Source organism: Oncorhynchus mykiss, chromosome 5 (genome assembly GCF_057628025.1).
Source record: "Oncorhynchus mykiss isolate SJ-2025 chromosome 5, ASM5762802v1, whole genome shotgun sequence".
Taxonomy (NCBI): domain Eukaryota; kingdom Metazoa; phylum Chordata; class Actinopteri; order Salmoniformes; family Salmonidae; genus Oncorhynchus; species Oncorhynchus mykiss.
Window position 1 is genome coordinate 46,399,186 of NC_143026.1, and position 144,179 is coordinate 46,543,364.

The following is a 144,179-nucleotide window of genomic DNA, read 5'->3' on the forward strand; positions in this document are numbered from 1 at the left end:
CTTTCCCCTACATAGTGCACTACTTTTGACCACAGCACATAGGAATCTCTGATCAAAAGTAGTGCACTATGAGGGGAATCGGGTGGTACTTGTGACGCAGCCCGTCTCACCGCACCAACAAACAAACAAAAAAAGGCCAGGGCAGACATCTGATGCATGCACTCGACTTAATTGTGCTTTGAAAATATAGATTGGGATGGGCATGGCAGGGCCAGAGTGCCACATTCAAAATGGCACCCTATCCCCTGTAGGCCCTGGTCAAAAGTAGTGCACTATAAAAGGGAGTAGGGTCCCATTTGGGACACACTCAGAGCAGTGGTGGAAAGGGAGTTAGGGAGTGGTGGACTGTGAACCTAACTCTACCACCTATCCCCTCCATGGAATTCAGGGAGCGGAAAGATATCAGAGATGAAATGATATGGGCACGTCAAGGTTAAATTCTACGCATATCTGAAATGATAAATAGGTCACTGTATAGCTCACCAGAGCAGAAGTGAAACCTGAACGCCATACAGTATGGATATTACTCATTTAGGGTAAGAACTGTACAGCTCAACCCATGCCTGAAAGAGAGTCCTCAGTCCTCTTTGATGTTACTGAAGGAATCACAGATGATTTCCATTACTAACCTACCTTGGGAAACTTAGTTATCATTGTGGTCTGGCACAGATATATACAGAGACCAAAGGCAGGCAGACTGAAACAATTATCTGATCTAAGCTAACATTGCCTTCCCATCACTGCATTCATCTCACAAAAACTGTTACAGATAGCCATCCCTTTTCCCCTATGTAATGGCTGTCACATTGGTTGTTTCACAAACTGCTGCAGTCAGAGTTGAGAAGGCAATGATCTCTGGGTTTGTAAGACTGTGGTAAAGGTCAGCTTTAAAATGGAATCCAATCTACAGTATGCTGGTATCACTGGTATTTGAATCTCTCTCTCTCTCTCTCTCTCTCTCTCTGACTCTCCACTGACTTGTTATTCCCACTCGCCATCACTCACCGATGTCACGAAACGGACTCATGCTAGCCACAAGTTCTACATTTCTGTAGAAATGATTGTTGAAAACAGGTCTAGCTTGGAACTGTTGCTGTTACAAGTAATATTTTTTATTCTGAACTGGAATAAACTGATTGAAGCAAGATGCTTTTTGAGACAAACACTCACACAGTTCTGGGTTGCTCATCTGCAGCAGGAAGCGGTCTCCTGCCTGACTGAGAAAGCAGTAGATGTTCTAATCCAGTTTGGCGCCACATACAGTGGGGCAAAAAAGTATTTAGTCAGCAACCAATTGTGCAGGTTCTCCCAATTAAAAAGGTGAGAGAGGCCTGTACATTTTTATCACAGGTACACTTCAACTATGACAGACAATATGAGATATTTTTTTCCAGAAAACCACATTGTAGGATATTTAATGAATTTATTTGCAAATTATGGTGGAAAATAAGTATTTGGTCACCCACAAACAAGCAAGATTTCTGGCTCTCACAGACCTGTGACTTCTTCTTTAAGAGGCTCCTCTGTCCTCCACTCGTTACCTCAAACAGTCACACTCCAAACTCCACTATGGCCAAGACCAAAGAGCTGTCAAAGGACACCAGAAACACAATTGTAGACCTGCACCAGGCTGGGAAGATTATTAGGAAATGGAAGACATACAAGACCACTGATAATCTCCCTCGATCTGGGGCTCCACGCAAGATCTCACCCAGTGGGGTCAAAATGATCACAAGAACGGTGAGCAAAAATCCCAGAACCACACAGGGGGACCTAGTGAATGACCTGCAGAGAGCTGGGACCAAAGTAACAAAGCCTACCATCAGTAACACACTACGCTGCAAGGGACTCCAACCCTGCAGTGCCAGACGTGTCCCCCTGTTTAAGCCAGTTCATGTCCAGGCCAGTCTGAAGTTTGCTAGAGAGCATTTGGATGATCCAGAAGAAGATTGGGAGAATCTCATATGGTCAGATGAAACCAAAATACAACTTTTTGGTAAAAACTCAACTCGTCGTGTTTGGAGGACAAAGAATGCTGAGTTGCATCCAAAGAACACCATACCTACTGTGAAGCATGGGGGTGGAAACATCATGCTTTGGGGCTGTTTTTCTGCAAAGGGACCAGGACGACTGATCCGTGTAAAGGAAAGAATGAATGGGGCCATGTATCGTGAGATTTTGAGTGAAAACCTCCTTCCATCAGCAAGGGCATTGAAGATGAAACGTGGCTGGGTCTTTCAGCATGACAATGATCCCAAACACACCGCCCGGGCAACGAAGGAGTGGCTTCGTAAGAAGCATTTCAAGGTCCTGGAGTGGCCTAGCCAGTCTCCAGATCTCAACCCCATAGAAAATCTTTGGAGGGAGTTGAAAGTCCGTGTTGCCCAGCAACAGCCCCAAAACATCACTGCTCTAGAGGAGATCTGCATGGATGAATGGGCCAAAATACCAGCAACAATGTGTGAAAACCTTGTGAAGACTTTTGAAGACAGAAAACGTTTGACCTCTGTCATTGCCAACAAAGGGTATATAACAAAGTATTGAGATAAACTTTTGTTATTGACCAAATACTTATTTTCCACCATAATTTGCAAATAAATTCATTACAAATCCTACAATGTGATTTTCAGTATTTTTTTTCCTCATTTTGTCTGTCATAGTTGAAGTGTACCTATGATGAAAATTACAGTCCTCTCTCATCTTTTTAAGTGGGAGAACTTGCACAATTGGTGGCTGACTAAATACTTTTTTGCCCCACTGTACCTATGCAATTCAGGGTTCTCAAGTACAGAAACAGTGTCAATGCTGAGCATAACCTCAGTGTTGTACTGTCAAGAACTGAGCTAAGAATAGACATGCTTGTTGAAAACTTCAACCAGCCACACGCCTCTCATTAGAACTACCTGGTTAAATAAAGGTGAAATAAATCAATTAAAGTACTGTGTGTATGTGGGTGTGCTGTGTTAGGTGATCAACTAGTTCATTCCAGTTCAGAAAAGAACATGTATTTTAAGAGTGTCACGACTTCTACCGAAGTCGGTTCCTCTCCTTGTTCGGGCGGTATTCGGCGGTCGACGTCACCGGTCTTCTAGCCATCGCCGATCCACTTTTCATTTTCCATTTGTTTTGTCTTGTTTTCCCACACACCTGGTTTTCATTCCCTCATTACGTGTTGTGTATTTAACTGTCTGTTCCCCCCCGTGTCTTTGTGCAGAATTGTTTGTTGTAAGTGCTTGTGCACACTGCTGTCTGGTGTGCGACGGGTTTCGTACCCATACGTTGTTATTCTGGATGACGGTGGTTTTGTTTATTAAACTGCTCCGGTTATTACCCAGTTCTTCTCTCCTGCGTATGACTTCTTTGCCACCAGTTACGCACCCCTTACAGAATTCCGCACCGAATCTATGGAGTCAGCAGGTGCCCCTGGTATGGAGGTCGAGGAGCGCGTCCAGGAACACACAGTGATGCTCAACCATCCTGGCGCCGCCATGGACCGCTGGGAGAGACGGGGAGTTCCTCCGGCACATCCACCAGCAAAACAGGGGCCTCCACTACTCGCTCCCCCTGCACCCGGTTCCAGTGTGATAAGCCTCGCCCTCAGGGGAGTATGATGGGACAGCTGCTCGCTGCCAGGGTTTCCTGCTTCAGTTGGAATTATACCTGGCCACCGTCCACCCAGCTCCTTCGGGACGTGAAAGGGTGTCCGCCCTCGTCTCATGCATCTCGGGGAAAGCTCTGGAGTGGGCCAACGCCGTGTGGGTGGAAGGAGATGCGGTGCTGGACCACTTTCCGGGCAGTCTTCGACCACTCGCCCGAGGGAAGAGCGGCGGGTGAACGTCTTTTCCACCTGCGGCAGGGGACGAGGAGAGCACGGGAGTTCGCTTTGGACTTTCGGACCCTGGCCGCCGGAGCGGGATGGAATGACAGGGCCCCGATCGACCACTATCGTTGCAGTTTGCGCGAGGACGTCCGTCGAGAGTTGGCCTGCAGGGACACCACCCTCACCTTTGACCAGCTGGTGGACCTGTCCATTCGGCTGGATAACCTGCTGGCTACCCGCGGACATCCAGAGCGGGGTCTGTCGATTCCATCCCCCAGCACCACTGCTCCGATTCCCATGGAGTTGGGAGGTGCTGCACTCATTGAGACCGGAGGAGGTTCCGTCTCGTGCACCATCTGTGGCCGCAGAGGTCACACTGCTGGTCGGTGCCGGGTTGGTTCCTCTGGGGGTCGAGGCAGCAGGCAGGGCACTCTGGCATCACCCCAGGTGAGAAGGCACCATTCTCACCCAGAGCCCTCTGTTGCCACCTGTTTTTGTTTGTTACTTTTCCTAAGTTTTCCCCGCATTCCCAGCATAAGACGCTCGTCAATTCAGGCGCGGCTGGGAATTTTATAGACAGATCATTTGCACATAGTTTAGGGATCCCCATCATTTCTGTGGCTATGCCCTTCCCAGTTCACGCTTTAGACAGCCGACTATTAGGGTCAGGGTTAATTAGGGAGGCCACCGCTCCTCTGGGCATGGTGATGCAGGGGGGTCACACGGAGAGAATCAGTCTCTTTCTCATTGACTCTCCGGCGTTTTCCGTGGTGCTAGGCCTACCCTGGTTAGCTTTTCATGACCCCTGTTTCATGGCAACGGAGGGCTCTCACGGGGTGGTCGCGAGAGTGCTCGGGGAGGTGTTTAGGGGTTTCCGTAGTTGCTACTACGGTGGAAAGTCCAGATCAGGTCTCCACCGTGCGCATTCCCCCTGAATATGCCGATGTGGCTCTCGCCTTCTCCAAAAAGAAGACGACTCAATGACCACCCCATCGACGGGGCAATTGTGCAATAAATCTCCTGGTAGACGCCGCACTTCCCAGGAGTCACGTGTATTCTTTGTCACAGGCGGAGACGGCGGCTATGGAAACATATGTCTCAGAATCCCTGCGTCAGGGATACATTCGGTCCTCCACATCACCTGCCTCCTCAAGTTTCTTTTTTGTGAAGAAGAAGGAGGGAGGTCTGCGCCCGTGTATTGACTATCGAGCCCTAAATCAGATATCTGTGAGCTACAGTTACCCGCTACCTCTTATCGCCACGGTGATTGAATCAATGCATGGAGCGCGCTTCTTCACCAAACTAGATCTCAGGAGTGCTTACAACCTTGTTGGTATCCGGGAGGGAGACGAGTGGAAGACGGCGTTCAGTACGACCTCGGGGCATAATGAGTACCTTGTCATGCCGTACGGGTTGATGAATGCTCCATCAGTCTTCCAGGCCTTTGTAGATGAGATTTTCAGGGACCTGCATGGGCAGTGGTGTACATTGATGACATTCTGATATACTCCGCTACACTCGCAGACCATGTGTCCCTGGTGCGCAAGGTGCTTGGTCGACTGTTGGAGCATGATTTGTACGCCAAGGCTGAGAAATGCCTGTTCTTCCAACAGTCAGTCTCCTTCCTAGGGTACCGCATTTCCACCTCAGGGGTGGAGATGGAGAGTGACCACATCTCAGCCGTGCGTAATTGGCCGACTCCCACCACTGTAAAGGAGGTGCAGCGGTTTCTAGAGTTTGCCAATTACCACCGGAAGTTTATCGGGGGTTTTGGTCAGGTAGCGGCTCCCATTACCTCACTGCTGAAGGGGGGACCGATACGTTGAGGCGGACAGGGCTTTTGGTCACCTGAGGGCTCTGTTTTCCTCGGCTCCCGTGCTGGCCCATCCGGATCCCTCTTTGGCATTCATAGTGGAGGTGGACTCGTCCGAGGCTGGGATAGGAGCCGTGCTCTCACAGCGCCCGGGTACGCCACCGAAGCTCCGCCCCTGTGCCTTCTTCTCGAGGAAGCTCAGCCCGGCGGAGTGTAACTATGACGTGGGGGACCGGGAGCTGTTGGCTGTCGTCAAGGCTTTGAAGGCCTGGAGACATTGGCTTGAGGGGGCTAAACACCCTTTTCTCATCTCTACTGACCACCGCAATCTGCAGTACATCCGGGCGGCGAGGAGACTGAACCCTCACCAGGCAAGGTGGGCCATGTTTTTCACCCGTTTTGTTTTCACCCTTTATTACAGAGCAGGTTCCCAGAACGTGAAGGCAGACGCACTGTCCCGGCTGTATGACACAGAGGAGCGGCCCGTGGATCTCACCCCCATACTCCCGGCCTCCTGCCTGTTTGTTGTAAGTGCTTGTGCACATTGTTGTCTGGTGTGCGACGGGTTTCGTACCCATACGTTGTTATTCTGGATGCCAGTGGTTTTGTATATTAAACTGCTCCGGTTATTACCCAGTTCTGCTCTCCTGTGTCTGACTTCTCTGCCAGCAGTTACGCACCTCTTACAAAGAGCAACAGTTACAACCTAGACTTTCTATCAACAATCATTTCTACAGTAAGTAGGCCAGATACATTTTTATCTGTACTGTTACTGAGTGTTGCACGATCAAAAAGCCTGTGTGTGTGTGTTCTGTTATAGATCTGTGGGATGTGATCCATCCGTACATTCCAGTTCAGAATTAAATTATTCAGAATGAAATTATTTATTGTATTTTAACAGAAACAGTTCCAACCTAGACAGGTACAGTTGAAGTCAGAAGTTTACATACACTTATGTTGGAGTCATTAAAACTAGTTTTTCAATCACTCCACAAATTTCTTGTTAACAAAATATAGTTTTGGCAAGTCGGTTAGGACATCTACTTTGTGCATGACACGAGTCATTTGTCCAACAATTGTTTACAGACAGATTAATTCACTTAAAATTCTCTGTATCACAATTCCAGTGGGTCAGAAGTTTACATATCCTAAGTTGACTGTGCCTTTAAACAGCTTGGAAAATTCCAGAAAATTATGTCATGGCTTTAGAAGCTTCTGATAGGCTAATTGACATCATTTGAGTCAATTGGAGGTGTACCTGTGGATGTATTTCAAGGCCTACCTTCAATCTCAGTGCCTCTTTGCTTGACATCATGGGAAAATCAAAAGAAATCAGCCAAGACCTCAGAAAAAAAATGTAGACCTCCACAAGTCTGGTTCATCCTTGGGAGCAATTTCCAAATGCCTGAAGGTACCATGTTCATCTTTACAAACAATAGTATGCAAGTATAAACACCACACAGCCGTCATACCGCTCAGGAAGGAGACACATTCTGTCTCCTAGAGATGAACGTACTTTGGTGAGAAAAGTGCAAATCAATCCCAGAACAACAGCAAAGGACCTTGTGAAGATGCTGCAGGAAACCGGTACAAAAGTATCTATATCCACAGTAAAACAAGTCCTATATCAACATAACCTGAAAGGCCGCTCAGTAAGGAAGATGCCACTGCTACAAAACCACCATAAAAAGCCAGACTACGGTTTCAACTGCACATGGGGTCAAAGATCGTACTTTTTGGAGAAATGTCCTCTGGTCTGATGAAACAAAAATAAAACTGTTTGGTCATAATGACCATCGTTATGTTTGGAGGAAAAAGGGGAAGGCTTGCAAGCCGAAGAAGACCATCCCAACCGTGAAGCACGGGGGTGGCAGCATCATGTTGTGGGGGGTGCTTTGCTGCAGGAGGGACTGGTGCACTTCACAAAAGAGATGGCCTCATGAGGCAGGAAAGTTATGTGGATATAGTGAAGCAACATCTCAAGACATCAGTCAGGAAGTTAAAGCTTGGTCACAAATGGGTCTTTCAAATGGACAGTGACGCCAAGCATACTTCCAAAGTTGTGGCAAAATGGCTTAAGGACAACAAAGACCAGGTATTGGAGTGGCCATCACAAAGCCCTGACCCACTGAGAATGTGATGAAAGAAATAAAAGCTGAAATAAATGATTCTCTCTCTATTATTCTGACATTTCACATTCTTAAAATAAAGTGGTGATCCTAAATTTTTACTAGGATTAAATGTCAGGAATTGTGAAAAACTTAGTTTTATTGTATTTGGCTAAGGTGTATGTAAACTTTCGACTTCAACTGTATGTAAGAGTGTTTTTAATGGGGAAAAATAAACATGAAAATATATTTATGGGTATTTCATTGTTATTTTTATGTTGTCTATATTGTTTGTTTTTTTAGGCATAAGGGCAGTGAAATGTACCGATATTTACTTATAGTTGCATATTTTCCTAAGCTTGGGTCCCAGGCTGAAAAAGTTTAAGAACCCCTGAAGTGGATACTCACCTTTTCTCTCTCTTTCTCACACACACTCAGACACCCAACGTGAAACAGCCAAAAGAGAGTGGGAAGGAGAAAGAGATATAGAAGGAGCTATACAGACAAAGAAAAAGGAGATTACTGAGATAACAGTCTTTTCTCAGGCCGTGGGTCGGCAGTGGAGGGGTTAATCATTGGCCGTGTGTATCAATGGGCCACACAGGGGGTTTAGAGGGGGTCCAGCACCAGGAATGTCCTCAAGTGTCTCCCAGAGAGAGAGAGAGAGGCTTTCAGGGGGAGGGGGTCTGGAGGGGGGTCTGAGTTGAAACGGCTGGTCAAGAAAGACACCAATCCACTGTGTGTGTGTGTGTGTGTGTGTGTGTGTGTGTGTGTGTGTGTGTGTGTGTGTGTGTGTGTGTGTGTGTGTGTGTGTGTGTGTTTGTGTGTGTGTGTGTGTGTGCGCGCGCGTGTGTGTGTGTGTGGAACAGGGGAGCGGGAAGACAGGGCTCAGTAGGGTTTTGGTGGGGGGGGTTTGAGTTGAGCTGGGTCTGGTCAAGAGAAAGACACCCATCCACAGCTAATCAAAGGACTTTACAATCAGATAACAAAGGGGTTAACTTCGCCTGGGTGGGCTTCCAACACACCACCAGCCCCAGGGATGCATCGAGAGCTCTCACAAATACCCACCCTTCCCAATATCAGCCCCTCTCCCCCTTTGTATCACGCATTCCTTCACATGACTTGACCTCACTCATCTTAACTTCACTCATTGTTTCACCCCATGACAGTATATATGGCATTTCACCACTGTTTTATGTAGTTGAACTCTATCTATTTATCAAGACGATAAACTGAACTTCACTTAGTTTATGACAGTGGTTTTGCTATGCAGCTTCTTAGGGGTTAAATTGGGAAAATGGTATCAGATCTGTTTCCAAAATGTATTGCTTTTTTTTCATGATAGCAGGAATCTGACCACAAAACAACTCTCAGACTAAACTAAGGGAACAAGCAGTGTGGTCAAAGACAGAACCATTTGTGACAAACAGTCTCTGCCTGGGACAAATGGTGGATGGAGGTATGGGGGGGGGGGGGGGGGGGGGGGATATTTGTGCAGTGGTCAGTAAGTGCCCACCACCAGCTCAGAAGGCACAGGTTATTACAGACAAGTTGACACATTTGAGAGGGAAGGATGAAATCTGTTCTGTAGTCTGACTGACTGACTGAACCCCGTTGGCGTAGTTTTCGGAGCCATCAGAGCTAAAGGCTCGGACACACCAATAGCGTTTGACGGCCGAGAGTACTTAGCACCTCTGAACAGAGTGTGGGCCGTAGTTTAGGAAACCGAGTGCAAACCGATATTTTATGTAGAATCTTTATTTTGTAAAGTGGATTCCCCCACGCTTAATGGGGGAATCCATTACTACATTTCCAAAGTAAATGTAATCATTATGGATCTGGCCCCATAGAACAGTTAAGGGCTATTCAGTCCCTGGTTCAAATCCAGCTCTTCCATTTCACCCTCTCTTTTCTCTATCAATCTCTTTTGGTACGCTCTATCAGCATATGTCACCTTCTTGCTCTGCTCTACATCCATCTCCCTCTCCCCCATCCTCCTCTTGGCCTCTTCTCCTCTCTGTGGCTGGGCTGTCTGTCCTGTCGGTTCCCAGCAGTCTCCTCCTGTTTACAGCACACAATAAATATCCCATTGTTCCAGTGCTTACCACAGTAGGCACATCAAACATTATGATTCACAGGATACTGGTCTCCAGCGCAACTATATCTCTCTGCTACTTCCTGACACACTCAGCTCCATTCCACCATTCCAGGCCATTACATTTGTATTAAAGATACTGTACTGGACATCCCCTTGAAGGACAAATGACTGACAAATCATTCTGCTGACACGTCATCCCTAAGAACATGCCTGACTAACAGCCATGTGTTATTCATGATATACCATGTTTAAAAAAAAAAAAATCATGACTAATACATTAAACATAACTAAACTGAATTACCATGACCTTTCATGCCTTATTCCATACATATCCCCCTAGCAACCAATGTTTTTTCTGAGAGAGATTCACACTCTTCATTTTCACATCCTTCTTTAACCCTTAACACGCTTTGGAATCGGCCTATATGGCTAGGACTAATTGAAATGTTTCTTACAGAAGAAGTATGAAAAGCATATGCATAGCCATGGTAGAAATTGAAAGCGAACAGTTTGGAGAGGATGGGGAAATGATTACACCAAAGGTGAAGACCAAACTACAGTTCACCTGACACGAGACTGAATCCAAACATTACACTGTTTGGTTTTCTGTACATTTTACCCGTACCATACTTTGACGTGTTTGTTGATAACGAAATCAAAATACTCTGGAGACATTCAGTCACATGATCAGGATATTCCTGGAGAATGTAGGGTTAGGTGAAACATAAGACAAAAAAAAAGATTACAAGGGTTTGAGTGAAAGGACTGACTAAGTGGCCACACACCTCTCCAAAGTGTGCAAAGTAATTGTTATGCACCTTTATGACTCAAAGAACAGTCTTAAATTATAATGTGCTTTTAATTTTATTTTAACTCTCCTAGCTGTGCCTTTGAGGAACTAGAGCAAGCACACCTGTAGTGTTTTTGTTTGGAACGCAACCCTGCATCCACGTCCTCACACAACGACTGTTGTTGTTCACGCAATCCAAAACTGGCCCATTATACACTGCAATCTGGGTCAGGTGGGCATCACTTGAAAGCTTGCTCTATTGCCAATAGGACTAGATAAGTCATAAAATACAATATTACAGAGGCAGGTGAGAATTTTGGTGAGCAGAGTGCGTGGGAACGCAGAGAAGTGTCTTCCCAATAGACAAACAACAAACCCTGTTCAGAACCCAGGGTATGACGCCATGTCATCTTGCAACGGTATACCAATCATACTGATCACAAACGTTGACACTGTGTATGGCATGGAAATAGGAAGTGCTCACTTGGACTCACGGGTGTTGGGCTTGCTTGTATTTATTGTCATCCTCAACGTCTCATTTCTCTAAAACTCCTAGTCTTCTTAATTTACAGCATGGAGGGGTGGGGGCAGCTTTGTGTCGTGTGAGGTGCTCCAGTTCAGAGCGGCTGTCGGTGAAAACCCTTACCGCGCTGTGAAGCGCAGAGACAGAGCTCTGACGTCATGTATGGCATGTTACTGTGTGTGTGTGTGTGTGTGTGTGTGTGTGTGTGTGTGCGTGTGTGTGTGCGTGCATAATTATTCCTGTGTGGAGATTTTGTTGGTCCCCACAAGGTAAAATGCTATTTCTAGGGGGTTTAGGGTTAAGGTTATAAATAGTGCTAGAGTTAGGTTTAGGGTTAGGAGCTAGGGTTAGGGTTAAGGTTAGGTTTTTGGATTAAGGTTAGGGTTAGGGTAAGAGTACAGGTTAGAGTTAGGGAAAATATAATTTTGAATTGGACTGAATTGTCTGTCCCCACAAGGTTAACTGTACAAGACTGTGTGTGTGTATGTGTGTTTGTGTGTGTGTGTGTTGGAGTGTCAGTGTAGTATGTGTGAGTGTGTGGGTAGAGTCTAGTTGGTGTGCAAAGAGCGGTCTAAGACTGTGTGTGGTCTAAGACACTGCATCGCAGTGTTAGCTGTGCCACTAGAGATTCTGGGTTCGAGTCCAGGCTATGTCGCAGCCGGCCGCGACCGGGAAACCCATGGGGCGGCACACAATTGGCCCAGCATCGTCCGGGTTATGGGAGGGTTTGGCCCGGCAGGGATGTCCTTGTCTCATCGCGCACTAGCGACTCCTGTGGCTGGCCTGGCGCAGTGCATGCTGACACAGTCGCCAGGTGTATGGTGTTTCCTCCGATACATTGGTGCGGCTGGCTTCTGGGTTAAGTGGGCATTGTGTCAAGAAGCAGTACAGCTTGGTTGGGTCGTGTTTCGGAGGACAAACGGCTCTCGACCTTCGCCTCTCCCAAGTCCGTACGGGAGTTGCAGCGATGGGACAAGACTGTAACTACCAATTGGATATCACGAAATTGGGGGTGAAAAGTACCAAAAATTATAAAAATAAAAGAGGGGGTGCAACTCAGTATTAGGAAGGTGTTCTTAATGTTTTGTACACACAGTGTATGTCTCTATGTGTGTGTGTCTGTGTGCCTCTATACTTCTATCCCTCTTGTGCAGCCACCCTGTGGTCGTCAGAATTCTGCAGTAGCAGCACGTTGACCCCAAGACAGTGCAGGTAGCGCCCCAGATCCTGCAGCATGTTGTCACACACCACACGAAGCTGCCATGGGGGGACATGAGATCCCTGGCTCTCCTCCCCAGGCTGGGGTCTCTTATTTCAGCCTAGGCTTGGAGTTGGACCTTGGGGTGAGGATGGGGCCACTGAGTCCTCCTGACACCCCTGATAACATGGAGAAAGAAAGAGACCATATTAAACCTGACTAGAAACTCCCAGGTTGCCGTCTAACAGGTACAAAAGACATTCGGTAACACTTTACATGAAAGGTACCTATATAAGGACTTCATAACACAGTCATAAGCCTTACATAACACATTCATATGCCAAAGACTCATATTCCTTTTTTCCATGTTGTAGAATAAGACTATTGAAGCCCTTGGTTGCGGGAACTTGTCATGAATTGTGATGTAATTTAATTGTATTTGAAGCACCAAAGTGTACATTTCCCCAGGCCTTCCGATCAAGGGAGTATTCAATTTGTAGCCAAAAAACTGCAGCCATGACAATCCTGGCTCACCCTAAACAAAAACAGAACAGCGGTGTCATGATGTGGAGGAGTAGTAGTTAACCTCTGACCCTCGGAGACTGGCCTGCTTCTTCTCTTCTTTCTCCTCTTCTTTACTCTTCTCCATCTGAAGCGAGGAGATGGAGCGGAGGTCTTGTGGCAATTAATTTAATTAAAGTAATTTTGCACGCCCAATTTTTCAGTTTTTGATTTGTTAAAAAAGTTTGAAATATCCAATAAATGTCGTTCCACTTCATGATTGTGTCCCACTTGTTGTTGATTCTTCACAAAAAAATACAGTTTTATATCTTTATGTTTGAAGCCTGAAATGTGGCAAAAGGTCGCAAAGTTCAAGGGGGCCGAATACTTTCGCAAGGCACTGTATATCAACTGGCAAGTGCACTAGAACAGTCTGCAGCACTCTGCCTCACCCTACTAGAATCTGAAGTCTACTGTTTGCTGATGATCTGGTGCTTCTGTCCCCAAGCAAGGAGGGCCTAGTGCACAGATTCTGTCAGACGTGGGCCCTTACTGTAAATCTCAGTAAGGTAAAAATAATGGTGTTCCAAAAACGGTCCAGTTGCCAGGACAACAAATACAAATTCCATCTAGACACTGTTGCCCTGGAGCACACAAAGAACTATACTTACCTCAGCCAAAACATCAGCACCACAGGTAATTTCCACAAAGCTGTGAACAATCTGAGACAATTATGTCTTTTTTTACCTTCATTCAACTAGCCATAGCAAGATGGGCTTTCTACGCCATCAAAAGGAATATAAAATTTGACATCCCAATTAGGATCTGGCTAAAAATACTTGAATCAATTATAGAACCCATTGCCCTTCATGGTTGCGAGGTCTGGGTCCGCTTACCAACCAAGAATTCACAAAATGGGACAAACACCAAATCGAGAATGCATGTGTAACGGATGTGAAACGGCTAGCTAGTTAGCGGTGGTGCACGCTAAACAGCGTTTCAATCGGTGATGTCACTTGAAGTAGTGGTTCCCCTTGCTCTGCAAGGGCCGCGGCTTTTGTGGAGCGATGGGTAACGATGCTTCGGAGGGTGACTGTTGTTGATGTGTGCAGAGGGTCCCTGGTTCACGCCCGGGTATGGGCAAGAGGACGGTTTAAAGTTATACTGTTACACATGCAGATTTCTGCAAAAATATCCTCCATGTACAACGTAAAACATCAAATAATGCATGCAGAGCAGAATTAGGCCGATTACCACTAATAATCCAAATCCAGAAAAAAGCTGTTAAACTCTACAACCACATAAATAGAAGCGATTCCGAAACCTTCTGTAACATAGCCATCGCCGACAGAGAGATGAACCCAGAGAAGCAAGCTGGTACTGGGGCTCTGTTAACAAATGCAAACAGACCCCACAGGGCCCCAGCACAGCAACAGCAACCCAATTAGACCCAACCAAATCATGAGAAAACAAAAAGATAATTACTTGACACATTGGAGATAAATAACAAAAAACAGAGCAAACTGGAATGCTATTTGGCCCAAAATAGAGAGTAGAAAGGTGACAGAATACCTGATCACTGTAACTGACCCAAAATTAAGAAAAACTTTGACTATGTACAGACTAATTGAGCATAGTCTTAGGCAGAGGTTGCCGTAGGCAGACCTAACTCTCAAGAGAAGACAGGCTATGTGCACACTTGCCATAAAATGAGGTGGAAACTGAGCTGTACTTCCTAACCTTCTGCCAAATGTATGACCATATCAGAGACACATATTCCCCTCAGATGACAGACCCACATAGAATTTGAAAACAAATCCAATTTTGATAAACTCATATCTACTGGGTGAAATACCACAGCATGCCATCACAGCAGCATGATTTGTGACCTGTTGCCACAAGAAAAAGGCTACCAGTGAAGAACAAATACCATTGTAAATGCAACCCATATTTATGTTTATTTTTTAGTGTAATGTTTACTGTTTATTTTTTATTGTTTATTTTACTTTTGTTCATGATCTACTTCACTTGCTTAGGCAATGTAAACATGTGTTCCCATGCCAATAAAGGCATTTGAATTTAATTGAATTGAGAGAGAGAGAGAGAGAGAGAGTGAGAGCAAGAGAGAGAGAGAGAGAGAGAGAGAGAGAGAGACACTTACTGGTCTGAGGCCAAACCACACGACTAACAACATTGGACACTCTATCCCATCCTGGAATATCTGGGGCCTGAAGTCATCTGCATTTGGCCTAAAGAGCAGGAACCTGGACTTCAAAGAAATGATCACGTTTCAGGAGAAGACTCAGATGCAGACATTGCAGAAGTAACAGAAGTTTATTACTAGAACAGGCGGCATGCAAAACTACAGGTCAAGGGCAGGCAGAGGTCAGTAATCCAGATCAGAGTCCATAAGGTACAGAACGGCAAGCAATCTTGGGGTAGGGCAGGCAGAAAAAACTGGGAAAACTAGAAAACAGGAACTAGAAAAAGACTGGAGCAAGGGGAAAAATGCTGGTAGGCTTGACGAACAAAATGAACTGGCAACAGACAAACTATAACGACACAAGGTGAGACCCAAATGCAGACACAGAAGGCAGATGGTTAGAGTCTCTGATATTTATTGAACAACGAGGGGCAGGCAAGAGGCAGGTCTGGGACAGGCAAGAGTTCATAACCAGGTCAGAGTCCAAACGATACAGGGCGGCAGGCAGTCTCGGGGTCAGGGGCAAGCAGAATGGTCAGGCAGGCGGGCTCAGTGTCAGGGAAGGCAAAAGGTCAGAAGCGGGAGGATAAAAAAAGAGAGACTAGGTCAAAACCGGAGCTTGGAAAACCGCTGGTTGACTTGGCAAGACAAGGCAAACTGGCAACAGACAAACAGAGAACACAGGTATAAATACCCTGAGGATAATGGGGAAGATGGGCAACACCTGGAGGGAGGTGGAGACAATCACAAAGACAGGTGAAACAGATCAGGGTGTTACATAAATCAGAAATACATACATCGTCATCCTACAACAAACATGGTACAGAGGAGATGGACCCACTGGTTGTCCTATAGCTTACAGAGAGCTGGTAGTCCCATCTACCAAACTACCTGGTGTGAAACAGGGAAGGGACTCAAGGGGTATGCTAATTTGGTATAGAGGCAGACCTAACGCACTCTATTAAATTAATCAAAACAGGAACATTTTACATTTGGCTAGAAATTCAAAAGGAAATGATGTCAACAGAGAAAAATGTCCTCCTGTTTGCTACCTATATCCCCCCACTAGAATCCCCATACTTTCATGAAGACAGCTTCTCCCTCCTGGAGGGGGACATCAATCATTTCCAGGCCCAGGGACATGTACAAGTCTGTGGCAACCTAAATGCCAGAATTGGACAAGAACCTGACACCTTCAGCACACAGGGGGACAAACACCTATCTGGAGGTGACAGCATTCCCTCCCCCATATGCCCCCTTAGGCACAACTACCACTAAATAATCAACAAAAAAGTGTCACAACTCCTGCAGCTCTTTTGCACGCTGGGTATGTACATAGTCAATGGTAGACTTCGAGGGGACTCCTATGGTAGGTACACTTGTAGCTCATCTCTTGGTAGTAGTACTGTAGACTACTATATCGCTGACCTCAACCCAGAGTCTCTCAGTGCGTTCACAGTCAGCTCACTGACACCCCTATCAGATTACAGGAAAATCACAGTATACTTGAACAGAGCAATACTTAATCATACTTAATCAGGAACTGAATAATATTAAGAAGTGCTATAGATGGAAGGAAAGCAGTGTGGAAACCTACTAAAAAACAATTGGGCAACAACATATACAATCCCTTTTAGACAACTTCCTGGACAAAACTTTCCACTCCAACAGTGAAGGTATAAACTTGGCAGTAGAAAACCTAAAAGTATATTTGACTTCTCAGCTACCCTATCAAATCAAAAAATGTCAAACAGAAAACCAAAGAAAATGAACAACAGTGACAAATGGTTTGATGAAGAATGCAAAAACCTAAGAAAGAAATTGAGAAACCTATCCAACCAAAAACATAGACACCCAGAAAACCTGAGTCTTCGCCTTCACTATGGTGAATCACTAAAACAGTACAGAAATACACTACGGGAAAAGAAGGAACAGCACATCAGAAATCAGCTCAATGTAACTGAAGAATCCATAGACTCTAACCACTTCTGGGAAAATCCGAAAACACTCATGAAAACAACAACACGAGGAGTTATCTATCCAAAATGGAGATGTATGGATAAACCACTTCTTCAATATTTTTGGCTCTATAACAAAGAACAAACAGCAAAAACATATACATGATCAAATACAAATCTTAGAATCAACTATTAAAGACTACCAGAACCCACTGGATTTTCCAATTACATTAAATTAACTACATGACAAAATACAAACCTCAATGAAATGATAAAATATATAGACCACAAATTCCAATTGGCTATACTCTTTAACATCATCCTTGGTGCTGGCATCTTCCCCAATTTTTGGAACCAAGGTGTGACAATGTTGCGTTAGGAGGTAGGTGAAGGAGTCAGGCGCAGGAGAGCAGAGATGTCTGAGAGGCATACTTTTAATAGGCAAGTTCAGCAAGGTATGGCACAATCCAAAGTCAAACGCCCTCGACAACAGAGACACCCGTTACTCACGCAAGGAGGAACAAACAAAGCTCCTAAAATAACACACTCTCATTAAATGCGTGAAACAAAAAATTGGGCACAACCTAACCGAGCTAAATCACAAAATAAAACAATCCCGCACAAACCTAGGCAGACAACAGGGTAAATATATACACACAGAAATAAAGGCAAATGAAACCATATGTGAAAGAAGCACAGACAAAACAAACAGAAAAGGAAAAAAGGATCGGTGATGGCTAGTAGGCCGGCGACGCCGACAGCCGAGCGCCGCCCGAACAGGAGAGGAACATCGGGGCCTCGCTGTGGTGGCGGTCAGCACTTGCCTTCTGCCGCCCTTCGGCCCGTTTAAGGTACCCGTGGGCAGCCTCCCAGGATTCCCTCGAGTGCCTCACCCAATCATCCACCACAGGAGCCTCGGTCTGGCTCTCACCAGGACCGGCTGATACCCCAACACGAACTGGAAGGGCGACAGGTTCATAGAGGAGTGGCGGAGTAAGTTCTGGGCAATCTCTGCCCATGGTATATTCAGTGGGGCAAAAAAGTATTTAGTCAGCCACCAATTGTGCAAGTTCTCTTACTTAAAAAGATGAGAGAGGCCTGTAATTTTCATCATAGGTACACTTCAACTATGACAGACAAAATGAGAAATAAAAATCCAGAAAATCACATTGTAGGATTTTAAATGAATTTATTTGCAAATTATGGTGGAAAATAAGTATTTGGTCAATAACAAAGGTTTATCTCAATACTTTTGTCACGACTTCTCCCGAAGTCGTTGCCTCTCCTTGTGCAAGTCTCCTAGACACCTGCCCAGAGGTAAGCTACAACCTCTACCCGTTCCTCAACGGCCGTGGTCGCACCTGTCGGTGGATTTTTTGACTGATCTTCCACCCTCACAGGGTTACACCACGATCCTGGTCGTTGTGGATCAGTTTTCGAAGTCCTGTCGTCTCCTCCCTTTGCCCGGTCTCCCTACGGCCTTACAAACTGCAGAGGCCCTATTTACACACGTTTTCCGGCACTATGGGGTGCCTGAGGATATAGTGTCTGATCGGGGTCCCCAGTTCACATCAAGGGTCTGGAAGGCGTTCATGGAGCGTCTGGGGATCTCGGTTAGTCTTACCTCAGGTTTTCACCCCGAGAGTAATGGGCAGGTGGAGAGAATTAACCAGGATGTGGGTAGGTTTCTGCGGTCTTATTGCCAGGATTGGCCGGGGGAGTGGGCGAAGTTCGTGCCCTGGGCAGAGATGGCTCAGAACTCGCTACGTCACTCCTCCACTAACCTTACCCCTTTTCAATGTGTATTAGGGTATCAGCCGGTTCTGGCTCCTTGGCATCAGAGCCAGACCGAGGCTCCTGCGGTGGACAATTGGTTTCGGCGCGCTGAGGAAACCTGAGAGGCAGCCCACGTCCACCTTCAGCGCGCCATAAGGCGCCAGAAAATTGGCGCAGACCATCGCCGCAGTGAGGACCCAGTGTTCGCACCAGGGGACAGGGTCTGGCTCTCGACCCGAAACCTGCCCCTCCGTCTGCTCTGCCGGAAGCTGGGTCCGCGGTTTGTGGGGCCGTTTAAAGTCCTGAGGAGAGTGAACGAGGTATGTTATAGGTTACAACTGCCCACTAATTACCGTATTAACCCCTCGTTCCATGTGTCTCTCCTCAGGCCAGTGGTGGCTGGCCTGCTCCAGGAGGCTGAAGTGCGTGATGTTCCTCCGCCTCCTCTAGACATCGAGGGGGTCCAGGCGTACTCTGTTCGATCCATTTTGGATTTGAGACGTCGGGCGAGGGGCCTTCAGTACCTTGTGGACTGGGAGGGTTTACGGGCCGGAGGAGAGATGATGGGTTCCGGTGGAGGATGTGTTAGATCCTTCCATGTTATCAGAATTCCACCATCTCCATCCGGATCGCCCTGCACCTCGCCCTCCGGGTCGTCCCCGAGGCCGGTGTTGACGCGCTGCTGGAGCCGCGTGTCAGGGGGGGGGTACTGTCACGACTTCTGCCGAAGTCGTTGCTTCTCCTTGTTCGGGCGGTGCTCGGCGTTCGACGTCACCGGTCTTCTAGCCATCATTGATCCATTTTTAATTTTCCGTCCGTTTTTCCGTCTGTCTTGTCTTCCCACACACCTGTTTTCAATCCCATTCATTACCTGTTGTGTATTTAACCCTCTGCTTCCCCTCATGTCTTTGTCAGAGATTGTTTTATTGTTAGTGTTGTTTAGTTGTTGTGTTTGGTGCGCGACGGGTCCTCGTACCCATGTTTTTTCATGTCTGTACGTTTTAGTGTTATGGAGCATGTTCTGTGGACATTTATTAAAATACTCAATTTGCACTCCATTTTGACTCTCCTGCGCCTGACTTCCCTGCCACCTATACACACGGCGCTGACAACTTTATTATATACCCTTTGTTGGGTATATATATCTTCAATGCCCTTGCTGATGGAAGGAGGTTTTCACTCAAAATCTCACGATACATGGCCCCGTTCATTCTTTCCTTTACACAGATCAGTCGTCCTGGACCCTTTGCAGAAAAACAGCCCCAAAGCATGATGTTTCCACCCCCATCCTTCACAGTAGGTATGGTGTTCTTTGGATGCAACTCAGCATTCTTTGTCCTCCAAACACGGCGAGTTGAGTTTTTACCAAAAAGTTATATTTTGGTTTCATCTGACCATATGACATTCTCCCAATCTTCTTCTGGATCATGCAAATGCTCTCTAGCAAACTTCAGACGGGCCTGGACATGTACTGGCTTAAGCAGGGGGACACGTCTTGCACTGGTCATTCACTAGGTCCCCCCGTGTGGTTCTGGGATTTTTGCTCACCGTTCTTGTGATCCTTTTGACCCCACGGGGTGAGATCTTGCATGGAGCCCCAGATCGAGGGAGATTATCAGTGGTCTTGTATGTCTTCCATTTCCTAATAATTGCTCCCACAGTTGATTTCTTCATACCAAGCTGCTTACCTATTGCAGATTCAGTCTTCCCAGCCTGGTGCAGGTCTACAATTTTGTTTCTGGTGTCCTTTGACAGCTCTTTGGTCTTGGCCATAGTGGAGTTTGGAGTGTGACTGTTTGAGGTTGTGGACAGGTGTCTTTTATACTGATAACAAGTTCAAACAGGTGCCATTAATACAGGTAACGAGTGGAGGACAGAGGGGCCTCTTAAAGAAGAAGTTACAGGTCTGTGAGAGCCAGAAATCTTGCTTGTTTGTAGGTGACCAAATACTTATTTTCCACCATAATTTGCAAATAAATTCATTAAAAATCCTACAATGTGACTTTCTGGATTTTTTTTCTAATTTTGCCTGTCATAGTTGAAGTGAACCTATGATGAAAATTACAGGCCTCTCTCATCTTTTTAAGTGGGACAACTTGCACAATTGGTGGCTGACTAAATACTTTTTTGCCCCACTGTTCTTCGCCCACTGGCCAGTCCTGGAAATAGGACCGCAGAAATCTACCCACATCCTGGTTCACTCTCTCCACCTGCCCATTACTCTCGGGGTGAAAACCCGAGGTAAGGCTGACCGAGACCCCCAAACATTCCATGAACGCCTTTCACACCCTGGACGTGAACTGGGGACCCCGATCAGAAACAATGTCCTCAGGTACCCCGTAGTGCCGAAAGACGTGAGTAAACACGGCCTCCTCAGTCTGTAGGGCCGTAGAGAGACCGGGCAAAGGGAGCAGACGTCAGGACCGATCCACAACGTCCAGGATCGTGATGTTGCCCTGTGACGGAGGCAGATCGGTCAGGAAGTCAACCGACAGGTGTGACAAAGGCCGCTGTGGAATGGGAAGGGGTTGTAACTTCCCTCTGGGCAGGTGCCCAGGAGCCTTGCACTGAGCGCACACCGAGCAGGAGGACACATAAACCCTCATCTCCTTGGCCAAAGTGGACCACCAGTACTTCCCATTAAGACATCGCACCATTCTACCGATGCCCAGATGACCAGAGGAGGGGGACTTGTGAGCCCACCAGATCAGCATGTCCCGAACCTCCAGCGGAACGTACACCCGTCCCACTGGACACTGTGGTGGAGTAGGCTCTACACGTGATGCCCGCTCGATGTCTGAGTCCACCTCCCACCTCACCGGTGCCACCAGACAAGAGGCCAGAATGATGGGAGTTGATCGATGGACCGCTCCTCCGTATCATACAGTCGGGACAGTGATTCTGCCTTAGTGTTCTGGGAACCTATGTACTCCAGATTACGGTGGTCAGTCCAGATGAGAAAAGGGTGTTGAGCCCCCTCAAGCCAATGCCTCCACACCTTCAGAGCTCTGACGACAGCCAACAACTCCAGATCCCCCACGTCATAGTTTCGCTCCGCTGGGCTGAGCTTCCTCGAAAAGAAAGTACATGGGCGGAGCTCCGGTGGTGTACCCGAGCGCTGTGAGAGCACGTCTCCAATCCCAGCCTCGGACGCATCACCTTCACTATGAATGCCAAAGAGGGATCCGGATGCGCCAGCACGGGAGCCGAGGTAAACAGAGCCTTAAGGCGACCAAAAGCTCTGTCCACCTCAGCCGACCACCCCAGACGCACCGGCCCCCCCTTCAGCAGTGACGTAATGGGAGTAGCCATCTGCCCAAAACCCCGGATAAACCTCCGGTAGTAGTTGGCAAACCCTAAAAACCGCTGCACCTCCTTTACCGTGGTTGGAGTCGGCCCCATTACGCAAGGCTGCAATGCAGTCACACTCCATCACCAATCCTGATGTGGAAATGCGATACCCAAAGAAGGAGACAGCCTGTTTAAAGAACAAGCATTTCTCAGCCTTGACGTACAGGTCATGCTCCAACAGTCACCCAAGTACCTTCCACAAAAGAAACACATGCACGGCATGTATAGCAGCATAGACCAGAATGTCATCGATATAAACCACCACACCCTGCTCGTGCAGGTCCCTGAGAATCTCGTCTACAAAAAATTGGAAGACTGCTGGAGCATTCTTCAACCCGTACGGCATGACGAGGTACTCATAATGGCCGGATGTGGTACTAAACACTGTCTTACACTCATCTCCCTCCCGGATACGCACCAAGTTACGCGCTCCTGAGATCCAGTTTTTGGGAAAAGCGTGCCCCGTGAAATGACTGAATCGCCGTGGCAATGAGAGGTAGCTGGTAACTGTACCCCACCGTGATGGAATTTAGACCTCTATAGTCAATGCACGGATGCAGACCTCCCTCCTTCTTCTTCACAAAAAAGAAACTAGAGGAGGCAGGTGATGTGGAGGGCCGAATGTACCCCTGCCCCAGAGATTCACAGACATATGTCTCCATAGCCACCGTCTCCTCCTGTGACAGGGGATACACGTGACTCCTGGGAAGTGCAGCCTCTACCAGGAGATTTATCTCACAATCGCCTCGTCGATGAGGTGGTAATTGGGACGTCTTCTTTTTACAGAAGGCGATAGCCAAATCGGCATATTCTGAGGGAATGCGCACGGTGGAGATTTGGTCTGGACTTTCCACCGTCGTTGCGCCATTGGAAACCCTACACACCTGCCTGAGCACTCCTCTGACCACCCCTTTAGAACCCTGTTGCCACGAAATCTTGGGGTTGTGACGGGATAACCAGGGGATCCCCAGCACCACCGGAAACGCAGGATAATCAATGAGGAAGAGACTAATTCTCTCCTCATGACCCTCCTGCGTTAACCATGCCCATTGGAGCCGTGGACTCCCTGACTAGCCCTGACCCTAATGGTCGGCTATCTAAGGCATGCACTGGGAAGGGTTTATCAATCTGAACAAGGGGGATCCCTAAATTATGCGCAAAACCAAGGTCAATAAAATTCCCTGCTGCGCCTGAATCTACTAGCGCCTTATGCCGGGAATGAGGGGACAATTCAGGAAAATAAATTAACACAAACATGTGACCAACAGGGGGCTCTGGGTGAGCCTGGTGCCGACTCACCTGGGATGTCCGAGCAGTGCTCGGCCTGGCGTCTCAACTCCCTGAAGGACCCCTCCAGCACCGGTCAGCAGTGTGCCCTCTACAACCACAGCTGGTACAGGAAAGGTGTCCTCCTCCGGTCACCCTCGCTGCAGCACCTCCTAGCTCCATGGGCGTTGGAGTGGAGGGGCTGGGGGATGAAACTGACAGGACCCAATCCGGACGTCCGTGGGTCGCCAGCAAGTTGTCCAACCGAATGGACATGTCTATCAGCTGGTCCAAGGAGAGGGTGGTGTCTCTACAGGCTAGCTCCCTACAGACATCCTCGCGCAAACTGCACCTATAGTGAACGATCAGGGCCCTGTCATTCCATCCCGCGCCAGCGGCCAAAGTCCGGAACTCTAGGGCGAAGTCCTGTGCGCTCCTCTTCTCCTGCCTTAGATGGAACAGCCGTTCATCCGCCGCTCGGCCCTCAGATGGGTGGTCGAACACAGCCCGAAAGCGGCAGGTGAACTCTGGGTAGTGGTCCCTCGCCTAGTCTGGATCGTTCCATACCGCGTTGGCCCACTCCAGGGCTTTGCCTGAGAGGCAGGAGACGAGGGCGTTCACGCTCTCACTTCCCAAAGGAGCCAGGTGAAAGGTTGCCAGGTATAACTCCATCTGGAGTAAGAACCCCTGGCACCCGGCCGCCGTCCCATCGTACTCCCTTGGGAGTGCGAGTCGAATACCACTGGGACCAGGCAATGAAGGAGAAGGTTGTGGTACTGGTTGGAGTGTGGCTGGTGGAGGTGTAGGAAGGCCACCTCTCTCCCATCTTTCCATCGTCGCCATCACCTGATCCATCGCGGTCCCCAGCCGGTGTAACACTGCTGTGTGGTGTTGAACGCGCAAAGGATCGGTGATGGCTGGTAGGCCGGCAACGCCGACCGCCGCCCAAACAGGGAGACAAATTTGACCGCAATAACTACCGTGGGATATGAGTCAACAGCAACCTTGGGAAAATCCTCTGCATTATCATTAACAGCAGACTTGTACATTTCCTCAGTGACAACAATGTACTGAGCAAATGTCACATTGGCTTTTTACCAAATGACTGTATGACAGACCACATATTCACCCTGCACACCCTAATAGACAAACAAACAAACCAAAACAAAGGTAAAGTCTTCTCATGCTTTGTTGATTTCAAAAAAGCTTTCGACTCAATTTGGCAAGAGGGTCTGCAATACAAATTGATGGAATGTGGTGTTAGGGGAAAAACATATGACATAATAAAATCCATGTACACAAACAACAAGTGTGCAGTTAAAATTGTCAAAAAACACACATTTCTTTCCACAGGGCCATGGAGTGAGACAGGGATGCAGCTTAAGCCTCACCCTCTTCAACATATAAATCAACAAATTGTCGAGGGCACTAGAACAGTCTGTAGCACCTGGCCACACCATACTAGAATTTGAAGTCAAATGTCTACTGTTTGCTGATGATCTGGTGCTTCTGTCCCCAACCAAGGAAGGCCTACAGCAGCACCTAGATATTCTGCACAGATTCTGTCAGACGTGGGCCCTGACAGTAAATCTCAGTAAGACAAAAATAATGGTGTTCCAAATAAGGTCCAGTTGCCAGGACCACAAATACAATTCCATCTAGACACCATTGCCCTAGAGCACACAAAAAACCATACATACCTCGGCCTAAACATCAGCGCCACAGGTAACTTACACAAAGCTGTGAATGAGCTGAGAGACAAGGCAAGATGGGCCTTTTATGCCATCAAAAGGAATATAAAATTCGAATTCCCAATTAGGATCTGGCTAAAAATACTTGAATCAGACATAGAGCCCATTGCCATTTATGGTTGTGAGGTCTGGGGTCCGCTCACCAACCAAGAATTCACAAAATGGAACAAAAACCAAATCGAGGTTCTGCATGCAGAATTTTCCTAAAATATCCTCCATGTACAACGTAAAACACCAAATAATGCATGCAGAGTAGAATTAGGCCGATACCCGCTAATTATTAGAATCTAGAAAAGAGACGTTAAATTCTACAACCACCTAAAAGGAAGCGATTCCCAAAACTTCCACAACAAAGCCACCTACAGAGAGATGAACCTGGAGAAGAGTCCCCTAAGCAAGCTGGTCCTTCACAAACACAAACAGACCCCACAGAGCCCCATTAACACAATTAGACCCAACCAAATTATGAGAAAACAAAAAGATAATTACTTGACACATTGGAAAGAATTTACAAAAAAACTGTGCAAACTAGAATGCTACACAGTGACAGAATACTTGACCACTGTGACTGATCCAATCTTAATGAAAGCTTTGACTATGTACAGACTCAGTGAGCATAGCCTTGCTACTGAGAAAGGCCGCAGTCGGCAGACCTGGCTCTCAAGAGAAGACAGGCTATGCGCACACTGCCCACAAAATGAGGTGGAAACAAAGCTGCACTTCCTAACCTCCTGCCAAATGTATGACCATATTAGAGACACATATTTTCCTCCGATTACACAGATACACTAAGAATTTGAAAACAGACCCAATTTTGATCAACTCCCATATCTACTAGGTGAAATACCACAGTGTTGCCATCCCAGAAACAAGATGTGTGACCTGTTGCCACAAGAAAAGGCCAAACCACTGAAGAACGTAAAACATTGTAAATATAACCCATATTTATGTTTATTTATTTTCCCTTTTGTACTTTAACTAATTGCACATAATATGAAATGTGTAATGTCTTTATTCTTTTGGAACTTTGTGAGTGTAATTTTTACTGTTAATTTTTACTGTTTAATTCAGTTTAGTTTATTATCTAGTTTACTCGCTATTGCAATGTTAACATATGTTTCCATTGCCAATAAAGCCCTTAAATTGAATGAAATTGAGAGAGGGGAGAAAAGAAAGAGGGCTAGAAGGAAGGCGTGAGAGAAAAACACTGTGAAAAAATACAAGATTCAGAGATAAGACAGACAAAGATAAGACCGAGAACATCAAAAGAGAGAGACAGAGAGATAAAGGGACAGACGATACTATCTCTTCAGAGACAGACAACGTTTCAGTGTCCACACTAGGATACAGCTGAAGAATGAGGTCATATACTGTATCGGGCATGTATTCTAAGAAGTATGATAGCAATAATGGTACTTAGAACAAGGCTTAAGTTCACTTGATTGGCCTTTGCAGGAATTATTCTCACATTCTCCAGCACTGAGAGAATGCTAAAGAAGATGACAAAAGGCTGCTCACCTACGTAGCAGGGCTGGCTGTACTGGAGCAGTCGTCTATCCCAGTTGGTGTGTGTGTGCCTACGTGTGTACCTGCGTAGCAAAGCTAGTGTGTGTGTGTGTGTGTGTGCCTGTATAGCAAAACTAGTGTGTGTGCATGTGTGTGTGCCATGTGTGTGTGTGTGTGTGTGTGTGTGTGTGTGTGTGTGTGTGTGTGTGTGTGTGTGTGTGTGTGTGTGTGTGTGTGTGTGTGTGTCTATACAATGCATTCTGAAAGTATTCAGACCCCTTCCCTTTTTCCACATTTTGTTACATTACAACCATGTTCTAAAATGTATTAAATGCAATGTTTGCTCATCAAAAAACACATAATACTCTATAATGACAAAGTGAAAACAGTTTTTTAGAAATGTTTGCAACTTTATATAAATAAAAACAGAAATACCTTATTTACATAAGTATTCAAACCCTTTGCTATGAGACACGACATTCAAATCAAATCAAATCTAATTTATTTATAAAGCCCTTCTTACATCAGCTGATATAAGACATTGAGCTCAGGTACAGCCTGTTTCCACTGATCATCTTTGAGATGTTTCGACAACTTGATTGGAGTCCACCTGTGGAAAATTCAATTAATTGGACATGATTTGAAAAGGCACACACCTGTCTATATAAGGTCCCACAGTTGACAGTGCATGTCAGAGAAAAAAACAAGTCATGAGGTTGAAGGAATTGTCCGTAGAGCTCTGAGACAGGATTGTGTCGAGGGAGAGATCTGTGGAAGGGTACGAAAAAATGTCTGCAGCATTGAAGGTCCCCACGAACACAGTGGCCTCCATCATTCTTAAATGGTAGAAGTTTGGAACCTAGAGCTGGCAGCCCGAACAAACTGAGCAATCAGGGGAGAAGATCCTTGGTCAGGGAGGTGACCAAGAACCAGACGGACACTCTGACAGAGCTGCAGAGTTCCTCTGAGGAGATGGGTGATCCTTCCAGAAGGACAATCATCTCTGCAGCACCCCACCAATCGGGCCTTTATGGTAGAGTTGCCAGATGGAAGCCACTCCTCAGTAAATGGCACATGACAGCCCGCTTGGAGTTTGCCAAAAGGCACAGAAAGGACTCTCAGACTATCAGAAACTCGATTCTCTGGTCGGATGAAACCAAGATTGAACTCTTTGCCCTCAATAACAAGTGTCACGTCTGGAGGAAAACCTGGCACCATCCCTACGGTAAAGCATGGTGGTGGCAGCATCATGCTGTGGGGATGTTTTTCATTGGCAGGGACTGGGAGACGTGTCAGGATCGAGTGATAGATGAATGGAGCAAAGTACAGAGAGATCCTTGATGAAAACCTGCTCCAGAGCGGACCTCAAACTGGGGCGAAGGTTCACCTTCCAACAGGACAACGACTCTAAGCACACATCCAAGACAACAAAGGAGTGGCTTCGGGACAAGTCTCTGTATGTCCTTGAGTGGCCCAGCCAGAGCCCGGACTTGAACCTGATCAAACATCTCTGGATAGACCTGAAAATAGCTGTGCAGTGGCGATCCCCATCCAACCTGACAGAGCTTGAGAGGATCTGCAGAGAAGAATGGGAGAAACTCCCCAAGTACAGGTGTGCCAAGCTTGTAGTGTCACACCCAAGAAAAGTAAAGGTAGTAATCGCTGCCAAAATGTCAAAAATACTGTTTTTGCTTTGTCATTATGGGGTATTGTATGTCGCTTGATGAGGATGAAAAAACAATTAAATCCATTTTAGAATAAGGCTGTAACGTAACAAAATGTGGAAAAAGTCAAGGGGTCTGAATACCTTCCGAATGCACTGTACCTACCTTATCGTATCTGACTCAGCGTCTGCTGTCGTCTCTCCCAGTTACACAGCTGTTCCATCTTATCCAGGGATTTCCCCAGGACCTGCTGTTGGGCACTCCTCAATCAGCACCCCACGAGATCCCCCGCTGTTACCACAACTGCTAACACTATGCTGGATCTGGGGATCACACACATAGGATACAGGCCAATGTTTAGAATATTGTAATAACATTGATAATAACAGGGCCCATTTTTACTTAATCTTATGACCACAAAGTAAATCCATTCTGCCACCTCTGGTATCTTGGCCCTTCCACCCCTACGGGACGTCAGCTCCCGCTCACCCCAGTCCAAGCTCTTCTCTGTCCTGGCACCCCAATGGTGGAAACAGCTTCCCCCTGAAGCTAGGACAGCAGAAAACATCTAAAACCCTACGTCTTCAAAGAGTATCTTAAATAAACCCAGAGCAGTGCAGCTGAAGAACCTTTTGAGGATCTGAGGACCCATGCAAAATCTTTTCGGTCTCCTGAGGGGGAAGAGGCTTTGTGGTACCCTCTTCATGACTGTCTTAGTGTGTTTGGACCATGATAATTTGTTGGTGATTTGGACACCAAGGAACTTGAAGCTCTCAACCTGCTCCACAGCAGCCCTGTCGATGAGAATGGGGGTGTGCTCGGTCCTTCTTTTCCTGTAGTCTATGATCATCTCCTTTATCTTGACCACGTTGAGGGAGAGTTTGTTGTCCTGGCATCACACTGTCAGTTCTCTGACCTCCTCCCTATAGGCTGTCTCATCGTTGTGGGTGATCAGGCCTACCACCGTTATGTTGTCGGCAAACTTAATGACGGTGTTGGAGTCGTGCCTTGCCATGCAGTCGTGGGTGAACAGGGAGTACAGGAGGGGGCTGAGCACACACCCCTCAGGGGCCCCCAGGTTGAAGATTGGCATGGCGGATGTGTTGTTACCTACCCTTACCACCTGCGGGCGGCCCGTCAGGAAGTCCAGGGTCCAGTTGCAGAGGGAGGTGTTTAGTTCCAGGGTCCTTAGCTTAGTGATGAGCTTTGACGGCACTATGGTGTTGAACGCTGAGCTGTAGTCAATGAATAGCATTCTCATATAGGTGTTCCTTTTGTCCAGGTGGACAAAATGACACCGGTTGGCCTATAGGTGGCACTGTTTTAAGCAGTCTCATTTAAACCCTCATATCTGTCACCGTGTTTGAACTAGAGCAGTGCTTGGCATGAACCTTTTTTGGGGACTGATTTTTCACTTGTCCAAAAGCTCATCATTCGTCCCTCCAAAAATGTAACACAATTTTTTACATCATTGTTTGATGCAAGGTACCACTTTACAAAATAAAATGTATTGCTAAATTTTTACCATAGAGAATCAGACCAAAATGTAGGCTACATTTTGTCTTCTTTGCATATTTAAGCCTGTCTCAAAATACAACACTGCCCCTTTAAGGCTCTTTTGGAGGATGGTTGTCGACCCTTGGTAGCCTATAAAATATTGCAACATTACAAATACAACCAAAATGTCTTTAGAAAATAATTCCCTCCATCGATGTTAAGGGCGTTCCGTCATCCTTGGGACAATAAAAAAGAAACTCTGTGGCCGTTCTGGGATGACAGATCCAAAATTCATACAACCACTGCACATTAAAACATTTTAAAAAGCAATGAGGCTGATGCAACAGATCAGACTGTTGCATCAATGCACACATGGCTGTAGGCTATGTGTCACGTCTACTCCCGCTCCCTGTCCCCAGTCTACTAACCACCGGTCCTGATAACCCATCATTATGCACACCTGGCAACCATCATTACTCACACTTGCGCTACATCATGAGTCACACCTGGACTTCATCACTCCCTGATTACATCCCCTTTATCTAGCACCCAGTTGTATCACACATTAGGTAGTATTGTTTCCTGTTTTCTTGTTTAGACTCTACTCCTGGTTTATATTCACGCCATGTTTATTCCTAGTAAACTCACTGACTGCACCTGCTTCCTGACTCTCTGTTACAGAATACTACCTCACAGAATGGAAGCAGCAGCCAACTGAGACATCTCCCAGATGGTTGGCGAACCGGGGGACCTACTTCGCCAACACCACAACCAGCAGGCACAACTAGGGATGGCTATGGATGAGGTCCTCTGCGTTATTCAACATCTAGATCTTCCTCAAAGGACGTCACCCCCAACGAGGATCTTCTACCATGAGTCGACCCAGTGAGCCAGCACCCCAACCCATTCAGCAGTCTTCCCAGGTCAGTGATGCCCGTTTGTCCCTTCCGGACAAATATTATGGGACTCCATCCAAATGCTGTGGCTTCCTCCTCCACTGCTCCCTCTATTTTTCTCATCAAACGGGAGCCCCCATCGTCGAGAGGTTTAAGGTTTCCATGGTTATTTCCCTGCTGACCAGGCCGTCTGGGAGAGAGGAGAGCAAGAGCTGGGATCCTATGGGAGGTTCATTGCTCTGTTCAGAGGAGTCTTCGATTTTCAACCGGGGGGCTGAGCACCTACTCCAACTACGGCAGGAGGACCAGACTGATGCAGAGTACGGCCTCACCTTCCGTACAGTGGCAGCATCCAGCGGATAGAATGAGCCGGCACTCCGCACCTTATTCAGAAGAGAATTGCGCGAAGAGGCCCAGACGAAGTTAACTTGCAAAGACGACACCCTCTCAGTGGACGCACTCATCGCGGTGGCCATCCATCTGGATAACCTCCTTCGGGAGCGTCAGCACTCCCATCAACTCTCTCCCTCATTCGTCGACCAATCTGAGTCCGAGTCTGAACCCATGGAGGTAGGGTCCCCACGCCTCCCGCCCCTGAGCGTCGTCTTCCGAGACAGCTGGGGCTCTGTCCCTATTGTGGTCAAGAGTGGCACCAGCTTCAACGGTGTCAGCTACGTCCCAACACGGGAGCCACCAGAGCAGAGGAACGGCCCCGTGATCATCCGTTTGCTGGGGTAGGTGTGAGTATTCCATCATCACTCTCCATCAAAACCTTTTTAGTACCATTTTCACTAGCTGGCTGTCCCTTGTGTTGTTTCTACAGCTCTAGTGGACTCTGGTGCCGTGGGGAATTTTATTGACCAGGCCCTTGCCTCCTCCCTGAACATAAGATCATACCCGCTCTCCTCTCCGTTTCCGGTTCAAGCGCTGGATAACCAACCACGGGGATCTGGAACAATGACACACATCACAGCACCACTCCCCATCACCGTGGCACCCCAGCACCAAGAACCTTTTCTCATCATCCAGGCACCCGTACACAAAGTCGTCCTCGGCCTCCCGTGGCTCCCACTCCACGACCCCACCATTTCCTGGTCAAGGATGGAAATCACGGCCTGGGCATCCGGATGTCAGAAGACCTGCTTTCCCTTACCCTGTGGTTCCACGTTGGTTGAGAGTTGTGTGGTTGGCCTCCATGTCTTTATTAAATGTTTTTTATTAAAATAACATGTTTTTGAAACGCGCATTGTCGTCTCCATGCTGTCTGCGCCTATACCTATGGGTCTCCCATCCTCCTCTATTTTTCAAGTCACCAGCCTCCACTGACACACACACAGGGCCTGACTGTGAAGTTGATGTAATTGCATCTCGTTCTCACCGCCTCCAACTCTTTTCTGGTCCAGAGGACAGCGTTGTTCTTTCAGTGCCGTGGGGTCAGCACCTGTAGGTCACACAGGTGATATGGGGTTACACGGACCAGTACTGACCTCTCACCCCAACCTGTCAACGGCTATGCGGTTACCAGCCTAATCCTTCACCCAATGCTAGAAAAATCCACCCATCCTATTGTTTCTCACTTCCCCCCCCCCCCCCCCCATTTTCACACACACTAGATACACCTAAATCTTGATGCATGGCAAACTGAACAAATAACATACACACACACATTAGCCTATTCCTCACTAACTACTCCTTCACAACGTGTGTCACTAAACCTTAAAGTTTGTATCACTGCTAAGAATAGCTGGGTTATCATTAACTCAAAAGAGTGAGGATTAACAGCAGTTGTTGAGGGTTACTGACTGTTTGGAGCATCGGAGCTGGCTAAAGCATGCCTAACAGCAGAGAGACAGTGTGTGTATTGTAACATAGCTCAGAACAAGTTTGGGAAGCACAATTGCACTAAGGAAAGACACTTCTCACTGACTCCCCAGAGCAAAGCACAGCACAATGCATGGCGGTAGAGAATTGCATACTTCACAGAAATCTTCTTTCTATGTTGCTATTCTGCCAGTTATACACCCCCCCCCCCCCCCCCCCCCCAACCATTCATCCCAATCCCACAGAAGAAAAAAAGGGGGGGGGGGCTAAGGAATGTGGAACATGTAGCTTCTGAATTGCGTGGGTGAGCTACTGAGTGACAGGTAAGCAGAAGACTCCACCTGGGAGTGAGTGAGTTTGTAGAGGTCGACCGATTAATTAGGGCCGATTTCAAGTTTTCATAACAATCTGTAATCTGCATTTTTGGACACCAATTGTGGCCGATTACATTGCACTCCACAAAGAGGCTGACTACCTGTTACGCGAGTGCAGCAAGAAGCCAAGGTAAGTTGCTAGTTAGCATTAAACTTATCTTGTAAAAAACAATCAATCTTAACACAATCACTAGTTAACTACACATGGTTGATGATATTACTAGTTTATCTAGCTTGTCCTGCTTTACATATAATCGATGCAGTGCCTGTAAATTTCTCATCGAATCACAGCCTACTTCGCCAAACGGATAACAAACGCATTCGCGAAAAAAGCACTGTCGTTGCACCAATGTGTACCTAACCATACACATCAATGCCTTTCTTTAAAATCAATACACAAGTATATATTTTTAAACCTGCATATTTAGTTAATATTGCCTGCTAACATGAATTTCTTTTAACTAGGGAAATTGTGTCAATTCTCTTGCATTCCGTGCAAGCAATCAGGGTATATGCAGCAGTTTGGGCCGCCTGGCTCGTTGCAAACTGTGTGAAGACCATTTATTCCTAACAAAGACCGTCACTAATTTCCCAGAATTGTACATAATTATGACATAACATTGAAGGTTGTGCAATGTAAACAGCGATATTTAGACTTAGGGATGCCACCCGCTAGATAAAATATGGAACGGTTCCGTGGTAGGCAACCGCAGGCTCGTAAGCATTCATTCCAACAGTACTTTCGTGGGTTTGTCAGCAGCTCTTCGCTGTGCTTCAAACATTGAGCTGTTTATGACTTCATTTCTATCAACTCCCGAGATTAGGCTGGTGTAACCGATGTGAAATGGCTAGCTTGTTAGCGGGGTGCGCGCTAATAGCGTTTCAATCGGTGACGTCAACTCGCTCTGAGACCTTGAAGTAGTTGTTCCCCTTGCTCTGCAAAACCTGCAGCTTTTGTGGAGCGATGGGTAACGATGCTTCGAGGGTGGCTGTTGTCGATGTGTTCCTGGTTCGAGCCCAGGTAGGTGCGAGGAGAGGGACAGAAGCTATACTGTTACACTGGCAATACTAAAGTGCCTATAAGAACATCCAATAGTCAAAGGTAGATGAAATACAAATGGTATAGAGAGAAATAGTCCTAGAATTCCTATAATAACTACAACCTAAAACTTCTTATCTGGGAATATGGAAGACTCATGTTAAAAGGAACCACCAGCTTTCATATGTTCTCATGTTCTGAGCAAGGAACTTAAACGTTAGCTTTTTTACATGGCACATATTGCACTTTTACTTTCTTCTCCAACACTTTGTTTTTGCATTATTTCAACCAAATTGAACATGTTTCATTATTTATTTGAGGCTAAATTCTTGATGTATTATATTAAGTTCAAAGAAAAGTGTTGTACAACAGTATTGTTGTAATTGTCATTATTACAAATAAAGAAATAAAAAATATTTTAAAAATCGGCCGATTATTCGGTATCGGCTTTTTTTGATCCTCCAATAATTGATTTCGGCGTTGAAAAATCATAATCAGTCGACCTCTATTTGTGTGTGTGTCATTCCACTCATAGACCTTTACACCTGCCATGACTATCCTTTCTGTCTCGCCAACATAGGCAAATACATACCAGAACATTGTGTATTTGAGCCTGGTGTCTGACTCTGAACTGATGTGTGTAGGTCCCAGACAAGTGTTTGTTTGGCTTTACTAGTACTGACCCACTGGTTGCATAGCCTGCCTCATTCCTCTCCCGTGGGTGGCGCTGCATTGTCAGTCTGAGGGGTCTCACGCCCCTGAGGGGGAGGAGGGGATACAAAGTGAGGGGGGGGAGACAAGCACGTCAACTTAGAGTTGTGAAAAAAAAACATACCGGTAGTTCGGTTCCGCAAAAAACGGGAACACTTGCTCAGGTCTGTGGAATACAAACATCCAAGGCAACTGGGGACACACCTTGACTGGCATTTTAGGCAATATTAACCACACCTGATTGGTGGGAATTGTGATAATAATGAGTAGACACTTCCTGGCTCCAAGGACTTTTGTTTCGTTATGGACTTCAGTTTGGTAATGCATCCCAAACTATAACACTTTCATCCACATTAGAAATTCAGCCTTTTTTTGATTTGTGTCTCATCAAATCATTTTCACATTTCTGATTGTTTTTTTCATTTAAACCGCATAGTTGCTAGTATAATTCCAGAGCCTCTCAAGAGCTGCATTTACAGTGCATACCCCTTCACTTTTTCCACATTTTGTTAAGCTACAGCCTTATGATAAAATTGATTAATTCATCAATACACAATACCCCATAATGAAAAAGCAAAAACATTTTTTTTTTTAAATGTTTGCAAATGTATACAAAAAATAACATTTACATAAGTATTCAGACCCTTTACTCAGTACTTTGTTGAAGCACCTTTGGCAGCGACTACAGCCTCGAGTCTTATTGGGTATGATGCTACAAGCTTGGTACACCTGTATTTGGGGAGTTTCTCCCATTCTTCTGTGCAGATCCTCTCAAGCTCTGTCAGGTTGGATGGGGAACGTCGCTGCACAGCTATTTTCAGGTCTCCCCAGAGATGTTCGATTGTGTTCAAGTCCGGGCTCTGGCTGGGCCACTCAAGGACATTTAGAGACTTGCCCCGAAGCTACTCCTGCGTTGTCATGGCTGTGTGCTTAGGGTTGTTGTCCTGTTGGAAGGTGAACCTTCGCCCCTGTCTGAGGTCCTGAGCGCTCTGGAGAAGGTTTTCATCAAGGATCTTTCTGTACTTTGATCCGTTCATCTTTCCTTCGATCCTGACTAGTCTCCCAGTCCCTGTCGCTGAAAAACATCCCCACAGCATGATGCTGCCACAACTAAGCTTCACCGTAGGGATGGTATTGGCCAGATGATGAGCGGTGCCAGGTTTCCTCCAGGGGTGACGCTTGGCATTCAGGCCAAAGAGTTCAATCTTGGTTTCATCAGACCAGAGAATCTGGTTTCTCATGGTCTGAGAGTCCTTTAGGTGCCGTTAAGCAAACTCCAAGCGGGCTGTCATCTGCATTTCACTGAGGAGTGGCTTCCGTCTGGCCACTCTACCATAAAGGCCTGATTGGTTGAGTGCTGCAGAGATGGTTGTCCTTCTGGAAGGTTCTCCCATCTCCACATAGGAACTCTGGAGCTCTGTCACAGTGACCATCGGGTTCTTGGTCACTTCGCTGACCAAGGCCCTTCTCCCCCATTTGCTCAGTTTGGCCGGGCGGCCAGCTCTAGTAAGAGTCTTTGTGGTTCCAAACTTCTTCCATTTAAGAATGATGGCGGCCACTGGGTTCTTGGAGACCTTCAAAGCTGCAGAAATGTTTTTGGTACCCTTCCCCAGATCTGTGCCTCGACACAATCCTTTCTCTGAGCTCTACAGACAATTTCTTTGACCTCATGGCTTGGTTTTTGCTCTGACATGTCAACCATGGGACCTTATATAGACAGGTGTTTGCCTTTCCAAATCATGTGAATCACGTGAATTCCAATCAAGTTGTAGAAACATCTCAAGGATGATCAATGGAAACAGGATGCACCTGAGCTCAATTTAGAGTTTCATAGCAAAGGGTCTGTATACTTATATAAACAAGGTATTTCTGTTTTTTATTTTTAATACATTGTTAGAAAATTTTTAACAACCTGTTTTTGCTTTGTCATTATGGGGTATTGTGTGTAGATTGATGAGGAATAAAGGCTGTATAGTAACAAAATGTGGAAAAAGTGAAGTGATCGGAATACTTTTCAAAAGCACTGTACATGGCTCTGTATAAAACTAAAATACTGACGGACTCATAAAACCCCAGACTTTTATTTATTAACTTAACTCTCATCTTACATATTTCATCATTTCACTCTTGAGCAAGTTATTAACCGGTGCTTAAGCCTGAAGGTCTAACTCTCTCTCACGCATACACACACGCACACACCCTCCCTGTGGGAACAGCAGCCCAAGAAAGGGCAGGCTGCCAGCTGGCTATGAGACATGCTTTTGAGGCTGAGGATGTTTTTTTTAGGTCTGGAGTCTGGACTGTTTCTCTCCCTTTCTCTCCCTGGTCCCTGTGGGAGGTTCTTGGCTCTCACTGCTCACTTCTACAGCAGTGGGGGATTCTGCAGGGCGCTCTGCTGTACTCTGCTACCACCTATTGGCAACTATTGAGCAGTACAGCATGGTGAGGTCCTCCTAGGTGAGGTAATAAAGTGTATAATAATGCAGTGCCTTCAGAAAGTATTCATACCCCTTGACTTACTCCACATGTTCTTGTGTTACAGCCTGAATTCAAAATTCATTACAAAATGTTTTCTCACTCATCTACACACAATACCCCATAATGAAAAAGTGAAAACATTTACATTTTTTCCAATAAAAAATAAATACCAAATGAAATACAGAAATATCTCATTTACATACGTTTTCACACCCCTGAGTAAATACTTTATACCACCTTTGGCGGTGATTACAGCATTGAGTCATCTTGGGTATGTCTTTGCACTTTGCAGCTTTGCACATCTGGATTTGGGGATTGTCTCCCATTATTTCTTGCAGATTTTTTCAAACTCTGTTAAATTAGATGGGGAGCGGTGGTGAACCGCAATCTTCAAGTCTTTCCACAGATTTTCAATGGAATTCAAGTCTGGGCCACTCAATGACTTTCACATTCTTGTTCTGAAGCCATTCCAGAGTTCCTTTTGGCTGTATGCTTGGGGTCATTGTCCTGTTGGAACTTAATTTTTTTCTGTCCAAGTCTACGGTTTTTTGAACTCAGAAGCAGGATCTAGTCGAGGATTTGCCTGTATTTGGCTCCATTCATTCATTGTTCCCTCTGTCCCCGACCAACCCTATTCATTGACGCTAACTGCTTTAGCGCCTATGGACGAAAGTATGTTCTTTGCGGTGAGCTTTTGGTTAAGAGCTCTGGCACTCGGTCTGAAAGTTAACATACATCGGATATCAGCGAGAAATAATAATACATTTAAAAAAAGGTTAAATTGACACACGCCTCGTTAGGGTTTAGTGTCCCCACAAGCCATGTCGCCATAGTTACAGCGCTTGTTTGCGGAATACAAGAGGCGACAAGAGGCGACCTGTGCTAATTAACTATCTAGCGTACTCCAAACACTTGTGCGTAAACCTAACCCCAGAGAGGAAGAGAGAGGCCCGACTCTGGGAAAATCTGTCTCCCTCCAGCAGGTGGCATTTTTTCGTTTTGCCCACCAAGCAGGTTTTATGGAGGTCGATGAGTGTCTCGAATTTGGTCAACAAAAAAATGAATGGCTTATTTGCTACGTGAGGTTTATTTGATTGAATATAATTTTCGTAATGCTTAAGTTGTTACAACTGTACTGATATTAGTAGGACCTGTGACATCCCGGCAACATTGAGAAAAATCACTTTATTTATGAGTTGTCTCGAGATGGCTATGCATATTCATGACATCAGGCTAGCAGCATAGCATTTGTCAACAACCTTCATCAAATATTTAAAAAAAGGATTGTAATAATGAGATGTATCCACCAATCCAAAGAAAGGATTTGCGGGTGCTAGATAGCATGCGGTTCCGCTTTGTGGACACTTTGTACAAAATAATAAAATGCAGTACTACAGGATATTTCTTAACGTAGCTCTTTATTAGCTAGCTATAACTGGCATGTTCACATATCGCCAACCAGGATCAAACTGACCATGACCTAACCATTTGGGTGGTCTTAACCATCAATCATAGCACAGTATGATATGGCGGTAAAATGCATCCAATTTACAATTCAGTATGTTTACACATATGAATATTACATGGACAATGACTCCCATTGTTAGGTTGGAGAGACATGTATCTTGTCAGTATATTCATAACCTTTGGTAACTCAGGAAGTGTAGCGGAAGTGTAGTTTCGTCGGATGGAGGCCCCCATAGCTGTATGGATCTGTGCAAAACTACTACAGTATATTTTTTAATGTGAATTATTTTTTCTCGCTGATGAATGTTTCGAAAGCAATGATTATTTACGATTCACAATGTTAAAACACAGCGTTTGGATTGTGGTTCACATGAAGTAGTCATGGGCAAAGCTAATGGCTGAAACTGTAAGAAGGTAGAATGCCACCTAGAGTTTGAGAGCGATCCCCGAACATGTCTCGATAGATAGCCCAGCCTGCTGCTAACTAGCTACTAGGTAGCGTTTATAGCCTTTATGTCATGTGTGAATGTTAGATCTGCCATGTTTTTACATGGGTTGAATGTTAACCGAATTCAACAGGTGTCATATGTTATCTTACAATGTTTTAAAGGTTTCATTAATGGAAAGCGAAACAATGGACTTGTTCTATATTTTTGAAAGCTTATGGAACGAAACATTCCAGGTTAAGGGTCTGCACGGAGGGCATTGCGTCCTGCCTAAGAACAGCCCTTAACGGTGGTACAGTATATTCAAAGGGTTTTAAGACTAGACCACAGCCTGTCGTTTCCAATGGGAACAAATTAGTGATGGTGGGCAGAGACAAGCCCGAGCTAGCGAGACTCTATTTCCGCGTTGCATATTTCCGTTAGGGAACGCATCTCCTTTGCGCTCCTTATAAACAACGCGACATTTAAAAAACAATTATTGCAAAGGGGAAAGTCTACAAAACTTATTCCACACTGTTCATAACATACGATAGATCGTGCATTGTTTCCCAATAACGCACAGTATTTTTGCACTGTAGCGTTCAATGGCTATAGTTCATTCTTACATATTCTATGTTGGAGCTGCTTTTTGAACGCAAAAGTCAAATTGAAAACATTATTAGCATTGTTGAATTCGATTTTCATAACGGCAAGCGAGGACTGATTATGGTTTGGTTCGTTTAACTAGCAAGTCTGCTTGTTTGGTTACCACGGCAACTACTGTAGCTATCTAGTAAACTTGCCAGCTACTTCGGTGGATGTTTAACACATTTTTATAGCAGAAAATGTGTTAATGTATAGCCATGGTATAACATGGATAATCAACTCGGGGCTCTATGCATTCACTGAAAAATAATGCAATTCCGTGGAAGGTCAGTTCCACTCCAGTAGCACGTCATGGAACAAACCTTCCACGTTGTTCATTGTTTCCCATAGAACGCATAGCCCCATCGTTGATTATCCCTTACACAATATATAGTAATCGTGGTCATCAAATACACATTTTAACAACACCAAAAACAGATTTACCACGTGATCAAAGTTCCACAACACGTGGTACTTGAATAAAAAAACATGGAGGATGAAGTTGATTGAAGAGGCTGCTGTATTTTTGTGCTCTGATTTACCCAAATATCACAGCTGTTTGTTTGGCTAGATCATTGCCTGTCTTGGGAAGAATTTAGGCAGTATATTTTCTCTAGTGTGACAGGTTCTAGAACTCAGTGGCGGTGTTTTGGAGCGGCTCGAGGAGGAGGAGCAGCAGCAGCAGCAGCGATGGAGGGGTTCGGGACTATAACCTTCCCCATGTTAGCAGACGAAGAAGAGAGCTGCAGTGCCTTTGCTGTACCAAGTAACGGTAGCTTTTACAGCACTCCACTGCAGGTATTGTGGGGCTAAAGGCCAATACACTTTACCAATTGATTCGTACTAGACGGGTAGCAACGGAGCTAACGTTACGTCAGTCATCCAGGAAAAAAGCCCCAGCACGCTAGTTTAGGCACCCCCCTTCTCAATAGCTGCTAGCTATTCGACACCCTTGCCGAATGATTTCTGATAATACTAGCTGCAGTATGCTGTTGGCTAGTTAACAATTCAATTTCATAAAGTCAACAATGGAAACGAGTCTGAGTTGGTATTGAGTCAATCTGTAACGACTGATCTTACAGTACTGTGTTGGGTTAGCTACTAACGTTAGCTACCTAGATTGCCTAGTAAATCAGACTGTGTGTGATAGCTAACGTTACCTCTGTAGATTTCCATTCTGGGATTCGAAAGAGGCCACTAGCTAGCTCTAGCTGAGTCTGCTAGCTCAGCAAACGACACACAGCCAGTTTTCGCAACTGTAATGTAGATGCTCACCAATATTGCACGGCGAATTGGTGCATAGAACACTAGTTAACGTTACACCATATACTTCTCAAATCTAATTTTATTGGTCACATACACATGTTTAGCAGATGTTAGTAGTACTTGCTGCATTGTTGCTTTAGCCAGTCAAGCAGTAACTAGCTACTTAGCTATCTCAGGTACCATGAATGATATAAGCACCCATAACTAGTATGTGTGTCACCTCTTGCCGGAAGTATCCATACAGTATTGTCTTGACAGCTGTAGCTAGTGGGGTGGTACATATTGTTGTTATTGTTAGCGTGTTATGCAAAGCTACACAACCTGTGTTTTTACATGTCTGTTTGCACATCCATTGTACACACCACCCTAACAGAGTTACTGCATTGCATCATCAAGGAGGATGAGATTTCAGCTGCAATGGAGGACAGGCAGTATTGGGAGCACGGACCCACTTTTGATTCCGACCAGAGCCCGTTTTCATAAAGCATCTCCAACTAGGACTGCTGCTCAAGGTTCAGTTTTGCCTTTAAAATCACAACGAATAAGATTACAGGGAGGACCATATCTCATATACGCACTCCTACTCTGAGACACTTTTTGAATACAGGCCCTGATGATTGTAGCTTTAATATTCTGCTGCAGAATGTAATGTAACAGATTTTCTGATATCAGTCATAATAAGCTATTTTGTTTTTCTCCTCTGTGACCATGGTGGTGTAGAGTTCATGCCATCTCTGTCCCAGAGCCAGCAGCAAAATATAATAGAAAGATAATTGATTGATATCCATTCACATTTAGTTATAAATCCCTTCTTACATCAGCCGATGTCACCAAGTGCTATGCAGAAACCTAGCCGAAAACCCCAAACAGTGCAGATGTAGAAGCACGGTGGCTAGGAAAAACTCCCTAGAAAGGCAGGAACCTAGGAAGAAACGTAGAGAGGAACAAGGCTCAGAGGGGTAGCCTCTTCTGGCTGTGCTGGGTGGAGATTATAACAGTACATGGCCAAGATGTTCAAACGTTCATAAATTACCTGCAGGGTCAAATAATAATAATCACAATGGTTGTAGGGGGTGCAACAGATCAGCACCTCGGGAGTAAATGTCAGTTGGCTTTTCATAGCCGAGCATTCAGAGTTAGACAGCGGGTGGAGGTAGAGAGAGAGAGAGTCGAAAACAGCAGGTCAAGGTCAAGGTTCCATAGCTGCAGGCAGTACAATTGAAACTGGAGCAGCAGCACTACCACTTGTACTGGGGACAGCAAGGAGTCATCAGGCCACGTAGTCCTAAGGCATGGTCCCAGGGCTCAGGTCCTCCAGTAGGGGAGGGGGAGAGAGAGAATTAGAGGGAGCGCACTTAAATTCACACAGGACACCGGATAAGACAGGAGAAATACTCCAGATATAACAGACTGATCCTAGCCCCCCGACACAAACTATTGCAGCATAAATACTGGAGGCTGAGACAGGAAGTGTCGGGAGACACTGTGGCCCCGTCCGACGATACCCCCAAACACGGCCAACCAGGCAGGATATAACCCCACCCACTTTGCCAAGGCACAGCCTCCACACATCTAGAGGAATATCATCTGACCACCAAATTACTACCCTGAGCCAAGGTTGAGTATAGCCCATGAAGATCTCTTCCACTGTACGAATCCAAGGGGGGTGCCAACCCGGACAGGAAGATCACATCAGTGACTCAACCCTCCTAGGGACGGCATGGAAGAGCACCAGTACGCCAGTGACTCAGCCCCCGTAATAGGCAGAGAATCCCAGTGGAGAGAGGGGAACCGGCCAGGCAGAGACAGCAAGGGTGGTTTGTCGTTCCAGTGCCTTTCCGTTCACCTTCACACCCCTGGGCCAGACTACACTCAATCATAGGACCTACTGAAGAGATGAGTCTTCAGTAAAGACTTAAAGGTCGAGACAGAGTCTGAGTCTCTCAAATGGACAGGCAGACCATTCCATAAAAATGGAGCTCTATAGGAGAAAGCTCTCCCTCCAGCTGTTTGCTTAGAAATTCTAGGGACAATAAGGAGGCCTGCGTCTTGTGACCGTAGCGTACGTATATATGACAGGATCAAATCGGAGAGATGGGTAGGAGCAAGCCCATGGAATGCTTTGTAGATTAGCAGTAAAACCCTGAAATCAGCCCTAGCCTTAACAGGAAGCCAGTGTAGAGGCTAGCACCAGAGTAATATGATCATATTTCTTTGGTTCTAGTCAAGATATCAGTTGTTAATGAACTCTTCTCCCCTCTGTGACCCCAGGGTGCAGCTGCATGTCCATGGCATCTCTGCCAGCAGCAGTGGGTTAAGGCCTCCATCAGTTGTTCATAACAAACAACTCTTTTTCCTCTCTGTGACCAGGGTGTTTTCGTTAAAGAGTGCATGGCCTCTGCATCAGAAGACAGTATGGCGTCCCTGTGCCAGAGTCAGCAGCAGTGTGTGAAGGCCTCCATCGTGTCCAGCTGGCAGCTGGTGGAGGCTCAGGACCAGCTGTGTGGGCTGGAGCTGCACGGCTCCGAGAGTGTTGAGCAGGAGCATGCCCGCGCCATTGCCAGCCAATCAGAGCTCTCCCAGACGGAACAAGAGTGGCGCCGGAAGGAGAACATGCTGGGAGGCAGCAGGAGCCCTGTGCTCAGTGCTGACAGCAGCCAGGATGTGTTTGACAAGGTAACTATGGAAACCTACACACACTCAATGAAACACAAATCAAATCCAATTTTATTTGTCACATACACATGGTTAGCAGATGTTGATGCGAGTGTAGCAAAATGCTTGTGCTTCCAGTTCCGACAACGCAGTAATAACCAACGAGTAATCTAACCTAACAATTTCACAACAACTACAGTGCCTTGAGAAAGTATTCGGCCCCCTTGAACTTTGCGACCTTTTGCCACATTTCAGGCTTCAAACATAAAGATATAAAACTGTATTTTTTTGTGAAGAATCAACAACAAGTGGGACACAATCATGAAGTGGAACGACATTTATTGGATATTTAAAACTTTTTTAACAAATCAAAAACTGAAAAATTGGGCGTGCAAAATTATTCAGCCCCCTTAAGTTAATACTTTGTAGCGCCATCTTTTGCTGCGATTACAGTTGTAAGTCGCTTGGGGTATGTCTCTATCAGTTTTGCACATCGAGAGACTGACATTTTTTCCACATCGAGAGACTGACATTTTTTCCCATTCCTCCTTGCAAAACAGCTCGAGCTCAGTGAGGTTGGATGGAGAGCATTTGTGAACAGCAGTTTTCAGTTCTTTCCACAGATTCTCGATTGGATTCAGGTCTGGACTTTGACTTGGCCATTCTAACACCTGGATATGTTTACTTTTGAACCATTCCATTGTAGATTTTGCTTTATGTTTTGGATCATTGTCTTGTTGGAAGACAAATCTCCGTCCCAGTCTCAGGTCTTTTGCAGACTCCATCAGGTTTTCTGCCAGAATGGTCCTGTATTTGGCTCCATCCATCTTCCCGTCAATTTTAACCATCTTCCCTGTCCCTGCTGAAGAAAAGCAGGCCCAAACCATGATGCTGCCACCACCATGTTTGACAGTGGGGATGGTGTGTTCAGCTGTGTTGCTTTTACTCCAAACATAACGTTTTGCATTGTTGCCAAAAGGTTCAATTTTGGTTTCATCTGACCAGAGCACCTTCTTCCACATGTTTGGTGTGTCTCCCAGGTGGCTTGTGGCAAACTTTAAACAACACTTTTTATGGATATCTTTAAGAAATGTCTTTCTTCTTGCCACTCTTCCATAAAGGCCAGATTTGTGCAATATACGAATGATTGTTGTCCTATGGACAGAGTCTCCCACCTCAGCTGTAGATCTCTGCAGTTCATCCAGAGTGATCATGGGCCTCTTGGCTGCATCTCTGATCAGTCTTCTCCTTGTATGAGCTGAAAGTTTAGAGGGACGGCCAGGTCTTGGTAGATTTGCAGTGGTCTGATACTCCTTCCATTTCAATATTATCGCTTGCACAGTGCTCCTTGGGATGTTTAAAGCTTGGGAAATCTTTTTGTATCCAAATCCGGCTTTAAACTTCTTCACAACAGTATCTCGGACCTGCCTGGTGTGTTCCTTGTTCTTCATGATGCTCTCTGCACTTTTAACGGACCTCTGAGACTATCACAGTGCAGGTGCATTTATACGGAGACTTGATTACACACAGGTGGATTGTATTTATCATCATTAGTCATTTAGGTCAACATTGGATCTTTCAGAGATCCTCACTGAACTTCTGGAGAGAGTTTGCTGCACTGAAAGTAAAGGGGCTGAATAATTCTGCACGCCCAATTTTTCAGTTTTTGATTTGTTAAAAAAGTTTGAAATATCCAATAAATGTCGTTCCACTTCATGATTGTGTCCCACTTGTTGTTGATTCTTCACAAAAAAATACAGTTTTATATCTTTATGTTTGAAGCCTGAAATGTGGCAAAAGGTCGCAAAGTTCAAGGGGGCCGAATACTTTTGCAAGGCACTGTACCTTATACACACACAAGTGTAAAGGAATGAATAAGAATATGTACATACAAATATATGAATAAGTGATGGTACAGGACAGCATAGGCAAGATGCAGTAGATGGTATCGAGTACAGTATATACATATGAGATGAGTAATGTAGGGTATGTAAACATTATATTAATTGGAATTGTTTAAAGTGGCTAGTGATACATTTTTGACATCAATTTTTCTATTATTAAAGTGGCTGGAGTTGAGTCAGTATGTTGGCAGCAGCCACTCAATGTTAGTGGTGCTGTTTAACAGTCTGATGGCCTTGAGATAGAAGCTGTTTTTCAGTCTCTCGGTCCCAGCTTTGATGCTCCAGTACTGACCTCGCCTTCTGGATGATAGCAGGGTGAACAGGCAGTGGCTTGGGTGGTTGTTGTCCTCAATGATATTTTTGGCCTTTCTGTGACATTGGGTGGTGTAGGTGTCCTGGAGGGCAGGTAGTTTGCCCCCGATGATGCGTTGTGCAGACCTCACTACCCTCTGGAGAGCCTTATGGTTATGGGTGGAGCAGTTGCCGTACCAGGTGGTTATACAGCCCGACAGGATGCTCTCGATTGTGCATCTATAAAAGTTTGTGAGTGTTTTTGGTGACAAGCCAAATTTCTTCAGCCTCCTGAGGTTGAAGAGGAGCTGCTGCGCCTTCTTCACCACGCTGTCTGTGTTGGTGGACCATTTCAGTTTGCTCGTGTTGTGTATGCCGAGGAACTTAAAACTTTCCACCCTCTCCACTACTGATGTGGATAGGGGGCTGCTCCCTCTGCTGTTTTTTGAAGTCCACGATCATCTCCTTTGTTTTGTTGACATTGAGTGTGAGGTTATTTTCCTGACACCACACTGCGAGGGCCCTCACCACCTCCCTGTAGGCCGTCTCGTTGTTGTTGGTAATCAAGCCTACCACTGTAGTGTTGTCTGCAAACTTGATGATTGAGTTGGAGGTGTGCATGGCCACACAGTCGTGGGTGAACAGGGAGTAGAGGAGAGGGCTCAGAACGCACCCTTGTGGGGCCCCAGTGTTGAGGATCAGCGGGGTGGAGATGTTGTTACCTACCCTCACCACCTGGGGGCGGCCCGTCAAGAAGTCCTGTTGCACAGGGCGGGGTCGAGACCCAGGTCTCGAGCTTGATGACGAGTTTGGAGGGTACTATGGTGTTAAATGCTGAGCTGTAGTCAATAAACAGCATTCTCACATAGGTATTCCTCTTGTCCAGATGGGTTAGGGCAGTGTGCCGTGTGGTTGCGATTAAGTCGTCTGTGGACCTGTTGGGGCGGTAAGCAAATTGTAGTGGGTCTAGGGTGTCAGGTAGGGTGGAGGTGATATGGTCCTTGGCTAGTCTCTCAAAGCACTTCATGATGACGGAAGTGAGTCATTTAGCTCAGTTACCTTAGCTTTCTTGGGAACAGGAACAATGGTGGCCCTCTTGAAGCATGTGGGAACTGCAGACTGGGATAAAGATTGATTGAATATGTCCGTAAACACACCAGCCAGCTGGTCTGCGCATGCTCTGAGCACGTGGCTGGGGATGCCGTCTGGGCCTACAGCCTTGCAAGGGTTAACACGTTTAAATGTTTTACTCACGTCGGCTGCAGTGAAGGAGAGTCCGCAGGTTTTGGTAGCGGGCCGTGTCAGTGGCACAGTATTGTCCTCAAAGCGAGCAAAGAAGTTGTTTAGTCTGTCTGGGAGCAAGACATCCTGGTTCGCGACGGGGCTGGTTTTCTTTTTGTAATCCTTGATTGACTGTAGACCCTGCCACATACCTCTTGTGTCTGAGACGTTGAATTGCGACTACTTTGTCTCTATACTGACGCTTAGCTTGTTTGATTGCTTTGCGGAGGGAATAGCTACACTGTTTGTATTCGGTCATGTTTCCGGTCACCTTGCCCTGATTTAAAAGCAGTGGTTCGCGCTTTCACAAGATAAAAATACCAAGTTAGATGTCCCTGACAATAATAAAAGGGATGCGAACTTGCTACTTCTCGGTGACATTATCTCAAAATAGGTCATCCGTGTGAATCGTGTAGAAACGACTTGAGGGTCTGGGTGTTGAGGGCACTACACTTTTCTGGCTACAATCATACACTACATGACCAAAAGCATGTGGAAATACACTACTCAAAAAAATAAAGGGAACACTAAAATAACACATCCTAGATCTGAATGAATGAAATATTCTTATTAAATACTTTTTTCTTTACAATGTTGAATGTGCTGACAACAAAATCACACAAAAATGATCAATGGAAATCAAATTTATCAACCCATGGAGGTCTGGATTTGGACTCAAAATTAAAGTGGAAAACCACACTACAGGCTGATCCAACTTTGATGTAATGTCCTTAAAACAAGTCAAAATGAGGCTCAGTAGTGTGTGTGGCCTCCACGCGCCTCTATGACCTCCCTACAATGCCTGGGCATGCTCCTGATGAGGTGGCGGATGGTCTCCTGAGGGATCTCCTCCCAGACCTAGACTAAAGCATCCGCCAACTCCTGGACAGTGTGTGGTGCAACGTGGCGTTGGTGGATGGAGCGAGACATGATGTCCCAGATGTGCTCAATTGGATTCAGGTTTGGGAACGGGTGGGCCAGTCCAGAGCATCAATGCCTTCCTCTTGCAGGAACTGCTGATACACTCCAGCCACATGAGGTCTAGCATTTTCTTGTATTAGGAGGAACCCAGGCCCAACCGCACGAGCTTCAATGCCATACAACACTCCTTCCGTGGCCTCCAACTGCTCTTAAACGCTAGTAAAACCAAATGCATGCTTTTCAACCGTTCGCTGCCTGCACCCGCACGCCTGACTAGTATCACCACCCTGGATGGTTCTGACCTTGAATATGTGGACATCTATAAGTACCTAGGTGTCTGGCTAGACTGTAAACTCTCCTTCCAGACTCATATCAAACATCTCCAATCGAAAATCAAATTTAGAGTCGGCTTTCTATTCCGCAACAAAGCCTTCTTCACACACGCCGCCAAACTTACCCTAGTCAAACTGACTATCCTGCCGATCCTCGACTTCGGCGACGTCATCTACAAAATAGCTTCCAACACTCTACTCAGCAAACTGGATGCAGTTTATCACAGTGCCATCCGTTTTGTCACTAAAGCACCTTATACCACCCACCACTGCGACCTGTATGCTCTAGTCGGCTGGCCCTCGCTACATATTCGTCGCCAGACCCACTGGTTCCAGGTCATCTACAAGTCCATGCTAGGTAAAGCTCTGCCTTATCTCAGTTCACTGGTCACGATGGCAACACCCACCCGTAGCATGCGCTCCAGCAGGTGTATCTCACTGATCATCCCTAAAGCCAACACCTCATTTGGCCGCCAGTTCTCTGCTGCCTGTGACTGGAACGAATTGCAAAAATCGCTGAAGTTGGAGACTTTTATCTCCCTCACCAACTTCAAACATCTGCTATCTGAGCAGCTAACCGATCGCTGCAGCTGTACTTAGTCTATCGGTAAATAGCCCACCCAATTTTACCTACCTCATCCCCATACTGTTTTTATTTATTTACTTTTCTGCTCTTTTGCACACCAATATCTCTACCTGTACATGACCATCTGATAATTTATCACTCCAGTGTTAATCTGCAAAAGTAATTATTTGCCTACCTCCTCATGCCTTTTGCACACAATGTATATAGACTCTCTCTCTTTTTTTTCTACTGTGTTATTGACTTGTTTATTGTTTACTCCATGTGTAACTCTGTTGTCTGTTCACATTGCTATGCTTTATCTTGGCCAGGTCGCAGTTGCAAATGAGAACTTGTTCTCAACTAGCCTACCAGGTTAAATAAAGGTGAAATAAAAAATAAAATAAATAAATATGGTCTCACAAGGGGTCTGAGGATCTCATCTCGGTACCTAATGGCAGTCAGGCTACCTCTGGCGAGCACATGGAGGGCTGTGCGGCCCCCCAAAGAAATGCCACCCCACACCATGACTGACCCACCGCCAAACCGGTCATGCTGGAGGATGTTGCAGGCAGCAGAACGTTCTCCACGGCGTCTCCAGACTCTGTCACGTCTGTCACATGTGCTCAGTGTGAACCTGCTTTCATCTGTGAAGAGCACAGGGCGCCAGTGGCGAATTTGCCAATCTTGGTGTTCTCTGGCAAATGCCAAACGTCCTGCACGGTGTTGGGCTGTAAGCACAACCCCCACCTGTGGACGTTGGGCCCTCATACCACCCTCATGGAGTCTGTTTCTGACCGTTTGAGCAGACACATGCACATTTGTGGCCTGCTGGAGGTCATTTTGCAGGGCTCTGGCAGTGCTCCTCCTGCTCCTCCTTGCACAAAGGCGGAGGTAGCGGTCCTGCTACTGGGTTGTTGCCCTCCTACGGCCTCCTCCGCGTCTCCTGATGTACTGGTCTGTCTCCTGGTAGCTCCTCCATGCTCTGGAGACTACGCTGACAGACACAGCAAACGTTCTTGCCACAACTCGCATTGATGTGCCATCCTGGATGAGCTGCACTACCTGAGCCACTTGTGTGAGTTGTAGACTCCGTCTCATGCTACCACTAGCGTGAAAGCACCGGCAGCATTCAAAAGTGACCAAAACATCAGCCAGGAAGCATAGGAACTGAGAAGTGGTCTGTAGAACCACTTCTTTATTGGGGGTGTCTTGCTAATTGCCTATAATTTCCACCTGTTGTCTATTCCATTTGCACAACAGCATGTGAAATTTATTGTCAATTAGTGTTGCTTCCTAAGTGGACAGTTTGATTTCACAGAAGTGTGATTGACTTGGAGTTACATTGTGTTGTTTAAGTGTTAACTTTATTTTTTTGAGCAGTGTATGTTTGTCGACCATCTCATTCCAAAATCATGGGCATTAATATAGAGTTGGTTCCCTCTTTGCTGCTATAACAGTCTCCACTCTTCTGGGAAGGCTTTCTACTAGATGTTGGAACATTGATGTGGGGACTTGCTTCCATTCAGCCATGAGCATTAGTGAGCTCAGGCACGGATGTTGAGCGATTAGGCCTTGCTCGCAGTTGGCGTTCCAATTCATACCAAAGATGTTCAATGGGATTGAGGTCAGGGCTCTGTGCAGACCAGTCAAGTTCTTCCACCCCAATCTCGACAAATCATTTTTGTATGGACCTTGCTTTGTGCACGGGGGCATAGTCATGCTGAAACAGGAAAGGGCCTTCTCCAAACTATTTTCACAAAGTTGGAAGCACAGAATTGTCTGGAATATTATTGTATGCTGTAGCATTAAGATTTCCCTTCACTGTAACTAAGGGGACTAGCCTTAACCATGAAAAACAGCCCCAGACCATTATTTCTCCTCCACCAAACTTTACAGTTGGCACTGTAAACTATGTTTACTATGCATTCGGGCAGGTAGTGTTCTCCTGGCATCCGCCAAACCTAGATTTGTCCGTCGGACTGCCAGATGGTGAAATGTGATTCATCACTCCAAAGAACGTGTTTCCACCTCTCCAGGCGATGCATGGCATTGCACATGATTTTAGGCATGTGTGCAGCTGCTCGGCCATGGAAACCCATTTCATGAAGCTCCAGAGAAAAAGTTAATGTGCTGACGTTGCTTCCAGAGGCAGTTTGTAACTGTTGCAACCAAGGACAGATGATGTTTATGCGCTACGTGCTTCAGCAGTCCCGTTCTGTGAGCTTGTGTGGCCTACCGCTTCGCGGCTGAGCCGTTGTTGCTCCTAGACGTTTCCACTTCACAATAACAGCACTTACAGTTGGCCGGGGAAGATTTAGCAGGGCAGAAATTTGACAAATTATTTTTTTTTGTCCAGGTGGCATCCTATGACGTTGCCACGTTGAAAGTCACAGAGGTCTTCAGTAAGGTCATTCTACTGCCAATGTTTGTCTATGGAGATTGCATGTGGGTGTGCTTGATTTTATACACCTGTCAGCAACGGGTGTGGCTGAAATAGCAGAATCCACTCATTTGAAGGGGTGTCCACAGACTTTTGTATATATAGTGTATCTCACAAACCGGACCCACTACATTTTCCTCAATGGCCTCAACTCCGACTCAGCTGCAATTATACATGGTGTCCCCCAGGGCCCTGTGCTGGGTCCCTTATTCTTCATCATCTACCTCCTCCTTAATCATATCCTCCGTCACTTCAACCTTGACTTCCACTGCTTTGTCAAACCACCTCTGACCCACATTGAATCCTGCCTCCCTGCAATACAAACATGGATGCTACAAAACAAAACAGTGATCAAACGTAACGTTCTTCCTCATAGGCACCAAATCCACCCTCACCAAAGCTGGCAACCTCACCATTGACAACACCACTGTATGTCTCTCCCTCCCTCCATGCACGCAACCTTGGCGTCATCCTGGACTCCTCCCTGTCCTTTGACCACCACATAAGACACTGTCAAATCCTCATTCTTCCACCGCCGCAACATTGACAAAATCAGGTCTTCCCTATCCCGTCCAGCCGCGGAAACTCTCATACATGAATAAATCTCCTCCCATCTTGACTACTGCAACACGCTCCTCTTCGGCATCAACTCAAGCTCCCTCCATAAGCTCCAAATGGTTCAAAACTCTGAAGTCCTCACCCACATTAAGTTCTGGCAGCACATCACCCATGTCCTCTGTGAACTCCACTGGCTCCCTGTCTCCCAGTGCATTGATTACAAGATCCTCCTTCTGACCTACAAAGCCCTTCACCACCCCACCCTTACCTCAGACCTTCTCCCCTACCAACCCACACGCGCACTCCGTTCCACCACAGCAGGCCACCTTGTCATCCCCAGTCGAAGTTAGAGCTCAGGCGACAGGGCCTTCTGCTCTGGAACTCCCTCCCTCCAGCCATCTGTGACTGAGTCCATCAATATATTTCAGTCCCTCCTAAAGCCTCACCTCTTTGTCAAGGCCTACCCTTAAGCCTTTGACAAGGCCTACCCTTAAGCCCAAAAATACTAAATAGCCATTTGGCTTAGAATACTGACACAACTGCGAATGCAAACAAAACAGAACAGTGGTAGAAAGTAGGCCTAGTAAACAAAATATCAGATCGATGAAGGCATGACGCAATCTATATTTAAGATGGTTACATTAACAGTAAACAAACGCAGTAAACAAAAAGGCAAATGGAGATCCAAATAACAAACACAGCCTACTACAGTGAGATGCTGTCTCGCCAAACAAATAGGCCTATAGGCTCGCTTCAAACATGGAGAACCATGCCGCTCATGAGTACAGCAACACGTTGTGATATGGCCCACTACACTTCTGTGGATCAAATTCGACCGACTTAATCAACTAAGCAATGCCAGCCTACACCAAACACATTTCCAGACTATTGAGTTTGTCCAAATATGTATTTATGTACTTGTTATTCTCTGAAAATATCCCTCGCAGGTTTGCATCCATGATAAAGCGACCTACCTGATTAGTACACATGCAATCTTTCTCCACGTACTGCGAGGGGAATCTCAATTGTATCTCCTTGATTTCTTGTGTGCTCTCTTCTTGACACCTTAGGTTCTGAATAGGATGTGAGGAGTGTTACGGACTCAAGTGTTTCTCTTTTTTTTTATTCCCCCCTATAGAGTATTATTAATTCAAGAAGTAAAAACGTTGAATTGGAGGATCATGACCAGAGCAAAACCTTTGTTCAGAAGTATGAACAGGAATTTAGATATTTCGGTGAGTGAAATGTTTAATCTACAGCTTGTCATAGTTCAGAATTGAGTTATGCAGATCCGATGCATTGCTGGTGTTGTCCCTCTAGTGGGGCTGGGGGAGGAAGTGGTATTGGTCCAATGGTCTATTGTGATTGGTCAGGCATGTTGCGGAGGTGGGATGACAGCCAGCGGTTCCTGTCTGACCTGCCTCACCTCGTCTGTGAGGAGACTGCCAACTACCTGATCCTCTGGTGCTTCAGACTACAGGCTGAAGAGGTCAGAACAATCACACACGCACACTGTCCTGTTCTGTGTACAATAGTTGATACAATATATGTTATCTAACAGCCAATATCACCCTTGTGTTTCCTGTTCAGAGTTGATGCATAAACGTTTTTTTGTTTGTTTTACAATTAGCATTTATTTTCAGCGTAAGATTTGTATAAATGCCTTGAAATTGTATGAGGGTTCATCAATAAGGCCCACCAGAGGGCGCTATTCCATATGTATTCATAGGAAGTTAAGTAGGAAGTCCTGCCTCATCAGTGGAGTGGATCAGGCCCGGAGTTCCGGCTGCCCTCTTCGTTCTGCCATCTTAATTGCTGCTGTCTAAGTAGGAATGTCTAGCGCCATTATCAAGGTGTTTTCACCCCACCTCGACAGCTACTCCCTGTAATAATGGGGGGGGGGGGAGACATGTCAGGAAACTAGGTTGAACTCACTCTCTGAATACGGTCAGTTGTTCCTAATGTCTAATAACCATTCCCTTCTTTTATCCTCAAGCTCACACGCAGAGTAGAACTCCATATTTTAATATCAACCACAGTGTTTCAGTTGGTCACTGGGGCATGTGCCTTTCACTCCACTCCCCATAGTGCAATGGGCCTCGGTCAAAAGTAGTGCACTGTTTAAGGGAATAGGGTGTCAAGAGTCTGGCGAAAGGCCTCATCTCCCCCTACCCCCACCCCTTGTGCTCAAAGGCATATCAACAGATTTTTCACCTAGTCAACTCGTGGATTTGAACCCGCGAACTTTCGGTTTCTGGCCTAACACTGTTAACAAGCTAGACTACCCTGCCGCCCAATGTTAGAGGTCGTTGTAACAGTGAAAGGTTCCATCCTGTCCACTTTCCCCTGCCAGAAAGAGGCCTTTAAAAAAATATATATACACAGTGCCTTGCGAAAGTTTTCGGCCCCCTTGAACTTTGCGACCTTTTGCCACATTTCAGGCTTCAAACATAAAGATATAAAACTGTATTTTTTTGTGAAGAATCAACAACAGGTGGGACACAATTATGAAGTGGAACGACATTTATTGGATATTTCAAACTTTTTTAACAAATAAAAAACTGAAAAATTGGGCGTGCAAAATGATTCAGCCCCTTTACTTTCAGTGCAACAAACTCTCTCCAGAAGTTCAGTGAGGATCTCTGAATGATCCAATGTTGACCTAAATGACTAATGAGGATAAATACAATCCACCTGTGTGTAATCAAGTCTCCGTATAAATGCACCTGCACTGTGATAGTCTCAGAGGTCCGTTAAAAGCGCAGAGAGCATCATGAAGAACAAGGAACACACCAGGCAGGTCCGAGATATTGTGAAGAAGTTTAAAGCCGGATTTGGATACAAAAAGATTTCCCAAGCTTTAAACATCCCAAGGAGCACTGTGCAAGCGATAATATTGAAATGGAAGGAGTATCAGACCACTGCAAATCTACCAAGACCTGGCTGTCCCTCTAAACTTTCAGCTCATACAAGGAGAAGACTGATCAGAGATGCAGCCAAGAGGCCCATGATCACTCTGGATGAACTGCAGAGATCTACAGCTGAGGTGGGAGACTCTGTCCATAGGACAACAATCATTCGTATATTGCACAAATCTGTCCTTTATGTAAGAGTGGCAAGAAGAAAGCCATTTCTTGAAGATATCCATAAAAAGTGTCGTTTAAAGTTTGCCACAAGCCACCTGGGAGACACACCAAACATGTGGAAGAAGGTGCTCTGGTCAGATGAAACCAAAATTGAACTTTTTGGCAACAATGCAACGTTATGTTTGGCGTAAAAGCAACACAGCTGAACACACCATCCCCACTGTCAAACATGGTGGTGGCAGCATCATGGTTTGGGCCTGCTTTTCTTCAGCAGGGACAGGGAAGATGGTTAAAATTGATGGGAAGATGGATGGAGCCAAATACAGGACCATTCTGGAAGAAAACCTGATGGAGTCTGCAAAAGACCTGAGACTGGGACGGAGATTTGTCTTCCAACAAGACAATGATCCAAAACATAAAGCAAAATCTACAATGGAATGGTTCAAAAATAAACATATCCAGGTGTTAGAATGGCCAAGTCAAAGTCCAGACCTGAATCCAATCGAGAATCTGTGGAAAGAACTGAAAACTGCTGTTCACAAATGCTCTCCATCCAACCTCACTGAGCTCGAGCTGTTTTGCAAGGAGGAATGGGAAAAAATTTCAGTCTCTCGATGTGCAAAACTGATAGAGACATACCCCAAGCGACTTACAGCTGTAATCGCAGCAGAAGGTGGCGCTACAAAGTATTAACTTAAGGGGGCTGAATAATTTTGCACGCCCAATTTTTCAGTTTTTGATTTGTTAAAAAAGTTTGAAATATCCAATAAATGTCGTTCCACTTCATGATTGTGTCCCACTTGTTGTTGATTCTTCACAAAAAAAATACATTTTTATATCTTTATGTTTGAAGCCTGAAATGTGGCAAAAGGTCGCAAAGTTCAAGGGGGCCGAATACTTTCGCAAGGCACTATATATATATATATATATATATATAAACCTGAATTTTTACAGTTCAGGTCTACAAACATTTACTTTATAGCATATCCTACACAGATTGTATTTATGTTATACAGATTTTTTTTTTTCTTCTTGTTTTTATTCAACCACAGAAAGAGGCGTTGATGGAGCAGGTAGCTCACCAGGCTGTTGTTATGCAGTTTATCCTGGAGATGGCCAGCACCTCCCAGCAGGACCCCAGAGGCTGCTTCCGTCACTTCTTCCACAAAGCCAAAGTAAGCCTCTATCTATCCCGGGCACTGTTTTTGATAGTGATTGGAACGTAGGCACACGGGTGTTTTTTAACAATGCACCATAACAAAATAACGGCCAAAGAAGTCGCAGCGGTTTCCCAAATGACCACGCAGTACACTCGTTACGACGTGAAACCGAACTGTGTCGTTACAGGAGCTTTTCTGTGCTGAAAATTAGTATAGAATATCGGCGTAAGAGTTTGCTGTAGCTATTAAATGGCTATTCAAAGTCATCTTTAAATGTAAAAATAATAATAATTACACTAGTTTTCCCCATCAAGAGAAGAAGTGTTCTGTAACTTATTATGTATTTGTTTGTATCATATGTTTGCCTTGTGTTATGTATTTTTGTTTTCTTGTGCTATTTTGTATGCAATGTTTATGTAAATTCAGCATTTCTTCAGTTTGTGTGAATTGTGAGCCAAAATGAATATAGAAACGTTCGCTATAGAAAATATCAATGTGACCTAAAAAATAGGATATGATGACAATAGTTTTGATAATTGCTCAACAAATCATTGTAGCTTAACGGCAGGCAGGAATTGAGCTTCAAGTAGGCCTACAAATATTCCACAATTTAAACAATTCAAATCATTAAACCTGAGGTAGCAAGTTAAGCTTTGTCAAATGCGTGAGCTTTTAGATAATAGTAGCCTATAGGCATAATAGATACGAATATTGAAGCGGCTCAGATGTAGCCTAATGGCTTAATACTAGGTAGGTATATCGATTGTGCGTACAGTACCAGTCATAAGTTTGGTCAACTACTCATTCAAGGGTTTTACTTTATTACTATAATCTACATTGTAAAATAAAAGTGAAGACATCCAAACTATTAAATAACACATGGAATCATATAGTAACCCAAAAAATTGTTGAACAAATCAGAATATATTTTAGATTCTTCAAAGTAGCCAGCCTTTGCATTAATGACAGCTTTGCACACGCTTGGCATTCTCTCAACCAGCTTCACCTGGAATGCTTTTCCAACAGTCTTGAAGGAGTTGCCACATATGCTGAGCACGTGTTGGCTGCGTTTCTTTCATTCTGCAGTTCAACTCATCCCAAACCATCTCAATCGGGTTGAGGTCAGGTGATTGTGGAGGCCAGGTCATCTGATGCAGCGCTCCATCACTCTCCTTGGTCAAATAGCCCTTACACAGCCTGGAGGTGTGTAATTTGCCTCCACCCTATGGCAAAACATGCAGAATTGCAGGAAATGAACTTTTAAAGCACAAGACTGTTCTCTTCACTGTCACAACCCAGCTAAAATATTTAGCTTAGGAACACCTGCTCTTTCCATGACATACCGACCAGGTGACAGCTATGATTCCTTATTGATGTCACCTGTTAAATCGACTAAAAATCAGTGTAGATGAAGAGGAGGAGACGGTTTTGGGGAAACGGCTTGTAAATCAGCCTTGGTCTGTCTGCTGAGTCACTGTCGAGTCATTATACCACAAAGTAATTTTAAGAAAAATGGTTTACCCACCGTCTAACCAGTTGTTATTGATAAGCTAGGTTAAGGAATTATTCAACTTTTTGTATTGTAATTTAATGACCAAACTTGTTTTTCAGTGTTTTTTGTTATTATGTAACTAACATGTAAAAAAAATATATATATATATATATATATTGCTGGAGGAAGGAAGGTGTACGGACAGTGCTGTAATGTGGTCAGATGACCACTAGAGTGACAGGAGTCAAGACAAATATTCCTACAACACAACAAGGCAATGATATACAGCTACATGATTTCATGCCAACACACTATTGCATTCATGTGAAAACATTGTAAGCATTTCTGTATGATTTCCAGTCTGACATGTTGATGTGATTGTAAGTTCCTTCTGTAAACTGTGGTTTCATGCCAAAATATGTTGCATTTCTCATCTGTAAACATTTGTCTATAACTGACACTTTTAATATATGCCATTTTAGAAGACATTTGTTGCATCCGTTATGATTCCAAGTTCCTCTTGTCAACAGAGGATGATCAAGTGAATATACTTTAATGCTGTTGACATTTTCTTTCTATGTAAGGCAGGACAAGAGGGGTACTTGGATGTATTCCATACTGAGCTAGAGGCCTTTAAGCAGAGAGTAAAAGAGCACACTGTCAAGTGCAAAGGAGAGACACTCCCTAACTTTACAGAGCACCAAAGCAGCACAGCACGCTGTCGCCCGGACCCCGGAGAAGTTCTAGAATCTTTACCCCCTGTAAGTATTCCAAATGACATCATTTACACGTGTATATATGTGTGTGTGTATATATATGGTACTATATGAATGATTCTATTCCTATTATTCTGGAACAGGAACTGAAGTCAGGGTTCCAGCTGCAAGACATGCAGATTCTCCAGAATGTTCTCAGCACCATGAATCCACAGGTATTGGCTACACTTCTCACTACAGTTTCCACAGAGTCAGACACGTACCATAGGCCTGTCAGATCTGTTTATTCAGCCACACTATTTGTGTTGATTTAAAAAAAAAAAAAAAAAATCTTATGTAAACATTGATTGAGATAACTGATGGAAATATCCCAAGATACCGTAACTCAAATTCATGCTCAAGTTCAAGCTGTGTGAAACCGAAGGTAATTTAACAGTCAGTGTGTTTAGAACAGAATTACTTTCTGGAGAGTGAGAGAGAGCGCGGGGGAGGGAGTGCGAGTTAAAGAATGAGATCACCCGCAACTGGCCACCTAAAGTCTGACTTCCTGCCAAATCCTAACAGACGGAGGGGAAATCAACAAATGTCCTCTCCTCCACAAATTATACTTGGTTAGCAGCAAGGGCTTAGTTGGAAGTCTAGATGTGGGCCAATTTCACTCCTGTTACATAGGCATTATAATCTGCATGAGCATCAGTGTGTTAACCCCTGGATGCATCCTAAATGGCACCCTTTTCCCTATGTAGTGCACTATAGGGGAATAGGGTGTTATTTGTACATACTCTCCAAGCCCCCCCCCCCCCCCCCCCCCTGTATTCAGAGTCTCGGAGTAGGAGTGCTGCTGATATAGGATCAGTTTAGCCTCTTAGATCATAATGCATATGAGATTATATGGGCAGAGGGTTGGACCTGGTACTAGAGCAGCACTTCTATTCTGAGATGCTTGTTAAATACGGGCCATGGCAGACTCCTTTTTTAGATTGAGTGCTGCTGAAAGGTGTTACTACAGGGAACTTGGCGATAGGGAGTTATCAGTGTTCGCTATCAGATGCCCCACAGAGCAGGTGGATTAGGGTCGCAAACTACACTTCCCAGGGAGCAACGCTTTTGGAACAGTCAACTTTTAGCACCAACCCATAGAAATGAACTCGTCATATTGTACAAGTGTGTCTGCTTTCTTCTTTAGACGAGTTATGCCTACCTGTACTGCAATCATTTGCATGATTTATTTTTGAATTCTCTCGGGAGTTGGAAGTTGCCCTTTACGTTCGGTCTCTGTTTGTACCTCCAGGTGGCAGAGTACCATGTGAAGCGCTGTCTGGAGGCTGGCTTGTGGACCAACCGAGAAGGGAGATGGTCCAAGGAGGACGCTACTTTAGAAACAGACGATCTGCGCATGATGGAGACATAACGAATGTGGCGCAAGCGCCCTCCACCCTCCCCGTCATTTCCCCATCAGTTCATGACACTCAATAAGAAATATTACAAAATGGAGGGGAGAAGGGCTGAGCTCCCACAGACTTATTTTTGTATGCCGCAAAATCTGCGCTGGAATGTGTCCTGCACTTTATATTTGGTTCAAAACAACAAACACACAAAAATATTTAAGGGAAGACGATTGGTAGGTATTTTGAAGCGCTTTACTGTACCTTTGCTTATATCGCTAAAGTATGTCATACAGTGCCTTGCGAAAGTATTCGGCCCCCTTGAACTTTGCAACCTATTGCCACATTTCAGGCTTCAAACATAAAGATATAAAACTGTATTTTTTTGTGAAGAATCAACAACAAGTGGGACACAATTATGAAGTGGAACGACATTTATTGGATATTTCAAACTTTTTTTGAACAAATCAAAAACTGAAAAATTGGGCGTGCAAAATTATTCAGCCCCCTTAAGTTAATACTTTGTAGCGCCACCTTTTGCTGCGATTACAGCTGTAAGTCGCTTGGGGTATGTCTCTATCAGTTTTGCACATCGAGAGACTGACATTTTTTCCCATTCCTCCTTGCAAAACAGCTCGAGCTCAGTGAGGTTGGATGGAGAGCATTTGTGAACAGCAGTTTTCAGTTCTTTCCACAGATTCTCGATTGGATTCAGGTCTGGACTTTGACTTGGCCATTCTAACACCTGGATATGTTTATTTTTGAACCATTCCATTGTAGATTTTGCTTTATGTTTTGGATCATTGTCTTGTTGGAAGACAAATCTCCGTCCCAGTCTCAGGTCTTTTGCAGACTCCATCAGGTTTTCTTCCAGAATGATCCTGTATTTGGCTCCATCCATCTTCCCGTCAATTTTAACCATCTTCCCTGTCCCTGCTGAAGAAAAGCAGGCCCAAACCATGATGCTGCCACCACCATGTTTGACAGTGGGGATGGTGTGTTCAGCTGTGTTGCTTTTACGCCAAACATAACGTTTTGCATTGTTGCCAAAAAGTTCAATTTTGGTTTCATCTGACCAGAGCACCTTCTTCCACATGTTTGGTGTGTCTCCCAGGTGGCTTGTGGCAAACTTTAAACGACACTTTTCATGGATATCTTTAAGAAATGGCTTTCTTCTTGCCACTCTTCCATAAAGGCCAGATTTGTGCAATATACGACTGATTGTTGTCCTATGGACAGAGTCTCCCACCTCAGCTGTAGATCTCTGCAGTTCATCCAGAGTGATCATGGGCCTCTTGGCTGCATCTCTGATCAGTCTTCTCCTTGTATGAGCTGAAAGTTTAGAGGGACGGCCAGGTCTTGGTAGATTTGCAGTGGTCTGATACTCTTTCCATTTCAATATTATCGCTTGCACAGTGCTCCTTGGGATGTTTAAAGCTTGGGAAATCTTTTTGTATCCAAATCCGGCTTTAAACTTCTTCACAACAGTATCTCGGACCTGCCTGGTGTGTTCCTTGTTCTTCATGATGCTCACTGCGCTTTTGACGGACCTCTGAGACTATCACAGTGCAGGTGCATTTATACGGAGACTTGATTACACACAGGTGGATTGTATTTATCATCATTAGTCATTTAGGTCAACATTGGATCATTCAGAGATCCTCACTGAACTTCTGGAGAGAGTTTGCTGCACTGAAAGTAAAGGGGCTGAATAATTTTGCACGCCCAATTTTTCAGTTTTTGATTTGTTAAAAAAGTTTGAAATATCCAATAAATGTTGTTCCACTTCATGATTGTGTCCCACTTGTTGTTGATTCTTCACAAAAAAATACAGTTTTATATATTTATGTTTGAAGCCTGAAATGTGGCAAAAGGTCGCAAAGTTCAAGGGGGCCGAATACTTTTGCAAGGCACTGTATCTTGAAGGGAGTTTAAAACGGTTTTCATCTACAGTAGACTTGACTGGACCCGGCGCAGTCCTTCCCTAGCAGGGGGGGGAGGGGGGGAAACCCGAGCATTAGAATAAAACACGTTCTTGTTGTAAATAAAAGTACACATTTAGTTTTTTTAATTGAAGAAACAAAAGGCCTGTTCCTGGACTCGTGGTTCTGCAGTGGACGTCTCCGACATGCTGTCTAAAACTGCTATGTGGTCCAAACTCTCCTAGAAACTTTCCTTGAAACTCCCGTGTGTCCCGTTTGTCATCATTAGGCCAAACATTGATACTACCACGGTGACATAACGATGCAAAGTGATCAGTTGACTGCTGTGCCGAATTCTTGTTTTTGCTACTGCTCGTCGCTCCACATCAACCAACCCTCCCCAAAAAAATTGTCCGTCTATGTCCATCACAGAAGAATAAGCTTGTCAAACATATGTGTTTGGCTGCTAAACCTGCTCACAGACTTGATTGTGGAATAGAAAGAAATGGTCAAACTTTCTGGCTGACGTAGCGTGATTAACATCCTGTGTTAGGTTCTGCTTCGATGCTCTGTTTTGAAATGGAACAGCTTTAAAACAACTGTGTTCAGGGGAAATGCTTTTCATACTTCAGGCCTACCAGCCATATTGGGTACTTAAGACTTCTGCAGAGCGTCCGAGGTCAACGTTAAATGGAAAGCTGTTAGTTGCTTTTCACAATTTATTTTTATTATATTAGTTTATTTTACATTTTGAAACAGTTCGCCTGAATACAGTCTCTTCCAGCAAGTGAGACTTGATAATAAATAATACACTTGTTATGAAATAGAAGTTTAAGGTTCATAAAAGTATACACATTTACTAATGTAATTATTCCTTTGACTGATCATCAAAGTACAGATAATGTGCTACAAAAATACTGCATGTAATATGCTGGTAAGACATTCAGCATACATTTGACAGTATAGATTAATCAGATTACAAATCTAAACTCTCAAGGCATGGCCACAGTCAGAGAAAATATACAAATATCGTAATTAAAACTACTAATTGCAGCTTTTTTTGAGAATATGTTATCACTCCCGTGATAAGTTATGAGCCTGGCATCCAAATAGATTGTATGACGATTCACTTCACGGGAGTGCAACGTTCACTCTGGTTTAACCAGGCTAACAACTTAAAATGACAGCTATTCTAAACTACTGCATTTCTGGTGACACGTCTTTCACTGAAATCATTGGCACTGTGTTTTTATCATTCATTAGTTGCATGGTGATTCACTTTTTTTTTGTTTTTATAATTTAAGAGACACGATATATTTTCATGTCAACAATAGGCACTTGGCCCTAAAGATGAATTCAAGGCAACTTCACCTAATATAATGGCACTTTTCCATTTACCCCATTATAGTTGTCCTGTACACCGACAGACCAAGGACTGGTATGAATTGGATACAAAACCACATCACCTGGGAACAAGCTACAATACAGGTCTGTTTGTGCTGTTCTGCCAACTTCTATGGTCATTGTTTGGCATGGCTATAGAAGTTGGCCAGAGCACAAACAGATCTGGGACCAGGCTACATATGGAATGAACAGAGATAGAATGTGACATTAGTTGAATGTGTGGTCCTCATCCACATATGTTGTAGTAGTAAATAACATGGTCTTATATAGGCACTGAGATACTGTTACATTTTGGACCAAAGAGTTGAGTCCCATTATAGTTGTGGTAAACTGATCCATTCTTTTCCCGGGAGTGCATTCTATGCTTTCCCAACAACCTTTTTAATTTTGTAGGGAGAGTTTTTTGGACAGGAGGGCCTGAATGTGAGGCCAGATCTTGTTGGTTTCCGTTCCTGAGAATGTCTCCAACACCCCTTTACTCCTGTTGTCAGAAACAGTCATTAGTACCTCATGACAGACATGAAAGTTATCACAACAAACATAAGCAGTGAACCAGGTCATGTTCAGTAGGTAAAAAAAAAAAAAAAGTTTTGAAATGGGGAGGTACTACTACATTTTTCTCCAATGAGAACAAATTTCCGCTAAATGTTTTGCTGCCGTATGCTCTACTGAATGCAACCCAGTTCTTAACTACATAATACTTTCAAGGTTGCCAACATAGATCATTCACTGTTTAACAAAGGGACAGGCAGTACTGTACAGTGTAATGCATGCACGGTCTGGTCTCATTTCTGAACCTGAATCCTTTGTTACAGTCCCAAGATATTTCAGTCTCAGACTGGCCTCTGTAGTAGGGTTTATTCATCTTCATCAATTTACCAGTGACGAAGAACCCCAACATCTATGTTATCAATAACTTGGACGCTATAACATCCTATGTACACAGGGAGCTCTGCCTACTGTTTTTGCTTTTTTAATTGGCCAGTGAAATATGTAGATGTGATTTTCATCTTGACCGCAACACAATGCACTTAGCTATGCATTTAAATTCTAATTTCTATCTAATTGAGATGAATGTCAGTTTGTTATGCCACCTTATGTCCCAGCTTTGAAAGGGCAGATATATATTATAATGACCCGAGAAGAGCCACTACAACGTTATTATACAGTTACAGCTTATATCAGTTAACTAATATAACGGTATATCAAATGTGTTGTACTAGACTGATATGTTTGGGACAGAAATCAAATGTGTGTGTGTGTGTGTGTGTATGTATGTATGTATATATATATATATATTCTCAGCAAAAAAGAAACGTCCCTTTTTCAGGACCCTGTCTTTCAAAGATATTTTGTAAAAATCCAAACTTCAGATCTTCATTGTACAGGGTTTAAACACTGTTTCCCATGCTTGTTCAGTGAACCATAAACTATTAATGAACATGCACCTGTGGAACGGTCGCTAAGACACTAACAGCTTACAGACGGTAGGCAATTAAGGTCACAGTTATGACACCAAAGAGGCCTTTCTACTGACTCTGAAAAACACCAAAAGAAAGATGGCCAGGGTCCCTGCTCATCTGCGAGAACGTGCCTTAGGCATGCTGCAAGGAGGCATGAAGACTGCAGATGTGGCCAGGGCAATACATTTCAATGTCTGGCCTAAGACAGTGCTACAGGGAGACAGGACGAACAGCTGATCGTCCTCTCAGTGGCAGACCAGGTGAAACAACACCTGCAAAGGATCGGTATATCACACCTGTGGGACAGGTACAGGATGGCAACAACAACTGCCCGAGTTACACCAGGAAAGCACAATCCCTCCATCAGTGCTCAAACTGTCCACAATAGGTTGAGAGAGGCTGGACTGAGGGCTTGTAGTAGGACTGCTATAAGGCAGGTCCTCACCAGACATCACCGGCAACGTCGCCTGTAGGCACAAACCCACCGTCACTGGACCAGACCGGACTGGCAAAAAGTGCTCTTCACCGAAGAGTCGCGATTTTGTCTCACCAGGGGTGATGGTTGGATTCGCGTTTATCGTCGAAGGAATGAGAGTTACACCGAGGCCTTTACTTTGGAGGTGGAGGGTCCGTCGTGGTCTGGGGCGGTGTGTCACAGCATCATCGGACTGAGCTTGTTGTCATTGCAGGAAATCTCAACGCTGTGCGTTACAGGGAAGACATCCTCCTCCCTCATGTGGTACCCTTCCTGTAGGCTCATCTTGACATGACCCTCCAGCATGACAATGCCACCAGCCATACTGCTTGTTCTGTGCGTGATTTCCTGCAAGACAGGAATGTCAGTGTTCTGCCATGGCCAGCGATGAGCCCGGATCTCATTCCCATTGAGCACGTCTGGGACCTGTTGGATCGGAGGGTGAGGGCTAGGGCCATCCACCCCCCCCCCCCCCCCCAGAAATGTCAGGGAACTTGCAGGTGCCTTGGTGGAAGAGTGGGGTAGAAAGAAAGAACTGACAAATCTGGTGCAGTCCATGAGGAGGAGATTCACTGCAGTACTTAATGCAGCTGATACACCACATATTGACTGTTACTTCTGATTTTGAACCCCCCCCCCACCCTTTTTTTTTTTCCCCTTCAGGGACACATTATTCAATTTCTGTTAGTCACGTCTGTGGAACTTGTTCAGTTTGTGCCTCAGTTGTTGAATCTTGTTATGTTCAAACAAATATGTACACATGTTAAGTTTGCTGAAAATAAACGCAGTTGACAGTGAGAGGACGTTTATTTTTTTTGCTGAGTTTATATGGCTCAGGTTTTCAACGCCACCTGTAGTACTCCAGCACAGGTCGTGTCTGGTTCTCGTATGCCTTTAGCCTCCTGGTGACGGTCTCTGGTGTGTCATCATCTCTCTGAATCAAAGGCTCTCCGGTGACGTCATCAAGGCCCTGTAGGCAAACCAAAACAGTCCATGAGTGTGTATAGAAGAGGTATATTGGATGATTTAGTAGCACAACATAATGCAGTGAAGGTCTGTATTTAAAGAAAGTTTCAATTATTAACTTTAGAGGCGACAAGTCCAGGACAAACGAGTCAGCTGTTAAGCCATTGTCAATGTGTCCAACGTACTGCCATAGTATGTAAATTGTAAACACCACATCCCAAGCCTGTGTTGCCTATTATGAGACATGGAGGGAGGGGGAAAACCTGTATGCCTATAGTTAGTAGCAAAACATGACCTATGATGACCTTGCTTTAACCTTGAGCTCTCAAAAAAATTACCACAAACTTTCAACTCCTCGTGTGACCATGACGACAAAAAACACTCAAAACAAGTGATCACATTGAACAAGATTTGTCCCACTCCTCGAAGACGTGAATAGACCCTTGAGAGAGCACACTGTTAAAATAAAGTGCTTTGAAACACCAAAACTAGTGGCAACTGAGCTGCCACCAACGCAAAAGAGACAAAACCTTAACTTGGCTGGAGTATTGAAAGACATCATCCTGAGATGTTTCGAAACGTGACGCAGTGTGTTGGTACACCACTTTAATCAAGTATTGTGCAACACCTTGCCAGGGACTGGGAGCACTACCGGAAAATGTTAAACACTATTTTGGTGTTTCAAGTTCTGTTTAATGCTGAATTAGATACATAAATCAATGAAAATACCCCCAGAAGAAGGTATCTGATCATTTGCCAGTTTAACCAATTCTGTCAGGATCTGTTGAGCACAGTGCTCAATCCGCCAGCAGTAACTGGATGTTTAGCAGCAAGCATTGCAGGATACTGTATTTTCCTCTACCATTAAAAGTTAGAAATGTGGGAGTGGGTCATCTTATTGAACTTCATTTTGCCGGACAGTTTTGATATCCATTACACATCATGGCACAAGCTGCTAATATAGAAGTATACTTTTTTTATTTCATACATGCATATGTAAAGGACGTCACGTTGCTTGCTTAGCGAGTACCCCTTCCTCCCAATTTGCTTTGCTAGCACCTGACCGCCCTAATGAATCTTCTTAGCAGTCACACGCCACACAAAAAGCTAGCTATACGCTTCATGCTGAAGGGTAAGTTTCACACATCCCCATGTGCTTCACATATAACATTGTGTAAAATAAGTATATTTTTAAATGTACTACCCACAATCCTCTAAAAACATATAGGAAGTGAAAGGAAATTAAAAACATACATATTTTAGTTCAATCACAAAATGTTCTCTCTGGTTATCATATAAAATATACTTTCAGTACAATTTGAGAAACATATTAAGTTTGATTTATTCCTAACATTTTTGGTTAAATTAATAAAATCATTAAAACAAATTGCATTATTTATATTAAGTACATGTTGGTTGTTTTTTTTGAGTCAATTTCAATTCATCACAAACATTTTTTCTTTGTGGTTGAGTGTGTACAATTCCAATATCATAACACTTACAATGCATTCGGAAAGTATTCAGACCCCTTCCCTTTTTCCACATTTTGTTACATTTCAGCCTTATTCTTAAATGGATGAAATACATTTTTTCCTCATCAATCTACATACAATACCACATAACGATGAAGCGAAAACAGGTTTTTAGAAATGTTTGCAAATATATGCAAAATAAAAAACTGAAATATCTTATTTACATAAGTATTCAGACCCTTTGCTATGAGACTCAAAATTGAGCTCAGGTGCATCCTGTTCCATCCTTGAGATTTTTCTACAAGTTGATTGGAGTCGACCTGTGGTAAATTCAATTGAATGGACATGATTTGGAGAGACACACCTGTCTATATAAGGTTGCACAATTGACAGTGCATGTCAGAGAAAAAAAATATCAAACAAATCAAATGTATTTGTCACATGCAATTGTTAATGCAAGTGTAGCGAAATGCTTGTGCTTCTAGTTCCGACAATGCAGTGATAACCAACGAGTAATCTAACCTAACAATTCCAAAACTACTACCTTAAACACACACAAGTGTAAAGGGATAAAGTATATGTACATAAAGATATATGAATGAGTGATGGTACAGAACGGCATAGGCAAGATGCAGTAGATGGTATAGAGTACAGTATATACATATGAGGAGTAATGTAGGGTATGTAAAAGTGGCATAGTTTAAAGTGGCTAGTGATACATGTATTATATAAAAATGCAGTAGATGATATAGAGTACAGTATATACAGTGGGGAGAACAAGTATTTGATACACTGCCGATTTTGCAGGTTTTCCTACTTACAAAGTAGAGGTCTATAATTTTTTATCATAGGTACACTTCAACTGTGAGAGATGGAATCTAAAACAAAAATCCAGAAAATCACATTGTATGATTTTTAAGTAATTAATTCGCTTTTTATTGCATGACATAAGTATTTGATACATCAGAAAAGCAGAACTTAAATTACTTGATTAAAGGCACAGTCAATTTAGTGTATGTAAACTTTTGACCCACTGGAATTATGATACAGTGAATTATAAGTGAAATAATCTGTCTGTAAACAATTGTTGGAAAGAATTATTGTGTCATGCACGAAGTAGATGTCCTAACCGACTTGCCAAAACTATAGTTTGTTAACAAGGAATTTGTGGAGTGGTTGAAAAACAAGTTTTAATGACTCCAACCTAAGTGTATGTAAACTTTAGACTTCAACTGTAAGTAAGCACTTCACGGTAAGGTCTATTCGGCATTTAACATGTTTTAAATCCTTCCATTTAAATTGAGAACTCCCACTTTTTTCATTTCTTCACATTCACAACAGTAAGTAAGAAGCTTGCCATAGCATACTTGTAAATCTTTTGTAAATAATTACCTTGTATTTTCCTGTTATGGTGAATTAAAGTTGGCTGTTTTAGCATGACAATGCCCCCGTGAACAAAGCGAGGTCCATACAGAAATGGTTGGTTGAGATCAGTGTGGAAGAACTTGACTACACAGAGCCCTGACCTCTACCTCATCAAACATATTCGGGATGAATTGGAACACCGACTGCGAGAAAGGCCTAATCGCCCACCATCAGTGTCCAACCTCACTAATGTCCCCACAGCAATGTTCCAACATAGTAGAAAGCCTTCCCAGAAGAGTGGAGGCTGTTATTGCAGCAAATGGGGACAAACTCCATATTAATGCCCATAATTTTGTAATGAGATGTTCAACGAGCGGGTGTCCACATACTTGTTCATGTAGTGTAGCTAACATGCTAGCAAAATGTTCTGATAGGCCTATCTGACAAGGTTTTGAGTAGCCAACTTTAATTCACCGTAACAGGAAAATACAAGGTAATTCACAAATGATTTACAAGTAGGCTATGGTCAGCTTCTTACTTACTGTTGTGAATGTGAAGAAATGTAATCATTGGTAGGTCTCAATTTAAATTGAGGAATTTAAGACATTAAGCTGTCATGTTAAATCAAATCAAATGAAATACAATTTTATTAGTCACCTGTGCCGAATAGACCTTTACGTGAAATGCTTACTTACAAGCCCTTAACCAACAATACAGTTCAAGAAATAGTGTTAAGAAAATATTTACTAAATAAACTAAACTAAAAAAGAAAAAGTAAACCAATAAAATAACAATAATGAGGAAATATACAGGGGGTACCGGTACCAAGTCCATGTGTGGGGGTACAGGTTAGTTGAGGCAATTTGTACGTGTAGATAGGGGTAAAGTGACAATGCATAAGTAAAAAAAACTTTAAAGTACTACTTAAGTCGTTTTTGGGGGGTATCTGTACTTTTGTATTTATATTTTTGACAACTTTTACTTCACTACATTCCTAAAGAAAATAATGTACTTTTTACTCCATACATTTTCCTTAACAACCAAAAGTACTTGAATGCTTAGCAGGACAGGAAAATGATCTAATTCACACATTTATCAAGAGAACATCCCTGGTCATCACCACTGTCTCTTTTCTGTCAGACTCTTTTCTGTCAGACTAAACACAAATGCTTCGTTTGTAAATTATATCTGAGTGTTGGAGTGTGCCCCTGGCTATCCATACATTTAAAAAAAATAAGCAAATTGTCCCATCTGGTTTGCTTAATATAAGGAATTTGACATTTTACTTTTGATTCTTAAGTATATTTTAACAATTACATTTACTTTTGACACTTAAGAATATTTAAAACCAAACACTTTTAGACTTTTACTCAAGTAGTATTTTACTGGGTGACTTTCACTTTTACCTGAGTCATGTTCTATTAAGGTATCTTTACTTTTACTCAAGTATGACAATTTGTTACTTTTTCCACAACTGAGTAGCAGCAGTGTAAAAACAAAGGGAGGGGGTCAATGTAAATAGTCCAGGTGGCCATTTGATTAACTGTTCAGCAGTCTTATGGCTTGGGGGTAGAAGCTGTTAAGGTGCCTTTTGAACCTAGACTTGGCGATCCGGTACAGCTCGCCGTGCGGTAGCAGAGAGAACAGTCCTCTGACACCGCCTAGTATATAGGTCCTGGATGGCAGGAAGCTTGGCCCCAGCGATGTACTGGGCTGTACGCACTACCCTCTGTAGCGCCTTACGGTTGGATGCCGAGCAGTTGCCATACCAGGCGAGGGGCCCCCGTGTTGAGCATCAGCGTGGCAGACGTGTTGTTGCCAACCCTTACCACCTGGGGGTGGCCTGTCAGGAAGTACAGGATCCAATTTCAGAGGGAGGTGTTTAATCCCAGGGTCCTTAGCTAAGTGATGAGCTTTGTGGGCACTATGATGTTGAACACTAAACTGTAGTCAATGAACAGCATTCTCACATAGGTGTTCCTTTTGTCAAAGTGGGAAAGGGCAGTGTGGAGCGCAATCGAGATCTGTGTTTCTGTTGGGGTGGTATGCAAATTGGAGTGGGTCTAGGGATGATGGTGTTGATGTGAGCCATGACCAGCCCTTCAAAGCACTTTATGGCTACCGACGTGAGTGCTACCGGGCGGTAGACATTTAGACAGGATACATTCGCTTTCTTAGGCATAGGGACTATGGTGGTCTGCTTGATACATGTACACTACCGGTCAAAAGTTTTAGAACACCTACTCATTCAAGAGTTTTTCTTTATTTTTACTATTTCATACATGTTGAAATAACGCATACAAAAAAAGTATTAAACAAATCAAAATATATTTTATATTTGAGTTTCTTCAAATAGCCACCCTTGCCTTGATGACATATTTGCACGCACTTGGCATTCTCTCAACCAGCTTCATGTTGTGCTTTGACAATGTAGGGGGATATACAGAAGATAGCCCTATTTGGTAAAAGACCAAGTCCATATTATGGCAAGAACAGCTCATATAAGCAAAGAGAAACAACAGTCCATCATTACTTTAAGACATGAAGGTCAGTCAATACAGAACACTTCACGAACTTTGAAAGTTTCTTCAAGTACAGTTGTAAAAACCCATCAAGCGCTATGATGAAACTGGCTCTCATGAGAACCGCCACAGGAATGGAAGATCCAGAGTTACCTCTGCTGCAGAGGATAAATTCATTAGAGTTACCAGTCTCAGATTGCAGCCCAAAAAATGCTTCACAGAGTTCAAGTAACAGACACATCTCAACACATCAACAACGAAATCCGCCCAAGTGGTTTCAATAGGCTCCTCCGTCGTGACGTCCCCTGAAGGCCCATCCGCTAGCCTGCTATCCGCGGCCCGCTAGCTGTCTAGAGCATATCGTACTGTTAGCTGAAGAGGACCATCAGACAATTTCTTAGGCCACAATACCTATTTTGCCAATTGGCCTGGACCCTTTTACTGCCTACACGGAGCCCTGCCAATCCAACACGACTGGTCTGCCGACGTAACCGTCCGAAGGGGCCACAAAATACTTCTTCCGTCGCGATGGAAGGCCCTTCTGCTAGCCTGCTAGCCCCGGCCCACTAGCTGTCTGAATCGCCGTGTCTCCAGCTCGCCTAGCCTCCCACTGGTCCCTATGATCACTCGCCTACGCATGCCTCTCCCTAATGTCAATATGTCTTGTCCATTGCTGTTTTGGTTAGTGATTATTGTCTTATTTCACTGAAGAGACTCCAGCCCTGCTCAATATGCCATAGCTAGCCCGCTTGTTTCACCTCCCACATATGCGGTGACCTCACCTGGTCTAAATGATGTCTCTAGAGACAAAACCTCTCTCATCGTCACTCAATGCCTAGGTTTACCTCCACTGTATTCACATCCTACCATACACTTGTTGATACATTATGCCTTGAATCTATTCTTCCACGCCCAGAAACCTGTTCCTTTTACTATCTGTTCTGAACGCACAAAACGACCAGTTCTTATAGCCTTTAGCCGTACCCTTATCCTATTCCTCCTCTGTTCCTCTGGTGATGTAGAGGTTAATCCAGACCCTCCAGCGCCGAGCTCCACTCCCATTCCCCAGGCGCTCTCATTTGTTGACGTCTGTAACCGTAAAAACCTTGGTTTCATGCATGTTAACATTAGAAGCCTCCTCCCTAAGTTTGTTTTACTCACTGCTTTAGCACACACATGTCCTAGCCGTGTCTGAATCCTGGCTTAGGAAGGCCACCAAAAATCCTGAGATTTCCATCCCTAACTATAACATTTTCCGACAAGATAGAACTGCCAAAGGGGACGGAGTTGCAATCTACTGCAGAGAGCCTGCAGAATTACCAGGTCTGTGCCCAAACAATTTAAAGGTTCTACTTCTAAAAATCCACCTTTCCAGAAACAAGTCTCACTGTTATCGCTTGTTATAGACCACCTTCTGCCCCCAGCTGTGCCCTGGACACCATATGTGAATTGATTGCCCCCCATCTATCTTCAGAGCTCGTACTGTTAGGTGATCTAAACTGGGACATGCTTAACATGCCCTCAATCTCACACAAATGATCAATGAACCTACCAGGTACAACCCCAAATCTGTAAACACAGGCACCATCCTGACCTCTAAATACACCTCTGCTGTCTTCAACCAGGATCTCAGCGATCATAAGCCTCATTGCCTGCGTCCCTAATTGGTCTGCGGTCAAATGACTACCCCTCATCACTGTCAAACGCTCCCTAAAACACTTCAGCGAGCAGGCCTTTCTAATCAACCTGGCCCGGGTATCCTGGAAGGATACTGACCTCATTCCGTCAGTAGAGGATACCTGGTTATTCTTTAAAAGTGCTTTCCTCACCATCTTAAATAAGCATGCCTCATTCAAAAAATGTTGAACCAGGAACAGATATAGCCCTTGGTTCACTCCAGACCGGACTGCCCTTGACCAGCTCAAAAACATCCTGTGGCATACTGCATTAGCATCGAATAGCCCCCGCGATATGCATCATTTCAGGGAAGTTAAGAACCAATATACACAGGCGGCTAGGAAAGCTAAGGCTAGCTTTTTCAAACAGAAATTTGCATCCAGTAGCACAAACTCCAAAAAGTTCTGGGACACTGTAAAGTCCATGGAGAATAAGAGCACCTCCTCCCAGCTGCCCACTGCACTGAGGCTACGAAACACTGTCACCACCGATAAATCCACGATAATTGAGAATTTCAATAAGCATTTTTCTACGGTTGGCCATGCTTTCCACATGGCTACCCCTACCCCGGTCAACAGCCCTGCACCCCCACAGCTACTTGCCCAAGCCTCCCCATTTCTCCTTCACCCAAATCCAGATAGCTGATGTTCTGAAAGAGTTGAAAAATCTGGACCGCTACAAATCAGCTAGACAATCTGGACACTCTCTAAAATTAACCGCCGCAATTGTTACAACCCCTAGTACCAGCCTGTTCAACCTCTCTTTCGGGTTCAATTCTCAGGCCGACTCTTTTCTCTGTATACATCGATGATGTCGCTCTTGCTGCTGGTGATTCTCTGATCCACCTCTACGCAGACGACGCCATTCTGTATACTTCTGGCCCTTCTTTGAACACTGTGTTAACAAACCTCCAGACGAGCTTCAATGCCATACAACTCTCCTTCCGTGGCCTCCAACTGCTCTTAAATGCAAGTAAAACTAAATGCATGCTCTTCAACCGATCGCTGCCCGCACCTGCCCGCCAGTCTAGCATCACTACTCTGGACTACTCTGGAATATGTGCACAATTACAAATACCTAGGTGTCTGGTTAGACTGTAAACTCTCCTTCCAGACTCACATTAAGCATCGCCAATACAAAATGAAATCTAGAATCAGCTTCCTATTTCGCAACAAAGCATCCTTTGCTCATGCTGCCAAACATACATTTATAAAACTGACCATCCTACCGATCCTTGACTTCGGCGATGTCATTTATAAAATAGCCTCCAATACTCTACTCAGGAAATTGGATGCAGTCTATCACAGTGCAGTCCATTTTGTACACCAAAGCCCCATATACTACCCATCACCGCAACCTGTATGCTCTTGTTGGCTGGCCCTCGCTTCAAATTCGTCGCCAAACCCACTAGCTCCAGGTAATCTATAAGTCTTTGCTTGAAAAAGCCCCGCCTTATCTCAGCTCACTGGTCACCATAGCAGCACCCAAACGTAGCACTCGCTCCAGCAGGTATATTTTACTGGTCACCCCCCGAAGCCTATTCCTCCTTTGGCCGCCTTTCCTTCCAGTTCTCTGCTGCCAATGACTGGAACGAATTGCAAAAATCACTGAAGCTGGAGACTCATATCTCCCTCACTAAGTTTAAGCATCAGCTGTCACAGCAGCTCACAGATCACTGCACCTGTACATAGCCCATCTGGAAATAGCCCATCCAACTACCTCATCCCCATATTGTTTTTGTTTTTTTAATTTTGCACATTCATTTTCTGCCCATCTATCATTCCAGTGTTTAATTGCTAAATTGTAATTACTTCGCCACTACGGCCTATTTATTGCCTTACCTCCCTAATCTTACCTCATTTGCACACACTGTATATATATTTTTTATTTTGTGTTACTGACTATACGTTTGTTTATTTCATGTGTAAATCTGTGTTGTTGTTTGTGTCGCACTGCTTGGCTTTATCTTGGCCAGGTCGCAGTTGTAAATGATAACTTGTTCTCAACTGGCCTACCTGGTTAAATAAAGGTGAAATATATATATATTTTTTAAACATCAACAATTCAGAGGAGACTGAGTGAATCAGGCCTTCATGGCCGAATTGCTGCAAAGAAACCACTACTAAAGGACACCAATAATAAGAAGAGACTTGCTTGGGCCAAGAAACACAAGTAATGGACATTCGACCAGTGGAAATGTGGAGTCCAAATTGGAGATTTTTGGTTCCAACCGCTGTGTCTTTGTGAACAGACAATCTCCTTGTGTATTTCCCACAATAAAGCATGGAGGAGGGAGTGTTAGGGTGTGGGGTTGCTTTGCTGGTGACACTGTCTGTGATTTATTTAGAATTCAAGGCACACTTAACCAGCATGGCTACCGCAGCATTCTGCAGCGATAAGCCATCCCATCTGGTTTCTGCTTAGTGGGACTATCATTGGTTTTTCAACAGGACAATGACCCAACACTCCTCCAGGCTGTGTAACAACTATTTTACAGAGAAGGAGAGTGATGGAGTGCTGCATCAGATGACCTGGCTTCCACAATCAACTGACCTCAACCAAATTGAGATGGTTTGGATGAGTTGGACCGCAGAGTGAAGGAAAAGCAGCCAACAAGTGCTCAGCATATGTGAGGACTCCTTCAAGACGGTTGGAAATCTATTCCAGGTGAAGCTGGTTGAGAAAATGCCAAGAGTGTGCAAAGCTGTCATCAAGGCAAAGGGCAAAAGGCAAAGATCTTCAAATATTCAATATATTTAGTTTAACACTTTTTTGGTTACTACAAGACTACATGTCTTCACTATTATTCTACAATGTATAAAATAGTAAAATAAAGAAAACTCTTGAATGAGTAGGTGTTCTAAAACCAGTAGTGTAGGTATTACAGACTCAATAAGGGAGAGTTTGAAAATGTCAGTGAAGGTAATTGCCAGTTGGTCCGCGCATGCTCTGAGTACATGTCCTGGAAATCCGTCTGGCCGCGCGGCCTTGCTCACATCGGCTACAGAGAGCGTAATCGCAGTCGTCCGGAACAGCTGGTGCTCTCATGCATGCTTCAGTGTTGCTGGCCTCGAAGCGAGCATAAAAGGCATTTAGCCCGTCTGGTAGGCTCACGTCACTGGGCAGCTCGCGGCTGGGTTTCCCTTTGTAGTCCGCAATAGTTTGCAAGCCCTGCCACATCCGACAAGCGTCAGAGCCTGTGTAGGAGGATTCAAACGTATCCATGTTGTTGTTCAGCCACGACTCAATGAAACATTAGAAATTATAGTTTGTAATGTCCCGTTGGTAAGAGCTCATCCAGTTAATTGTACAGTGATTGCACGTTGGCCAATAGAACGGATAGTAAAGGCGGTTTACACACTCGCTGACAAATTCTCACAAGGCACCCTGATCTCCGCCCCTTGTATTTCCTTATTGTTTTCATACGAATGACTGGGATTTGGACCTTGTCTGGGAGCAACATTACAGTTGAAGTCGGAAGTTTACATACACTTAGGTTGGAGTCATTAAAGCTCGTTTTACAACCACTCCACAAATTTATTGCTAACGATCTATAGTTTTGGCAAGTTGGTTAGGACATCCACTTTGTGCATGTGTAACAGTATAACTTTAGACTGTCCCCTCGCCCATACCCGGGCACGAACCAGGGACCCTCTGCACACATCAACAACAGTCACCCTCGAAGCATCGTTACCCATCGCTCCACAGAAGCCGCGGCCCTTGCAGAGCAAGGGGAACCACTACTTCAAGGTCTCAGAGCAAGTGACGTCACCGATTGAAACGCTATTTAGCGCGCACCGCTAACTAAGCTAGCCGTTTCACATCCGTTACACATGACACAAGTAATTTTTCCAACAATTGTTTACAGACAGATTATTTCACATATAACTCACTGTATCACAATTCCAGTGGGTCAGAAGTTTACATACCCTAAGTTGACTGTGCCTTTAAACACCTTGGAAAATTCCAGAAAATTATGTCATTGCTTTAGAAGCTTCTGATAAGCTAATAGACATAATTTGAGTCATTTGGAGGTGTACCTGTGGATGTATTTCAAGGCTTACCTTCAAACTCAGTGCCTCTTTGTTTGACATCATGGGAAAATCTACAGAAATCATCCAAGACCTCAGAAAAAATGTGTAGATCTCCTCAAGTCTGGTTCATCCTTGGGAGCAATTTCCAAATGCCTGAAGGTACCACGTTCATCTTTACAAACAATAGTACGCAAGTATAAACACCATGGGACCACGCAGCTCAGGAAGGAGACACGTTCTGTCTCCTAGAGATGAACGTACTTTGGTGAGAAAAGTGCAAATCAATCTCAGAACAACAGCAAAGGACCTTGTGAAAATGCTGGAGGAAACAGGTACAAAAGTATCTATATCCACAGTAAAACGAGTCCTATATTGACATAACCTGAAAGGCCGCTCAGCAAGGAAGAAGCCACTGCTCCAAAACCACCATAAAAAAAATCCAGACTACGGTTTGCAACTGCACATGGGGACGAAGATCTACTTTTTGGAGAAATGTCCTCTGGTCTGATGAAACAAAAATAGAACTGTTTGGCCATAATGACCATTGTTACTGTTGGAGGAAAAGGGGGAGGCTTGCAAGCCAAAGAACACCATCCCAACCGTGAAGCACGGGGATGGCAGCATTATGTTGTGGGGGTGCTTTGCTGCAGGAGAGACTGTTGCACTTCACAAAATAGAGGCATCATGAGGTAGGACAATTATGTGCATATATTGAAGCAGCATCTCAAGACATCAGTCAGGAAGTTAAAGCTTGGTCGCAAATGGGTCTTCCAAATGGACAATGACCCCAAGCATACTTCCAAAGTTGTTGCAAAATGGCTTAAGGACAACAAAGTCAAGGTATTGGAGTGGCCATCACAAAGCCCTGACCTCAAACCTATAGAACATTTGTGGGCAGAACTGAAAAAACAAGGAGGCCTACAACCTGACTCAGTTACACGAGCTCTGTCAGGAGGAATGGGCCAAAATTCACCCAACTTATTGCGGGAAGCTTGTGGAAGGCAACCCGAAACGTTTGACCCAAGTTAAACAATTTAAAGGCAATGATACCAAATACTAATTGAGTGTAGGTAAACTTCTGACCCACTGGGAATGTGATGAAAGAAATAAAAGCTGAATGACATTTCACATTCTTAAAATAAAGTGGTGATCCTAACTGACCTAACACAGGGAATTTTACTAGGATTAAATGTCAGGAATTGTGAAAAACTGAGTTTAAATGTATTTGGCTAAGGTGTATGTTAACTTCCAACTTCAAATCTGTATCTTTTGCGTCAGACTCATTAAAGAAAAAATCTTTGTCCAGTTCGAGGTGAGTAATCGCTGTTCTGATATCCAGAAGCTATTTTTATGTCACAAGAGACGGTAGCATCAACATTGCGTAAAAAATAAGTTACAAACAATGCGAAAAAACACCCCTCTGGCACCATTCTTATCATATTCCACATCTTCTGTCTGAAACGAGTACAATAACGTTCAAGGACATTTTTATATGAATACACACATTTTGATAACGTGAGTGTTAGATGGTTGCATGGTGGATTAGGACAATTAAGAGCTTTTAAAGAGCAGCTGTATATTCATATAAAGCTAGTTAACGACAAGAGCAACTGTGTGTTGGGAGAGATGGAACAAGACATAGCTGCCATATCAGAGTTTTTACTATCCTGTTACATGGTTATTACATGTGTAATAACACTCTAATTACAGTGTAGTTACACATTCTAAGACCTGTGTAAAACGTGGCCATTCACATTTAGAGCAGAAGCTTCACTGTAACTCAGTAGTATCTACATTTCAGTCATTTGGCAGATGCTCTTATGCCTTGCTCAAGGTCATAACGACAGAGTTATGACAGTCAGTTGCTGGCCCAATGCTCTAACGGCTAGACTAGCTGCCACCCTTTATCTAGCTGTCAAATACATCTGTGGCTCATTGACCCAACTTACAGCGATCTTGGGTGGGTTGAAGTCTATGTTGTAGACACGTCCGCTGGGCAGATGGAGCCAGCGAGAAGTCAGTCTCTGTTTGATGGTCTGGTAAGGCACGTCCAGGTTGATAACTGTGTCCACACTGCACACGTTGTCCAGAGACTCTGCCTGAGACACGGTACGGGGGAACCCTGCCAGACAGGAGAGACCCAGTCATAACCTTAGAGATATACGCCTAGTGTACAAAACATTAAAGACATCCAGCCAACTTGACACAACTGTGGTAAGCATTGGAGTCAACATTGGCCAGCATCCCTGTGGAACGCTTTTGACACCTTGTAGAGTCCATTCTTCCGACGAATGGAGGCTGTTCTGAGGGCAAAAGGGGGGGATGCAACTCAATATTAGGAAGGTGTCCTTAATGTTTTGTACACTCAGTGTATAATACACTAGCGTGGCTGATGTTATAGATCTTCATAGTTCGAAAACCTTGACAGGAAAGGAGGAGAGTCAGGCTCTTTTCCAATACATTTTTCCACGATTCTTTGCATCATCTCTCCTTGCCTCCTTCTTAACCATATATGGTGAGAAGCTCCAAAGTTCCTTCCCTCTGACCTTTTCCTCCAATGCGTAAGAGAAGGAGATGACATGGAACCCGAGAAGAAAGGAGGCGAGGAATCATGGAAAGATTAATTGAGAGAAGATAGGTCACCTTATAACAGAATACCCTACCAGGAGCCGAGCTCGCCAAGCCTAACTGCTAAGGATCATGCATTTACATGTACCACACAACCTGTCAGGTGCGTGAATGAGGACCCAAAAGCGAATTAACAAAACAGAGTTTCTTTAATGACGAAACACACGTAGGCTCAGATGGACAGGCAGATTCCGACAGGACAGGACAAGGTTAGATGAACAGGCAGATTCCGACAGGACAGGACAAGGTTGCAGCAAACACGACGATAGTCTGGTTCAGGCATGAGTAACACAAACGAGAATCCGACAAAGACAGAAGCAGAAACAGAGAGAGATATAGAGACCTAATCAGAGGGAAAAGGGGAACAGGTGGGAAAAGGGGTGAACGAGGTAGTTTAGAGAAGACAAGGAACAGCTGGGGGAAAGAGGGGAAGAAAAGGTAACCTAATACGACCAGCAGAGGGAGACAGGGTGAAGAGAAAGAACAGGAACAGGACACAACATGACAGTACCCCCCCACTCACCGAGCGCCTCCTGGCGCACTCAAGGAGGAAACCTGGCGGCAACGGAGGAAATCATCGATCAGCGAACGGTCCAGCACGTCCCAAGAGGGAACCCAACTCCTTTCCTCAGGACCGTACCCCTCCCAATCCACTAGGTACTGGTGACCACGGCCCCGAGGACGCATGTCCAAAATCTTACGGACCCTGTAGATAGGGGCGCCCTCGACAAGGATGGGGGGGGGAAGACGAGCGGGGGCGCGAAGAACGGGCTTAACACAGGAGACATGGAAGACCGGGGGACGCGACGAAGATATCGCGGAAGAAGAAGTCGCACTGCGACAGGATTAATGATCTGAGAAATACGGAACGGACCAATGAACCGCGGGGTCAACTTGCGAGAAGCTGTCTTAAGGGGAAGGTTCTGAGTGGAGAGCCAAACTCTCTGACCGCGACAATATCTAGGACTCTTAGTTCTACGCTTATTAGCAGCTCTCACAGTCTGCGCCCTATAATGGCAAAGTGCAGACCTGACCCTCTTCCAGGTGCGCTCGCAACGTTGGACAAAAGCCTGAGCGGAGGGGACGCTGGACTCGGCGAACTGAGATGAGAACAGCGGAGGCTGGTACCCGAGGCTACTCTGAAAAGGAGATATCCCGGTCGCAGACGAAGGAAGCGAGTTGTGGGCGTATTCTGCCCAGGGGAGCTGTTCTGACCAAGACGCAGGCGCAGGGTTACGAAAAGAAAGACTGCGTAAGATGCGACCAATAGTCTGATTGGCCCGTTCTGCTTGACCGTTAGACTGGGGGTGAAAACCGGAAGAGAGACTGACGGAAGCCCCAATCAAACGGCAAAACTCCCTCCAAAATTGAGACGTGAATTGCGGACCTCTGTCCGAAACGACGTCTGACGGAAGGCCATGAATTCTGAAAACATTCTCGATGATGATTTGTGCCGTCTCTTTAGCAGAAGGAAGCTTAGCAAGGGGAATAAAATGAGCCGCCTTAGAGAACCTATCGACAACCGTAAGAATAACAGTCTTCCCCGCTGACGAAGGCAGTCCGGTGACAAAATCTAAGGCGATGTGAGACCACGGTCGAGAGGGAATGGGAAGCGGCCTGAGACGGCCGGCAGGAGGGGAGTTACCGGACTTAGTCTGTGCGCAGACCGAACAAGCAGCCACGAAACGACGCGTGTCATGCTCCCGGGTGGGCCACCAAAAACGCTGGCGAATGGAAGCAAGCGTACCCCGAACGCCAGGGTGGCCGGCTAACTTGGCAGTGAGCCCACTGAAGAATGGCCAGACGAGTAGGAACGGGAACGAAAAGAAGGTTCCTAGGACAAGCGCGCGGCGACGGAGTGTGAGTGAGTGCTTGCTTTACCTGCCTCTCAATTCCCCAGACAGTCAACCCGACAACACGCCCCTCAGGGAGAATCCCCTCGGGGTCAGTGGAGGCTACTGAAGAACTGAAGAGACAAGATAAAGCATCAGGCTTGGTGTTCTTAGAGCCAGGACGATAAGAAATCACGAACTCGAAACAAGCGAAAAACAGCGCCCAACGCGCCTGACGCGCATTAAGTCGTTTGGCAGAACGGATGTACTCAAGGTTCCTATGGTCAGTCCAAACGACAAAAGGAACGGTCGCCCCCTCCAACCACTGTCGCCATTCGCCTAGGGCTAAGCGGATGGCGAGCAGTTCGCGGTTTCCCACATCATAGTTACGTTCCGACGGCGACAGGCGATGAGAAAAATACGCGCAAGGGTGGACCTTGTCGTCAGAGAGGGAGCGCTGAGAAAGAATGGCTCCCACGCCCACCTCTGACGCGTCAACCTCGACAACGAACTGTCTAGAGACGTCAGGTGTAACAAGGATAGGTGCGGATGTAAAACGATTCTTGAGGAGATCAAAAGCTCCCTGGGCGGAAACGGACCACTTAAAGCACGTCTTGACAGAAGTAAGGGCTGTGAGAGGAGCTGCCACCTGACCGAAATTACGGATGAAACGACGATAGAAGTTCGCGAAGCCGAGAAAGCGCTGCAGCTCGACGCGTGACTTAGGGACGGGCCAATCAATGACAGCTTGGACCTTAGCGGGATCCATCTTAATGCCTTCAGCGGAAATAACAGAACCGAGAAATGTGACGGAGGAGGCATGAAAAGTGCACTTCTCAGCCTTCACAAAAAGACAATTCTCTAAAAGGCGCTGGAGGACACGTCGAACGTGCTGAACATGAATCTGGAGTGACGGTGAAAAAAATCAGGATATCGTCAAGGTAAACGAAAACAAAGATGTTCAGCATGTCTCTCAGGACATCATTGACTAATGCCTGAAAGACAGCTGGAGCGTTAGCGAGGCCGAAAGGAAGAACCCGGTATTCAAAGTGCCCTAACGGAGTGTTAAACGCCGTCTTCCACTCGTCCCCCTCCCTGATGCGCACGAGATGGTAAGCGTTACGAAGGTCCAACTTAGTGAAAAACCTGGCTCCCTGCAGGATCTCGAAGGCTGAAGACATAAGAGGAAGCGGATAACGATTCTTCACTGTTATGTCATTCAGCCCTCGATAATCTATGCAGGGGCGCAGGGACCCGTCCTTCTTCTTAACAAAAAAAAACCCCGCTCCGGCGGGAGAGGAGGAGGGGACTATGGTACCGGCGGCAAGAGCTACAGACAAATAATCTTCGAGAGCCTTACGTTCGGGAGCCGACAGAGAGTATAGTCTACCCCGGGGGGGAGTGGTTCCCGGAAGGAGATCAATACTACAATCATACGACCGGTGTGGAGGAAGAGAGGTGGCCCTGGACCGACTGAACACCGTGCGCAGATCGTGATATTCCTTCGGCACCCCTGTCAAATCACCAGGCTCCTCCTGTGAAGAAGAGACAGAGGAAACAGGAGGGATAGCAGACATTAAACATTTCACATGACAAGAGACGTTCCAGGAGAGGATAGAATTACTAGACCAATTAATAGAAGGATTATGACAAACTAGCCAGGGATGGCCCAAAACAACAGGTGTAAAAGGTGAACGAAAAATTAAAAAAGAAATGGTTTCGCTATGATTACCAGAGACAGTGAGGGTTAAAGGTAGCGTCTCACGCTGAATCCTGGGGAGAGGACTACCATCCAAGGCGAACAAGGCCGTGGGCTCCCTTAACTGTCTGAGAGGAATGTCATGTTCCCGAGCCCAGGTCTCGTCCATAAAACAGCCCTCCGCCCCAGAGTCTATCAAGGCACTGCAGGAAGCTGACGAACCGGTCCAGCGTAGATGGACCGACAAGGTAGTGCAGGATCTTGAAGGAGAGACAGGAGTAGTAGCGCTCACCAGTAGCCCTCCGCTTACTGATGAGCTCTGGCTTTTACTGGACATGAAGTGACAAAATGACCAGCGGAACCGCAATAGAGACAGAGGCGGTTGGTGATTCTCCGTTCCCTCTCTTTAGTCGAGATGCGGATACCTCCCAGCTGCATAGGCTCAGCACCCGAGCCGGCAGAGGAAGATGGTAGTGATGCGGAGAGGGGGGCAACGGAGAACGCGAGCTCCTTTCCACGAGCTCGGTGACGAAGATCAACCCGTCGCTCAATGCGAATAGCGAGTTCAATCAAGGAATCCACGCTGGAAGGAACCTCCCGGGAGAGAATCTCATCCTTTACCTCTGCGCGGAGACCCTCCAGAAAACGAGCGAGCAAAGCCGGCTCGTTCCAGTCACTGGAGGCAGCAAGAGTGCGAAACTCAATAGAGTAGTCTGTTATGGATCGATTACCTTGACATAGGGAAGACAGGATCCTGGAAGCCTCCTCCCCAAAAACAGATCGATCAAAAACCCGTATCATCTCCTCCTTAAAGTCCTGATACTGGTTAGTACACTCAGCCCTTGCCTCCCAGATTGCCGTGCCCCACTCACGAGCCCGTCCAGTAAGGAGAGATATGACGTAGGCGATACGAGCAGTGCTCCTGGAGTAAGTGTTGGGCTGGAGAGAAAACACAATATCACACTGGGTGAGGAACGAGCGGCATTCAGTGGGCTCCCCACAGTAACACGGCGGGTTATTGATTCTGGGCTCCGGAGATTCGAAAGCCCTGGAAGTGGCCGGTGGATCGAGGCGGAGATGGTGAACCTGTTCTGTGAGGTTGGAGACTTGGGTGGCCAGGGTCTCAACGGCATGTCGAGCAGCAGACAATTCCTGCTCGTGTCTGCCTAGCATCGCTCCCTGGATCTCGACGGCTGAGTGGAGAGGATCCGAAGTCGCTGGGTCCATTCTTGGTCGGATTCTTCTGTCAGGTGCGTGAATGAGGACCCAAAAGCGAATTAATAAAACAGAGTTTCTTTAATGACGAAACACACGTAGGCTCAGATGGACAGGCAGATTCCGACAGGACAGGACAAGGTTAGATGATCAGGCAGATTCCGACAGGACAGGACAAGGTTGCAGCAAACACGACGATAGTCTGGTTCAGGCATGAGTAACACAAACGAGAATCCGACAAAGACAGAAGCAGAAACAGAGAGAGATATAGAGACCTAATCAGAGGGAAAAAGGGAACAGGTGGGAAAAGGGGTGAACGAGGTAGTTTAGAGAAGACAAGGAACAGCTGGGGGAAAGAGGGGAAGAAAAGGTAACCTAATACGACCAGCAGAGGGAGACAGGGTGAAGAGAAAGAACAGGAACAGGACACAACATGACAATACATGACACAACCAGGCTTAGAGTTCCGTTGGTGAGATGCTTTGTAAAAGGTCAAATCATTCTAACTCTTTATAGTACCCTAAACATGATACATGTATGACTGTACAATTTGTCATTATCTTCCACTTGGACAGCCATTTTGAAATGGAAAACCGCCTAGAGCCAGGCTGAACATAAATTGATCTGATAGTCCATTCCCCTTCATCACATACAATATCAGTTGTCATATTAGTGGCCTAAGGTTTTTAACCCATTGAGAGACATTTTTAGTCATAGTGGCTTTTTCCCACAAAAAAGCATACATCTATTCATCTATAAAAACATCATAAAGTTGTCATAAATAGCACGAAAGCAATCAAGATCTGTTCAATTGACACGTTCGTCAAAGAACAAAAACAACAAAACGAACAAACGAAACATGAAGCTAGAATAATGCTCACAGGCAACTATACACAAACAAGATCCCACAAAGCACAATGGGAAAATGGCTACCTAAATATGATCCCCAATCAGAGACAATGATAAACAGCTGCCTCTAATTGGGAACCATACCAGGCCAATATAGACATATAATTCACCTAGATAACCCACCCTTAAATCACACCCCGACTTAACCAACATAGAGAATAAAAGCTCTCTATGGTCAGGGCGTGACATCAATGTCACATCTAAAGCTTATTCTTACTCATCTGAAGGTTTTTGGAGTGTGTGCCTTTTTACCTAAGCCTGTGTTGGTGTAACCTAGTTCCCAGGCTAATTTCTAGAGATCTGGTGATTCTGCTGTGCCTAAAGATGAGCATAATACGTGTGGTGTGTGTGTGTGTGTGTGTCTGTGTCTGTGTGTCTAAAGACCAGTAGTCTAATGAATGCAGGTGCAACTTACTGTTCATCAGCTTGCTGTTCAAGTGCCTTCAGAAAATATTCACACCCCCTTTTCCACATTACAGCCCACATTTTAAATTGACATTTTTGTCACTGGCTGACACACACAATAGCCCATAATGTCAAAGTGGAATTGTTTTTCGAAATTTTTACACATTAATTCCAAATGAAAAGCTGAAATGTCTTGAGTCAATAAGTGTTCAACCCCTTAATAAGTCTAAATAATAAAATACAAATGTCCCCACACATACAATTCGCTGTAAGGTCCCTCAGTCGAGCAGTGCATTTCAAACATAGATTCAACCCCAAAGACCAGGGAGGTTTTCCAATGCCTCACAAAGGGCACCTATTGGTAGAAGGGTAAAACAAAAGCAGACATTGAATATCCCTTTGAGAATGGTGAAGTTATTAATTACACTTTGGATGGTGTGTCAATTTTTAAATCAATTTTTTCCAGTTTTAATGGGATGCAACTGAAGCAAAAGTGGCTTGATTGAAACTTGTAGGCTAATATTTTCCTTATCATTATTTCTCTCTCTCATTAGTCCTCTCTAGCCACTTTGAACATGATCCTCCATTGACACTACCTTCTCACAAGGGAGAGACCGCAGCAGGTCGTAACGGTATCGTTTATTGTTGTTCTTAAAATTCTATATTGCGCCAAATTTGCACGCATGTTCGTGTTTAACATTAATGCTTCCAACTACCAATCAGCAACTGTGCCGTAAACCCGGCTCATTTGCCAAAAGTCTCTTTGGCAAATGACAGGAGTGGAACATTAGCTAAAATAACTGTAACCCAGAATCTATGGGATTTAAACCACTGTAATTCCACTCCACAATGGCCTATCAACTTGAAGCTTGTCATCGCTATCATGGATGTCCCTAAGATGAACCTCACTGACTTTGGTATTGATATCTCAAAAAACAAGGAATCTATTAACAGCTAATTCTTTGCATATGTAACGCTAATGCTCAAAATCATCTGCAATAATCTTCGCCTCATGAACCATACATCAGATTCACTCCAGTTTTTTCATTTAGACTCAATACATAAGTCTTTAATGGTTTACATACCTGCATTCAAATATGGCTGCATTCTATCTATATATGCATGTTAGCACATATGCTACTGCTTAAAAATCTTCTTCTCGTGAACCATAAATCAGATTGACTCCAGATTTGGTATATAGACTCAATGAATTAGCCTCTTAAGGAAATGGACAATGATTAGATGCTGCATTCAAAGATAACCAACCTACTGTACTAGTCAAACGTCACCTGTGTCAACCTTGTGGTGTTGAGAGATAAACATGGTAATGCTTTCACACGATAGAGTGCTTGCTTTGTTATCCACCTGATCTCGTGTCCTTTCTGTCACCCCGTGAACCCTGTTCATTGGTGCTCAGAGCTATATTTGTTATTATAACCTTTTTCTATATTTCCCCATTTGTATCCCCTCTATCGGTCGCAGTAATGAGTGTGGTGCAGGTGCTTATTGCTGACCATCCAGCAGCCAGCTGCTCTGGTCTATGTTCCTCATCTCTGTCAGGATGAGACGGGAGATGACGTCATCAGGTACCAGCTGACCCTGGTCAATGCATGACTTCATCAGAAGACCCAGCTCTGCAAGGAGAGGAGACACAGTGGGGAAATAAAGCTCAGAGCTGTGATCTTTACTATTTAAAACATGTACACATTATGCACTTCATCAGAAGACTCGGCTCTGCCAGGAGAGGAGACACAGACACACAGAGCAACACAAAGCTAAGACCCAGCTCTGCAGGGAGAGGAGACACGGGAGGAAGTTAAAGCTCAGAGCTGTGATCTTCACTATTTACACATATACACATTATGCACTTCATCAGACGACCCAGCTCTGCAGGAGTCCGGAGAAGAGACAGAAAAACACAAGGATCAGAGCTGTCATCTTTACTATTTATTATCTCAGAAGAACCAATTCTGCAAGGATAAAACAGAAAGCTGTCATGGGCAATTCCACGATAACAGAATTGCGATGAGACTCAAGATATTTCACTTAAAATATATGCCAAACCAAAACCATTGATTTCAAAGTTTAAGAAACCATGATCTAACACAAGGACTACTTTTAACAATTTACATTTGACAAAAATACATTTCTGGAAGAACTGTGCATTATGGATATGAATGTCATTCTCTTCATGGTGATGTATCCTAAATAGGTACACAAAAGTAGAAATATATATTTGAATATATTTGGGTATAATTCTACACAATGGTTAATATTTTAATGAGTTCTGCCACCAAACAAGACAACATGTTATAATTGTGTAGGTGCTTACTGCTCCAGAGCGAAGGTTCACCTTCCAACAGGACAACGACCCTAAGCACACAGTCAAGACAACACAGGAGTGGCTTCAGGACAAGTCTATAAATGTCCTTGAGTGGCCCAGCCAGAACCCGGACTTGAACCCAATCAAACATCTCTGGAGAGACCTGAAAATAGCTGTTCAGCGACCCTCCCCATCCAACCTGACAGAGCTTGAGAGGATCTGCACAGAAGAATAGGAGAAACTCCCCAAATACAGGTGTGCCAAGCTTGTAACATCATATCCAAGAAGACTCAAGGTTGTAATCGCTGCCAAAGGTGCTTCATCAATGAGTAAAGAGTCTGAATACTTATGTAAATGTTATATCAGTTTTTTTATATACATTTGCAAAATATAGACATTCATATGATGGTCACAGATACCTTAAAAAAGATAGGGGCATGGATCAGAAAACCAGTCGGTATCTGGTGTGACCACCATTTTTCTCATGGAACGCGACTCACTTCCTTCACAAAGAGTTGATTAGGCTGTTGATTGTGTCCTGTGGAAGGTTCATAACATTGACATCAGCAAACCTCTCGCCCACACGATGCCATACACACTGTCTGCCATCTGCCTTATACAGTTGAAACCAGGATTAATCCGTGAATAGCACACTTTTCCAGCATACCAGTGGCCATTGAAGGGGACCATTTGCCCATTGAAGTCAGTTACGATGCCAAACTACAGTCAGGTCAAGACCCTGGTGAGGATGATAAGCATGCAGATCGGCTTCCCTGAGACGGTTTCTTACAGTTTGTACTCAAATTCTTCGGATGGTGGCTTGTCTCAGACGATCCCGCAGGTGAAGAAGCCTGATGTGGAGGTCCTGGGCTGGAGTAGTTACATGTGGTCTGCGGTTGTGAAGTACTGCATAATTCTCTAAAATGACATTGGAGGCGGCTTATGGTAGAGAAATGAACATTCAATAGTCTGGCAACAGCTCTGGTGGACAGTCCTGCAGTCAGCATGCCAATTGCCCGCTCTCTCAAAACTAGAGGCATCTGTGGCATTTAGCTGTGTGACAAAACTCCATCGTATATTTCAGCTCATGAAACATGGGACCAACTCTTTATATGTTCTGCCAAAAGGAGAGACACAGGAACACACACAGCTCAGAGCTGTCATCTTTACCGTGTATTCTCTACTAACAACATATTCTACCAAATCCCATCTTGTCCAGAACAGAGTTATGTATCTTACATAACCTGTACACTAAGGACAAAAACATCCTGTATCTTTACCAAGTCGAGAAAAGACAAAATCTCCCCAATTGATTACAGTATGTACCGTACTCAAAGAAACTACAGGTAACTACCCAAATAAAGGAAACATCAACATAAAGTGTCTTAATAGGGCGAGCCAGAACAGCTTCAATGCGCCTTGGCATAGACTCTACAAGTGTCTGGAACTCTATTGGAGGGATGCGACACTATTCTTCCATGAGAAATTCCATAATTGGGTGTTTTGTTGATGGCGGTGGTAAACCATGTCTCAGGCCTCACTCCAGAATCTCCCAATAAGTGTTCAATTGGGTTGGGTTCTGGTGACTGAGACACACACCTTAAACCCCTTATGCTCCTTTGAGACCCCTTTTTCAAAGTCACTGAAATCTTCTAGCCATGGTAAGTCACTGAGATCTCTTATTCTAGCCACGGTAGCCAAAATAATGGGCAACTGGGCCTTTTAAAACCTGACCATTAGCATGGGATGCTTAATTAACTCAGGAACCACACCTGTGTGGAAGCACCTGCTTTCAATATACGTTGTATCCCTCATTTACTCAAGTGTTTCCTTTATTGTTACCTATATATTTCTAATAGGTTTAGAAAAACTTCAGTAGATCATTTCCTATTTAGGCCGGAATACATTTCCCCCTCAGCCTTTCACTTAATTGGTCTTTGTCCAACAGCAGAAAGGAATTGCCTGACAGGCAGAGGGTTGTGCAGAGCCATAGACGGTGCAGCATGACCCATATGCATGCTAATATAGCCTACGGTGGATCTCATCTCAGTCTAGAGCAGAGAGGCTGCACACGCCACACTGAAAATATGTGCTTTGGATATACAGGCTTGCATTATGTGAACTATTGGCCTTCTTTGAGGACTTGGCACATGGCTTGCTGTGCTTGTGTGTACTTACAAAATTTACAATTTAACTGCTAACTAGATCACAGATTTGTGGAAGATGGTACGGGCAATAAAACAGAGTCTTTTCGTCCTGTTTTCACTTGGGTGTTCTGAAATAAAACTCTATTGCCTTTTATGTCCTTCTTATCATTCCAGTGTAATACAAAGGTGCTCGGGAGAGTGGGAGTGAAGTCCTTGAAGTCAGTTGTCCGCTATAGGCTACTCTTCAGTTTATGATGTCCTCACATCTGATGGGACTTCAGCCAAGGTAAGAGCTGGAGCAGTGTGATAACGTGTTGCAGTTACATACAGAACTACCTTGAACTTCACTGTAAAAAGCTCAGGTAGCAGCTTGTTTATGTATCAGGTTACCTGTGGCACGGGTTTACGTTAGCTGTAGGTCTATATGAAATGCAGGTGTGTGAATTGTTTCAAACTAAAGTGGTTCTTTGTCACAATGACTGCTCTTTCCACTTAATGATATGCGATGGGGGTCTCGTCACTCCTCTTCAGGCTCGACCTAACTGCAGTAAGATACCAGGATGATTGTGGAACTGGACTGAACTGTTTCTCTTATCATAGTCCGAGCAGAAACGCACTATTGGCTACTGTAGGGGGGAGTATTTTATTTCCAAGGTGTTGGTCTATTGTTATCTCTGTAATAGTTGTCAAGAGCAACTTCAACAAAACAAGTACTTAGACAGGAAATTCCAGGGGTTTAGGCCAGGGGTCATTAGAAAAACGTTGAACTTTTTTTAACTGTTGATCTGCATCTTTCTCCCCAGCGGTCGGTTGATCAGCAACCACCACACCATAATAGTAGGAGTGTGCGAACTCAGAGCTTTTTTCCAGGACTTTCATTGCACGCTTCATTGCATCATCTTGTGGGTGACACATTCTTTCTTTTTTTTTCTCTTTCTCTGTATGTTGCATTTTGTGCTTACATACAAAACAATCTAATTGCATCACTATTAAAGTGGCAGATGCCACATTCATTTTTGGACTTGTAAATGTATGATATATACCCAATATTCTTGAAGAATATAACGTAGAAATGTTTCAATAGCTTAGTTCAACTGCCATACCCAGGGCTCTAAATAAAATGAAAATTGGCAGCACTGGCACTCCCAACCTAAAAAAGTTAGGAGCACAACATAAAATCTAGGAGCACCAGAAGATTCATTTTTTTTAATTGATTGAGATATAGCATATTGGGCCTATATAAATTCTAGGTACTATTGAAGCACATGTTGTTCTCATAGATATTAGAACCAGTAGATAGTGATAGAGTGGATGTCATTCACCTATTCCTATGTATTTGATTTTGAAGACGAATGGGGCCGAGTGGCACAAAAAAAAATATGCTGAAGATCATGGTGAAAGTGGCCGTAACTAGCAAAGGATCATGGTCGATGTAGTCGTTTTCATCCTGCCTGAGAGAGTCAATCGGGAGCCTCCTCCTAGCCTGCTGGCCTGTGATTGGTGACGACAAATGTAGTAGTCAGAATAGATCACTATTTAATTCAATATCTAGATTTGTAGCAAACTTTTAAATAATTTGTCGTTGGAATCAAACCTGATCATAACAAACTAATTTGAAAGCCCAAAAATGTAGAATTGCGAGGGCAGACCAGGGCTTTTTGGCACCACTAGGTTGCTACGCAGTAGCCAATCAGCAGAGCTCATGACTTGGGGGCCTGGTTGTGCTCTAGAAACTCATATTTAAACCTGTAAATACATTTATTTATTGTAAAAAGCTAAAATATTGATACAAAAATCTGTAATTAAAGTTAGAAAGTAATTTGTGGAATATTAGGTGGTTTTTACATTGTGTAAAAGCACTACCTATTGAGGATGCATTACATTGAACATTCTACACAGTCTCAAATGTGTGAGTGAAGACCTGCAAGGGATAAGTCATTCATTTCTATGATCATTAATCTTCTGAAGAAGCTATCCCTTTTCCTTTCTTTCTGTGCCCCCAGATGTTTAGATAGAGAACTAATGAAGTAAAATGACTGAACAAGGTGTAAACAAATGTCTGGTTTTGGAACGACCCGTGACATGGTTTACGAACATGGCCTAAAAACAAACGTGTTGGTCCAGCAGCCACTGTGGCAGGTAGATGAAACAATTTGCCAGCCACTCACAATTCTTACCAGCCAATACATTTATTTAGTTTTTCCAGGTTCCTGATTTTCCCTAGTGTTTTTCAGGTTTTCACACTCAAAATCTCACTTTTTCTAATAGGAAAACAACTACATTTCTTGTTCTAAGTCCACAGCCATGCTTAAACCACAGGTCTGGGGAAAAAATATATATATATTTTCGCTTGCACACCTCAATAGACTGGTGTTTGGCTGCCGGTGTTTCTGTACTGCATGCGCAATAGCAGAGATTACAAAACAAAAGACCACCTGTTTAACAGAAATCATCATGATGGTCGATATTATTCTGTCAGGTAAGCCTACTTTGCAGTTAACATTTCATTTGGAAAGTTTTCTGGGAAATCCTTTAGAAATGACTGTTTTGGCATCGTTAACTGGCGAGACAAAGTGGTAGACACAGGCATTCCCATACCATTAAGTATTCTGAAAGTTGGAAGTAATACAAAATCACTGATGCATTCTTTACAGGTAGTCTTTGGATTGAACGAATCTGCGCTCACTTTTTTCTCTAGGCACAACTGCACAGGAGCACAACATAACATTATTTCACAACATTATTTCCAGAATTATCATCTGGGTGATGTTTTTCTCTGGTCGCACTGCTGATCCCAAAATAAAATGTCAGGTCACACGGCAAAATATCTAGGAGCATATGGTCGAACTTTAGAGTCCTTGTCATACCCCATCAGAACGCAAAATATAGGATTGTTTAACTGCAATGTTTGTGAACAAAGTAAATGTAAACATTATAGCCTCAAAACATGGTTTAAACTATAATTTTGATATAATGGATGGTCAGCCCTTGCATCCATACAGGGCTGGCCCCTAGCTATGTGACACAAGTGTCTCTTAACCCCTCCTGTCTCAACCTCCAGTATTTATGCTGCAATAGTTTGTGTCGGGGGGCTAGGACCATGCCTTAGGACTATCTGGCCTGATGACTCCTTGCTGTCCCCAGTCCACCTGGTTGTGCCGCTGCTCCAGTATCAACTGTTCTGCCTGCGGCTATGGAACCCTGACCTGTTCACCGGACGTGCTACCTTGTCCAGGGCCTGCTGTTTTCAACTCTCTCTCTCTCTCTCTCTACCGCACCTGCTGTCTCTAACTCTGAATGCTCGGCTATGAAAAGCCAATTGACATTTACTCCTGAGGTGTTGACCTGTTGCACCCTCTACGACCACTGTGATTATTATTATTTGACCCTGCTGGTCATCTATGAACGTTTGAACATCTTGGCCATGTACTGTTATAATCTCCACCTGACACAGCCAGAAGAGGACTGGCACCCCTCAAAGCCTGGTTCCTCTCTAAGTTTCTTCCTAGGTTCCTGCCTTTCTAGGGAGCTTTTCCTAGCCACCGTGCTTCTACAGCTGCATTGCTTGCTGTTTATGGTTTTAGGCTGGGTTTCTGTATAGCACTTTGTGACATCTGCTGATGTAAAAATGGCTTTATAAATACATTTGATTGATTGATAAGTGGTTGCTTAGGGCCCCCGGCCACTAGGGTGCCCCTGATCATGTATCTATTTTAGGGTATTTCTATAAAAGAGGGTACCAGTGAGGATTTTCTACATTGGACAACTTGTTACAACTGTTGATAAGTCATTAATTATAATCAGCCATTTTGTTTCATGTCATTACATTAAGATATAGTGGTGATAATAGCCAATGGGGTCAGTGCCATTTAAAATTCCATGAGCATGGCCTTATTTCTATTACAGCATATTGCATGACTGTCATTCACATTCCATTCACCCAGTTCAATGGAACAGTGATAGGTTTAGGCTACTAAATTATACTTCCCCTATACCCATGAGCTTGCTACAACCTAGCCTATAAATGAAAGTTTACAACGTAGGTCACAGAGTTCAAAATAAAAATTTGAGGCGACAGACACATAGACAGACAGTGACACATTCAATACCATCTTCTACACTCTTGCCTGCATCTAGCTGATATAGGGTGTAATCATTAGTCTGTTGCAAACAAGAGTTTATATTGGACAAATTCACGTATGTTTATCATGTTTAGTTCTGTATGCTTCCATTAAAGAAAAGTTTTTCAACAGAATCGGCAGAATGAATACACAGCTGATCACGAATTAACAAAGTTCACTTTCATAGCAGCCAAGTTGTATTCCTTCTAGCAGCTATGCACTCTCCTCCTCTCACCTGTTCCCTTCACTTGTTGACTTCAATGCACAACACATCAGCTGTATGTGACCAGGCAAAACAAAACTTTCCAAGCCAAACCATATCATAACCGCTACACACAGCCTATACATCGTTGTCACCATATTAGCTAAAGTAACGTCATAGTTAACATAACTAATAGAACTAACACGTTAGTAAACCTGCTACAATCATGCAGTAATGTTACAGTGTACAGTCAGTAAGCAGTTTAGCACTTACACCGGCGGTTAAATTATACATTGAACTTGAACCCTGTAAGAACCCTGAATTAAGCTGTCAGACAGTTTTTTGTATAGAGATCTCAGAAATGCAGTGTAACTACTTAACATTTATTTTCTCCTTATGTTACGGGGTGAAAACAGTTTTCATGGGCACACAAATCCATAATAATTTATGCATTGCAAAATTGAATGCTTCTAATTGAGTCCCCTTACCTTGATACTTAAAACCTAATTCGATACTGTCATGAACATGGTTCTTCCATAATAATGCATAATACTTGCGCATTTGGTGTCCAGCTGATTAGCTATGCCATGATATTTTCACACATCTGATCCGGGAAGAAATTTGCCAAATGAAAGTCAAGTGATGAACAGCTTTGGTGATAGCTAATGCAATGCAAAAACAGCCCAAGTGCTGGAAGAAAGGTGTTTGCGAGGATTGGTGAAGACAGTTGTGCCTGGATCCACGTTGGATCCAATATCCTTAGAGAATTGATGTTGAGCATCTGGTATTGTCTGCTTGATTTACAGCAGGGTCCTATTATATTTAACAGAGAAAGCATCAAAGTAATGCGTTCATGTTTTCACATGTTTTTTGTGCCTCGGATTGGACACAGTCTACCATGCGCAATTGTGTAGGAAAGACTATTGTGCAACACCCAATGCTATTCCTATGAATTATTCTGTATATTATAACAAATGACATAGCCTAGTGGGCTACTTCGCAATATGATTTGGTAATGAAATAACATGACAAATACGTTTTGGTTGTCCATGTTACACCTGCAATTTTAAACAATTACAAGGGGCTTCAAGTAACCTACATGAACTTGGAGCTCAGAAATACAAGTACTGGAATAGGAGTACTTTGAAAATCAGACATTTCCTCAATCTGGTGCTTGAAAGGTTCTTGTAATTGTAGCCAATGTATACATTATCCTGCTCCCATGAAATGTGATTTCATTTTTTATCTGTTTTTGTAAGAGATTTGGCCACTTTCGTTTGAAGGGTGTTGCGGTACTCTGTCGCGGTAAAACCGTGTGCGGTTATTATGACAACATTTAATGTTGGCTTCTTTTAATCATTCCATTTAAAAAAAAAATGTTTTTGGTCACTTTCTCATCATCAAAACAGCAATGGGGAGATTCAAATGGTGAGATTAATGCTATCACTATTCATGGTTTGTGTGCGCCTGAGTCGGCCAAAGGCTACAGAAAAATACATAATCGGCATAATCCAATTTATTCTCACATGTGAAACTGCATGACAATCTTGTGTTTCAAACCATTTTCAAATGTTGATCCCAATGTCACACATTGGCCCAATTATTTATAGAAGACCCATGTACAGTGCCTTCAGAAAGTATTCACGCCCCTTGACTTTTTCCACATTGTTATGTTACAAAGTGGGATTAAAATTGATTTAATTGTAATTTATCAACGATTTACACAAAATACTAAAAAATCTTGATTAGATAAGCATTCAAACCTCTGAGTCAATACACATGTTAGAATTCCCTTTGGCAGCAATTACAGCTGTGAGTGTGACTTGGTCAAATCAATCAATCAAATCAATTATTGCAAGTGTAGCGAAATGCTTATGCTTCTAGATCCGACAGTGCAGCAGTATCTAACAACTCCACAATACACACAGTCTAGTAAAAGAATGGGATAAGAATATATAAAATATATGAATGAGCACTGACAGAGCGGTTAAGATTCAATAGATAGTGTAGGATACAGTATACACATATGAGATAAGTAACGCGAGATAAGTGGCGTTACTAAAGTGGCCAATGATATCAAGTCTGTAAGTAGGCAGCAGCCTCTGTGCTAATGATGGCTGTTTAACAATGATGGCCTTGAGATAAAGCTGGGACAGAATGAAAAACAGCTTCTGATGCACCTGTACTGACCTCGCCTTCTGGATGGAAGCGGGGTGAACAGGCAGTGGTGGTTATTGTCCTTGATATTTTTTGCCTTCCTGTGACGTTGGGTGTTGTAGGTGTCCTGGAGGGCAGGTAATTTGCCCCCTGTGATGTGTTGTGCAGACCGCACCACCCTCTGGAGAGCCCTGCAGTTGTGGGCAGTGCAGTTGCCATACCAGGCGCTGATACAGCCCGACAGGATGCTCTCGATTGTGCACCTGTAAAAGTTAGTGAGGGTTTTCGGTGACAAGCCAAATTGAAGGCGCTGTAGCGACTTCTTCACCACACTGTCTGTGCGTGGACCATTTCAGTTTGTCGGTGGTATGTATTCCGAGGAAATTAAAAACGTTTATTTTTTATTTTTAACTTTCCACTTTCTTCACTGCTGTCCCTTTCGATGTGGATGGGGGGGTGCTCCCTTTGCTGTCATGGGTGAACAGGGAGTACAGGAGGGGGCTGAGAACGCACCCTTGTGGGGTCCCAGTGTTGAGGATCAGCAGAGTGGAGATGTTGTTAACTATCTTCACCACCTGGGGGGTGGCACGCCAGGAAGTCCAGGACCCAGTTGCACAGGGCAGGGTCAAGACCCAGGGACTCAAGCTTAAATTTGTATTTTATTTAACTATGCAAGTCAGCTAAGAACAAATTCTTACTTACAACACTGGGACAATTGTGCGTCACCCTATTGGATGAGGAGTTGAGGGTACTATGGTGTTGAATGCTGAGCTGTAGTCAATGAACAACATTCTTACATAGGTATTCCTCTTGTCCAGATGTGATAGGGCAGTGCGATGGCATCGTCTGTGGACCTATTGTAAGTAAATTAAAGTGGGTTAGGGTGACAGGTAGGGTGGAGGTGATATGATCCTTGACTAGTCTCTCTTGACTAGTCTCTCAAAACACTTCATGATGACGGATGTTAGTTCAGTTACCTTGGCTTTCTTGGGAATAGGAATAATGGTGGCCATCTTGAAGCATGGGGGGACAGCAGACTGGGATAGGGATTGATTGAATATGTCCGTAAACACACCAGCCTGTCAGCGCATGCTCTGAGAACGCGGCTAGGGATGCCGTCTGGGCCGACAGCCTTGCGAGGGTTAACACGGTTAAATGTTTTACTCACGTCGGCCACAAAGGAGAGCTCAGTCTTTGGTAGTGGGCCGCGTCGGTAGCACTGTATTGTCTTCAAAGCACTCAAAGAAATTGTTTAATTTGCCTGGAAGTTGTGAGGAGGGACCCAGGTGCAGAGAAGAGACCAGACAAGGAATCAGTGGTTAAGGATAAACATAATGCTTTACTGAGAAACAGTCACCGCAGGATCACAGTACACTTGAAAAACAAACACGAAGTCTCAAAAACTCACTCAGGAAACAACCGCCTCACATGGTAAACAATTGACGCTTCTGCCAGGGACAACAGAAAACACACCTCTTTTAACAGGGAAATCATCATGCGTATATAGGACACAACTGAGTGTCGTTAATGTCTCTAGGACATTATTCAATCTCTGTCAAATTGGTTGTTGATCATTTCTAGACAAATATTTTCAGGTTTTGCCATAGATTTTCAAGCTGATTTAAGTCACAACTGTAACTTGGCCACTCGGGAACATTCAATGACGTCTTGGTAAGCAACTCCAGTGTATATTTGTGTCACACCCTCATCTGTTTCACAAGTCTTTGTGATTTGTCTCCACCCCCCTCCAAGTACGCCCATATTCCCCATTATCCCATGTGTATTTATACTGGTGTTCTCTGTTTGTCTGTTGCCAGGTCGTCTTGTTTATCAAGTCAACCAGCGTTTTTTGTATCAGCTCCTGTTTTCCCCAAGTCTCTCTTTTCTCGTCCTCCTGGTTTTGACCCTGAGCCCGCCCACCTGATCCCTCTGCCTGCCTGCCGTACTGTACCTTTGCTCCTGTTGCTGTAATAAACATTGTTACTTTGACACAATCTACTTCCTGGTCTTACCGTTATCCTGGTAATTTGGCCTTGTGTTTTAGGTTATTGTCCTGCTGACAGGTTCATTTGACTTCCAGTGTCTGTTGGAAAGCAGACTGAACCAGCTTTTCCTACAGGATTTTGCCTGTGATTAGCTCTATTCCGTTTATTTTTATCATAAATACCACCCTAGTGACAAGCATACCCATAACATGATGCAACCATACCATGTCAGCTTTTTTTTCTCCTACGCATCTACCAATAGGTGCCCTTCTTTGCAAGGCATTGGAAAACTTCCCTGGTCTTTGTGGTTGAATCTGTGTTCAATGCTCGACTGAGGGACCTTACAGATAATTGTATGTGTGGGGTACAGAGATGAGGCAGTCATTCAAAAAAATCCTGTTAAACACTATTATTGCACAGAGAGCAACTTATGTGACTTGTTAAGCAAATTTGTACTCCTGAACTTAATTAGGCTTGCCATAACAAAGGGTTTAATAATTATTGACTCAAGACATTTCAGGTTTTCATTTTTCATTCATTAAAATGTCAAAAGACATTCACTTTGACATTATTATTTACATTATATGGTATATATTGTGGGGTATATAGTGTATCTGTATATTATGGGGTATTGCCAGTGACAAAAAAAAATACACTTGCCCAGGGCCTGACCTCCAGGGGGCCCCCATTGATTGTCTCCACTCAGATATCATATTAACATGGCATAAATCATGGCAAAATGTGTAGAATTTCAGAAAAATAGCTTTAAACTGCTCAAATGTATCTCCACCCCATGCTAAAATGCAAAAACATTTTCTCAACTCCCATGTCAAAATGTGTAGAACTGAAGGAAATCTACTTTAAATAAAATATATATATATATATTCACCTTAGGGCCCCCAAAAGCCTAGTGCCGGCCCTGCATCGATAGCTCTTGGTTAAATTTCTCCAGCCCCAATCCCTCAGTTTTTTACTGAAACGGGCGATAAAACGCGTTGTTATTGTTTCTACTGTTGATTGCGGCTTTAAACCATACATTCATATTGATTTAGATTTATGATTTTGGTTATTGAAAGTAACCCTATTAATAGCCACTCACACAAACGTAAGAACATGATAGCAACATCTATCCTATCTAATGTGACAACTGCTTCGGTCATGCATGAGAACGACACAAGCAAGTTAGAACATTCTGACTACGTCGAGGAAACTGACTAATGCATTATGCATGACTTCAAAATCAGCCACAGCAGCCATTTCCGTTATCTGCGTAGGTGGATTGGTTTAGAACTGCACCCTGATCTAATCTTACCTGTTTTGGCTTTAATGTTGGCCCTCAAAAGGTCCCCACTTGAAAGGTGCATTAATCCGAAACTTTTTACTATGCGCCCCGACACAGTGCCTTTCCCCGAGCCCGGAGGTCCCATGATAACCGCCCGGAATATCCTTTGTAGAAGCATTTTCCAATGTTGTGTTAATGTTGTAACCACCATATAAAGACAAGTATTGTCCTTCCCATGAAACTGTTATTTGTGCATTTACACAAGGAAACTTCCGCTCAAGCGGCCTTGGATGTCTAAGTCTTTCCACTGTGCGCAATCGTGCAATCGCCTACTGTGGGCGTCTCCTACAGTAGTCTAAGCTTGTCCCTTCAAATGAGCCTTTTTTTCCTGAAAACCTTCACGCGGATAGATGAGGTAGTTCATAATGAGAAAACAGCTTCGACTGGCTGCGCTGCACGGCTGGCTGCGCTGCACCGAGGGTACGTGAGGACGCTTCAATCCACACATCACATCCATCAAGACCAATGATGAATAATATAAACCAATGACCGTGAAATAAACCCTGGATACATAGCCGCAGAAGTAAGGGTGCTGAGGGTACTGCAGCACCCACTGATAGATCAAGTATATATTTATATATTATATATAAAGACATTTTAATTTTAAAAAATAAAGACAAAAATCTACTAAATTAGTGCACTAGGCCTGTATTACTCCTGTTTTAGCAGAGACAAATACTCATCAGACAAAAATATTATGCAGCAGTGCAGTTAAAGATAAATAAACAATTATAATAGAAATGAGGAATAGGCCTAAATACACAATGAATGGCGATTAACAATAATGAGTCAAAATATCATGGCTATATACAGGGAGTATCAGTACAGAGTCGATGTGCAGGGGTACGAGGTAATTGAGGTAGCTATGTACATATAGGTAGGGGTAGACAACAGTGACTAGACAACATGATAGATAATAGACAGTAGCAGCAGTGTGTGTGTGTGTGTGTGTGTGAATGTGTGTGTAGCATCAGTATGCATGCGTGCGCTTATGTGTGTGTGGGTGTATGTAGTATGTGCATGTGTGTTTTGGGGTGTCAGTGTAAGTATGTGGGAGTGTGCATAGTCAGTACAAGCGAGTTAGTGCAAAAAAAGGGTCAGTGCAGTTTGTCCGGGTAACCATTTCATTAGCTATTTAGAAGTCTTATTTAGAATAGTCTTAATTAGAAGTCTTATTTAGAAGTCTTATTTAGCAGTCTTTTTTAGCAGTCTTTTTTAGCAGTCTTATTTAGAAGTCTTATTTAGCAGTTTTATTTAGAAGTCTTTTTTAGCAGTCTTATTTAGAAGTCTTATTTAGCAGTCTTATTTAGAAGTCTTATTTAGAATAGTCTTATTTAGCAGTCTTATTTAGCAGTCTTATTTAGAAGTCTTATTTAGCAGTCTTATGCCCTGGGGGGGTAGAAGATGTTCAGGGTCCTGTTGGTTCCAGACTTAGTGCACTGTTACCGCTTGCTGTGCGGTAGCAGAGAGAACAGTCTATGGCTTGGGTGGATGGAGTCTTTGACATTTTTGGGGGGCCTCTCTCTGACACCAGGGAGCTCGACCCGCATAGATGGAAACAGAAAAGTCTGAGCCTTTTGGGTAAAACACTGAGGTAAATCTATCCCATTCATAGACGCTAACTACCTTTAGCATCTATTCCTGATGGTATCTTCTGGCCGGGGGAGTTTTGTTCTGAACATTAACACGCATCGCTTGCGGTACGGTTTTGGAAACATCTTTTATATCAGTGAGAAATAATAACAAAAAAATGTAAAAAGTTAAATTACAACACACCTTTATAGGGTTAGTGTTCCCACACGGGGATATGTCCATGTTACAGCGCTTGTTTACAGAAGACAGAGGCTAATTACCTGTGCTAATTACCTATCTAACGTGCTTGAAGTGTAGTTTGTCGGCTGGAGGCACACAACCTGATGGATCTGTGCAAACCTGCTACAGTAAGTGTATATGTTTAATTTTTACTGATTTTTTGTGGATATGAAAGTTCCATATGTTTCAAAAACCGTATCGCAACCGATGATTATTGAAGTTTCTAAATGTTAAAACAGTGCTTATTAAAGCTGAGAATCCTTGGGATAAGGCAGAATGCCTTGTTTAATGTCTTTGGTTCTCGAGAACAATGGAATATCCTGTATGGAAATGTGCCATAAGGGTATGTGTTTTTTTACATAGGCTTTTATTTTAACCAAAGACCCTTTGGTCAGAGAATAAATAAATAATTGAATAATTACTGATATTTACCCACGGTCAAAATGTTTCTCATCACGGTGTGATGTATTTCTGTCACAGTGTGAGCCATTAACACTCTCTTACTGAACTTTGTGTCCTGTAGTGTTAGATAAAGCTCGAGATAACGGGTTTAAAGCAATGCTAGGGCGCCATCTGGTGGTTAATACGAATACCACGTTTAAAATGCCCTTTATGTCCCTCGTGGCGTCCCGTAGTCAACCCTTTACTCTCTCGACTCCCCGTATTGAACACATGTGTGGAAATAACAACAGCATGGCAAGCCAGGGACTCACTTACGATGGTTGTAATTTTTTCAGACAACGACTAGTGTTGTCAACTCTAAGTGGCAAAAGAGTCAAAATCAGAAACATACGATCTAAAGACGATAACCCAGGACTTAGAGGTAAGTGGACTGCAAAACACCAATGTGGCGTCGCATTATTACATATGGCTAGCATTACCTAGCTAGCTGTTACTACGCAGTTAAAGTTCATCCATTACAGCACGCCCAAGTAGACTGAATTGTTGCTTTTTGGCACAAATGCCATATAACTTAATCAACCCGCTAAGTTATTGGACAACATCTAATGCATGATACAGTAGGATCATAGCTACATAACAATGAATATTCATTGATCATTTTTGAGGGTTTTGTTAGTTAACATTAGCTAGGCAGCAGTCACTACCCAGCTAGCATTTGTGTTCAACCAAAGACTTAACACTCCTTTGGTTCAGCTCTATAGAAAATCATGCTTCTATAAACACACACCCTTAATTCTGCAAAATATCCCATAGCTGTTTGTAGACAGTCAAGTAAATGCTGCATGTGCCTAATAAATAGATAAGGTTGTAATTGGGGTTGAGCACACTTTTATTGACATGTTTTTTTTGTGTATGTTCTAGATTTTGAAGCCAGCTTCATCCGGCTTCTGGACAAGGTAACCAATGGGACCAGAATAGAAATCAACCAAACAGGTAAACCATGGGCAGATGGATACACAGACCCCAGCGTCTGTCGTGCTCACTACTGAATTCCAATGTCATTGGGTTTGTTTGTACTCTGCAGCCACCTAACTTTTGAATGCATGATGCATGCATATACACAACTGTCCTTGGCAGGACCTCAGTTTTACACACACTTCAGTCGTCGTCACACACACACACAGGTCAGCACATGTTTGAAGGGGCAAGTTATTGACAGTGGGAAAACAGGAAGGAACTCATCAGCCCTTCCAGGAGAATGAACATGGTATTACCGAAAACAGGTCATATTTTGTAATCCTGAGCCTGATTTTCTTTTCTGGTTGTAACATGAATGTTGCAGTTCAGCTCTTGAATGTTTTTTTTTTTATATGTTGCGAAATGTTTCCATATGTTTTGGAGACCGTGGCGCCGCGGCACCCCCGACAGTGTCATTGATGTTGGAACGCAGCATTTGCGAGGCGTGATATGCACATGCTAGCGTGGGTGTAGTTGCATATGTGTACATGCTCCGAATGTCTGCTTTTGATGTTGTTCCTAGGCGTTTCTGCGTCCATTTTTCAACTCCTTAGACCCAGAGACCAGGCAGGCCAGACTGATATCCCTGTCCTGGGCCATGTTTATAAGGGCACATCGTAGCAGGGCACACTACAACAGAAAACAACAAACTGTGCTTCAATTGGACAACTGTATGTACTACCATCCAGTTTGAAAACATTCTTTCCGCACTGAAAACAACCCTCTCCTCTCTCTGCCCTGTAGGTACGGTGCTGTTCTACCAGCCGGGCCTGCTCTATGGTGGTGTGGTGGAACATGAGTGTAACACCCAGCGGTCTGTGGGTTACTACCTGGAAGCTCTACTCATGCTGGCTCCCTTCATGAAGAACCCTTTGAAGGCTGTGCTGAAGGGGGTCACCAATGACCCTACTGACCCCTCGGTTAGACCCATGTTCCCTTTCTTATATATACATGTGTAGCGGCTGGCTAAGGGGCAGTTAAAAAGATTTGTGGGGTGGGGGAGTGGTCCAAAATAGCAGAGGATTGACAAACGTATTTATTTTTGCTTTGTGTGGGTGTTTTTTAAATGTATTCATTGGGCACAGGGGAAGGTAATGTGTGTTTTCCCTGATTTACATTCACCTTTTTGCAAGTTTTACCATATTATTTCTTCCACCCTAGCCACATTTCCTCATCTGCTTGCAGATCAAGGTGTTTTGGTACTTCCCTTATGCACTATGCTTTTCCCTCGCGCTAACAATACCACCTGTCAATATTGTCTGACTGTCTATCCTGCTCTCTATCCACCATTCATGGTGACAATAGTGGTAGGTAGATAATTTGTTCAGAACTGCAATAGGCTAATTAGCAGTCTTATCCCGCATGTGGCGGGTCATCGTTCTCTCAAGTCGTCCTTTCCAGCAGCCTAACCCCCTTGCATCCCACTGCTGGATTGTTTCTGGTTCTAAGTAGGGTTGGTCTTGGTCGGTCCCTGGATGGAAGACCAGATGCTACTGGAAGTAGTGTTGGAGGGCCAGTAGGAGGCACCCTTCCTTCGGGTCTAAAAAAACAAACATATCCCAAATGCCCCAGGGCAGTGATTGGAGACATTGCCCTGTGTAGGGTGCCATCTTACGGATGGGGTGTTTACTAAATATGTGGTCACTAAATATCGCGTGGCACTTATCGTAAGATTAGGGGTGTTAACCTCAGTGTCCTGGCTAAATTCCCAATCTTTCCCTAATACTTTTTTTTGTTCATTTTCTTTTCACTACTACTACTCACTGTTTATTATCTACGAATAGTCCCTTTACCCCTACCCACAGTACATGTACAAATGACCTTGACTAACCTGTACCCCCGCACATTGACTCAGTACCGGTACCCCCCCATATATAGCCTCGTTATTGTTACTTTTTATTTAAAAAATGTTTAACTTTAGTGTATTTAGTAAATATTTCCTTAACTGTATTTCTTTAACTGCGTTGTTGGTTAGGGGCTTGTAAGTAAGCATTTCACGGTAAGGTCTATCTGTTGTATTCGGCGCATGTGACAAATAACATTTTATTGGATTTGATACCATCATGGCCACCTAATCATGCCCAGCTTCCAATTGGTTCATCAATCCCCCCTCCTCTCCCCTGTAACTATTCCCCTGGTCATTGCTGTAAACGAGTGTTTTCTCAGTTAACTTATCTGGTAAAATATATAATAATGTGGCCACACATGCTCCCAGTAACACTCCGTCTGCTCTGCCTCCTCTACCATCTGAGCATCTGTTCCTCGCACTTCTAGAACATTTCAATATAGCCAAAATATTTAAAATTTAAAGTGTATTACCTTTTTATGTTTGGCATAAACACAACCAGTGACAATGTTTTAATCTGATTAGGCTACTTCAAAAGTCTCCTGTAGGTTACCTGCGCACGTTTGTCCAACATTTAATTCCAGCATCTGTGCACTGGTCATTTTGAGGAATGGAAAGACATTTTGTTACAAAGCACCAAAAAGTTTAATGAGATTGTCAAGCCTTCAAAAACTGGGTACAAGATGGGGAGGGATGAATTTTCTGTTTGTCAAGGTTTTAAGTAGCTATGTTTTTAGGGCTGTGACAATACCAGTATCGCAATATGTTTTTCATGACAAAAAAATGAAAACATGAAGCAGATCAAATGCTTTGGTCCTCAACCTGCTTTATGTAAAATATTCTGTGCTATAGTTTGGAAAATAATACGTGAGACTGGCTGACGAGACTTTTGTTTCCAACATTAGGGTAGTTTTTCTGAAGAAGTTAAATCCGCTATGTGTTTTGTTTCCATGCCACGATATTAATGAGTATCGCCATACGGCTATGTTTCCATTTACTTGTCCAGTGAGTTTGTTGTTGTAGACGTTTAGAAAGTTCGCATAGAAAATAGATGCAACAATTGCCTGCTAGGTTGCGTTTCCATTTAAGTATCTTGAAAAACCGCTGGACATAATGACGTCGCACTTTAAACAAGTTTTCGCTTAAACTTAATTAAATGTCGAGTCAAAATGTAGGGGTTGAAGTGTTTCCATGACCTATTTAGGGCAACTGCGCATCAAATAAATTGGCGGCAGCCTATATGCCCAAACGCCTATCTTGTTTCATGCCTCGAGTAGCCTGTGAAAGCCAGCATGGATAGAATGCAATAATTGACTAATATTCAAATAATTCCCATGAGCCAATGTATCGCCACGGTCCGTGCCATGGGGAAACTTGCCAGCGTTTTGGGCGTTCTTAAAAGTCAGGTCGGGACAATCCGTGTCCTGTAAAGAACCCTCGTTTTTATAGTTGGGAAGGGGGGGGGGGGGAATGATTTTGCAAGCAGTAGGCATTTAGAATTAAAAGTGGAGCTAATAGTTCGTTACATGATGACATCGTGTGCCCTGCGTACCTTCAAACTTATTCTGCAATCATAATTTATTCGAAACACCTTGTCGCAATAATGTTAGCCAAAAGAAAGATCCGCCCCTGTCGAACGAATACAAATGTTGTCGATCTTTAGAAAATGTCTCCCATCTGCTGTTTCCATTTTATACTACCGTTCAAAAGTTTGGGGTCTCTTAGAAATGCCCTTGTTTTGAAAGAAAAACCATTTTGACCATTCTAACAATATCAAATGGATCAGGAATACAGTGTACTTAAATAACTATTGTAGCTGGAAACAGCTTTTACATTTTTTTAATGGAATATCTACATAGGCGTACAGAGGCCCATTTATCAGCAACCATCACTCCTGTGTTCCAATGGCATGTTGTGTTAGCTAATCGAAGTTTATCGTTTTAGAAGGCTAATTGATCATTAGAAAACCCTTTTGCAATTATGTTAGCACAGCTGAAAACTCTTGTGCTAGTTAAAGAAGCAATGCAACTGGCTTTCTTTAGACTAGTTGAGTATCAGGAGCATCGGCATTTGTGGGTTCGATTACAGGCTCAAAATGACCAGAAACAAAGAACTTAGCGAAATGCTGACGTGCACTTTGAACATGTTAGAATAACTGTCCACGTTTACTCTTCCTCTGCCAACAAGATGAGTAACGAAGTGCGAAATCACTAGCCTATGTCAATCTGCTATAGTTGAAAACTTTAAGCTACCTGTGATATTGGTCAGCTTGTCGATTAAAGTAATAGCCTATTCCCAACAGACTCTGGGACAGTCGTGGGACAATGGATCCCAAATTCATATAACCAGTAGGCGTAGGTTACATCAAAATGTAAAAAGGGACGTCTGATACAACGGATCAGAACGTTTAGCTTAAAATGTTGATAAACTATTATTTCTTCACATAAGTGCAGCAATGCGCACAAGGCAGTAAGCTTATGCGTGAATGTTCCATAATGCAATTAGCTGGGAAACACTGTTGTCAAAAGGGCACTACGCATGTGAGCGGTTTCATGTGACGGAGATGAAAATATCCGTTTGACATTTAGAAAGAGAGGAGATCTAATGGGGCTACTTTGATGCAAGAAAGAAAGGCGTCATAATATTTATTAAAACGTTCCGGTTTCAAACAACTAAGTATATGTTTTCCAGTTCATTGCAAAGTGGTGTGTGACGCGCTGATGAAGCCTTCCTTCCTTGTCCGTTTGATGCAGCGTTCAAAAGAATACACTGAAGTCAGAGAGTTCAGAGTTCAAGACGACTGGGGGGGGGGGGGTGGTGGTATGATTTGACCTAGTATTTTTCAGAGTTCCCAGTTGTCATGAAAAGCACCACAAGATGCTGCCAATTAGCATCAAAATATAAAAAAAAATAGGATTTCCCCTAGCTGATCATTGTCTACAGCCGGCTTTGGTCGTAAAATAATGCAACAGTTGGGGAGAGTGAGCTTGTCCATGGTGGTCGGCAATCCCTCAGCCTTCTTGCCATGCGTGGCATTGACTGTGCCACAAGTTAATTCAATGAGGGGGAGGGGGAGGGCGCATTGTTTTTGTTTGTAAAACATAGTTGGCGGAATTGTCCTTTAAATTGTTCTGATGCAGGGGGTTGTGATTTCCACTCGGTCACACATGCTGAATGGAGACGTGCTCGTAAACGTTGTATAAGTGGAAAACCAAACCTCTTCTCTCGCCCTTTCTTCCAGGTTGACCAACTCAAGTATACGTCCATTCCTGTGATGAAGAGGTTTGGGATTGATGGAGAGGGGCTGGAACTGAAGGTGAGGCTTTTAGAGAACATTCCTAGCATTACTGTGTATGGGTTTACCTGTCTTCATATGACATACAGTATAACTGCTATCTTTGTCTGGGACTCTTCGTTGGTATGTGGTGGAATGTGTTCTTGGTATAATGTTTTGTTGTAGAGACTTTTTTTGCAACTTGCCAGGCTTTTGGAAGAATTGATTCTGAATGATTTTACCTGGTTAAATAAATAAAGACGATTGTGTTTCCTGTGTCCAGGTAGTGAAAAGGGGGATGGCTCCAGGTGGGGGAGGCGAGGTACTGTTTACGTGTCCCGTTCGCAAGACTCTCCGTCCCGTCCAACTGTCAGAGCCTGGCAAGATCAAGCGGATCAGAGGAATAGCGTATCTTTTTCAGTCTCTTAATTAAATGTTTTGAATCTTTTGTCCTTTCTCTTATGGTGTTGTCGAGAGTCTTGACACCAGCAAAATGTCTGGCAGTTAGGTCTTTTTGTCTTTGTTTACGTTCTTGTATTTTTCTGTCATTGCCACCTTGCTTTACCTGGCTCATATAACACAACTTTATTGATCCGTTATACGGAGACAATGGAAATTGTTACACACCTTGACATTGGTCGTACAGATACTCTGTTAGAGTCTCTCCACAGATGGCCAACAGAATAGTGGACTCTGCCAGAAGCATACTGAATAAATTCATTCCTGATATCTACATCTACACAGACCACATGAAGGGGGACAAGTCTGGAAAGTAAGTCACCTCCCAGCCTGTGTCATATTCATTCGTCCATAGCGTAGGAAAACGAAGGTAACCCCTCTCCGTTTCAGTCAACCGTGGTCTTCCTCTGGTGCTGTGACTTTGGCCACTAGATGGGGCTATAGTTAAGAGACGCTGGAAGATTTACTTTTCAAGAAAGGAGGCGGCAAACTACTCAACTAGGGATGTTAATTGGCTAGCTGCCGAAAATCCATTTGACCGGTCATGCTTATTGGTCTATAGGTTCATTTGTATAGTTTAGTGGAATGAAATTGGACCGTGTGTATTTCTGTTAGTTCGTCTAGTATCTTATTTATCACATGCACACCAGACGGTGGAAATTCAGTGGAATAATATCACCTGTCGGAACAGCGAGAGCGGCAGCCAATTGCTGCTGGAGTGAAACGTGCTCTTATAAGCCCAGTCATTGCGCAACCATTCAAGATGCAAGTTAAAAGTAGTTTTGATGGCCTTGATGAAAAGGAGGATTCTTTTTATTTCTCATCTCCTAATTGAAGCCCGTCCTGCATTTGAGTGCAGAGGCAATACGTTTGGCAGGCTCTCGGCATGTTACCTGCCACCGTGCAATTAGAGGCAGTGTGCATTTTCGAAACATATACTTCACTGTTTGAAACCTGGTTGAAGTTTTACTTCAAATTATGAGACAATGTCTTACCCGCTTCAAAGTAGCCTAGCCAAAATCCGACCATAGAAACATGGAGGCAATTATTTAATAAGGACTTCCTCCATATGCCATTGAAAACAGGATTTCTCTCCCGTTCTATTGGTTTTCATATAAACTTTCTTTCGCTGTCCAGAAGCCAAAGGCGCAATCCTAGTAACGTTATCAACCCATCCACCGCATCGTTCGATTCGCCCTCTAAGTTCCTAACGGAGCTTTTCATCTCTGTCACATGTGGAACCTCTCGCATCAGGTGTGCTGTTTAGAACTGTGTTTTCCAGTGAATTGCATTTTGGCAAATGTTTTACATTGCCTGCATCATTAGTAGTTGTTAAATAATATACACTACATGACCAAAAGTATGTGGACACCTGCTCATTCCAAAATCATGGCCATCAATATTGAGTTAGTCTCCCCCCCCCCCCCCCCCCCCCCTTGCTGCTTTAACAGCCTCCACTCTTCTGGGAAGTCTTCCACTCGATGTTGAAAGATTGCTGCAGGGACTTGCTTTCATTCAGCATAGGCGAGGTTGGGCACTGATGTTGGGCGACTATTCCTGGCTCGCAGTCGGCATTCCAATTTATCCCAAAGGTGTTCGAGGGGGTTGAGGTGAAGACAATGTCATTGTATGCTGTAGCGTTAAGATTTCCCTTCACTGGAACTAAGGGTCCTAGCCCGAACCATGTCAAATTAGCCCCAGGCCATTTATTCCTCCTCCACCAAACTTTACAGTTGGCAGTATGCATTGGGTCAAGGCAGCGTTCTCCTGGCATACGTCAAACCCAGATTCGTCCGTCAGATGTTGAAGCGCGATTAATCACTCCAGAGAATGTGTTTCCACTGCTCCAGAGTCCAATGGCGGCGAGCTTTACGCCACACTAGCCGACGCTTGGCATTGCGCTTGGTGATCTTATGCTTGTGTGCGGCTGCTCGGTCATGGAAACCCATTTCATGAAGCTCCCGACGAACAGTTCTTGTGCTGACGTTGCTTCGAGGCAGTTTGGAATTCGCTCGTGAGTGTTGCAAAATACAATTTTTGGGCGCTATGCACTTCAGCACTCGGCAGTCCCGTTCTGTAGTCTTGTGTGGCCTACCACTTTGCGGCTGAGCCGTTGGCTTCCCTAGACGTTTCACTCCACACAAACAGTACCTACAATTGACCAAAATGTGCATCCCTAATCAAAATCGATTAACAATGTTCCCCTTTGATGATCTTAGTTTTCACTGCTTAATCAACTGCCAAAGCATACATTTCTGATGAGGCACAATCTGTTTATCATAGGAAACATTTGTCATCAGTCATGTTGATCACTCGTGCTGAGCGATTATAATAGTTTTTTGATTTGGGTTATAAATGATTATTTTTTTTACATTTAAATGCATTGTGGGTTGAGTGATGTAACAATACAGAATAAAATGATTAAAGTCCCATGATGGTAGTGACTGCCCAGTACTACTACTCACATGACTTTACTAAAATGTTTTTGTTGTGTATATTACATTTGTTTTAGGCCTATTTGATGTCTTGGAACGAAATAGCAAAGTCCTCATCTCTATAGAGCTGCTGACTATGCTGTCTGACAACCACTATTTTAGTAGTTCTTAACGTAAATAAGGCATACGTTTATGACTGCTGAATACCAACTATCGATCTGAGATCATGTATTTTCGGGTAGAGGCACCTCACAAAACAACTGCTCTCTCCCTCGCGATTGTGCATTTTTCTGGCCCTTCTCTCAGACCAGCAGGTGCGGATTATGGTCATGGATTATGGTCATTGTAGTTAATTACCATATTTTCTGCGCTAAACTACGTAGAAAATTGTAGGATCTGATTAATCTAGAGATGGAATTACGATAATGGAACAGATGTCGGGTCAGTTCGTTTTAAAAATGGAAAAATCACAGAAATGTTGGTTAATCGCTCAGCGCTAATGGTCGCACTAACAAAAGTGGTTTTAGTCCACTTCAAGGTTCAAGGGTACTGTTTCGAGTAGCAAATAGTAGCTAGCGTTTCACTTAGTGACGCATACACGCATTGATAAGGTTGTTTTCCCCAGAAAGCCGTTCAATCACGGACGATTTCTCTCCCTCAGGTCTCCGGGCTTTGGCCTGACCTTGGTGGCTGAGACCCTGAACGGGACGTTCCTTAGTGCAGAGCAGGTGTCCACCCCCCAGGGGCAGGGAGACCCTGTGCTGCCTGAGGACCTGGGAAGAAACTGTGCCAAGCTACTGCTGGAGGAGATCTACAGGGTGGGTGACACACAAACAAACACACACACCATCAATCGAAACCCAAGCCAAAGGGCGTGGTGCACTTTTTTTGTACTGGTCCCACCCGGGAATCAAACCCGCAACCCTGGTGTTGCAAGCGCCATGCTCTACCAGCTGAGCCACTCAGGACTCCTGTAAAATGTGTTTTAAATCGACTTGTAGCCCTCAAGTCAAGTTGAAGCTCTTGTTGACTTTAAATGTACTATTTAACCTTTTATTTAACCATAAGGTCCCATGGAGATCAGAAAACCTTTTTCCCAAGGGACACCTGGACTATCATGTCTAACTGTCATTACAGCGGTTGAGTACATACCGGACATTAAGTGTCTGGACTTGTTAATTCACACATTCAAATCACCATCTGTTTTAAGGCTAAATGTTTGCTATTCTCAGTGTGCGGTGTTTACCCTCAGTGACGCAAACAGACTATCATGTCTAACAGTCATTACAGCTGTTGAGTACATACCAGACATACCAGACACGTTTACTCTCACAGAGCGAGTGAGACATCCGTCTCTCAGATAGAGTTCAGACTCAGCTCATCGTTACAGGGAATGTGGGTAAACATGTAAACAAACAGTGTCCTGCATGTTGTGATTGAGTCAAGCCCTCAACTGTGTTACAGAGACATACAGTGCCTTGCGAAAGTATTCGGCCCCCTTGAACTTTGCGTCCTTTTGCCACATTTCAGGCTTCAAACATAAAGATATAAAACTGTATTTTTCTTGTGAAGAATCAACAACAAGTGGGACACAATCATGAAGTGGAACGACATTTATTGGATATTTCAAACTATTTTAACAAATCAAAAACTGAAAAATTGGGTGTGCAAAATTATTCAGCCCCTTTACTTTCAGTGCAGTAAACTCTCTCCAGAAGTTCAGTGAGGATCTCTGAATGATCCAATATTGACCTAAATGACTAATGATGATAAATACAATCCACCTGTGTGTAATCAAGTCTCCGTATAAATGCACCTGCACTGTGATAGTCTCAGAGGTCCGTTAAAAGCGCAGAGAGCATCATGAAGAACAAGGAACACACCAGGCAGGTCCGAGATACTGTTGTGAAGAAGTTTAAAGCCGGATTTGGATACAAAAATATTTCCCAAGCTTTAAACATCCCAAGGAGCACTGTGCAAGCGATAATATTGAAATGGAAGGAGTATCAGACCACTGCAAATCTACCAAGACCTGGCCGTCCCTCTAAACTTTCAGCTCATACAAGGAGAAGACTGATCAGAGATGCAGCCAAGAGGCCCATGATCACTCTGGATGAACTGCAGAGATCTACAGCTGAGGTGGGAGACTCTGTCCATAGGACAACAATCAGTCGTATATTGCACAAATCTGGCCTTTATGGAAGAGTGGCAAGAAGAAAGCCATTTCTTAAAGATATCCATGAAAAGTGTTGTTTAAAGTTTGCCACAAGCCACCTGGGAGACACACCAAACATGTGGAAGAAGGTGCTCTGGTCAGATGAAACCAAAATTGAACTTTTTGGCAACAATGCAAAACGTTATGTTTGGCGTAAAAGCAACACAGCTGAACACACCATCCCCACTGTCAAACATGGTGGTGGCAGCATCATGGTTTGGGCCTGCTTTTCTTCAGCAGGGACAGGGAAGATGGTTAAAATTGATGGGAAGATGGATGGAGCCAAATACAGGACCATTCTGGAAGAAAACCTGATGGAGTCGGAGATGGAGATTTGTCTTCCAACAAGACAATGATCCAAAACATAAAGCAAAATCTACAATGGAATGGTTCAAAAATAAACATATCCAGGTGTTAGAATGGCCAAGTCAAAGTCCAGACCTGAATCCAATCGAGAATCTGTGGAAAGAACTGAAAACTGCTGTTCACAAATGCTCTCCATCCAACATCACTGAGCTCGAGCTGTTTTGCAAGGAGGAATGGGAAAAAATGTCAGTCTCTCAATGTGCAAAACTGATAGACATACCCCAAGCGACTTACAGCTGTAATCGCAGCAAAAGGTGGCGCTACAAAGTATTAACTTAAGGGGGCTGAATAATTTTGCATGCCCAATTTTTCAGTTTTTGATTTGTTAAAGTTTGAAATATCCAATAAATGTCGTTCCACTTCATGATTGTGTCCCACTTGTTGATTCTTCACAAAAAAATACAGTTTTATATCTTTATGTTTGAAGCCTGAAATGTGGCAAAAGGTCGCAAAGTTCAAGGGGACCGAATACTTTCGCAAGGCACTGTATGTGTCTGACAGACCTTAATGTGCTGTGGACATCTGGGCCCGTATTTGCAAAGCGTCTCAGATTAGCAGTGCTCATCTTGGATCAAGTTCCCCCTCTAAATCATTATGATTTAAAAGACTAAACTGATCCTAGATCAACACTCCTTCACGACGCTTTGTGAAAATGAGCCTGGACTTGTATGAGATTACCCGTGCCTGGTCGGTTTTCACGCACGAGTCAGAGACACAAAAAATCTGATTTATGTCAGTCTGTCTATAAAGTGACTGTACCAATCTAGACAACATTACACTGAAGTGCTTTATGTAGCGAGAGTGATTTTATAGTTGATGGTTTCATGAATAAATATGTTCCACGTCTTTAACCAGCGCAATTCTAGAAGTGTTAATGTTTGGTAAGTGGTTAAGGCGATGGATTATAAATTGAGGTTAACGCTATGTCATTGAATGTTATCTATAAGTGGTAATATGATAACGATGTGATGCAAAACTCGCCTCACGTCTTTGAGAATGCACAACTCCCCCAAAGAAAAAGGCAATTATCAACAACAACAAAAAAGCTGCGGAGTCTGACTTCACTTTTCTCCTCCTGACTCACACTGGTCACCCCCTTTTCATAAGAGCATGTGAATCCAGTTAGCCAGAAGAATTTGATGATTTGTTTTGAATGGTGAATATTGTTGCTCACTTCTCTACTAAGCTAGGCCCGTGGAGAGCGACTGCTTCAATCTCCTCATTGGCCAAGAGGAGGGAAGGGTAAGACTAGGAGATAGAAGAGTCACTGGTGTCTCCTGGGAATGGTTGTTTGAAGCATATAAGGGTGGTTGAGTTTATTTTGGAGGACATGCGATGCACACCTGTGTTTGTTCAGTGGCTAATCAGTAGTGCTGGCTGGCAGGCAGCAAGCGTAGTGGTCGTAGTAAACGGGAGATGTTTTGGAGCCCCTGGTGAGATGAGGGACAAGGAGAGCGGCTGTAAGTAGTGGTCTTTTAATATTTGAATAGTTATTCATCTCTTTTAGAGTTGAAATCAATACAATGCATTTGGCAAATTGTTAAATATGAAATGAAGTAGGTACACTTGAACCTCTCGCTTTTAGATGATTTGATAGTATTCGTCCAGTAACTCACCCATATGTTACCTTAATGTCAGAATGTCTTGCGCTTTGGTGGTTTTCTATGCATGATGACAAACAAGCATGATGTCAGCCTTTTTAAACTTCATATTCTGTGTGGTTGAGGCAGGCTACGCCTACGCATATTAGACAGTGGATTGTAGCACTCCCTTTCCCTTCTTCAAAATATTAGGCAAAATCATTCAAGGTATTTTTCTGGACCTAGGTTACTATAATTCAATTTGACCATTTCTTTTCCACCAGTTGATGAGATGCCAAATACACTGGGGTCTGAAATTATTGACACCGTTGATAAAGATGAGCAAAATGACTAAAATAAATAATACAAATGCTGAACTATATTGTATGCTTAAAAAAAGGGGGAAATGTATATTTTATTCTAATACAATTGCTCTGAGAAATATATTTTGTTCAAGTAATTAAAAAAAATCTCAAAGGTATGGCTTAAAATTGACATACCTGTTTTCAATCACCTCGCGAAGATAATGGCACTGAGGCTTTTTCTTCCCAATTACAATCTTGTCTCATCGCTGCGACTCTCCAACGGGCTCGGGAGATTCGAAGGTTGAGTCATGCGTCCTCCGAAACATGACTCGCCAAACCGCGCTCTTTAACACCCTCTCGCTTAACCCGGAAGCCAGCCGCACCAATGTGTCGGAGGAAACACTGTTCAACTGACGACCAGAGTCAGCCTGTAGGCGCCTGGGCCCGCCACAAGTAGTCGATAGAGCGCAAAAAAAAAATAATGACGTGGAATTGTAATAAAATCGTGTCTTCTAAATGAACTAGTGTATCCCACAGCCATATGGCGTAGCCAGATCAGGGCCTAACATCAGGACAACTGAGTATGCTTTTCTGTTCTTCTGAAATATACATTTTCTTCATGTTTCTTTTAGACCTGTCTAAGATAAATTATGGATTTATTGTGATTGTGTAGGCTATATTAAATGGATTTATTTGACGTTTTAGAATGTGGAAGCTAGGAGATGCTAAACGTGTTTAGGTTAATTAACATTCAATTACCGCAAGACAGGCAGTTATTTGCTTGACAATCACCGGCTGACAAAATGTCATGACCACCACAGCCCTACCCATGATGCAATGTTACTGTTTTAAATGGTAGGTCCAGACCATGCCTTATATGATTTCAACATTTTATCTTATGTCCTTATTCTGTTACATTTTTCATCAGGAGTCAGGACATACCTTTCCTAGACGGATCATCGGGTCAGACTGACTGTCTGGAGATTACAAACAGTGAATTGTTTGGATTCACAGTAGTATCATGGAACACATAATGACTGGAGACAATGTTGCCTTAGTTATTTGAAAAACCGATTTAAGTGATTTAATCATATTCACGCTGATGACCAGATGTTGGGCATAAAGAAGGCCACTGACACTGCATGCTCACATAGCACGGGATTCACAGCCAGACTAGCCTCTGTCGACCAGACTAACCTCTGTGCTCTTCAGTAAATCTAAGATGTTGGGCAACTCTTTTTCTTTTCTAGGGTTGGGCAGCTCTGCTGTGTGCCCTGCAAGACTTTTACTGTGCGGCATCAGTCAAATTCAAACCATCTGTCACCTCATGTCATCACCATCGACGATGGCTGTCAATTATCGTCGATAGACAATGCTATCGCCCAACCGTACTAAAATGTCATATGTCGAGAAGCTACAAGGGGATTGACAGAGATGATTGGACTGTAACCTTGTCTGTCTGGGAAGTCTGAGTACTGAGTACACTTCAGTATTAGAGTTGGTGTATTTGTTGTCTCTACCATGTTAAGATTGTTCATGTTCCAAGTTGGGTTATGTCAATTCTTATTTTTGAATAATAGAATGATCAGGCTAATCTGCTTTTTGTTATCTTCTAAGTAAGGCCGTGCCGCCACATTTGGTCTTATCTTAGAGGGGATTGAGCTTTTTGGGACCTCTCCCCTTGTGACGTCGGTGTGTTATGTTGTTGTTTCTGATGCACTCACCCCCCCCCCCCCCCCCCCCCCCCCCCCCCCCCCCACCCACCACTCTGCGCTCTCTCTTTCAGGGCGGCTGCATCGACTCAGCCAATCAAAGCCTGGCTCTCGTGTACATGACCTTGGGTCAACAAGATGTATCTAAAGTGCTGCTCGGCCACCTCTCTCCATACACGTAAGTTATTTATTTATATATATTTTTTTTACAGTAAGCTGTTTGGCAGGACCTGCGATCCAAAGTTCTCTCCTATAGCTGGAATTTAAACTGGCTGTGGTCAAACAAAAAGGGACTAACCTGACAGTGGAAAGCCAACAAGTTGTTATTTACAATAGTTGTTGTCATTTACGGTAAACCTTTGGCCACATTTTTGTTGAATCTTTTGTTTGACGATTTGTGCAAAAATTTAGGGTGAATGCTTCTGGTTCTTCTACGAACTTCAAAATAATGTTTTATTGGTACATCTGTTTTAATGTTGTATTTAATTATTTTATGAGAACATTTTGAGAAATGAAATCCAATCCATTAATATCCTACAGATGCGGTCGAGAATATTGGCACCCTTGCCCTTTCGAATGGAGCAACATTTTCTGATTTCTCTTTTCAAAACTGGTTGAATGGCTATTTTCTTTACCCTGTAAAAGGCACCTGCAACTTACCACAGGTGAGAAATTACACAGTAAACAAGAATTTTCCTCCAACCAAATTAATTAGTGTTGAATGATTTCGTCCAGGCCATTTTTACTTTAAAGTGAAAATAATACATGTTTGTTTGGATCTAAAAAAAAAAGGATATATAAAACAAATACACATGTGAACACAGTTTTACATTTCAATATATTTTAGAAATAGTGAATCGTGCAAGGGTGACTTTATTTGACTGCATCTGTAATAGAGAAAGTTAAGACTGAGCCATAAAGGTAAATAACTGGTATCCTTCTGTCTAACATTTGTACATGTGTGTTGACATTTGTACATGTTTGTCGTTGTGTGTTTCGATCCCCTGATAGCATGGCAGTGATAATGTGGCTGTCGGGGACAACGGGTTCATTACTCCTTCTCACGCAGGGTTTTTACCGGTCACATTCGCCCACGGTTGGCTCCATGTCAACTACAATTTCGACAATATTTTTCTGTTTAGAAATGTCAATCATCGCTTTCAAACTGGTTTTCGAAACATATGCCCGTGATCAAAATACAACAGGTATTAGTGAAATGCTTACTTACAAGCCCTTAACCAACTATGCAGTTTTAAGAATTAAGAAACTTTTTTTTTTTTATTAAGAGAATAAGAACCTTTTTTTGTTATTTTCAATGACGGCCTAGGAACAGTGGGTTAACTGCCTGTTCAGGGGCAGAATGACAGATTTGTACCTTGTCAGCTCGGGGGTTTGAACTTGCAACCTTACTAGTTCAATGCTCTAACCACTAGGCTACCCTGCCGCCCCCAAATGATTAAAGAGCAGCAGTAAATAACAATAGCAGGGCTATATACAGGGGGTGCTGGTACAGAGTCAATGTGCGAGGTCACCGGTGTTGAGGTAATATGTACATGTAGGTAGTTATTAAAGTGACTTTGCATAGATAATAACAGAGTAGCATCATCATGGGGGGGGGGGGTCAATTTGATTCGATGTTCAGGAGTCTTATGGCTTGGGGGTAGAAGCTGTTTAGAAGCCTCTTGGACCTAGATTTGTCGCTCCGGTACCGCTTGGCGTGCGGTAGCAGAGACAACAATCTATGACTCGGGTGGCTGGAGTCTTTGACCATTTTTAGGGTTTTCCTCTGACACCGCCTGGTGTAGAGGTCCTGGATGGCAGGAAGCTTGGCCCCAGTGATGTACTGGGCCGTACGCACTACCCTTCCCTATCAGCAAGAAAGAATCATTCAAATAAAAAATATACACTTTCTGTCACAGTTTTGCACCTTCATTTGACGAAATACACTTCCTCCCCAGTTACGCGTACACACGCGTGTTCAGAACAAGCTTGATAGCAAATCAAAAAAAAAAATCCATGGCAAAAATGAACATGTGACGCAGACCAAATTCTTTGGTCCTTTAAAAACCTGCTGTATGTAAAACCGTGTGCTATAGCTTGGAAAATAATGACAGCATAATGATGTTTGCTTCCAACATTTTAGGGCTGTTTTCCTAAAGAAGCTAAACGCTTTGTGTTTTGTTTCATTGCCGCAATACTGGTATCGTCCCGGCCCTAACCCTAAAAAGGTGTGTAGTAAAATGATTTCTCTCTGATATGAGTGCCGCAGCAGTCTTAGGCAATGCATCTCAGTGCAAGGGGCGTCACTACAGTCCCTGGTTCGAATCCAGGCTGTATCACATCCGTCCGTGATTGGGAGTCCCATAGGGCGAGGTGCACAATTGGCCCAGCGTCGTCCGGGGTAGGCTGTCATTGTAAGTAAGATTTGTTCTTAACTGGCTTGCATAGTTAAATGAAAGATGCGTTATGTTTCCAAAACCGTATCGCAAGCGATGCATTTTAACATTCAGAACGAGCATCAGGGATCTTTAAAAAAAAACATGTAAAACTCCCCCCGAACAGAAGATGCTATTGTCATTATGAATGGGTTCCAGTCCTCTCAGAGTATGAACTATGAACTGTCCATTTTCAGTTATCATGGTACCGGTGCTGTGTCCCTGTCAAGTACAGTACTATGATAACTGAAGATTGGCAGTGCCATCTCAATGGTTCTCTGATCACCTTCTGAGGCAGCTAGGCAGGACTACAGCTCTCTGTGCTTTTTTTTTTCTGTGAGTGTGGATCGTCCAATTTTGGATTCTGAGTTCTAGGTATTGATGTTCTACAGTATGTTTGGACGGTCCATCCATTTCCTGTTTTGTGTGTGTATATGTTGTTGTGTATGGGTGATCACAAAGACCTTTGAGCTGCTGTTTGGTGTTTTTGAAGGCATTCCAAAGCACACACTGTCCTCGGTCAGTGCTTGTCCCCCGTCATCTACTCTGACATCACACACCGGGTCAGGGGTAGGGTTGCAAAATTTCGGGAATGTTTTGTTCCAGAATTCCAGAAATCCTGGTTGGAGGATTCCAGATTTCCTGCTTATTCCCTCCTAATTTCGGGAATCCTCCAACAGGGATTTCGGGAAAGGGGAATTTATTAAAAGTTCCTGGAATTCTGCCACCCTTGTCAGGGGTCACAGTGCTTCTCAGTATTCCAGTGTTTGATGTTCCCTCTGGCCTTTTTCTAGGATGCTCTGGTGTTTTGTATTTGACTCTGTTGTAAAATAACAAATCTCCCTGAGGTTAGCCTGTCTTGTGTTGTATTGCTGTATTTGAGTAGCCCAACCCACCTAAACTCTCGCTCTCCTCTCAGGATTGAGTTCCTCAGACACATGAGAGACTTCTTCCAGACGATGTTCAAGATCGAGACTCAAAAACCATCGGAGGACGAGAGGAAAGGAGGAGACAAAGTACTGATGACCTGTGTTGGAGCCGGCTATACCAACATCAGCAAATCAATCAAATAAAGACTACAGTATTTTACTACCTGTGTCGTTCTTGAATTGCGGGGGTGTTTGGATAAATCATTTTTTTTCTAGATTTTTATTTAAATGTATTTGGGCACGTTCTAAATCAACAGTCAGCTTAATGATTTTAAATATTTTTTGCCATTTGGATAACATTGTGCAGTAGGAGTAGTAACACCATTAAGACATTTTATGTTGAGGATATTTGTAAATGGAGGTCACGTGCTCAAATCGAAGGTCACGATTAACCCTTAAATGATGTGATCAATTATTTCCCATCATTTAAATTGACTAACACCAAGTGAGTTTTTGGATTTAAACTCACCAAATTATCAATGGTATCCTCAAACTGATGACGTACTAAAAGGGTTTCTTTAATAGGCTCCTCCCATGAGAAATTTGCCACTGGTGGGAATACTCAAGGAACTTATCTTAGAATTTCAAGGCAGTAACCCCAATTACATATTACTGAGGGACAGACATTATACAGTAAGTATTTTAATAGTCTGTTATTGATTGAGACAATATATTAAATACATTTTCACTTTCTTTCAAAATAATAGATACCTCGAAATCCCCAAAACATGTCACTACATTACTCGTCACTACTGGAACAAGACAATTTGCATACTCAAAGTAGATTTTAACAATACGTAAGCTAGGTTTTGCGTTTATGTTGATCATTGATAAACAGTTCAATATAAACAAAACCATGTATGATGTTTAACTATTTGTGTTTTTGTATGGTTGCAAGGGATCTAATTAAAATACGGGAATCTGTAGGACTTCCTCTTGAGCATGAATTATGACCACATTTCCACTATGTTCATAAATTCAGTATTCATTCTATATAGCTGAGCATTTCAAATAGAACTCTTATCGGTCTTTAAATCTACACCACATATACCATGTTGAACAAACATGCATCATTGACAAATAATGACGTCAGAGAGCACAAAACATTTAAGAACACCTTAATTTTGAGTTGCACCTCCCCCGTTTGCCCTCCAAACAGCCTCAATTCGTCGAGACACAGACTCTATAAGAAAGATTGATTCTTCCATTAATGTAATTGTCTGTATCATTTACAATACCCCATATATATTTTTGGGTATATATAGTAGCAGTCAAAGTTGGGACACCTGCTCATTCAAGGGTTTTTCTTTTGTTTTTACTATTTTCTACATTGTAGAGTAAAAGCGAAGACATCAAAACCATGAAATAACACATAGCCACCCTTTGCCTTGACGACAGCTTTGCACACTTGGTATTCTCTCAACCAGCTTCATGAGGTATTCACCTGAAATGCATTTCAAATAACAGGTGTGTCTTAAGTTAATTTGTGGAATTAAAAACGCACAGGCCTACTTTAGGACATAGACACATGGCCTTATTTATTGGCAATAACAAGCTTCAAATTGGACAGAGACAACAAATGGCCACTTCTATAAAGCAAATGAGACCGGAGCACAAGTCTAGTCTCTAACCTCCCTCCATAAAATAAAGCCAAGAGATGCGTTAATGAGCCGTCTAAATAGCAACGTGGATATTCCAGTTGTTTTAAAGTGACAAGAAGCAATGGAACTTAACAAATAGCAAAAGCCTGTGCGACTTCCTTTTTGCTGCAGTTCCGCAGCAGCATAGGTACCGTGGGAACCGAACGGATGCAATTCTGTGTGGTGTTCTTGCTCCTCTCACGAGACTCAAACCACACCAGTATTGCTTCACTAACCGATCTCACCATGTCTTTTCAAAGTAAAGCAGTTTCAGTTTGTCCACAGGTTCCCACGAACTCAACTGTACATTTGGTGCACATACCCACTGTGATGACTCATTGTGTTGTGTAAAAAGGGGCCTATATCTGATACACAGGCCTGGTTTCTCACTACCAGACTCACTTAATGAACATGCACATAGCATAACTATGTTGGTAAATATACGATGTTCTCAGTGGCGGCCCGTCATTCAGGGCAGGTGGAGCAGAGCGTTATATCTACCGTCGCTTTGATTGGACTGATCATGTCAACATCATACTTTCAAAATGTTTGCTAGCAAGCTAGACAAGCAGTCATCCTTCTGAATCATGTCGACAATCTACTGGCAAATCCTTTTCAACCCTTGTCATATGAAGAGAAATTATAGATAAAACGTATCGGTGCTAATCGGCCATTGGACATAAACATTACACAACAAGTTGGAAATCACAAATTCAACAATGAGTGGTTTGGAAGGAATCAGTAGCTAACTGCAAGTGCTGCAAAGCAATCACTATTTTGCTTCCCCTGCCTGCTATTCGGTGGAGAGGGTGTGTGTCTGGTTTTAAGGGTCTCTTCTTCAAGCTTAGAAGGATAAACATTCACACGCAAAACCATGGGCCAGAACAGGTTGAATACATTGGCCATGCTGTCAATCCAACATGACTTCTGCTATGTTCAAAACAACTGGAATCTCGGGAAGTGGGAAATCTCAGACTTCCAGTGAGTTCAAGACAACTGGCAACTCTGGAAAAAGAAATTGCTCAGACTGGGAAAATACATTAAAAATACATCCAACTCGGAATTCCAAGTCGGGGACAAGCTTCTTTCTAGAGCTCTGAACTGAAGATCACTGACGTCATGATTCGCCCAGTTGTGTTGTGACAAGGTAGGGGTGGTATACAGAAGATTGACCTATTTGGTATAAGACCAAGTCCATATTATGGCAAGAACAAGTCAAATAAGCAAAGAGATACGACAGTCCATCATTGCTGTAAGACATGAAGGTCAGTCAATACGGAAAGTTTATTTGAAAGTTATTTTAAGTGCAGTCGCAAAAACCATTAAATGCTATGATGAAACTGCCTCATGAAGACCCCCAAAGGAAAGGAAGACCCAAAGTTACCTCTGCTGCAGAGGATAGGTTCATTACATTTACCAGCCTGAGAAATTGCAGGCCAAATAATTGCTTCATAGAGTTCTAGTAAGAGACACATTTCAACATCAACTGTTCAGAGGAGTCTGTGTGAATCAGGCCTTCATGGTCAAATTGCTGCAAAGAAACCACTACTAAAGGACACCAATAAGAAGAAGAGACTTGCTTGTGCCAAGAAACACAAGCAATGGACATTAGACTGGTGGAAATATGTCCTTTGGTCTGATGAGTCCAAATTTGAGATTTTTGGTTCCAACCGCTGTCTTTATGATACGCAGAGTAGGTGAACGGATGATCTCTGCATGTGTGGTTCCCACCATGAAGGACGAAGGAGGAAGTGACACTGTCTGTGATTTATTTAGAAGGCACACTTAACCATCATGGCTACCACAGCATTCTGCAGCAATACACCATCCCATCTGGTTTGCACTTAAATAAAGGTGAAATAATAATACTTTTTTTTTTTAACTAGGCAAGTCAGTTAAGAACATTCTTATTTACAGTGACGGTTTGGTTTGGGATGAGTTGGACCGCAGAGTGAAGGAAAAGCAGCCAACGAGTGCTCAGTATATGTGGGAACTTCTTCAAGACTTTTGGAAAAGCATTCCAGGTGAAGCTGGTTGAGAGAATTCCAAGAGTGTGCAAATATGTCATCAAGGCAAAGGGTGGCTACTTTGAAGACTCTAAAATATATTTAGATTTGTTTAACACTTTTTTGGTTACTACATGATTCCATGTGTTATTTCATAGTTTTGATGTCTTCACTATTATTCTACAATGTAGAAAATAGTCAAAATAAAGAAAAACCATTGAATGAGTAAGTGTGTCCAAACTTTGACTGTAGTTTTTTCTTCATTTTCTTCAGTTTAGTCACGTGACTTCTCAGTTTGCCGTACATTTGCCAATCAGTTGTGCAGCCAAACTTATTTGCCATTCCTTTTGCCTCATCCCCCTCAACCATACAATGTTTCAATTCCTCATCAATCCACAGGGATTTAAAAGTTGTTATAGTCATTTTCTTAATAGGTGCAAGCTTATTGGTAATTGGGATAAGCAATTTCATAAATGTGTGCAACGTCTGTTTTTTCCTCATTACATACCACAGACCAACAAATTATTCTTTACATCAACAACTTAGGAATCACTACAAAAAGTATTGTATGACACTATATTAGGCCCAGCTTTTGGAACTTTGGTTTTCCTAGATATGGCTACTATATTGTGATCACTACATCCAATGGATCTGGATACAGCTTTCGAGCAGTTTTCTACAGTATTAGTAAAGATGTGATCAATACATGTTGATTTCACTCCTGTGCTGTCTGTGACTACACTGGTAGGTTGTCTGATAACCTGAACCAGGTTGCAGGCACTAGTTACAGTTTGAAGCTTTTTCTTGAGTGGGCAGCCTGATGAAAGCCAGACAAATATTTAAATTACCCAGAAAATATAACTATGTTGACTGTAAGCATTTGGTGGTCTATAGCAGCTTCCCACAAGAATGAGCTTTAGGTGAGGCAGATGAACCTGTAGCCATGTTACTTCAACAGTATTTTAGAAGAAAAAGAAACGCCCACCTATTAAGACGAGGTGCTGGCTAGTGGAGTAGAAAACTTGAAAATAAAAGAGAGCCGCACACTCTAGGAGCTCAGATGCAAAAATGTAATTACCAACGTTTCGACAGCCAAGCTGTCTTCATCATGGTATAATCACAAACACTGCGGGATGACTCGTTTATATAGTGTCAAAATACACAGGTATCTGTAATCATGGCCAAGAGTGGCCTAACATCATTGGTTAATAATCAAATATTAAAATGTCATACAAAGAACAGCATACAAACAACAAATGGATAGCATACGATCATAAATGAATTTGACTACACAAGCTTACAAACAATTACAATGGCAAAGTCACAATGATCACAAGAGTGGCTTCAGATCAAAGTCTACGTTCAGAGTCTGATGAAGACAGCCTGGCTGTCGAAACGTTGGTAATTACATTTTTGCATCTGAGCTCCTAGAGTGTGCGGCTCTCTTTTATTTTCAAGACTTCAGCAGTATTTAACATGAGATCCTCAATAATCTTTACAGGAATGTGGGGCTGAATATAAACAGCAATACATCCACCACTGGCATCTGTCTTTTATCAAATCAAATTTTATTGGTCACATACACATGGTAAGCAGGTGTTATTGCAAGTGTAGCGAAATGCTTGCGCTTCTATTTCCGACAGTGCAGCAATATATAACAAGTAATCTAACAATGTGCGTCTAGATGGTAGGTGTAGGAGTCAGGCGCAGGAGAGCAGGGATGTCTGAGAAGCGTGTAAGAAAGTCCACCAACACAGGAATGGCACAATCGAAAAGGTACAACGCTCTCGACCACAGAGAACCCGTACAAACGCACGGAGGAACAAACAAAGTTCCGACACTCATACACTTAAGAATCCGTGAAAACAAATAACGGCATAATCTAACCGAGCACATCACCATAAAATACTAATCACGCATAAATTTAGGCAGACAACAGGTAACAATTATACACACAGAAATTAACGCAAATGAAACCAGGTGTGAAAAGGAACCAAAGACAAAACAAACAGAAAAGGAAAAAGGGATCGGTGATGGCTAGTAGACCGGCGACGTCGACCGCAGAGCACCGCCCGAACAGGGAGAGGAGCTACCTTCGGTAGAAGTCGTATTTCAGTACAACTACCTAATACACACAAATCTAAGTAAAGGGATGGTATAATAATATATACATATAGATATATGGACGAGTAATGAACATGCGGCATAGGCAAGATGGAATAAAATACAGTATTTACAGTTGAAGTCGGAAGTTTACATACACCTTAGTCAAATACATTTAAACTCAGTTTTTCACAATTTCTGAAATTTAATCCTAGTAAAAAATCCCTGTTTTAGGTCAGTTAGGATCACCAATTTATTTTAAGAATGTGAAATGTCAGAATAATAGTAGAGAGAATTATTAATTTCAGCTGTTATTTCTTTCATCACAATCCCAGTGGGTCAGAAGTTTACATACACTCAACTAGTAATTGGTAGCATTGCCTTTAAATTGTTTAACTTGGGTCAAATTTGATGCTGCCACCCCTGTGCTTCACGGTTGGGATGGTGTATTTAGGCTTGCAAGCATACCACTTTTTCCTCCAAACATAACGATGGTCATTATGGAAAACTTATTGGGGACATTGGTGACATTATTAGTGACATCTTCCTGTGACATCGGTTGCTGTAGATGTCCTGGAGGGCAGGTAGTATGCCCCCGGCTATTTTTGTTTCATCAGACCAGAGGACATTTCTCCAAAAAGTACGATCTTTGCAAACCGTAGTCTGGCTTTTTTATGGCGGTTTTGGAGCAGTGGTTTCTTCCTTGACGAGCGGCCTTTCAGGTTATGTTGATATAGGACTTGTTTTACTGTCGATATAGATACTTTTGTACCCGTTTCCTCCAGCATCTTCACAAGGTCCTTTGCTGTTTTTCTGGGATTGATTTGCACTTTTCGCACAAAAGTACGTTCATCTCTAGGAGAACGCATCTCCTTCCTGAGCGGTATGATGGCTGCGTGGTCCCATGGTGTTTATACTTGCGTACAATTGTTTGTACAGATGAACGTGGAACCTTCAGGCATTTGGAAATTGCTCTCAAGGATGAACCAGACTTGTGGAGGTCTACAATTTTCTTTCTGAGGTCTTGGCTGACTTCTTTTGATTTTCCCATGATGTCAAGCAAAGAGGCACTGAGTTTGAAGGTAAGGCCTTGAAATACATCCACAGGTACACCTCCAATTGACTCAAATTATTATTCAGAAGATTCTAAAGCCATGACACAATTTTCTGGAATTTTCCAAGCTGTTAAAGGCACAGTCAACTTAGTGTATGTAAACTTCTGACCCACACTAATTTGCCTCCAACAATTGTTGGAAAAAATACTTGTCATGCACAAAGTAGATGTCCTAACCGACTTGGCAAAACTATAGTTTGTTAACAAGAAATGTGTGGAGTTGTTGAAAAACTAGTTTTAATGACTCAAACCTAAGTGTATGTGAACTTCCGACTTCAACTGTACATATGAGATGAGTAATGCAAGATATGTAAACATTATTAAAGTGACTCATGATCCATTTATTAAAGTTGTTGGTAATCAAGCCTACTACTGTTGTGTCGTCTGCAAACTTGATGATTGAGTTGGAGGCGTGCATGTCCACGCAGCCATGGGTGAACAGGGAGTACAGGAGGGAGCTGAGCACGCACCCTTGTGGTGTGTTGAGGATCAGCGACGTGGAGATGTTGTTTCCTACCTTCACCACCTGGGGGGCGGCCCGTCAGGAAGTCCAGGACCCAATTGCACAGGGCAGGGTTGAGACCAAGGGCCTCAAGCTTAATGATGAGCTTGGAGGGTACTATGGTGTTGAATGCTGAGCTGTAGTCAATGAACAGCATTCTTACATAGGTATTCCTCTTGTCCAGATGGGATAGGGCAGTGTGATGGCGATTGCATCGTCTGTGGACCTATTGGGGCGGTGTGCAATTTGAAGTGGGTCTAGGGTGACAGGTAAGGTGGAGGTGATATGATCCTTGACTCGTCTCTCAAAGCACTTCATGATGACAGAAGTGAGTGCTACTGGGCGATTAGTCATTTAGTTCAGTTACCTTTGCCTTCTTGGGTACAGGAACAATGGTGGCCATCTTGAAGCATGTGGGGACAGCAGACTGGGATAGGGAGAGATTGAATATGTCCGTAAACACACCAGTCAGCTGGTCTGTGCATGCTCTGAGGACACAGCTAGGGATGCCGGCAGCCCTGCGAGGGTTAACACATTTAAATGTCTTACTCACAATGGCTACAGAGAAGGAGAGCCTACTGCAGGCCGCATCGGTAGTGGGCCGCATCGGTGGCACTGTATTATCCTCAAAGCGAGGTTTTTAGTTTGTCTGGAAGCAAGATGTCGGTGTCCGTGACGTGGCTGGTTTTCTTTTTGTAGTCCGTGATTGTCTGTAGACCTTACCACATACGTCTCGTGTCTGAGCAGTTGAATTGTGACTCCACTTTGTCTCTGTACTGACATCTTGCTTGTTTGTTTGCCTTGCGGAGGGAATATCTACACTGTTTGTATTTGGCCATATTCCCAGTCACCTTTCTATGGTTAAATGCGGTGGTTCGCGCTTTCAGTTTTGCGTGAATGCCGCCACCTATCCACGGTTTCTGGTTAGGCTAGATTTTAATAGTCACAGTGGGTACGACGTCTCCTATGCACTTCCTTATAAACTCAGTCACCGAATCAGCGTATATATCGATATTATTCTCTGAGGCTACCCGGAACATGTCCCCGTCTGTGTGGATTCTGAATGGTCAGACCAGCATTGAATAGTCTTTATCACGGGTACATCCTGTTTGAGTTTCTGCCTATTGGAAGGGAGGAGCAAAAGTGGACAGCGAACCCAGACGGGAGCTGCGGCAGAACGAAAAGAAGAGGAGGGAGGGGCTCCTCAGACCAGCAGAGAAGTTGTCTCAGCTCCAGAAAGGCACACGCCACAGAGAGAGAGTGGAGTGAATATGTCCAGTTATAAAGACTTTAAAATCCATGGACAGATCGATCAGAATCAGAAAGATAAGCTCAGCTTCAGCAGCCTAGAACATCAGATTGAAAATGGAATGGAGAAAAGGTTACTGCGGCACAGGTTCAGGACAGATCCCCACCGGAGCCTGGCCCTGACAACGGTCACATAGAGTGGTGGGACCCACCTGTAGAGGTTCAGCACTTGAGCCAAGAACAACACGAATTAGTCAAACAGATGCTCAGAGAGGAATCAGCTGTTTTTGCCAAAGATGACATGGACATAGGGTGTATTGAAAATCTCAGAATGGAGATAACATTGACTGATAACATACCAGTGGCAAAGAGATACAACGGTGTGCCACGCCCCTTGTATGCTGGGGTGAAAAGCCACCTTCAGGGGCTCCTGAACAAAAACGTAATCAGGAAGTCAACGTCATCATACGCATCACCTCTGGTCTGTGTACGGAAAAAAGGATGGGTGTTTAAGACTTTGTGTTGATTACAGGGGATTGAACAAGAAGGCATCCCATACCCCGTATACAGGAAATACTTGATGGTTTGGGAGGAAACTCATGGTTTACAGTTTTAGATCAAGGAAAGGCCTACCACCAAGGCTTTGTGGGAGAGGTGTCCAGAAAACACACTGCCTTCAGCACCCCTTGGGCCTTATAGGAATGGAATAGAATTCAATTTGGCTTATCAAACAGTCCCTCTGCCTTCCAATGAAGCATGGAGGAAAGTTTAGAGGGTATAAGAGGTAGAATCTGTATACCATATTTGGATGATGTTCTTATTTTTAGTCAGTCATTTGAACAACATGTGGAAGATGTCTGTCAGGTACTCAGGCAGCAAAATAAATGGGGTATTAAACTCGGGGCTGACAAGTGTGACCTATTCAAGAATGAGGTCCGTTATTTAGGAAAAATCATGTCTGCTGAGGGTTACAGAATGTATGTTAAAGAAATTATAGCAGTGCAAGAACTGGTAAACAGGCCACCAACAAATGTGAGAGAGCTGAGGAAACTACTGGGGTTTCTAGGGTACTATAGGGGTTATGTACAGAACTTTTCACAACATGCTAAATGTCTCTATGACTTACTAGCAGTGAAGTCGGAGACCCCAGCATCCGGGAAACGAAGGACCAAGGTAGCTATGCAGTCGGGACAGGCTCTGCCCCACCAGAAAGCTATATGGGAGGATGCTCACCAAAGAGCATTAGAACACTTGGTGAGTGTGTTGACTAATCCACCTGTGCTTGCTTACCCAGATTTCAAGGACCCTTTTATCCTGCATGTTGATGCCTCCGAAGAGGGATTGGGGGGTATGTTATACCAACGACAAAGTGGGGTCATTGGATACGGCTCCCTCACCCTGACACAAGCAGAGAGAAACTATGACCGACACTCAGGGAAACTGGAATTATTGGCCCTCAAACTGGCAGTGACTGAGCGGTGTTGAGTGCCTATTTTATACTCCCTCTGTGACAGTGTACAGTGATAATAAACCCTTGACAAATGTACTAACTACGGCAAGGCTGAATTGCAACCGGCCATCGCTGGGTGGCGGAGCTGTCTGACTTTAATCTCACACTGAAGTATCGTCCTGGAAAGGTAAACACTGACGCAGACTTTGTGTCACGCTCACCTTTGCATGCTGAACATTACGTGGAAGAATGCACAGAGAAACACTCACCTGAGATGGTAAAAGCAACCCTCAATAATGTTCAGAGTCAACAGAATGACTGTGTAACGTGAATATCCACGGTCACACCAAGGCCATCAGTGCAAGATGAGCTGTCATGGTGGGGGGGCACAGTTACAGACCGACTGTAACAGCAAAAAGGACACAAGTTGTGGTTCCAAGTCAGTATAGAACACTGATTTACAAGTACTTACACACTGAAATGGCCCATATAGGAACAGAAAGAGTGTTGAGCATGAGACCGCTTTAATTGGCCGCGCATGCAACATGACATTGGACACTATCACTAAAGTGTGTATGTGTATCAAACAAAAGAAACCCAGTGTAATAACTAGGGCCCCAATGCAACATGTATGAGCTACAGCTCCTTTCCAGATGATTTCAATTGACTATGTGCATTTGGAGAAGAGCAGAGGGGCTACGAGGACATTTGAGTTATTTTAGATAGGCTTAACAAAATTTGCACAAGCCTACCCCACCAGAAATAAGTCAGGGGAAACTGCAGCAAAAAAAGCTTTTCGCTAATTTTTTCCCAAAGTTTGGCTTTGTGTTAAAAATCCATCATGATCAGGGAAGAGAGGTTGAAAATCAGTTATTCAGAGCCTTGCAGAACTGTACGGGAAGAGCCAATTCCAGAACCTCTCCATATCATCCACAGGGGAATCCGGTGGAGAGATTTAACCGTACACTGTTGTCAATGTTGCGCACACTAGATGAATTATCTGAACAAGGTCATTCATCCATATAATTATAATACTTTATAAAAATCCAAATAACTTCACAGATCTTCATTGTAAAGGGTTTAAACTCGGTTTCCCATGCTTGTTCAATGAACAATTGATGAACATGCACCTGTTGAACGGTCGTTAAGACACTAACAGCTTACAGAAAGTAGGCAATTAAAGTCACAGTTATGAACACTTAGGACACTAAAGAGGCCTTTATACTGACTCTGAAAAACACCAAAACAAAGATGAACAGGGTCACTTCTCATCTGCGTGAACGTGCCTTAGGCATGCTGCAAGGAGGCATGAGGACTGCAGATGTGACCAGGGCAATAAATTGCATGTCCGTACTGTGAGACGCCTAAGATGGCGCTACAGGAATGTCCGGGAACTTGCAGGTGTCTTGGTGGAAGAGTGGGGTAACATCTCACAGCAAGAACTGGCAAATCTGGTGCAGTCCATGAGGAGGAGATGCACTGCAGTACTTAATGCAGCCGGTGGCCACACCAGATACTGACTGTTACTTTTGATTTTGACCCCCTCAAAATCAACATTATTCAATTTCTGTTAGTCACATGTCTGTGGAACTTGTTCAGTTTATGTTGTTCCTCTCAGTTGTTGAATCTTGTTATGTTCATACAAATATTTATACATGTTAAGTTTGCTGAAATTGTTGACAGTGTTGTTGAGAAGTGAGAGGACGTTTCTTTTTTTGCTGAGTTTAAATGTACCACCAGTGATGCTACTGGGTTCTCACTGTATTTCCTGCTATTTGGAAAGGCTCCACTGCTACCTGTTGACCTTGTCTTTGGGTTACAGATAAAGGAACAGGAGAAATCATACCAGGATTATGCTAAGAAGTGGCAGCAAAAGATGGCGGAAGCCTATGACATCACCATTTGAAACATGGAGAAATCAACGGCAAAGGGAAAAGCCTACTACGATCGGAAGAAAATTAGTTCGGTTCTGGTCTCAGGGATCGTATACTGGTGAGGAACATGTCAGAACGTGGGGGGCCGGGAAAGCTAAGATCACACCGGGAAGACCAAATCCACGTGGTGGTACCAGGAAAGGTGATGACAGCACTGTCTATGAGGTCAAACCCGAGAGGGGTACAGGCAGGGCACAGGTTCTGCATCGCAATATGCCAATATGTCATGTAATTCCCTACCATTTGAGGAACCTGTTGAAACAACCTGGGAACCACCCCAGCAAAAGCAGCAAAATGGGGAGAGGCTGAGTCTGAGAGATGAGGATTCTTATCCAGTATTCATTAATAGGCCACGTAGGGATGAAGAGAGCAAACAGAGTAGCACACAGCTAGTATCAGACAATAGTGAGGAACGGGGCCAGACTGATAGAAACTTCACTGTGAAGGAGTGCCAAACAGTCCTCAGGGAGAGCTCAGCGAGGACAGGGTTAAATATGGAAACAGCTGAGGGCTCAGGGACTCAATAATCTCATGATGAAGTGGACACGGATTCATTGGGGTCACCCATGACCTTTGAGGCCAGTGAAATGTTTGGGACAACATTTCGTTTTTGCAGGGGGGGTGTTGTAAGGGGCTTAATACAGTTGCATTCCAGCCACTAGGGGGTACTCTGGTGAAGCCCATAGGAAATAAAGAAATATCATTTAAGTGAATAGGGGAGAGGAAGCAAAAGGAACAAAAAAAAGTGCTGTAAACTGCTGTTACATGTGCTGACATGATTAAAAGTCAAGTAAACAGCACCTTTCACGTTGTGGTTTATATTATAAGCTCATAAAAAAGGGTAATGCATTCACAGCTTGTTGTTAATGCATTAAGCAGTTGCTGAATGCATGTTCTTATTTCTTCACAAGAACTGCATTTACAGTACTTGTCCTTTCTCTGGAGACCATCTGAGAGAACACATGGAAATCCTTCAAGTGAGTAGGTTGTCTCCTCACTCTCGTTGACCTTCGACATACTGGAGTAGCTGGTGTCACCTCTCTCTCTTCACCAGCGTTGCTTTGGTTCATTTCCATTGCAGCTTCTTCAGTGTCACTCATTGGGACTTTCCATGGTATCAGCTCCTGACAATGTCTGTGGAAATATGGAATCTTTGGACCCTGTAAGATGAGTAAACTCATCTTTGCTCTCCTCATTTGCCGACTGTCTTGTACTCATTCTCTCAGGCTGTGCTGGAGCAACTTTAGCATCATCTGCCTGACTGGATATAAAACCACAAGGCTGGAGTAAATCACGATGAACAGAACTCTCTGGTCCACTATCATCATCTTCAGGGTGGACCATATACACAGGAAGATCTTCTCCGATCTGTCTGACTACAATGTGAACTTTAGGCTCCCACCGGTTTGCCAGCTTCTGCTTCCCACACAGATTTACATTTCGTATCAGCAAGCGATCTCCTTCCATTGATGCCACAATCCCACCTTTGTTGGCGGATTGTAACCTCTCGGTTTCCTCCATGGCACACTTGTAAGCATGTTTCAGTCTTTGACAGAGAACCTGTACATACTTTTGAGTCTTGTGGTTGTGTCCCGCTGGATCTATGTCGAAGCAAAGATCGATCAGGACTCTAGGCTGCCTCCCAAACATAAAAAAGAAGGGTGTTTAACCTATGGTGTCTGTACGTGCACAGTTGTACGTGTGGACAAGGTGGCAAACATACTTCCTCCAGTTTTCCTTTCTTTGATCCGAGAGAGTGCCTAACATATCTAGCAGAGTTCTGTTAAATCTCTCCACTGGATTGCCCCTGGGACGATATGGTGTAGTGCGAAACTTAGTTCCTGATACATTGCACAATTCTGAAATCAGTTCTGATTAAACATTTGCTCCTTGATCAGTATGTATTCTGTTTGGAAAACCGAAGTTGCATATCGCGTTCTCCCACAGGTCGTTTGCCACAGTTTTAGCTGTCTGATCTTTTGTTGGATAGACGAAAGGATACTTTGTAAAGTGGTCAGTCAATGTCAAAATGTTCAGAACGTCTCCAGAGCCTGGTTCCACTGTTAAGTCCATGCACAAGAGCTCCATTGGACAAGAAACATTTTTGTTCACAAGTTTGGCAGCCTTTTGCACTCTGGACTTCGGTAACACACGTCTCTTGCAGGTTTTGCACTTAAGTTACACATCACTCGCCAGTAGAAGTGAGCTCTGGCCAGATCCAAGGTTCTTTCGTCACCCATGTCCCCAACTTCATCATGGATACCCTGTAGAGCTTGAGCGCTATTACTGTAAGGAATCACCAGCTGATCACGTGTTTCATCATTCCTCTGCGATGGAGGACATTTCTATTCAGACTGAACTTGGCCACACTTCTGGTTGTTCCATTCTCCTTCCCTGCTCGTCAAGTCTCTGTCCATCCTCCACCAGTTGGATGACCCTGGTGACCCCTCAAGGTCATGCCCTCCTGCTGAAGACGGGTCCAATCTTCCAGCATAAGTCCTGGTAAGGCTGGCTGCCAAGGCTCCGGCATCTCAAATCTATCTGGGATGGCACTTTCTCTGCAGAGTATTATATAAATGACACCATACGGCTCTTCATGATCTTCCACGCCGTCTTCCTCTATTCCCAAGACACGGAGTGTATTTATCTTTACGTGATGCCTTCGATGGGCTGCTGCCCAAACTTCAGGGGTTACCGCATCCCAATCAGGAGCCTCCTTTGTCCTGGACATCAGTCTTGCCACTCTCTCGTCACACTTCTGAAAATCTTCATCATCAATGGCCGGACATGGAAAGGCCATCAGCGTCAATGTTTGTTTTCCTTGACCTGTATGTTGATGTTGAAGTCACAGATTAAGAGTGCAGACAACCACCTATACCCTGCAGCATCTAGCTTAGCGGACCTCTTCTATCCGATGCTGACCCTCATCCCTGATTCTCTAATGGACACGCGATATCAAGTGTGCCTAGTGTGTTCTCAATCAAATGATCCATAGCCTGTACAATAGGCTATAGGCCTAGGCTATATGAAGAGCACGTTCGGAGAAGTACAGGGCAAAGTTGTATTTCTAAGAAAATGTACTTCCTTCCCGAGTTTTTGCACTGCTGGGATGGTGTATATAAAACTAGGCTACGCTGCATTACACACTGCAATGGGCAGGCTATCCCAATCGTAAGCCCTGGCCTGCCGTGCTCTTGTTGATGTAAACCCTTCTGTGCTGCCTAAAGAGGCGAGTCAAATGCTTCTTCCAAATGTATTTATTTATTTGTTTAAAAAATGCTATATCTGTTCGCACAGACTATGTCCTGCCCAGTTTTAGAGGGAGAGTGTGAAGATGAGGACCCGGAGGTAAGCTTGCTATTGCTATAATGAAAACAATATGTTTTGTTGCCCATAATTAAGCTAGTTATCAGTTATTAACCTCACAATAAACCATATTCAAGTAATCGACATAACTTACATTACTAGGAAGCGGCAGCTGCAGAGATGGACTGTAGGCTAATTTTAAAAGGCCTAATTCATATACTACACTATACTTCGCCTGGCATAGAACGTTTGCTCTCTACCCAGTCCACTGCTCAGAACAGATGGCTAACTACACACCTAACACATTCACTTCAAACTGAAGCTGGAATGACAGCAAACTAGCTGCATTTCCTGTTTTTCTATCGACATTTCTTTGTATATTCTGTATCCATAAAAATGATGCTTTCATGATTTCGACTGGATGACAAAAGCTGCCAGCCTATCTGTCCCGTCCCGACTCTCGACATGTTCATTACCATAAGACACATGGAGATTGAAATTCAATATTGAAACACTGTTACAAATATCAGCGTTTAAAAAAAAATCAAATGCCAATCTAAAAGAAATGGGAGATAATGTCTAGAAGCTTTTTACAGTGTAGATCTAGTATATAAATTGCTTGACTGAGCTGATGAGATCGTGGATTGAGCAGTCAGATAGAACAGAGTAAATAGCAGTGAAGGCTGCTGAGGGGAGGACGGCTCATAATAGTGACTGGAACGGCGAGAATGGAATGGCATCAAACCATGTGTTTGATGTATTTGATACCATTCCATTTATTCCACTCTAGCCATTACCACGAGTCCGTCTTCCACAATTAAGGTGCAACCAATCTCCTGTGGTAAATAGGCATTTCAGCGTCATAGATTTAGCCGGTGGTAACTTGTGGAATAGACACAGGCTGGAATGCAGTTTTAACCAATCAGCATCCAGGACTAGACCCACCCGTTGTATAAAACCTTCCATAGTCTGCATTTTAATATTATATGCCCACGGGGAGCAATTAATGGTGCCTGAAAGTGTATTTCGACACAGCCTATTAAAACAAGTTTAGAATTTGATTATAATAATTTTCTCTCTTTTTAGGCCTTATCAATAATGAATTTAATCTTGCTTATTGACTATGTTTGGCATGTCCATGCTCAGCCATAATGCAATTTACAATAGGCCTAGCCACTATGTGTGAATGCTATGCATATATTTTGACATTGAAGCCAAGCAATTACTTACAGTACCAGTCAAAAGTTTGGACACACCTACTCATTCAAGGGGTTTTCTTTATTTTTGAAAATGTTCTACATTGTAGAATAATAATGAATACATCAAAATTATGCAATAACACATGGAATCATGTAGTAACCAAAAAAGTGTTAAACAAATCTAAATATATTTTATTTTTGAGATTCTTCAAAGTAGCCACCCTTTGCCTTGATGACAGCTTTGCACACTCTTGGCATTATCTCAACCAGCTTCATGATGTAGTCACCGGGAATGCATTTCAATTAAAACGTGGAATTAATTTTCTTCTTAATGCGTTTCAGCCAATCAGTTGTGGCAAGGTAGGGTTGGTATACAGAAGCCCTATTTAGTAAAAGATCAAGTCCATATTATGGCAAGAAACAGCTCAAATAAGCAAAGAGAAACAACGGTCCATCATTACTTTAAGACATGAAGGTCAGTCAATTCTGAAAATGTCAAGAGCTTTGAACGTTTGTTCAAGTGCAGTCGCAAAAACCATCAAGCGCTATGATGAAACTGGCTCTCACGAGGACAGACCACAGGAAAGGAAGACCCAGAGGTACCTCTGCTGCAGAGGATAAGTTCATTAGAGTTACCAGCCTCAGATTGTAGCCCAAATAAATGCTTCACAGAGTAACAGACACATCTCAACAAATCAAATTAAATCACATCAAATTTTATTGGTCACATACACATGGTTAGCAGATGTTGATGCGAGTGTAGCGAAATGCTTGTGCTTCTAGTTCCGACCATGCAGTAATATCTAACAAGTAATCTAACAATTTAACAATCTAACAACTACCTTAGACACACAAGTGTAAAGAGAATATGAGAATATTGAGAATATGTACATGTAAATATATGGATGAGCGATGGCCGAACGGCATAGGCAAGATGCAGTAGATGGTATAAAGTACAGTATATACATATGAGATGAGTAATGTAGGGTATGTAAACATTATAGAAAGTGGCATTGTTTAAAGTGACTAGTGATACATTTATTACATCCAATTTTTAATTATTAAAGTGGCTAGAAATTTGAATCAGTATGTTGGCAGCAGCCTCTAATGTTAGTGATGGCTGTTTAACAGTCTGATGGCCTTGAGATAGAAGCTGTTTTTCAGTCTCTCGGTCCCAGCTTTGATGCACCTGTACTGACCTCGCCATCTGGATGATAGCGGGGTGAACAGGCAGTGGCTCGGGTGGTTGTTGTCCGTGTAGGTGTCCTGGAGGGCAGGTAATTTGCCCTCGGTGATGCGTTGTGCAGACCTCACTACCCTCTGGAGAGCCTTGCGGTTGTGGGTGGAGCAGTTGCCGTACCAGGCGGTTATACAGCCCGACAGGATGCTTTCGATTGTGCATCTGTAAAAGTTTGTGAGTGTTTTTGGTGACAAGCCAAATTTCTTCGGCCTCCTGAGGTTGAAGAGGCGCTGTTGCGCCTTCTTCACCACGCTGTCTTTGTGGACCAATTCAGTTTGTCCGTGATGTGTATGCCGAGGAACTTAAAACTTTCCACCCTCTCCACTGCTGTCCCATTGATGTAGATAGGGGGTGCTCCCTCTGCTGTTTCCTGAAGTCCACGATCATCTTCCTTTGTTTTGTTGACGTTGAATGTGTGGTTGTTTTCCTGACACCACACTCCGAGGGCCCTCACCTCCTCTCTGTAGGCCGTCTCGTCATTGTTGGTAATCAAGCCTACCACTGTAGTGTCGTCTGCAAACTTGATGATTGTCATGGGTGAACAGGGAGTAAAGGAGAGGGCTGAGAACGCACCCTAGTGGGGTCCCAGTGTTGAGGATCAGTGGGGTGGAGATGTTGTTTCCTACCCTCACCACCAGGGGTGGCCCGTCAAAGTCCAGAACCCAGTTGCACCGGGCAGGGTCGAGACCCAGGGTCTCGAGCTTAAAGACGAGTTTGGAGGGTACTATGGTGTTAAATGCAGAGCTGTAGTCGATGAACAGCATTCTTACATAGGTATTCCTCTTGTCCAGATGGGTTAGGACAGTGTGCAGTGTGATTGCGATTGCATCGTCTGTGGACCTATTGGGGCGGTAATCAATTTGGAGTGGGTCTAGGGTGTCAGGTATGTTGGAGGTGATATGATCATTGACTAGTCTCTCAAAGCACTTCATGATAACGGAAGTGAGTGCTAGTCGCTTAGCTCAGTCACCTTAGATTTCTTGGGAAATGGAACAATGGTGGCCCTCTTGAAGCATGTGGGAACAGCAGACTGGGATAGGGATTGAATATGTCCATAAACACACCAGCCAGCTGGCCTGCGCATGCTCTGAGGACGCGGCTAGGGATGTCGTCTGGGCCGGCAGCCTTGCAAGGGTTAACACATTTAAATGTTTTACATTTAGGAGAGTCCGCATGTTTTGGTTGTGGGCCGTGTCGGTGGCACTGTATTGTCCTCAAAGCGAGTGAAGAAGTTGTTTAGTCTGGGAGCAAGACATCGGTTCCGCGATAGGGCTGGTTTTCTTTTTGTAGTCCGTGATTGACTGAAGACCCTGCCACATACCTCTTGTGTCTGAGCCATTGAATTGCAACTCTACTTTGTCTCTATACTGACGCTTAGCTTGTTTGATTGCCTTGCGGATGGAATGGCTACACTGTTTGTATTCGGTCATGGTTCCGGTCGCCTTGCCCTGATTAAAAATGCTCTTTCAGTTTTGCGCGAATGCTGCCATCAATCCACACTTTCAGGTTGGGGAAGGTTTTAATAGTCACCGATACACTTGCTAATAAACTCGCTCACTGAATCAGCGTATACATCAACATCAACAGTTCAGAGGAGACTGCATGAATCAGGCCTTTGTGGTCGAATTGCTGCAAAGAAACCACTACTAAAGGACACCAATAATAAGACGAAACTTGCTTTGGCCAACAAACACGAGCAATGGACATTAGACCTGTTGTGAGATTAGTCCAAATATGAGGTTTTTGGTTCCAACCACCGTGTCTTTGTGAGACGCAGAGTAGGTGAATGGATGATCAGACAAGATTCTCTGGTCTGATGAAACCAAGATTGAACTCTGGTCTGAATGCCAAGCGTCACGTCCGGAGGAAACCTGGCACCATCCCTATGGTGAAGCATGGTGGTGGCAGCATCTTGCTGTGGGGATGTTTTTCAGCGGTAGGGACTGGGAGACTAGTCAGGGATGAGGATACGATGAACGGAGCAAAGTACAGAAACATCCTTGATGAAAACCTGCTCCAGAGAGCTCAGGACCTCAGACTGGGGTCACTTTCACCCTCTAATAGTAGAACAACCCTAAGCACACAGCCAAGACAACGCAGGAGTGGCTTCGGGACAAGTCTCTGAATGTCCTTGAGTGGCCCAGCCAGATCGCGGACTTGAACCCGATCTAACATCTCTTGACAGACCTGAAAATAGCTGTGCAGCGATGCTCCCCATCCAATCTGAAAGAGTCTAAGAGTACTGTATCTGCAGAGAAGAATGGGAGAAACTCCCCAAATATAGGGGTACCAAGCTTGTAGCATCATAGTATTATACATACCCAAAAAGACTTGAGGCTCTAATTTCTGCCCAAGGTGCCTCAACAAAGTACTGAGTAAAGGGTCTGAATTCTTATGTAAATGTGATATTTCGTGTTTTTTTAAATGTTCATACATTTGGTAAAATTTCGAAAATCCTGTTTTTGCTTTGTCATTATAGGGTATTGTGTGTAGATTGATGAGAAATAAAAACAATTTAATACATTTTAGAATTAGGCTGTAATGTAACAAAACGTGGAAAAAGTCAAGGTGGTTGAATACTTTCTGAATTCTTATTTATAAAGTTACATATAACTAACTTTAGGTTATAGTTTCATATACCAAACCACTGTATCAGTGGCGATTTTAGCATGTAAATCTTAGTGGGGCAAACTCAACAATTGCACTATAACGGTGCCAAACGGTGCACACAAACTGTTATGGCCTACATAAAGCTGTCCCAACAGATGAGCTTAGCTTTCAGCACCATGGAGTGAATCCTTACCACCGCTACACCTGGCTATCAGTAGAGCCTCGTCTGGCAGCGAAACTGTTCATTCAGCCCCATTTACTGACTTTTTAAAACCTTTGCTGATACGGCTGACTTTCTTAAACAAATGTGGTTTCTACTCACTCCTTGTGGATTTGTGTAAGTCGATAAGAACCCCACTGTGCTTCAATAATAAAGAACGGCAATATGAGTTTTGACTTTTGAACCATGCACCAACATTATTACATTTTATGTTCAGAAAATTCATAATGTTTGTTCTCATATCATTATCTATAAGCAAGTGCAAGCAAACGAGCTGCAACGAGGTCGGCCTATTCGTTCAGCACTTTCAAAATGGATAAAGACAGAAATTCAGATCGACTCCTTTTTACATTTTCTCTGAAGGGGCATTTAAAAATGTGGAGCTAATGTTATAAACCGTGATTGACCACACACTCCAGTACAGTAGGTGGCGGCATGCACCTTTAACGTTCGTTTGAGGTCTGCCATTACATAACAATAGAAGAAGTCGTGTGTCTGTCTGTCTGTCTGTCTCTCCCCCCCCCCCCCCGACGGTATTACAGACTACAGTGGCTTGAAATTCCACTTTGCTTGGTTTTGTCACAGTCCAGCCGTGAGTAATATACTGCATACTACTGTCAACGTTTGCGTGCTAATTGATCAGCTATAGAGTGAAAACTTTGTGCAAGATAAAGTTTTCTAGAAATCTATTTAGATTGCTGTCAAATGTCAAACTAGCGTTCTACACGGAGTTATCTCGCACCCAGAATGAATCGGAACAAGAACCAGACACGAAGGAGACGAAATTAATGGGGAAGCACGCGGACTGCAACGTTAATGGTTTTGACTTCTGCAACAGTCATAACTCATTCGGAAAATTTTACTTCCCGGTAGCTACAACATTCAGAACGGACAACGTCCAGGTAAATTACTTTATGCTGTCAATCATTTAGCAGACCAGTTTAGCCATCTTGCTGTTTTCCGTGTTATAGCCGATACGCTATAAAAGCCCGGGGAAGTTGTGCAATTCATAATTCAAAACCAGAGACGAACTTCAAAATAGATCAAATTGTTAGATGCAGATTACCTAAATATATGTGCACGCTCCTGCCTCTCTCCCTCGCTCTGTCTCTGCCTGCAAGTCTTCTGCGTGTAGAATATGCTGGCACAGATGTCTTCGGGACAGTCTTTTATTTGTTTTATTTGTATTTGTATTTAACTAAGATCGTTAAGAACAAGTTCTTATTTACAATGACGGTTTTCAGGGGAACAGTGGATTAACTGCTTTGTTCAGGGACAGAACGACCCCTCGGTTACTAGTCCAACGCTCTAACCACCTGCCGCACCGTTTTACTGGCAGGTTAAGTCTGTATCGATGACGTTTTTCAGATGGAATTTAATGTTCCCCCTGCTACGGAATGTTTGTTAGTCTGTTAGGGTAGGCTACACTACGTTTTTTCAATTTCTTACTCGAAACCTCCGGTGATATGAACGGACATCTTACTTGTCTGTAAAGGATTGCCGTTTCTGAAACGGGACTAAAATCCATCAAGGCTATCAGAACTGTAAATCAAATAATGTCGAGCTGCTGAGGGCAGCCTGCTTGTCTGCTGCCTGCGCGCAGACCACTCTCTCCTAAAACAGACCACTCTCTCCTAAAACATTACTTTTAAGTTAGTTAAATACCGTGATTTCCCAAGACATTTAGTATAAATAAAACGCATCTAGCTACCACATCATAAACTGCATAAAAATAACAACACAGCAGCACATCAATCAGCGACGTTTATTATATACTTAAAAAAAAAAGGCTGAGCATAATTCTACAGTATGAAATGGTACAGACCTAATGCACTTTTATTTCCTGAGAATTGATAAATTGTTGCTATTGACATGTTACTGTAGCTGCATTCTCTCTGTAGAGGGTTGCGGTAGATATAACTTAACTGCCCGGTCCTAGTGGTTATACATATAAGGCCAGTATTCGGCATTGTAAATTAACATGGAATTGTATGAATTTTCTTAGAATTTTAACTGAAAACCGTAAAAAAAAAAATGGTAGTTTAAACATTAAGCAAATTGTCAGTTTGTCTCATCCCTAGTGCCCACTGTGCCACCATCAGGACAAATTCTATACATTGGCCTAAGATAAGCTACCTCTGTACAGTTTACAACGCTTGCCAAATATCAGAACTCAAAATCAATATAATATGCTTTTGATGTATTTTGGACCATTTGAAGTTGACTACTTTATAAACGTCTTCTCCAGAACCGCTGGACCGATGTTGTGTATATCATCTGGTTGCACATCGTAAAACCCAATATTTTCTAAGACTCTAGCTGAAACAATATGGCCAATGAGCTTGCAATAATGTTTTTTCCTGTCCCAACAGCGCCACAATGTGGTCAAACTTAACCATACGTTTACAGGTTAGCTAGACTCATCCTTGAGCATGTGTGCCAAATTTCATCACTCGGAGTCAAACCGACCAAGAGAGATAAAAATGTGGCAGTTGTAACGCCACTGTGTGGTCTATGAGGTGTATACTCTTAACATAGTCTATTAGCTAGAAACATAAAGGTACACTGTATTTTGGCACCATAAAGGAAAGTTTGTTGTTGTAAATCAAAATTTTCCAATGCTTCGTTCCTCTTTTTTTTGTGTTTCAAATATTTTTTATTAAACACACACAGGAATGGTGTATAAGGTATACAAGACAGGTATACAATTCTTATCTAAACATACAAGAGCATAAAGGAACAACAAGACCCATAATCCTGGGTGCAGAACAAATCATACAAAACACGACATACAAAACAAGGACAAGTAGAAAGAAAGAGGGAA

At 43.7% G+C, this 144,179-nt stretch overlaps 4 protein-coding genes and 2 long non-coding RNA genes across 19 annotated transcripts in view; 4 read left to right on the plus strand and 2 right to left on the minus strand.

The window, feature by feature from the left end:
- The first annotated feature begins 38,805 nt into the window (after window positions 1-38,805).
- Window positions 38,806-62,477, plus strand: LOC110523951 (hsp90 co-chaperone Cdc37-like 1). 3 transcript variants are annotated; one of them, XM_036977680.2, is made up of 8 exons: window positions 38,806-40,477; window positions 43,316-43,621; window positions 53,031-53,127; window positions 53,266-53,381; window positions 56,031-56,153; window positions 58,215-58,391; window positions 58,490-58,561; window positions 59,638-62,477. In XM_036977680.2, the coding sequence occupies exons 1-8, from the start codon at window positions 40,370-40,372 to the stop codon at window positions 59,755-59,757; spliced, it is 1,119 nt and encodes a 372-aa protein (XP_036833575.2). In that variant the 5' UTR covers window positions 38,806-40,369; the 3' UTR covers window positions 59,758-62,477. The 3 variants fall into 3 exon arrangements, with proteins under 3 accessions (XP_036833575.2, XP_036833576.2, XP_090091150.1); XM_036977681.2 differs by lacking the exons at window positions 53,031-53,127; window positions 53,266-53,381 and having other exon boundaries at window positions 38,811-40,477; window positions 59,638-61,816; XM_090235024.1 differs by lacking the exons at window positions 58,215-58,391; window positions 58,490-58,561; window positions 59,638-62,477 and adding an exon at window positions 57,225-57,787 and having other exon boundaries at window positions 38,811-40,477.
- LOC110523952 (GTP:AMP phosphotransferase AK3, mitochondrial) lies at window positions 62,359-100,466 on the minus strand. 2 transcript variants are annotated; one of them, XM_021603116.3, is made up of 5 exons: window positions 99,967-100,466; window positions 87,234-87,353; window positions 78,981-79,153; window positions 65,847-65,965; window positions 62,359-63,538 (listed from the first exon to the last, which is right to left on the minus strand). In XM_021603116.3, exons 1-5 carry the CDS (start codon window positions 100,145-100,147, stop codon window positions 63,439-63,441), a joined length of 693 nt encoding a protein of 230 aa, XP_021458791.1. In that variant the 5' UTR covers window positions 100,148-100,466; the 3' UTR covers window positions 62,359-63,438. The 2 variants fall into 2 exon arrangements, with proteins under 2 accessions (XP_021458791.1, XP_021458792.1); XM_021603117.3 differs by lacking the exon at window positions 87,234-87,353 and having other exon boundaries at window positions 99,967-100,377.
- On the plus strand, window positions 90,363-98,667 carry LOC149983301 (uncharacterized). Its single transcript, XR_016496086.1, has 2 exons — window positions 90,363-90,475; window positions 98,487-98,667. It is a non-coding gene; the product is annotated as an uncharacterized LOC149983301 (long non-coding RNA).
- Window positions 96,014-97,930, minus strand: LOC149983302 (uncharacterized). Its single transcript, XR_016496085.1, has 2 exons — window positions 97,647-97,930; window positions 96,014-97,523 (listed from the first exon to the last, which is right to left on the minus strand). It is a non-coding gene; the product is annotated as an uncharacterized LOC149983302 (long non-coding RNA).
- Window positions 100,467-102,480: 2,014 nt separating the features above from the next.
- rcl1 (RNA terminal phosphate cyclase-like 1) lies at window positions 102,481-120,942 on the plus strand. The gene is given in 9 exon segments (NM_001160621.1): window positions 102,481-102,631; window positions 103,132-103,203; window positions 103,972-104,147; window positions 108,315-108,389; window positions 108,631-108,755; window positions 108,994-109,119; window positions 111,903-112,059; window positions 117,494-117,597; window positions 120,774-120,942. Coding segments are annotated over 9 exon segments (1,140 nt in total). The 3' UTR covers window positions 120,928-120,942.
- Window positions 120,943-141,821: 20,879 nt separating this feature from the next.
- jak2a (Janus kinase 2a) overlaps window positions 141,822-144,179 on the plus strand; it is an 87,142-nt gene continuing 84,784 nt past the window's right edge. For 4 of the 11 annotated variants that reach the window (XR_002473508.3, XR_016496087.1, XM_021603119.3 and 1 more), the window contains exon 1: window positions 141,822-142,257. Coding sequence is in view for 2 of the 11 variants with exons in the window: in XM_021603119.3 (XP_021458794.3) it covers window positions 142,144-142,257 (114 nt within the window). In the remaining 9 variants the exon portion in view is untranslated. The remainder of the gene's footprint in view (window positions 142,258-144,179) is intronic. The other 7 variants (XR_016496092.1, XM_090235025.1, XM_090235028.1 and 4 more) reach the window with 4 other exon arrangements.

What these genes read in the sequence shown, in the direction of transcription:
- LOC110523952 (XM_021603116.3), bottom strand. Translation starts at nt 100,147, where the DNA reads ATGGTGGTTACAACATTAACACAACATTGGAAAATGCTTCTACAAAGG. An exon ending in CAACATTAAAGCCAAAACAG is followed by an intron (nt 87,354 to 99,966) that starts GTAAGATTAGAT and finishes CTCTCCTTGCAG; the next exon opens with AGCTGGGTCTTCTGATGAAG. An exon ending in GAGCAGCTGGCTGCTGGATG is followed by an intron (nt 79,154 to 87,233) that starts GTCAGCAATAAG and finishes CCTGTCTGGCAG; the next exon opens with GGTTCCCCCGTACCGTGTCT.
- LOC110523951 (XM_036977680.2), top strand. Translation starts at nt 40,370, where the DNA reads ATGGAGGGGTTCGGGACTATAACCTTCCCCATGTTAGCAGACGAAGAA. An exon ending in TTCTAGAATCTTTACCCCCT is followed by an intron (nt 58,392 to 58,489) that starts GTAAGTATTCCA and finishes ATTCTGGAACAG; the next exon opens with GAACTGAAGTCAGGGTTCCA. An exon ending in TCAGCACCATGAATCCACAG is followed by an intron (nt 58,562 to 59,637) that starts GTATTGGCTACA and finishes TTGTACCTCCAG; the next exon opens with GTGGCAGAGTACCATGTGAA.